Genomic DNA, 127,379 nt, shown 5'->3' on the forward strand with positions numbered 1-127,379 from the left:
CTGCTGTGTCTTCCAAACACTGCCTTCATAATTCTTTTCCAGTCATGGCCTTTCCTCCCTCCTGGCCTCTGGGGTTGTTGTGCATTTAGGGGAGCTCTGTCTTCACCCACCCTCAGGCCAGGTTTGAACTCTGGCAATTCCCCCCTACCCCATCCTTTACTCAGTCCCTAGAAAAATAAGGGTTTTTTCTAATCAAGACCCTAAATTTGGTGTTGAATCAAGATCTTTGCAAAACTGCTCTCAGAGCACCTGAAACTGCTAGTTCATCATGGTTCCTAGGATTCTCAAAGCCCAGAGTTTCTGCTTTTCTTTCCTAGGGACTACTACGTTCTCTGAGGCTCACTATTCTATTTCAGTCATTACATTTTAGGTCTGCTTCATTCTCTGTTTTCTTTAAAAGCTCTTAGCTCCTCCCCTACCCCATACCAGATTTTCTGGGTCCAAAAGAGAGGGGTTTTTTTGTATTTTGTTTTTGTTTTTGTTTTTGTTTTTACTGTGAAGGGCAGTACTTGGTGACTTCAGTTAGATGTGCCTTGGTTCCCATTCCAGTGCAGCTACTGAACATTTGTATTACTGGCATACTTCTTGAAACATTTTTCTTAATCTTTTTTTTTGAAAGATTTATTTATTTGAGAGAGAGTATGAGCTGAGGGGTGGGGGCAGAGGGATAAGTAGACTCCCCATTGAGTGGGGAGCCCTACTACATGGGGCTCGATCCCAGTATCCTGAGATCATGACCAGAGCTAAAGTCAGATGCCTAATCGACTGAGCCACCCAGGTGGCCCAAACCATTTTTCTTATCTAAAAGGGGGCTTAGGAACATCTTTCTGTGAAGATCAAATTGCACAAAATTTAAATAATCCGTTTCCTTCATTTGTCCCTCCCTTTTTTGAGGCACATGTGGAAATTCCTTTTAACTTCATCAATTCATAGATACCATTTGACCTTTTTAGGACATGCAGGCATAAATTAAACCACAGCTAAGAAACTTCTGAGCTTTGAAAAATAAATTCTTTTCAGCAGTCCTAAATTCTAAATAGTATCGATGGAAGTAAAACTTGCTTATTTTTTAGAAGGAATATTTTTGGTTTAAAGTAGATAGATTATATACTGTATAACCCATATAACTTTATACAAAATGAGGAGTGAAAATTTTTATTTCTTAAAATGTGAAATTTTAATTTTTAAGGAAACATTTTTATTGAACTTTACTAAAAATATATTAGCAAGATGAAGTGAGAGCTCAGAGTACTTGGTTAATAAGTAAATTTTCAACTCATAAACTTTATTTGGAATTTTGGAAAATGTTCAGTTTTAGGAACATTATTTGAAGAAACATCACTGGTATTTTGTGGTCTGAAAAAGAAAGTTACTTTGTTCTGATTTTTATTTCTTTATTTAACTTTTGGGTGTTGGCCCTTCTTGTGTAACGGTTTTTCTAGAAATGTGAAGTGTTTTGCCTTATAGGAATCTTTAGTTCTTAAGTGAATGATCTCTTTGTGTACCAGATTTCTGCTGAGAAATAACTTTCTTCTGTAGTCATTAGGAAAATAAAAGTAGGTACTGATGAAATGAGTAGTTGAAAAGAAAAGAGGATAATGCTATTCATAATTTATTTTTCTAGATTTAAATATTTATAAATTAGAATAGTGAATTGAAATAAGATGTTTTGGCTATTAAAATAGAAGTTTTAATAGAACCATTATATAATGTTTTAAAGAACTTTTTTGACTGCTCTAAACAAATGTACAGTATATTTTTTATATATAATATTTGTAAACAAACCATTTTTTTGCAGTTAATATTTATAAGGAGTCACCATTTGTTTTATATATCTTTTGACTATAGCAATTGATACTTGGGATTATGTATAGATATTTCAGTTTCAGCTACAGTTATGAAATAGCTTTAAAATACAGCCTAAGTTACCTTTATTGCAATTATTGCATTCCAGAAAATGTAGTTTAAAAGACTTTTGTCTTTTTGTCATCTAATTTGCTATAAAGTAGTAACTTTCTTTTAAAAATGTTTTGGCAGCTTTACAGTAAAGTCAGTTGGTGATGGTGGCATCAGGAAATTGGTCTCTTGTGCTCTCTGTATTTATTACACTCTCTTATATCCTTTTTAAGGACTTCAGAACATTTTCTTTTGCAGAACTTATCTCAAGTCAGTCTTATAAATGAATAGAAGCTTATATTTTTCATATTTTTAATCAAATCATTATGAAATTTCTTTTATAATGTTTTATTAGTGTGGTAAGTACCATCATTATTCATCTCTTTAGTACTGAATTGTGAAGGACAGTTTAAATGTTATTATCAGAAACCCAGAAAGGAGGAAAAAACGGCCACCCTGTTTTCTCTCGTAGTGTTTTAATGTGGTAACAGATAGAAGCATCTTTGAATTGCAGTTTGTGATTTCAAGAAATTATCTGTCTGCCTTTCTTATTGGGCAGCTTTGCCCTGAGTATTTTGTGAAACAGTAGTATGTCACTGTGTTTACATATATCTACACATGTTTAAAACCAGTTTGTAAAGTTATTAAGGAAAAGCAGCTAACTGAATAAGTAAGAGCATTATAATATTAGAGTCTGTAATTTACTTTGAGAAACTCAGATTTTCACTTTTTTTTTTTTTAAGATTTTATTTATTTATTTGACAGACAGAGATCATAAGTAGGCAGAGGCAGGCAGAGAGAGAGGGGAGGAAGCAGGCTCCCTGCTGAGCAGAGAACCCTATGCGGGGCTAGATCCCAGAACTCTGGGATCATGACCCGAGCTGAAGGCAGAGGCTTTAACCCACTGAGCCACCCAGGTGTCCCTCACCTTTCTTTATCCTTATCTCAAATAAGGCATTTTACTTGATGCTAGGAACAAAGAGTGACTTAAAATTTAGTTGTGATTCTTGAAACCTAATAGGTATCTTATATTTCACTGCGACAGTACTCAGCATTGCCCAGATTTCTTACTTATAATAAAAATAAGAAAGTAATTGAGGTGATGACAGTAATACCTAAAACATACTGAATTCTTTATTTCAGACATTGTTCTTTTATGTGTAAGTATATCTTTAAAACTAATATATTAATTTACATAGCTGTCTTTATTGATTTATACTGGCAGGTTAAATTTTATTCAGAGTATTTGTATCTCTGATATATCTGCTAACCAGATTTCACAATTGTTAAGAGAAGATTGGAAAATTGCTTTAAGTCATCATTCTGGAAATTGTCCTCATTCTTGTGGTCTTCCTGGAATTTGACATATCTGCTTCTGCTGTCATAATAATTTGACCCACCTCTGTTTGCAGTGTCTGGATTGTTTCGTTGTTGTTATTTTGTTTTTTGTTGGGTTTTTTTTTTTTTTTACACTTTATTTTTTTAAGGTTTTATTTATTTGAGAGAGAGAATGAGCAAGTGAGAGAGAGAGAGAGAGAGAGGACACAAGCAGGGGGAAAGAGTCAAGAAAACTCATCGCTGAGCAGGAAGCCTGATGCTGGGCTCTATCCCAGGATCCTGGGATTACGACCTGAGCCAAAGGCAGACGCTTAACCAACTGAACCTCCCAGGAGCCCCTGTAGTGTCTGTTTTAATCAGCTTTTCTCTACCAGTAGTTTATAGTACCTGGATTTGGGAATGTAGGTGAAACAGAATGCTTTCTTCATGCATAGTGCTGGAAATTTAAAATTTCGTTTTGAATTAATGCAACATCTCAGTAATTCTGCTTAGGAAGAGTAAATTTATTATGAGGCTTTTGTTTCACCTATTAAATAACATGTAAAGTGTCTGGCAGAAAGGTTATTTTGAGCTGAACTTTTTCATTAACTTATTTTTTGTTCATCTTGATTTGTGAAAAATAAAAGATGTATTAGCAGGAATAACTTTGTTTCAGTTGTTTTTGTTAGTGGAAATAAGACACATTCCTGATGTAGACTACTACACAGGCCTCAGGACAGTAGACAGAAGTAGTTAAGGTCTTCAATTTCTACTTGGTGGTTGTCAGTGTCATTCTGCTAAGAAAGTGATGTTTTTAGTTGACTTTTGATTTTATTTTTCTGCAGTTTTGGTTTCAGCTGTATAGTGACTAATGAGGGTGACTATTATTCTGAACTTTTGTTATTTTGATGCATTATTAATAGGTAATATTTATGGAGAACCTACTGTGTCCTAGGCACTGTACATATTTATCTTACTTAATTCTTATAGCACCCTAAAAGATAGTCTTGATATCATTTTATAGCTGAGAGAAAGAGTGTTCTTAAGTGATTTGCCGAATTGTACTAATATATAGTAGGCCTCAGCTGTGAACCTCATCTGTTTGACCACAGAAATCCATGGTCTTCTTTGCAGCACTGCCTGGCAAGTGTATATTTCATGAAAGCACTGATTGTAATGTGGAACCGAAAGGAAGTTTGGGGGAGGAGCAGGAAAAACACAGAGTCATAATTGTGGATGAAGGAGAAAATGGACTCTCGTCAGACCATAAACAGTCCACAGCTAGCCGTTTTTAAAAGAGATGTAGAGGATGTGTAAATGCTTTTTCTTTTAATTGAAGTATAGTTGACAAGAGGAAGTACTTTTTAAAATGCTATGTTCAGGATCATAAGAACAAGGAAGGGTAATCCCACCATTTGTGGGAGGTTTGGGGCCAGGCAGGCGGGGGCAGGAACGAACCAACCATTCACTTTTGCTTTTATCAACAAGAAAGATTTCATCCTGGCAGTTGGTAAGTTGAAGATCGGGTAAAATTAGATAGTGTCGAAAGGGATAATTTATGTACTTTAAATGAGTCCCAGTCTTTAGTTAAAAACCAATTATATCCTCAAAGACTGAAATAACTTCTATAAGTAATTGTAGAGCAGTTGTTGTTAAACTTAGAAAGTCGTTCATATTGAGGTAGTAGTCGAAAGTTCCTAATGGGCAAATAATTTCCTTGTTCAAAGAGCAGGGGAAAAATACATTCTGAAAACTGTACAATCCAGTAAACTTATATCACCTTTTAGCAGAATTCTAGATTGAATTTTGAAACAGATGATTTTAGTCATGAGGAAAATAAAAATTAAAACCAAAGTAAAAATGCCATTGTATACTCACTAGAATGGCTAAAATTAAAAAGATAGGCCATCCCAAGTATTGGCAAGGGTGTGGAGGAACCAGAACTCTCTTACACTGCTAGTGGAATGTAAAGTGGTACAGACACCTCAGAGAATATTTTTGTAGTTTCTTAAAAAGTAAAACACACCACAGGGTGCCTAGGTGGTTCAGTTGGTAAAGCATTGGACTCTTGATTTCAGGGTCATGAGTTCAAGCCCCACTTTGGGTATAGAGCTTACTTGAAAAAAATTAGAAAATACACCAGCTAGTCCCAGCTTTTCTTTACTAGCATTTTGTTTTTAAGAAAACTGGAGACCTGTGTCCACACAAACATTTGTAAATGTGTTTGTAATAACCCAAAATAGGAAGCTCAGGTGCTGTCAACAAGTAAGCAGATAAGCAGATTGCAGTATGTTCATATAAAGAAGTACTGCTCTTCGATAAAAAGGAACAAACTATTCATGCATGCCGCAACATGGATGCATCTCAGAATCATTGTGGGAATTAAAAGAGGCTGGACAAAATGAAATACATGTTGTATGATTCAACTTACATAAAATTTTAGAAAGTTCAAACTAATCAGTAGTGACAGAAATAGCAGTTGCCTGGGGTTGGGGTAGAGGAAAAGATGGGTTACAGAGGGACAGAGGAGTCTTTGGAGGTAATGGACATGCTCATTATCTTGATTGCAGTGAGGTTTTCTTGATTGAATGTGTATGTGTTTTTTTCTTTAAAAGATGGTTTTGAACTCATAAAATAGAAAGGGGGTAGTTTCAGAAAGTCTATCCTTGACCACTAAGAGCACATTAAGTCAAACTAATCTCATTGGGGAGAATGGGTAAAGTCTGCTAGGCTGGTAGCCAAATGGACTACCTTAAATATATTTGTATTTTGAAATAGGAGATACTTGGTTATCTACTGTGATAAAAATGAAATGCAGTCACTTGGGTTTGTAGATGTTTCTTTATATTTTTCATCTTTATATTTCACCTTTATATTTATATCACCACCCACTTTATATTTTTCACCTTAGTGTATCTGGCCTGGTGCATTTAGTGTTCTGGGTATTATATTTTAAGAGGAATGTTAACTGACTAAAGTGCATTATATAAAAGTGAGTATCAAGAGAGGACATATGAGATGATATGAAGAACCAGATTGTCTGATCAGATTCACATGAGTCAGAGACTTAAACAGTGTTAAGCTTTACTAATTCAAGGGTATAAGCATTCAAAATGGCATAGACCCAGCAGAGAGAGGATCCTGAGCACAGGTCTTTATGTCCTTTCTTTCCTCATCAGGCATGCCATTGATCCAGAGTATTTGAGAAGTTCTCTTAACTAAGGTGTGCACATTATCCACAACAGAGAGAATTTCCTTTTTGTGTTCAGATAGTTATGTAACTTACTCAACAATTTCCAGGGAGCTCTTAAACTCATAGCTTCTGTCTAGGTTTGTATACGTTGCAGAATCCTAAGCAGAGACGTCCTGCTAAAAACAAAAACATTTCATAGATAAGGACTCTCCTGTAACAGAGAAATAGATCTTACAGGGTAGTTTCTTAACTCTTCCTGTAGTCTATCTTTAGAAGTAAGAAGGTGTGTCAATACTAAAGATGGCGTAGATTTGTTTGTGGTATGGTCCGGGAGGCTGGAACTGGTTCCAGAGGATAGAAATAAAAAGGATGCAGGTTATAGCTTGCATAAAAAGCCTTTTTGACAATTACCCACACATAATAAGGTCTTTTTGATGGAAACTGATACCCTGTTGCTAGATGAGTGTTTCTAAAAAATGCAGGCAAGAGGAGCTTCTACTTTTCTTGAGATTGAATTTGATAGTCTTCCACTTCCTCGCCAACCTGAGTGGGTTTGTCTCTAGAAGAATAAGACTATTAATCTGTTTTATGTTCTTGGATGATACTGTCTTTATTGACTTAGAGGAAAGACATTATTTTTTCTAAATTTGTTTAATTCTACTTAGCATTTTATTTGAAATCATTTTTCTTCGATTTTCTCAAGCCATTTGTTTTTCTTTGTTATTTTTTCTCAGTTTAAGATCCTTAATGTACCCATGTCTTCCCAACTTGCTGCAAATCACTGGAACCAGCAACAGGCAGAACAAGAAGAAAGGATGAGAATGAAAAAGCTCACTTTAGATATCAATGAGCGGCAAGAGCAAGAAGATTATCAAGGTAAACAATCCTTTATAGGACAGAAGTGGAAAAGTTTTATGCTTTGGGGGCTTTTTAAATATAGAATATCAGGGGTTTTTTTACACTCTCCTCTTTGTAAATATTAAGCTTTGTAAATATTTGTCATCTTTGTAAATATTAAGCTAAAGAAATTGCTTTTATATTCCCTTCTGTCTTCACTTACTTGCAAAATAACAATGTCATTTTCAGCATATTCTGCCAGCTCCATAATTCAGGTTAGATTCTGTACTCTTTGGAGCTATGTTTGTAACTGAGATGATAATCACTTTTTAATTGCCTCATGTTGCCAGTCATCTGTGAGCAATTAATTCAGTACATATTTATTATCTCATTTGTCTGAGAATCCTATCTCGAGGACCCCATGCTTCTTCAGATTTGAAGGTATACTCAAATTAAGATTCTGGTTTTGTGCAGATGTACCCAACACTCTTCAACTAACTGGAATCTCATGTATAGAATCCACGAACCTCATTAGCCAGCCTCTTGGCATTTCTCTGGCACCCAGATTTTAGAGCCATAACATGACTGTTTATTATATAGCACTATATTGACAGACTGCTTTCTGTGCAAGAGAGATTGTTAAGTAAATAAATATTTGGTTTTCTATCTTCGAATCGTTCTAGAATCTCTTCTGGTAGATGATACCCAACATTTTTAACAATCAGTAGTAATGGCTAACATTCAGCAGAAGTGCCTACTACGGGCTGGGCACTGACTTCTGTACTTTCACAAAGCACATAAGCCTCACCACAATTCCATGAGATAAGTGCTTATTATTACCTGCATTGACATTTAGGGAAATGAACCGGAAGTCTCATAGCTAGTAAGTACCAGAGCTGGGATTTGAATCAATATTGTCTGGCTCCAGATGCTATGTTTGTAGTTATTGAACTAGACTGCTTCTCATACTGCTTTACTACCTCACACTTACGTAGTGGCCAGATTGACAGTATGGGGAATATTGGATAGTAAATGCTTAAGAGAGTGTCGCCTCTCTGGGTGTGCTCTTTCAGAACTTCTTAATCATTGTAGTCTGTGTGAGGGTTATTTTTCTTTAATCACCTACCTGACAGAACTAAAAAACTTGATCTCCCTAGGGTTTTATTTGCTTCATGGAGGGGAGTGCATTTACCACAGTTGACCACTTTTTCTGTTTTACTCCTGTGTACAGAAATGCTGCAGTCTCTTGCCCAGCGCCCAGCTCCAGCAAACACCAATCGGGAGCGGCGGCCTCGTTACCAACATCCAAAGGGAGCACCTAATGCGGATCTAATCTTTAAGACTGGTGGGAGGTAAAATGGTCTCTCTTTTTTTTCCTCCTTTAGTTACTTCTTTTTCATGATGTCTGTATGAATAAATTAGATAGTTTTGGATTATACTTAATGATAGAGGCCTAATTTTTAGCAAAATAGAAAAGTCTTTGAGTTGTAGATATTTGAGAAAAGAAAACATTTATGAAATAATTACAGTTCTTTGGTTTTTTAATTTCAGCCACATTGATCTTGGCTTTCACTCTGTGAGTGGACTTTTTTGGATTCTTTAATTTTCACTTGTGCATTCACAGAGATGACTAGTTATAGATGAGTTTGAGAGAAATCACACTTTTCTGTTAGGATTTTTTAGGCCAGTGTTGGATCATATTAACAAAAACTCAAAACCTATTTCCTAGACTTGTAAGCCTGCAGGTTGTTTGTTTTGGGGTGTTTGTTTGTTTGTTTTTAATTATAGAATATTCTGCTGGGATCCATGCCAGTTCTGCTTAAACTTGAGTTGCTTAAAGTGAAATAATTACAATTACATAAGGAATTTCACATAGAAGATCGCCAATAAGACCTTATTCATCTTCTTTTAAGGGAGAAAATTACTTTAAGTTTTTCTGGGATCTGATCTAAGGACCCATACCATTAACTCAGTTTTCTGTCTTATGGTCAGGTTATAATCAAAGATAACATTGGTCATGCTGCTCTTACTGATCTTCTTCAGGGTATTGGTGTTTTAGCCTAAGGACAGACGATAGGCCCAGGATGTCACCTTGCTGTCTGCGGCAGGCAAGGTGGATATGGGAGGGAGTGTGCTAGGGATAGGGAGCAGAATAGTTCATTACTGTGACAGCAGTGCTGGGGAAGTGTAAGTCTCTGTCTTGTACGCACTCTATGTTTGTGTGTACCTGATACATTTCTCTTTGACCTATATGCTGAAACAGCTCTAGTCAGATTATGGGTTAGCACTTTGGTTTGTCATGACAGTTTTGGGGTCTGTTTTTAACATCTAGTGAGTGTAATGTTTTTAAAAATCCAAGCTAGGACTGATGTACAAATCCATCTAATGGGTGCAAGATATTAGGTTATTTTTAATTATCCAAGCTTCATTAAAGTCCTTTAGTAAAACCTTTTATTGCCACTAAAACGTAGAAGCTAGGTAGTTTTAACAAGCCATGAAAATTTTCGTTTTCTGCGTTTTACATTTTCTTACAGAGCTTTGAATATATATCAGTGTTCTTAATACTGCCTGTTTCTCTTGTCTCCTGGTTGGCAAACAGATCTATTAGAATATTTTTATCTTGATGTTTTCCACCAACTTCACCTTTATGTATTATAGCTTCACATCTCTGAATGGCAAGATTTCTATTAATACCTAATCCCTTCTTGAATCAAGTAATGCAAATATAGTGCATTTTCCTAGTTTTTCCCAATTTTTAAATGTTTGGGTGGATTTAAGAATCAGTAACTATGACATTTGATACATATTTGATACTTGCGGTACGATTTGCCCCCCTCAGTTTTCACTCGTTCTGCACTTACCATGGGTTTAGTCCTACACTATGGCAAATTAAGAAGTACAAAAAGACAAAGTCTTTATGCTTAAGCTTATAGTCCAGTGGGAAAACTAAGTGTAGGTATTTGAAAGAGCTGATTTTGTCCAAGTCATTTAATTATTTAAACAGTCATTACAAGTTTATTAAGTACCAGGCATTTCTTAAGCAATAGGAAAAAAGATATGGGAAAACAGATGTGTAAATTTATATATGCTGATAGATGTGTAATAGATGAACACAAAGGTATGCCTTTTAGCTACCAGTTATTCAGTTGTTTATCAGAATTCTCTTTGTTAACTTGTGTTTTTGTTCCCTCCTTCCAGCCCCTAGTTAACCAAACTTGGAAGGATTGGCATGTGCTCTTTCTTCCTCACCTCTCACTGGTCTGGCTGACTGTAGTCTACTGCCCCCTCACCCCAGCCCCCAGCCACCTCCCAATGTTTCATCCTGTTTCTTTCAGGCTGCCTCAGCAGCACTCAGCACGTGGACCCTCTTTTTCTTGACATACTGTCTTCCCTGGGCTTATGTAGCTGTCTAGTCTTCTGGTCTTTCTTTTCCCTCCTTGACTGCTTCTACCTGTCTCCTGATTCCTTTATGGGCTTCCTTCTGCCTGGAGACACTCATGTCACTCAGGGTCACTCCTAGACCCTCCTCTCTTATCCCTGTACTCTCTGTGGGAGGTGTCCTTCCCTCCTGTGGCAAAGTTTCCATCCATAGCTATGGCTCAGGTCACAGGTTTTAGTTTCTGACTGTAGGTCTACCTGTCTTCTAAACAACCACCTAGGAGGTGTGTCCCTTGCCCTCAGGTCTCTCTCCTCTGTTTTCTGGCTCAGCGAGCAGAGGCACTGCTAGGCCACTTGTCCATCCTAGAAAAGGAGGTTTAAGTTTGGACTATTCTCCATATCTAATTAATTAACAGTTCCTTTGATTCAACTACTGAATACGTCTCACACTTGCCTATTTTATTCTACCTCTGCTGCAGACACCCTAGATCAGGCTGCTGTCACCACTTCTTCTTCTTCTTCTTCTTCTCCTCCTTTTTTTAAAAAGATTTATTTATTTATTTGACAGAGAGACATCACAGGAAGGCAGAGAGGCAGGCAGAAAGAGAGGAGGAAGCAGGCTCCCCGCTGAGCAGAGAGCCCGATGAGGGACTCGATCTCAGGACCCTGAGATCATGACCTGAGCTGAAGGCAGAGGCTTAACCCTCTGAGCCTGAGCCACCCAGGCACCCCAGCTGCTATCATTTCTTATTGGATTGCTGCCAGCAGCCCCCTGATTACTTCTCAGTCTCCAATATCAACCCCTTCTAATTCATTCTCTTTGCTGTACTCACTTTGTTCTTTCTAAATTTGCCTATCTGCTGTCTGAGTAGGTGAACTCTTCTACTTAAAACCTTTGGTGGCTCCTCATGGTTTGTAGGATAAAGTCCAAACTCCTAAACTTATTAACAAAGGCCCTGCATTATTGGGGGGGGGGGGCGTTTGTACTTACCTTATTGACTTTATCTCTTTCTCTTCCTCTACTCCCAACCAAGCTGGCCTTTTAAGTCCTTCTAGTTATGTTTTCTGTTTGGAACTTTCTCTTGTTTTCCTCTGGAAATCTCCTGTTCTTCCTTCACATCTTACCTGATAGTCTCAAGTCTGACGTAAGTTGGTGCATATATGCTGCCCTGTATTTCCACAGACTTTGTCCTGTGTAATCATCTACTAACTTGTCTTTATATTCCCCATGAGACTGAAGATTGAGGACAGAAGTGAAGCCTTACCTTGTTTTCTGTTAGAAATCCTCCATGGCTCTTGGGCCTAGCACATAGTAGATGCTCAGTTAATATTTGTTGACTGGACAGAGAAATGTGGAAAAATCTGTATTTAGTCATTTAATAAACTTTTCCCCTAAGCTCTGTCCCCTAGCCCTTTCCTCTTTTCCTGATTTTGTGAAAGTCCAATTCTTGAGTTACCATCTCTTCCTGTTTTAAAATCTCTTCTTAAAGTCATAACTCAATAAAAAATGCTAACTTATCCATCATTCTTAAAAATGGCTTTCTGTAAAATATTACGGTGGTCTTATAATACACTGGTCTTATAATAAAGGCACAAGTGAGCATGGGAGAAGAGCAAGCAATCATGCAAACATAAGCTTTTGACCAAATATTCTTTGCCATTTTTTTAAACATAAATTTTAAGTGAAGAAATGTAGTCATTTGAAGGAACATAACTGGTGGGGTGGAGTCTCCTGGTGGTTTGGCACCTCTTTATTTATTTTCTATTTTTAACACTGGGCCAGACAGTAGAAAGATGTGTATCTAGAGCAGTGGTTCATCAGATCCCTTAGGAAGAATGTGCTGTGAGATGAATTCCTAAACAGAGGAGGGGGAAGAGAACTTGAGTCAGGTCTGAGAAACTGTTTTCAACTTGTCTCTTAACTTGGCTACCATTTATTTTAAAAAAAATTAGTTATTAGTATTGTCTATGTTATATGGCAGATAAGGAGAAATTCAGTTGGACACTGGTTATTAAAGCAGATTTTGATAGGTTCCCAGGCATTAATTATAATGATTTAAAAATTTTTCTAATCAAAAGTGATCCTTAAAATAGGCTTGAATTAAAATTGCAGCCCTTCTCACTGGGCAGTGATACCCTAACAAAGGATAGGCATTTGCTTATAATGCATTAAAATTGTAATAACGTTCTAGTAAAACAGTTAACCAGTGCAGAAAAGGTTGTTTTCCACTCTGCCAGTGTTGAAAATACTGTGAAACTTCACATCTTCGGCAAGTATTAGTGCTGATACAGTTTTTGTGCTAAAATTCATATGAATTAAACCAGTGCTCCTTTAACTTTAAAATACGTATACATATAATTATATATATATATGGTTTTGTTTTGGTTTTTGTGTTTTTTTGTGTTTTTTTAGAGAGCGTACCCACACGAGTAGGGTTGGGGGGTGGGAGAGAGAATCCCAAGTGGGCTCCACATCCAGCATGGAGCCCAGTGCAGGGCTGGTCTCATGGCTCTGAGATCCTGACCTGAGCCAAAATCAAAAGTCAGTCACTCTGCCAACTGAGCCACCCAGGTGCCCCTAAATATGTATTTTAATTTTCGTGGCTTTTATTAAACTGCTAGTTTTCACTCATTTCTAACATCTCTCGGGTGATGTCAAAGCTGCTGAAATACAAATGACACTCCAAGTAGAGTGTTATACTTTAGGACTTCTTTTAATCCATCTTAAAGATATGTGCTTTTGTTTAAGATTTTATTTATTGGTGAGAGAGAGCAAGCAAGTGAGTACAAGCAGGGTGAGTCAAGCCCAGAGGGAGAAGCAGACTTCCCACTGAGCAGGGAGCCCGGTGTGGGACTCCCGACCCAGGACCCTGGGATCGTGACCTGAGCTGAACACAGATGCTTAACCAATTAAGTGGCTCCAGCACCCTGAGATGTGCATTTTTTATTAGAATTTTTCTTATGTCCTTATTATAAAATTAAATAAATGATACTTTTGTTTTAAAATAGAGTCCCTTAATTGAATAGTTTAACTAAAAAGTATGTTGTATTTTTTGAGCTCTTAAATTTTTAAATCTCTCAAAATGATTGTTTGCCTATAAAGCAGTCAAATGACAATCTATACTATATTCAGGGATATATTTATCTTATCAAAGACTGGGCATTTTGGGGGGCACCTAGGTGGCTCAGTGCGTTAAGCCTCTGCCTTGGGCTTAGGTCATGATAGGGGCCTTGGGATCAAGCCCCGAATCTGGCTCTCTGCTCAGCGGGGAGCCTGCTTCCCTTCCTCCTTCTCTGCCTGCCTCTCTGCCTACTTGTCTCTCTCTGTCAAATAAATAAATAAAGTCTTAAAAAAAAAAAAGACTGGACATTTTTCCCCATCATTTATTGTATTTATTTAAAATATTCTATTTTAGACCATTTGACTTGACTTCAGGAGAGACACTCTCTCAGGGAGTACTTGTGTTATTGACCTTGTTCCATTCAGTTCAGTCCTGTAACAGATATATTGAGCTGAAGATACACTTAGCCATATTCACATCTTATTCTTTGAAATCTGTTTCTTGCTCATATAAGCTTCTCTGTGAGCAGTGAACTGTTAGTGCTGCCAGAGGACGCAGCGCCCGCTTGGTGATGGCGGCCAACTCCTCATCTTGGTGCCAGGTGTCTGCAGGCTTGCCTCCTCCTGACACCTGTGGCGGGGGAGTCTGTTCAGGGTCCTCCCTCAGCTCCCTCAGCACTGCTGATCCCTGCATCTCCATCTTCACCTGGCATTCCCCCTCTGAGTGCTTCTCTATCCAAATTTCCCCTCCTTAGAAAGTCACACTGGATTATGGGCCTGTCCTACTCCAGTGTGGCCTCATCTTAACTAATTACATCTGCACTGACCCTTTGCAAATCAGGTTGCATCCTGAGGTCCTGGCATTAGACTTCAACATGCGGGTTTGGGGGGGTGGGGTGGACACAGTTCAACTATTATACAAACTCTAAGTACTCAGCACCTTAGAAGGTAGTTACAGGCAAGATTCCAGGACCACCTGTCTGATCTCCATCAGAAGTGCTCGTTTAAGTACCCCTCTGCTCCTGTTGTTTCTGAGTAACAGTAGGAGTTTGTGTGCTCTTTAAGAAGCACGGATTTGCCTGGGACACCTCAGGAAACAGCAGTTGGTGGTGTTGAGGGGGCCTTTTCTTGCCAGAAGTTTGCCCTCAGCGCTAGTTCTTTTTAACGTTGCCCTGTTTGTGCCTCCAGGAGACGTTGATCCAGCAGCACGTGTCATTTCATTAGGTCCTGTATCTGATGTTGTGGATAGTGGAGTCCTCCAGCAATTGAATGAGAGCAGTGGACACATCTCAGCATGTCGGTCTAGAGAGTTGCGAATCCAAACCTGGGACAGGCTGGGGCCGTGAGGCGGGAACAGCAGCCTCTGCCAACACCGGAACAAGCCGAAGCTTCCAGATAAGGCGTAAAGGCCTTTTGTAATGGAAATCACGTGAGGGTTAATCTTCTCTTGTGAATGGCGGTCAAGAAATGAGATGGTTAACTTGACTACTGAGCAGTTACACCAAGAAGAGCGTCAACGAGATGACTGAGCCAGAGAAGAAACGGTTGTGATGGTAATGGTATGGGGGAAATGAACTTGAGTTTTAAATTTGATTTGAGTTACAGTGTCTCTGAATTGAACATCCCATGTTGGAAGAAGATACATTTGGGGGCTCCAGGACTGCAGTAGAAAAGTATAGAGCAAGCAGTAAAACCTTCTAGTAAAAACTTACATGCAGGACAACAAAATGATGAAAGATAACCAAATACCAGATAATCCACCAGGAAGGCTTTTGTTTAGGAATTTGTTTCAAGAGGAACAAGGGATGAGGGAGAAAAATCAGTTTTATCCATCAGAGTCAGTAATACAAAATTGCCTACTAGGGTAAAAGAGAAATGTGAAGACTTCTACTACACAAAGAGCAGGAGTTCAGATGGCTTAGAGGAATCTGACACCAGCCCAAGAACAGGGAGAGTTGAGCCCATTGTAAGTATCATAGAAAACAAACAGCGTACCAGTCAGCATGTCACAGAAAATGGACGAAGGACAACAAGGAAAGGGGATCAGAAGATTTTGTTGACCTTCATGGGTTTACAGCCTCTGTCTTTAAAGAAAGTATGGAAACAGTAGAGCTTTTATTTTGCATTTGTTTTTGTTTTGTTTTGTTTTGTTTCCCCCCCCACTAAATAGAAATGAGGGTTCTTAGTCTGTTTCTGGCAATCTGTTAATTTATTAGGATAGTTGTCTTTCGTTTGCTTTCCGATAGGCATAGTAAATTTAGTTAAAGAGCACATCTGTATGCTACAACTTGATTACATCTTTTTTTTTCTAGCTATTTTGCATTTTTTTCTTTTACCATGTTTCAGTTTCTGCATGTAGAATTAAATAAGAACAAAACTTGTAAAGTTGTAACATTTCACATGGAAATGCTGCCCGATCTTCACCAGCTTCAGAAATCTGACCTTTGCCGATGCTGCAATAAAGTGTTGTAATTTAGATTTGCCATGGTTGTGTTTTATTTGGTTTGGGTTTCGGAGATTTTATTAAATGGGTAGGTCTTTGTCTTCAGAGGTCATCCTTGTTCTTTCTGAAATAGTCTCAGAGATGGTTTCTTGGGCATATCTGTGGTAGTGCTACTCTCCCTCTAGCATTCTGGGTTTGCGTGGTTTTCCTGGGCTCCTGAGTTACCTCACCTGAAGGTCTGTACACAGATTAGCCAGCCCATGGAGACCAGTAGAATAAGCATTTTTAGAATGGGCTTAAAGCTGGTTAGTTGGAAAAGGTTGACATGGTCTGGCCTAGCGTGAGGCAGCATTTCTGGTTTACCCATGTGTGTGCAACAGGATTGACAGACGCCTCTGTGCAACTCAGAAAGGAACCACTCTTCTCAGTTTCTTTCCAGGTGTTCATTTCAGGGCAGCCTTACACAATCCAGAAGACATGATTGTGATCGATATTTCTAAAATGCATCTGAGGGTCATTAGAATTTGAAAAGAAACAAACTTTTAATTAAAAAAGGAAGTTTCAAAACTCTATTAATCACATTTTTCCCACCCTCACTGCCATCTTTGTCATGGTTTGGTATGCCGTTACTTGTGATCCTAGGTTGGGGAGAATGGTTTACAATTGTTATTATTTTTACATTATTTCTGAGTTTTAAATTGTTAGAGGAAGCCAGAGATAATTCAAATGTTATCATACACAAGGCAAAGAATATCTGAAAATCAGCTGTGATAATTCACCTTCAATCTTTCATCTGGAAAGGATAAGGTCACTAGCAGGTGTCCCATGTTTTGGGAACTGTAAAGAAAGTGGACCAAATAAGGTGGAGTGCAACATTGGTACTTGACTCAGCTTACTGGAACTGGAACCAGATAGATTACTGGTGACCAAAAGATCAGTGCTATGTAAGATAGGTTATGTGTTAACCATTAATAAGCTTGCGTCTATTAAAAATAAAAGGGGAGAGCCTCCTGACTTTTGGGAAACATTGTGATTCTCATAACTTTGTCAGTCTTCAGGGCCTCTTTTTCCTCTTATGGTCCATTAAAGGTAAGCAGATGTTAACAAATCTGATTAAGGCTTTGAACCCTTGATTCCTTTTGGGAACTAATGAGCCAAAAAGGCCTCTGGGCAGCCTAAAGTTCCCTCCTCAGATGAGTCCCTGGGGTTTACTGTGGGAGTCGCCCATACCTCGAATGTTCTCCATAGAGTCATCACCAACATGCCCATGTAAACCTCAGCCAGGAAGAAGGAAGACCAGTAGTAGCACACACCAGGAAGAGTGGAGGAGGAGCAAGACCAGAAAGCTAACAACCACATGAGCAAGACACAGACACACAAAAGATAAGAGAACGTGGTGCAGAGCCGGGCTGTGTGGGGTGGTGGTAGTCAAGGAGTGTGTGGGATGTTAGTACTGGAAGAAGTAGTCTACAGATGGTAAATCGTCCTGGAAAGTGTGGCCATTTTACCCCACTTAATGCGATGGGGTCAGTCATTGGTGATACCAGATTTTTTGTAAGCAAAATTTTTATAGGAAGGAAATGGGTCCAGAGTGGTAAGGCCAATGACAAAGAGAGGTAAACCTCAGATTTCCTAATAGTCTCCCACTGTAGTATATAATCTTGATAATACTCATCATGGAAAACCTGACATTTAAAAAATATACAAAAACCTCATAAAAGGCAGAGGTGGAACATTTTGTGCTTCCTTCTGAAATGATTTTAAGGTTTTTACATTTATGGATGATCTTCTGCTCTCCAGAAGCCCAGTGTGCTATGTTGTCACAAATGAAAGATACCCAATTTGAATTTGCTTAAACCCATGGGAGACTAAGGATCCTAATGTTTAAGCCAACATGGGAGTATTATTGGGCTTTGGAAGTAACGAAATGCAGTACAGATTCACACTGTGCTTTCTGCTCCTCCGCTTTGTTCTTCCTCAACTGTCCCAAGTCTCCTCAGGCTGCCCTCACAGAGTACCACAGACTGGGCAGCTTAAACAGCATTTCTCACAGTTGTGGAGCTTGGAAGCCCAGGGTCAAGGTGCTAGCGTAGTCAGGTTCTGGTGAGGCCTCTCTCCCTAGCTTGCAGCTGGTGGCCTTCTCACGGTGTCCTCACTCTTTGTCCCTCTCTGCATCCTCCATTTCCTCCTCTTGTAAGGACACCACTCCTATCACATTAGGGCCCCACCCGAGGACCTCATTTAACCTTAGGTACCTCCTTTAGAGGCCCCTTCCAGGTTACAGTTGCCCTGGGGATTGGGAGTTCAACCTAAGAAATTTGGGGGGCAAGATTCAGTTCATAGCAGTCACTGTAAACTTGGCTGCCAACATCTCCTGAGTCTTCTCTCTAGTTACAGAGATGACCTGATGGTCTGCGGCCACATCTGCATGTTACTCAACCCGCAGGCTGTGTTTGGTGCAGGTGTCTGACCTTGGGCTAGTGAGCTATGCTCAAGGGGAAGGCCCTGCAGTACCATGGCTGTCCTTGCAGGGGCCTTAGCAATTATCCAGGGAAGGGCCAATTCCAGTACTCGCTTTTCCAAAATTGGGTTTCTCTCAGATTTTATTTATTTATTTTAAGATTTTATTTATTTATTTGACAGATCACAAGCAGGCAGAGATGCAGGCAGAGAGAGGAGGAAGCAGGCTCCCCACTGAGCAGAGAGCCTGACGTGGGGCTGAATCCCAGGACCCTGGGATCATGACCCAAGCCGAAGGCAGAGGCTTAACCCACTGAGCCACCCAGGCGCCCTCTCTCAGATTTTAAATGTGAGGTTTCCCGCACTGCTATCTCTCAAAGTTTGGTTTTTAAAGAACCCCAAGTGTTTTTATCTATACAACCTCTTGTTATAGCATCCCTTTTACTTTGTGTGGCTGCATCGAGGTGTAGCTGTCCACCTCGCCATCTGATGCATCCTTATTCTTGTTTCGGATGAAAATAAAATGAAGGTGGGATCCATTTAAAACAAATTTTAAAATACCTATCATCCTATAGTAAAATCACATTTTTTACATTTATTGAAAAAAGTTTTTTCCCCTTTAACCTTTGGAAATCCGAAGGACACTCAGCTACCTGTTATCTCAACAGATAAGCTTTCTGGAGGAATAACTTAGAAAATTGTTGGATTATTACTCAAATGTTTGTTTCCTTGGAAGTCATTCTAATTTTCTAGTTTTTGAGGAAAGTATTTCAAATTCTGTAGAGTGTGTATGTGTGTATACAAATACTCATATTTTTATGTCATTCTAGTTCTATGAACTGTTTGCTTTGTGATCTAAGAGGTAAACTTTTTATAATCTAAGAGCTGGGTTTAATGTGTCTCCCCACCAAGAGTTGTGTGCATCTGTATACACTTGCCATTAGGGGGTGCTTGGGTCTGGAACATATTTTCAGTAACACCCAAAGGCAAGAAATGCCTGCTATGTTCAGAGGGGCAGTGACGGCTCAAGGCTGACCTCTGATCGCTCACTCGTTAGTTGTAGATTGAGCACCATCTCTGACACTTCCTACCTATACGACCTTAGGTAGTTACTAACCTCTAGACCTCGGTTTTCTCATCTGTAAAATGGGGTAACTTTTTAGAGTTGAATGAGGAAATAATGGGATAATGGACATGAGGGTCTTAACACAGTGGCTACAGTGTAGTTAGTGCTCAATAAAGGTTAACTAGTAGGAGTGGTGACAGTAGTTGTAGTAACCGTGGCTTCTATGTGCCACATGCAGTGTCAGTGGCAAAGTTGACTGACACACTCTTAGCGCTCGAAGAAATCCTAAATCCTTTAGGTGTTCAGGCAGTAAATATGAAGTTCAGACATGGGTGAACTTCACACGCATGACCTCCAACAAACTATATACATTATCACCCACAAACAGATGTCCCCCAAAAGCAGTGGGAATGCCACCCTTCAAGTGACTCCAGCCTGGACTAAGCCCTCTTTCCTTGCCAAGTAGAAAAATAACATCCCATCTCCCCAGAGGATATTGGCCACGTAAATTCAGTCATAAACCTTTTACTTTCTCATTGATTTTTTCCCCTATCTCTAACTTCCTCAGTAGCAGAGGGTTGCTGGTCAATTTGACTATTAAGGAAAACTACGTGGTGGTCCTACTTCATCCGACTCCAAAAGTAGGGTAGCTTCTGAGTCCTCCTAACATTCCTGAACGAGATAGAACTGGTTATTGGGTCAGGCCATGCCCATTGTTTTCCCAAAGTATATCATGGATGAGGTCAGACTGACCAAATGCCCGGGTGCTCTTTGGAAGAGATGGGTTCCTTGAAACTCCACGGGCTGGCCATGTCTTCCAGCAGGCAGGATGGGCCAGGAAAATACTTGAGAGTCATGTTGAGATGCAGGTGATGTTTTTGCTGGGCTTCTTTGTGAGGGCGTTGACAAAGAATGAGAAGTGAAGGGGACAAAACAGGAAGCAGCTTTGAAATGATAAAGTGGAGTTGTTCCTTGGTTTAACCAGTTTGACTCCCTGCTTATGTGTGTAGCACCAGGCCATGTGGGGCTTGGCCTTCAAGCCAGTGAGTCCACGCTTGCTACGACTTCTTTGTACACAGGGGCCATTGATGAAGCCTTGAGAATATGAGGAATTATAAGGAATGGCCCAAATGCTTCAGAAATGTATAACCTTGATCAAAGCTGCACTCAGAATGTGTACCCTTCCACATCAATGCAGGACCAACTACTGCACGGCCCCCCTTCCATGACCTTGGTGTGGCAGAGTTATGCTGGACAGCGCCAGCTGGAATTTCGGTCCTGCCCCTTGTTGGGTAAGTGTCATAACCTAAGCCTCATTTAACTCATTGGGACAATGAGAAATGATAAATCTTCCAAGTTGGTTTTGAAAATTGAATATGAAGTGTTTAATCAACACTTGGTATGTGCTAGGCAGGGGTGCGGGGATGCACAAGGCAAAATCCCGCTTCTACAGAGCTTACCATCTAGGAGGGAGAGACGTAATTTAAAAAAAAAATTAGGGGCACCTGGGTGGCTCGGTGGGTTAAAGCCTCTGCCTTCGGCTCAGGTCATGATCTCAGGGTCCTGGGATCGAGCCCCACGTCGGGCTCTCTGCTTAGCAGGGAGCCTGCTTCCTCCCTCTCTCTCTGCCTGCTTGTGATCTCTCTTTCTGTCAGATGAATAAATAAAATATTAAAAAAAAAAAATTAAGGGTCAAAGAAGCCTCGAGGGATGGCTCCTGTGGTGTGTCTCCCAGGCCTCCTTGGCTGAAGGCCTTGTTCCAGGAGTGCTGCTGCTGGCGGCCTTCACTCCTTCTAGAATTGCTGGGCTATAGGTGTTGCTAGGCGTGCCCTGGGGCTGTCCACACATGGAGACTGGTCAGTGCAGGAGTATGAAGGCCTGGCCATCCTCAGCCTGGGTCAGGATAACTCCAGGGCCTTTCCAACTCCCCATGGGTGTGTTGTTGGGCTTGCGTCCAAGCTCACTTGCCCTTCTACCCATGCATTCTGCTCACGTTTCCACAGAGGTTGATCCCAAGAGCCCTTCCTGATAAACATTCTGTCTCTGAACTCCTCCTCAGAGTCTGTTTTCCTGAGACTACACTGTAATGCAGGTACTGTGCTGGCTAGGGCACTGTGGTCAGCCGGCTCCTTGAGACTGGGCCTGTAGAGAAGGGGTGCTCCCTGCAAGGAAAGTGGGCTCAGCCAAGATGTGAATGACAAGGACCAGCCCTTGGAGATGGGGGACACACATTCCACAGGAGACTGGAGAAAAAGCAAAGAGCGTGGCACATAGAGGGACTCAGGGAAAAGCCAACAGGAGGCAGGGCCCATACCGGAGAGGATTTGTAAGCCAGAGTGAGAAATTTGGATTTCCTTCTAGGTGTGACAACACTGATTTGCTCTGATTTTCATGGGTCACTCACTGCTGAGTTGAGCGTAAGAAACTTGTGAGGCAGGAGCCCAGAGGAGAGGATGAGAGACAATGGGGGTGATGGCGGCAAGAAGGATCAGATTTCAGACCTATTTCCCGAGGGCCAGCTGGTGGGTTCTGTGGAGGAGGGTGGGGGAAAGAACCTGAGCAGTTGGGTGATGGGGTGCTGCAAGAGACAGTGTCCAGGGGGTGTCATTCCTGGGAAAGGGAGCTACATAGAGGCTCCTGCTTCCTCTGCTCGACTGGTCTGCAGGGCCTGGCCCCACACCTTGTGTTTTCGCAGGCTACCAGTGAAAATGGCTACTGCCAGATGCACCTGGTTTCTGGAGACTTCCTAGTCTGTGGGTGAGTGGGCAAAGGTCTAGACCAGAGAGCTGAGATCACGTAGCCCTGGAAAAGGGAAAGGAGGCACCAGGGGCCTCTTCTCCAGAACTGCTCCACATAAAACTTTAAGAGCTCAGGCTCTCCTTGTCCTCTGGGACGTGTGGGCCCCAGTGCTGGGCCCGAGGCTTGGTGAGTGAGGGAAGGCTCCCTGCAGGGCTGTGCAAACCTGTGAGAACAGGGCTGACTGCAAACTGATCTCTGGCTCTCTGTTCTGTGTGACCTGGATTTTCCTTTCCTTTTAATTTGACTTTTGTTTGCTTGCTTTGCATTGTCTCTGAGCGACTCAGGAGACATAACAGGCAGCCGGGCTGGCGGTGTCGTTGCACACCTGGGTCGGGCCAGAGGTCCTCCAGCCGCAGCCTGCAGGTGTCCCTCTCTGAGGCCAGTGCTCAGCAGCAGAGCCCTGGGCTTCCAAAAGGTTTGGGCACCAGGCAAACCACACCTACCTGGAGCCTTTGTCCTCTCCCTCCCCCTCCCCTGCCCACTGCAGTAGGAACCAGGGGAAGGTGCCATTGGACCAGCAAGCACAGCCCTCGTGGGAGAAAGGCTTCTGCTTACTCAGAGCCTGTCAGGAGAGAGGTGGAAGGTGAAAAAGAAGACTTGTGGCTGGCAGAAGTGTTTAGGTTTCTAGTGCCAGTCCTATGTGACTCTGCCCCCTCCCTAGTCAACCAGTGTTTCTGTCTTTTCAGTTCCCGCTGGCTCCAGCTGGAGAACAAATGTGGAGATCAAATGCACGAGAGGCGGTCAACCCCCTCGCATTACTGGGACAAAATCTAAAATATGCACAGGATCCCTAATTCCATTTGACTTTTTAAACTTTTTAGCTGGAAATAATCATAAACCCTTGAGAGGTTGCAAAAAACAGTACAGGGTCCTGCAAACACTTCATCCAGCAGTGGCTTCTTAGATGACAATAGTATGGTATCAAAACCAGGAAACAGACATTAGGTAAATACTGATAGACTACATACTGTCCAGTTCTCACTGGTTTTTATATACGCATTCATATAGGTGGTTCTGTACAATGTGATTCCATGTATAGATTCATGTAACCCCTCCACAATCAAGACACAGCTCCATCGCAACAAAGGAACTCATGAGCTAGCCCTTGTCACTGGGTAGAGTTTGAGGGCTCAACATCTACCATCCCTTGTGTCCAAGGGCAGGAGAAGATGGATGTCCCAGGATGAGCAAGGAGAGCACATCTGCCCTTCCTTCACTTCTGTTCTATTCAGGCTCTCAGTGAATTGGATGATGCCCACTGACACTGGGAAGAGCGATAATCTTTACTCAGTTGTCCGATTCAATGACTAATGTCTTCCAGAAACACTCTTCTACACAGGCCTAGAAATGTTTGCTGGTGATCTGGGCATCTCTAAGCCCAGTCAAGTTGACATATACAACTAACCATCATGCCTAGAAACTACTAATCTGGCTTCATCTCTATCGTTTTGCCATTTTGAAAATGTTATGTACACTGTGGACCTGTTTCCCTAGAAATCCATCCAAGTTGGTGCATGTGTCAACAGTTTCTTTTTTATTGCCGAGCAGTATCCTGTTGTGTGGGTGTACCAGAGGTTGTCTAACGATTTACCCACTGAAGGACATTTAGACTATTCCCATTTGGGGGCTGTTCTAGATAAAACTGCTATGAATATTTGTGTACAAGTTCTTTTTCTGCTATGGCAAAATATTTGCACAAAATTTACCATTTTAACCACTTTTAAGTGTAAAGCTTCCTATATGTTGAGGTTTTTGTGTGAATCTAAGTTTTCATTTCTCTGATTTAGATGTTCGAGAATGCACTTGTGGATCCTGTGGTAAATGCATGTTTGAGTTCATAAGAAATGAGTGATGGTACCAGGAATGTATGAGAGCTCGAATTTCTCCATGTCGTTGCCAGCATCTGGTCCCAACCACTGTTCTTTATTTTAGCTACTATTATAGGTATGGAGTGCTATCGCCTTAGTTCTAATTTGTACTTCCCCAGAAGCTAATGATGTTAAATATCTTTCTATGTGTCCATTTGCTAATCATTTCTCTTCTTTGGTGAAATGTCTATTCATGCCTTTGGCCTTTCTAATTTGATTATAGGCAGGCTTGCATTGGTGTTTTTACTGCATTTGTGTATTTGAGTTTTGAGAATTTTTTCTATAGATTCTGGATACCAAGCCCATTACATAGTTTTCAAATATTTTTCCCAAACTGTAGCTTGTCTTTCATCTTCCTAATGGAGTTTTCTTGTCTGCAAAAATTTTTAATTTTGATGAAGTTCAACTTACCTTTTTCCCCCATAAATTATTTCATGCCCAAGAACTCCAATCTTTGCCTAGCCCTAGTTCTCAAAGATTTTCTGCCACCCTTCCCTCCAAAAATAGCTTTATGGTTTTTACATTTTACATTTAAGTCTGTAATCCATTTTGAGTTTATTTTGGTGTAAGATGTGAGATTTAGGGCAAGGATTTTTTTGCTTAAAAATGTTCTGTTACATGTTACAATGAAGAGGCTATCATTCTTCCATTGGATTGCTTTTGCATCTTTGTCAGAAAAAACCAAAAACAAAACAAAAAGCAACCACAGAACATACTGTGTGGGTCTGTTTTGGTTTCCTTTTTTTTGTTCCTTTGATCTCTGTGTCTCTCCCTCTGTGAATACCACACTGTCCCGATTATGATAGCTCTCTAGTAAGCTTCCATATCAGGTAGAATGGTTCCTCCCATTTGATTTTGTCAAGATTGTTTTAGCTCATCTAGTTGCTTTGTCTTTCCATACAAATGTTAGAGTAAGCTTATCTATGTCTATAAAATATTTTGCCGAGATTTTGATAAGAATTGCATAATGATTTTTTAGCTATTGTGAAGGAATTATTTTCTTAACTTCATTTTCAGATTGTTCATTGCTCATATCTAAATGCAGTCAATTTTTTTTTTTTTACATTGGTCTTGTACCTTGTGACATTTTCTGACCCTTTAATTAGCTCTAGTGGTTGTTTTGTGAATTCCTTAGGATTTTCATCATACAGGATTATGTCATTCTGCAAAAACAATTTTATTTGTTGCTTTCCAATCTGAGTGTGTTTTATTTCCCTCTGTTACCTGATTGTGTTGGCTAGAATCTCCGGTACCATAGTTGGTAGAAATGTTGGCCGTGGGCATCCTTGCCTTGCTCTTGATTTTAGAAGGAAGCATTCTATTTTCCCCATGCTGTTTAATGCAGAGAAAACCATGTACTGACTAAGAACTAGCCTCTTGACAAAGGGGGTGAGTGGGTTGGGCAAAAGCATCCGGAAAAGATTCCCAAGATGAGTTGGGAGGAAGAGCTCACCGAGGTCAGGAAGTCTGTGAGTTTGTCATGACTTTCTGAAGCTGGATGGACTCAGGACCTTTTGAAGAGGTTGGACTCAGGACCACCAATGCTATGTCAGGCTTCACTGTGCTTCCATAACAAGGTAGATCTCTCCCTCCCGCCATACTCATGGAGGAGACAGCCAGAGAGCTTCCAGAGGGGCCTGTGCCACCACAGGGGACAGTCTCATTTCCTATCACTCCAGGGGATGCAGCAGAGTTGGGGCTGGGTAGGCAAACTGAGATGCTCCCCACTGTTGCAGGGAAGAAAGCCAGAAACCAGCCAATGGAACTCTTGTCTTGGGGGTGCTGCCAACAATGGACACCCATGAACCTTCTTCCTGTAGTAGGACCTTCATTTGTTCCTTCCTTCAATAATCCCTGCCCTTACTGAACACATTTGTCCAGCACCGACTAGATACAAGGCATCTTTCGAGACATAGCATTAGGTGAAATAGACTAACAAGGTTGTTATTCACCAGACATTTGTCATTTACAACAGAGACATGAGACTCAAACACATCTCAGGAACAATGTAAACTCTGACAAGGGAGGCATGAAACAACTGTTGTGGTCATTCTGAGAAAACAAACGACATGTCTGTGTGTTGTGTGTGTGCGTGTGTGTGTGTGTTTGTGTGTAGGAGGGTGGATTATGGTAGGTGGGAGCAGGGGAGTTCCAGGTAGGAAGGCACAGGTGAGGCCTTAAAAGATACACAGGATTTTGACAGATAACTGGCAGGAGCATGGAGTAGATCATCAAATACTCACATGGGTGTGACCCTCTTAAGATCTTGTTAAAATGCAGATTCTAATTTGGTAGGGCTTGGAGAGGGCTTGGGAGTTCTGAGAAGCTCCCAGGTAAAGCTGATGCTGCAGGTCAGAGGGTGGCTCTGAGTAGCCAGAGTGCAGAGAACATCTGCTATGATTTGGCTAGAGACTAGTGGGAGAGAAGGACAGAAGAACTGGACAAATAGGAAGGGCCAGATTCTAGCCTGAGGAGTTTACACTGTGTTTGGCAGGCAGTGCACAACCTCTGAAGGTATTTGGGTCATGAAGAGAGCTAACTTAGACATTAGGAAGATTGGCCTCTCACTCAACAGAGCGACAGAGCCAGACAACTAGAGGCAAAGTGATTTTTCTATTCATCTATCACCCAACCTACCCACCCATTCACCCGCCCATCCATCCACTCACCCACTCAGCCACCCATTCACCCATTCACCCACCCATTCACCCATCCACCCACCCATTCACCCATCCATCCCCCACCCACCCACTCAGCCACCCATTCACCCATCCACCCATTCAGCCGCCCATTCACCCATTCATCCACACGCCCACTTACCCATCTGTCTTCTGCTCACCATCCTCTTACAGTTTTTAGATGCCTATTATGCTCTAGGCCCTGGGGGAGGATGAAGACGACCCAGGCTTTCCTCCCACAGATCCCAGAGTCTAGTGTGATTAATGAACCCATATTATGTGTGCACGTTCCACGTGAGCACAGAGGGGGTGAACCAGGGGCTTCCTGAAGAAAGGGACCCTTGACAACTTTCAAAGAGCAGTGGGAGATACTTCGATAAAGAAGAGTCCAACTAGAGGGCACTACCTGGGCCAAAGTCAGCCCCAGCAGTGTGATGCATGTGGTTGCTGCTGGATGTTTGGGTTGACAAGGGCTCAAGAGGTATAGTTGGGTCCCTGTTCATAAACAGTAGGGACACACTCGCATGTGCACACACTTGCACACACACACACACACACACACACACACAGAGTCTCTTCTCTCTCCTTCTCTTTCTGGTCGTCTGTGCCTTCAGCTTCTTGCAGGCTCTGGGTCAAGGGCCCTTTGCCTATGACGAGAATGGGGTAGTGTGTGGTAGACCAGTGAAGGATGATCTATATCTGAAAGAATTCTGCAGAAGCAGACATTCCCTGCCAGAGAGGGTATCAGAAACAGATCCCCTGCTAAGAATATTTGGAGAGCCTGTGGGTCGCTGGTTTTCCACCAGGGTTCAGGCCATCTTAATGTCTCTCAAAGGTGAGAGTGGCAGCAGACCTGGCTTAGGTCTCATTCCAACCAAACTCTGCAGCACAGAAGAGCAGATCCACTTAGAGACCAGGATGACAGAGGGAGAAGAGCCTGCCATGGGCTGCCATGACCAAGTCCCAGGGACATTTAGTTCTCACAACTCTGGAAGTTGAAGTCCAGATCAAGGTATCAGCAGGGCTGGGCCCTGGGGAGGGCTCTCTCCTTGGCTTGCAGAAGGCCACCTTCTTGCTGTGTCCTCACATGGCCTTTCCTCTGTCATTTACAGGAGAGGGAGTTGGGGAGGAGGGAGAGGGGGAGGGAGCATGCATGCTCTCTGGTCTCTTTTCTTATAAGGACTCCACCCCTATTGGGTTAGGGCTCCACCCTTTCACCCTCATTTAACTTAATTAGAAGCCCTTAGAGCCCTATCTCCATTTTTTAAAATTTAAATTCAATTAATTAACATAGAGTGCATTATTAGTTTCAGAGGTAGAGTTTAGTGATTCATCAGTTTGTATGTAATACCCATTACATCATTACATCATTACATCACCTGCCCTCTTAATGTCCATCACCCACTTACTCCATCCCTCCACCTCCCTTCCCTCCAGCAACCCTCAGTTTATTTCCTATGATTAAGAAAGAGTGGCTTCCGGTTTGTCTCCATCTCTGATTTCATCTTGTTTTATTTTTTCCTCTCTTCCCCAAGATTCTCTGTTTTGTTTCTTAAATTCCACATGTAAGTAAAATCATTTGATAATTATTTTTCTCTGATTGACTTATTTCACTTGGCATAACACCTTCTAGTTCCATCCATGTCGTCGCAAATGGTAAGAGCCCCTTTCTTCAAATGTAGTCCCATTGAGAGTTAGGACCTCAACATATGAATTTGGGAGGGGACGTAATTCAGTCCATAGCAGCACCTACGGGACTGTCTAGTCCAGCCCCCTTGTTCCCTGATGAGGAAATTGAAGCTCAGAGAGGTTGAGCAGTTTGCTGAAGGTCACACAGCTAGCTACCATTGCACCCAGAATCAGATGCTGGGTCTGACATCTCCCAGACGCGTGGCAGAAAGAACAGTGTCTTCTGGCTGATGTGGCTGCATGTGGCGAGGCCTGCCATAGGCACCTTCGCCAGCAATTCTTTGTTTACATGAGAGACAAGAGCAGAAGGGAACAGGCCCACCCCGAAACCTAAAGGGTTTAGTTCAAACCTCAGGAAGACTTTCTGTTTGAAAGAGTTGAGTCACCGCCAAGTATGTCCAATGGCAATTATATTTTTTTTTTCTTTCCTTCTCAGGAAATGGCAGAAAGTTTGGCAAAGGGCTGGGGTACAGACTTCATAACTGTGAAGATCCTTCTAGACTTAGGTTTCTACACTGAATAGGAAATTATTCCACTGAAACTTCCTGAATCCAGAAGTCTTGCCAGCAGGAAATAGTCCCTGAAAAAATTTCCCCAGGCAAACCTTTGGCCCAGCAGGCTGACCTTGGGGGGTGGGGGGCAGGGACCAGGCCTCTGTAGGGCTGTTTACCTTGGTTAGGCAATGCAGATAAGTCTCCCAGTTTGTGTTTGCAGGCGGGGGCCAATGTTTGGGTGGGCAAGGTCAGGTCAGAGCAGGCAGGAGAAGCTGTGGGCAGCTGGCCCCCAGGGCGGGCGGGGTGGGGGGGGCGCGTAGGGGCTGGGGGCGGGGAGACCAGGCAGCTGCAGCCCAGCTGAGAGGCCTCTGCTCCCCTGCAGGTATCCCTCTGTGCTCTGCTGAACTTCTTCTGTTGTGACGGCATTAACTCTGAGGTTGCTTCTCTCTCTCCTCTGTCTCTGTCTCTCTCCCCACCACACACCCTTGGTAGCAAAATTCTGCACTGACCCAGGCCCAAAAGGCTTTTTTTTTTTTTTTTTTTAAGAAAATGATGTTTCCATTGAAACATGAATTTTTGCAATCCCTTAAAGATCCACAAATGCCATCTTCAGGAAAATAGGAACATTCTGAAATCTGCCCAGTTGGGTTATATGAGCGATTGGCGTTCTGAGCAGAATCACTCACGTTGGCAGTAGGAGAGCATGGTCTTTGGAGAGACTGCATGAAGGCACAAGAGTGAATCGGTCTATTCTTACCACAGCCTGATTGTGACCTGTGCTCAGTGTTTTCTGGCTCAGTGTGATGAAGCCATTGCCCCCTCTTCAGAAGCCCAGGAAAGAAAGGAAGAGGCAGGAAGGACATCTCTGGGTGGCTGCCAGCTGCTGAGGTCCCCACCTACCCCCCAAGCCTGGGAGGCCACAGCTAACAAATAGCATCCTTTCCTTATAAAGAGATTCTGAAAGACTATACAGAACACAGATCCCGTTTCTTGGACCCCACCTTTGGGCTGGGACAAAGTCACGCTCTGTGGGATCTGTGGGACCCCATGCCCAACCCCTCTCCACAACTGTGCTGGATGCTTCCATCCCATCAGGCTGAAGGGGGAAAGGCCCAGCCGGCAGTTTGCTCCATGTCTTATGGCCGTGCCCCCCTGCCTTGGTGGGCATGTGGGTGAGCATGGGCAAAAGAGGGAGGCAGAATGTCCAGTGGCCACAGGACCCAGTTTTGGTTCAATCCTGATTTCAAACACTTGGCTCTACTCTCCCTAGAGGTGGCTCTGGGGGAGACTGGTGATTCGGGAAATGTGGTCAGTGGGCACATAGCCTTCATTCCAATGTTTGGTTTACTGAAAAAATGAGTGCATTTAAGGCTCAATGGCCTCTGCCAAGGAAGACAAGATTTCCTGCTGATGTGGCAGAATCTGTTTCCACTCTTCGCCCTTGCCTTGTTGACCCGGGGTCAGCGTGAGTCTTTAGGCCCGTCGTCGCCGGCCCCTGCAAGTGTAGGTGTGAGCTGCCGCCTCTAGATCCTGTCCCGTGTGTGACTGAGATCTCAGGGCTGCAGGGGTGGAGAATGTCACCTCCTCTGATGAGCTCTTAAATGCCCTTGACCAACATCCTACCCAGCTGACAGGATATTTGGACGGTGCCCCTGACCCAGCCGCTGGAGCTCAGATGTGTTGGATGCGGCCTCACCAGCCTGTTGTATCCCCTGGGCGATCTCATCCCACACACAGGATGCTGGGTGGGGTAGGGCAGCTGGCGTCAGACAACTGGTTTGGTGCCCAGTCTCTTTGGTCACTTGCTGGACCCGTGACCTTGGAGCTTGGTCTCTCTAACCTTCAGCTTCCTCATCCTTCAGTAGAAGTTAAAAGGGAAGCTCCTTCACGGGTTCATCATGAGGAGGCATCCTGGCAATCCACATAGAGCCCTTAGCACCTTAGCACGGCACCTTGGCACAGAAACACACATGGCCTGTGTGGCCCCCAGGGGCCATCCGTCATGAGCGCTTCCAGTTGAGGGCGGTCAGGACTGAGTCCGAGATGTCTGCTGTAGGAGAACAGCGAGCCAGGGGTCATTTGAATGTGAAAGAGTCCATGGGGCTTCATCAAACTGAGTGCTGGACACTTGGCTTTGAAACAGCCTTACCTCAGAAGGGCTTTTTTGGCCCTAATTTACAAACTCAGCTTAAACATGTGAACTCCATGCCGACCCCCTTGAGCACACTGAGGCCCAGGGGCATTCGTAAGGCCTGACAGGTCTAAAGTCATCCTAAGCTGAGAGGGCTCCTGGGGCCCAGTGACTCACTGGACAGGCTGCAGTAACCCAGACGAGTCAGACTCAAAACCCTTCCCAACCCCTGAGGAAAGGGTATGTGGCTGGCAGCCGGTAGTGAAGACATTCCAGCAAACCGTCCTCTGGGTTCTGGGGATGGGGTGGGGGTTGGGGGAAGCATGATGTCATTTCTGGCCTGGCCTGTTAATCATCTGGCCAGGTGGTCCTGGCCACACCATTCGGGGCTTCTTCCTCCACAAGGGTGGGGCCCGGGTAGTCCAGGAGCCAAGAGGGAATGAAGAGCTGAATGAGAAGCTGAAAAAGGATCTCCTGAGGAAGCTGCCCAGCTTGATAATTAGAGTGGCCTGAACTTCCAACCAGGTCCCAGCCAGGTTCTGCTCTCCCTGGGGCTTCCACACAGCCATCTCTTGGCAAGGAGCCTCAGAATGGAATGTTCTGGGACCAGCAAGTGTGTTACGCATGCTACAAATACCTGGTCCGTGATGTCAGAGGATCGGGACTGACCCAGATGCAGGGAGGTGAAGGCTGACTCTGCTGATCCCAGCTTCCCTCCTCCTCCTCCACCGCTTTGGCTGCCCCTTTGCATCCCTGTCCTCTTTCTTGCTCTCCTGTCCTGACTTGAAAACTTCTCCTCAGGAAAAGCAGACTTTAGACTATAGCATTTAGACTATAGTGTAAATGACTAGCAGCACTCTGCCATCCCCCTGTCTCCATCTTTTTAACAGGCTTCACATGGCTAAGTCTTGGCTTCTGAACCATGAATCTCTGGGGATACCTGGTTTACCCGGTATGCAAGACGTACATCCTTTTCTGAAGATTTACAAAATGTTTTGGACATTAAGGTTAGACTTTCCTATCCACATAAGCCCGTGTTATCCATTCTGAACCTAACACAGAGCTTAAAGGGAATTCACAAGAATGTTCTGGTTTTCTGAGCCTGTGTTTACTTAAAGGCTTGCATGTTTTCAGAAGGGCAAACATGATCGAACTAGCTGTAAAACTGCAAAATTACAGGAGAAAACTTTTAATGAAACCTTGGCAGAGAGCACAGGCTCCCAGGACATCTGATGCTTGGAGAGCAGTGGGGAGGGGTAGCACCAGACCCTCAAACTGGAGCTGGACAGAGTTGGGAAGCTGTAATCACGGCCATGAGGAGCAACCCGGGACCCTGTCCTCCTCCTACACCCACACCCAGCACGCCTTGCATCTTTCCAGGGAGAAAGTTCCCTAGTGTTTAGCTAGCTCACAGACAAAGCCACAGGGACTGACAGTATCTGCTTCTATTTCCCCATGCTTATATTCACTCTCTGATGACGTTTGCTCCCATGGTGCTGATCTCGAGGCTTTCGGTATCGTAATTAGTAAACGTATGTTGGGAAGAATGAGATTAGTTGCCTTTATGGTGAGGCAGGTGAAAAAATAAGCAAAATGCATTGTTTTGTTAAGGACTCAGTCCTATCTCACTTTTCATGGGGGTCTGTTCCTGGAGCTGGCATCTTCCCTTGGGGAACCTTCCCCTTTCCTCCTGAGATCCCTGGGTGTCTTGGTGTGCCTCCATCCAGGCACCCCTCAGCCCTCGTGGGCTCCAGGACTGACGGGGAAGACATTTCCCGAGACTCCAGAAGGCTTCCCGGGCCACTGGTCTCAGCATGCACCCAGGCGCTCTGCCCGCCTGCCTCTGTCCTCGGTGGTGGTAGTGCTCTGGCGGTCATGGAGGTCATGGGTTGGCCAGAACACAGCACAAAGTGCAGGAAAGCCACACAGATGAACAACACACTTTCAGAACCCCCTCTCCAGATTGAGCACCAGTATGAATGCTCCATGGGGAGGAGGGGAAAATCATTTTCTTCCCGCTCTTTATAGAGAAGCCAGACCTAGGAAAGCAGAGAAGGAAACATACATCGGAAACCTTCTAGAGATGTAAGACATTTTCACCCTGAATGTCCCACTCTGAGTGTAAGGAGAAACTGAGGTTCACAGAGATTAAGACCTAGGAGTGGCTGATGGTCATCAAAGGCTTACTACAGGCCAGGCACCAATACGTGTTACCCATTTATTACTCACCAACCTGACCACGCACAAAGATCCCCATTTTACATATGGGAAACCAGACCTAGATTCACCAGGTGTCTTACCCATAGTTCCAAGGTAATAAACACTGGAGCCAGGACCAGAGTCTAGAAAGTCTGGTTCCAAAGCCTGTGTGTATTTCCCCACCACGCTGCACTGCTCTTCAGGTCACAGAGTTGCTAAACACAGGACTCTGAGTTGCCATATCTCCAAGTTCTGCAGAAGTCATCCCGAATGCCCAGGGTCTGAAGCCAAATGTCACCTCCCTCAGTACACAAGGATGCTCCAAAATGGCTCAGTTGCAAAGAAATGCGGGGATGCAGCTGCCAGACACGTGTGCAGCTGGGCCCTCACCCTGTGGTTCTTGGGCATATCTGCCACTGACACAGGGTGCACATGCGAGGGACGGTGATTTGTTCCCTTTCCCTAGGTGCCGGCAGGGTTGGCTCTGACCCCTGTCCACAGTACAGGCTGCACGGGATTGCTGCTGGATGAGCTGGAGAAGTTCCCATTGGCCAAGGGAAGCTTGTTTCTCCTGGGGCAGTAGGGGTGAGGGGAGGGGAGAGGAGTTGGGGGGGGTGGACTGGGGATCACCTCTCCCTGGCCAGATGAAGGCAGGCGAAGTCTTGCCCAGCAGCTTCCCTGATGACAGAGCAGGAGGCCCAAGCTGAGTCCAAAGCAGAAAGCATGTAAACAAGATGAGAGAGAGAGTGTGGAATGTTAGGACAGATTCCTGAGAGAGGCGAGGCACACACACAGGTCTAGTCTGGCTCAGATCCAAGCGTGCACTTCTGAGCAGAGAAAATTGGGTCCAGCTTAGGCTCGAAAGAGTGAGCACTGGAGAAAAAGACTTCTCCATTCTGAGCCGCTAAAATGTATTACCCATGTGGCAGAATTATAGCCAATGCCCAGTACGCATTTATTACATAGCACTATATTGCATGGTACTATTATTATTACATAGTACGCAGTACTAGAGTTGCTAGGTTCTTAGCTTTGCCTTTAGCTGCATGTGACCGTGAGACAAAGTTCTGGCAAATGCAGTGTGCGTGGGAGTGAGGTGTGTGCAACTTTGGGGTCATATCCTTAAAAGGAAGTGGTGTGCCCTTGCTTTTTGCCAGGCCACCTTATGACTGGAATGCAGACTTGATGGCAGGAACTGGAGCAGCAATTTTGGGCCACAAGATGGAAGCACATGTTGAGGATGACAGAGCAGATAGTTAAAGGATCCTGGATCCAGATAGTTGTGCAGCTACTGTACCAGCTCTGCCTGCTCATTTGAACTTTCACAGGACAGAGGTATAGATTTCTGTCTTAAGCCAATATTATTTGGGTCTCTTTGTTACAGCAGGAAAGCTGATGTCCTACTCATGCAGCTCAAAGCTCAAATAGGCTCCCCAGGTGTCCTTTGGGTGTGATGGTTTTGTCATTTCTCCTGTGTATGAAGCACCATGCCAGAAGGGCTCCATACACACCAGACCTCATCTACCTGGTCTTAAAGGGAGCAAATTTTGGAACGAGTTTGTAGGAAGATGGAAGAGAAGACCATACAAGCAGCCTCCTTCCCTGCAAGCCTGTGACCACTTTCAGGCAGGCTGTCCATGCTCTTAGAAAAGTGGGACCAGACCTGGTTCTGTTTCATTCAAACTGAGGTTATTTTTAGTATTGTTACCATTTCTCTAGAGAAAGAGGGAGAGTACGAGGTGGAGGTGAGAGGTAGCGGGACAGAGAGAATCTCAAGCAGACTCCATGCAGGGTGCAGAGCCCGAGGCGGGGCTCCATCTCAAGACCCTGAGATCATGACCTGAGTGGAAATCAAGAGTTGGAAGTTTAACCGACTCAGCCACCCAGTGCCCCTCAAACTGAGGTTATTTTGGTGGAAAGAGCTGGCAGAGGAAGAAAAACCCCAAGGGCGGGGTAAGGATTATGTTCTGGTCCTGACCAGGTTGCCGAGTGGCCTTGGACCAGTTTCTCTATATGTAAAAACAGGAATGACAGCAGCCCCTCTTCAAAGGGCCTTGACACCCTGTGTGTTCCTCAGGAGCCTGGGAGCATTCTTTCTATCCAAGCCTATGGCATTTTTTAAAAGATGACTGCCAAAAAAACAAAACAAAAAAAAGACTGCCATCTTTGATTTGATGTCTCAAGGAGTTTGACTTAAAGGGAAAGCCCCTCCACATTTTGATGTAAGGATTTCCAGCCCGGCGCCCCTCCCGCATCCCTGGAGCCATCCTGCCTGTCACACAGCAGCCACGGGACCTCAGCAACTTCTGTGTTCCATTTTATTTTTTATTTTTATTTTTTAGATTTTAATAATTTATTTGACAGAGATCACAAGTAGGCAGAGAGGCAGGCAGAGAAAAAGGAGGAAGCAGGCTCCCCGCCAAGCAGAGAGACCAAAGTGGGACTTGACCCCAGGACCCTGAGATCATGACCCGAGCCGAAGGCAGAGGCCCAACCCACTGAGCCACCCAGGCGCCCCCTGTGTTCCATTTTAAATCATGAACATGACATTCCATCTTCTGACTTTGTGGTCTTATGGGGCTTGGGTGGCACAGAGGAGACCATCTCACGGTCGAGGGCCAGAGCAGCGCAGGCAGCCTCCCTGGGTCTCCTGCTCCTTTCCACCAAACCCAAGGCCTCACCTTCTAGCTCTTTCCTCCCCTAAAGTACACATCCTTGTCTCTCCTAAAATCAGTGTCTTTTCACGAGCGATCTCTACCTCTCTCCGGGAGAAGGCTTCTCCTGAACTCCTTCTCCACCCAACGGGCCCACGGGCCCCTGGCACTTAAATAGGCCACAGAGGCAGCTTCTTTTCTTGAGAGGAACTTAAAGATCGACGGAAGGTCCCTGACCATCTGGGCTTAGCCCTGATTGTCAAGTCCACACTTAATTCTGTTACGTTTTCCTCTTCTGATTTCATTGTGGAGACTTCCTGACCAGGAAAGGACCCCATGGTATAATGCAGGGTTGTAGTGGAGGGGCGCTCCTTGAATAGGTACAGGGGCAGCCTGGGCTGTTTGATGTCTGCTGCCATCCCCTCCTTTAGCCCCATTTACGAAACAAGGGGCCAAAGTCTCACTATGCTTCCTGCTCTCTCTCAACTATCTCTTCTGTGAAATGGGGGTAATTAAACCCATCCAGGCCCCAGGACAGGGGGCCTGACTAACCAATCTGTCGAGTTCCCTGCCATCCCCGGGAACCATAATTTTATGGAAGACTGACTGATGCATTTCGAAATGACCTCAAACTTTTACAGAAAAGTTGCAAACACGCTGTAAATATTTGTCCAGGTCCACGTGGGGAGAAACGGCTGACATGGTGTCTCGTTCTCCCCTGGATGTTTCAGCGTTGTCATCTCCACACACAAGGACATTCGGCTACATGATCACAAAGCACCCGTCAAATCGGGAGATGTGTCCACTCCATTCCTACTGCCCAGGCATTCTATCCCCTTCAGACCCCCGCACTGTTCCCAGTAGTGGCCTCTGACCAGATGTATCCAGCAGAGAATCATCTGGCTGTGAGCTCTCTTCTGTCTCCTGCCATCAGTAAGGGTCTCGTGCGCTTGCCAGGTATCTAGACTTTTAAGCACTGCAGACTCCGTTGTGTGGGGGGTGTCCCTCAGGGATTCGGGTCATGGCATTGGGTTCAGCGCCGCGTGGTCTCCCCTTGCTCCATCACACCTGGAACGTTGATTCCCTGATTAGGGTCCGTCTGCCAGGTCCTCGTGGGAAGCTGGATTGCGTTTGTGATTATTCAGTATTTTTGTGGGGAGGCACTTTGAAACCATGGAAATATCCATTTACTCCTCAAATAGAGTTAATTAATTCTAAATATGATTATGATAACTAATTGATATAATTAACTAATTGGCATACGTGTGAACTTGTGGTTTCCGAGTCCATCCTATGGGTTCTGACTCATTATTATTATCATGTGTCTTGATGCTCCAGTTGTCCCCAGTGTGGTCAGCAGGAGCCCATTCCAGATGGCTTCTGTGTCTTTCTGGCATGTCCCTGTCATTCTCTGAGCAATTCCGGTTTCTCTGGCACAAAAGTATGTTTTAGGCTGATCTTGCAGTTTCCTGTCCAAAGCTCTGGAGCGGCCATTCCTCTCAAAGGCCCCAAGTCTTTCCAGGTGACAGCGGATGGTGACAGACTCCCCTTGATATAACTATACTTGGGCTCCTCTGAACTCTGCACTGCTGGGGCCAGTGTGGGCTCCCTCTCTGTCCTTGTGGAATCCACTTTGAGCAAGAACCATGCTAAGTCATTTTATCACCACCCCTCGGGCCCACACCAACCACCCTGGCTGTCTGGTCAAATTCCTCATCCCCAACCTGGACCCCTTAGCCCCCTGGTCTGCACTCAGCAAGAATTCTGTGGGGTCATCGGGCGGGAATGGCCCTCACCCTGACTTCCCTGTGTTGGAGTGGGGTCCAGGCTCATCAGTTTCCCCCACCACAGACCCCCGAGTCACCCGCCATCCTATCTTTAATACGTGTCACAGACCAGTCTCCTCTTAGAGTGGTATTCAGAAGTTTGCATCCACATGCCACGCATGGCTGCGGATACTACAGTGTTGTGGGCAGAACACGGGAACCTGCATGCACGAATCTGTGTGCACACACGCTTACGGCCCGTCTATTTCTACTTCTCTTGATGTCGACTGGAAACATCCAACATCTCTGATTCCAACCCAACACCACAGGGTTCCTTCTAGTTTTCTCCTTTCTGTGTGGGTAGCCCTCTTCTCAGACATGGACAAAGCTGGCTCCCACGGTCCTTAACATTTTGATTCCCGCTGTGTGTGACTCACCTGCTGTCACATTGTCCCCTCCTCCACAAGGATGCCATCCCCTGACCCTCCCTGGCTCTGGGACCCTCTGCTGGACCACCTACACTCAACAGCCCTCTCCCCCGCAATGCCCCCCCCCCCCTCTCTGCCCAGGCCTCCCCTACAGCCTGGCTCCTCCCCCATGGAGCCTCACCTTCCCCTCCCCACCTCACCTTCTCCTCCCTACCTTCTGGCTTTTGCCTGTCCTTGCTGTTAGGGAAGGCAGAGGGAGGAAGAGCCTATGAGAACCTTTGATGATGGAATCTTCCAGTCAGCAGTGAAGGTCTCTGAACCTTAGGAACCAAAGACAACTGGTGGCAATGTTCACAGAGACTGTTCCCTAGAGACTGAGGCTTTCTGACTTGGGTCATCTGTGACCCTGTCTGCATCTCTTAAAAAGAAGAGCCACTGGTGGCAGTCAAGAGAGAACAGGTCTTTTTTTCCTTCTGTGCTTCCACATGAGCTTCAGGCCACATGAGTGACCTTGGATGGGTTACATTTTAATGATCCCACCAGTTTCGGGGCTGGTCAGAAAATTTTCCACGTTTTCCTCCTGGCTGTTCATGCTTTCGGGACTCAGGCCCAGTGCCCACAGCTTCCGGTCTGCCTTTCTCTGAGCACCACCAGGCTCCCAGCCTCTGGCGCTCCCCCCAGCTGAGCTGAGAGGGGTATGGGCTATTTTAGGATTTCCCTCAGATCCCTTGCAGATTCCCCTCTGAGATGGGGGGAGACAGACAAGGTGCCAGTGGACAGAAGAGACTTCAGGAAGCCTTAGTATAGCTCACTGGAGTCTAACAGCCCCAGAGCTGTAGGGCAGTCGCTCAGCCTCTTCCACAGCCTGCATGATTTGCAGTCATATTTCTGAAGTCTTTGTCTCCAGGAAGGACCCCCCCAAATTGTCTAAGCTGTGGGACTCACAATCTGGGCCTACCCTGGGTCTAATGCTACGTGGGATGTGACTCCCAGCTCCTGTGTGTCCCAGAGGGGTGGGAAAGGTCCAGTGAAGGGACATCCCCCTCCCACCCCAGCTCCAGGTATGGGAAAGTGGCCTAGTGTTGCAGTCAAGAGCAAGAGTGTCCGGGTTCAAATCTCAGCTCTGACGTTTGCCAGCTAGCTGTGGGATTCTGGAAGTCACCTCTGAGGACCAACGTGAGGTTCAGTACATTCATCTGTGCGTGTGAACTTTATCATCTATCTATCTATCTACGTACCTGTCCTCTGAAACACAGACACAGAAGGAGTCCCCGGAAGAGCGTTAGACATGTCCTCCCTCTATTCAGCTTTTTATGAAACACAGCCATGAAAAGTACATGGCCCGCAGCTTGGAGAGCCCTCAGTCTTCCCCTCATTCTTCACAGCCAAAGAATGTTCCTTCACTTCTTTGCCTTATTTATGGAAGGTTTGAAAGACTCATAAAGGTTTCAGGACATTAAGAGTTTGGGAGTGTGGTTCTGGGCGGATTTGCCAGAGAGCAGCGTGGACGCGCCCTGACACGTGGGATCCTGTGCGCGCCTCGGCTGCCCGGGGAAGCAGAGGGCTAATAGCTGGGCTGTGCCGCCTCCCGGCTCTGTCCCCCAGGGAAGGGCCTGCTGTCCTCTGTCTTGAAGAGGGAGAAAATGAAAGGACTGGGTTGCTCAGGAAGGATTAGGACATTCAGGGGGGTTGCTGGCTGTGAACGTGAGGAGGATATGAACCAGTTTTGTGGGGGAAAAACCCCAATACTAGCCTCAGAGGATACTCTTAACAGGGGGGTACTCTTGCTTTGTCCTGGGAGTTTCTTCTTCTTCTTCTTTTTTTTTAAGATTTTATTTTTTATTTGTCTGAGAGAGAACACAAGCGGAGAGAGCAGCAGGCAGGGGGAGAAGCAGCCTCCTGCCAAGAAAGGAGCCCGAAGCAGGACTTGATGCCAGGACCCCCAGGATCGCTTAACTGACTGAGCCACCCAGGCGCCCCTGTCCTGAGAATTTCAAGCCTCCCGCAGTAGATGGACCATGTAGGGAATTGTGATCCCACTTGGCACCATCCTGCCCACCTCTTCCCTCATTGTCAGGAAGCCAGGTGCTAGATACTGGAATTTCATGTGCATTTCTTGCTTCTCCGCTGGCCAGCTGTGTGTGAGCAACCGACAGCATGGCCACTGGTTCTAGCTGAGGCCAGCCTGCCTGGGCCCTGGCTGGGCCTTGGAGATCGGCTCCTCCCATAAAGAAAGCCTCTCTAGCCAGCTGCCTGCCATCCCAGAGCCTTCCCTTTCTATCCTGACTTCCCAGAATGCGACCTCCCTGGTCCCCGCCGCTAGCTCCTTCCCCACCCGGCTCCCTGTCCTCCCTGACCACCAACCAGCCTTTCCTCCCCCCCTCCCATGCGTACTGAGATCCTGGGGTCCCAGAAGGGCCGCAGCTCTTGACTTCGTAGAGGGAAGCTGTATCATTTTTGTCCCAAACCAAGCACTTCTGAAAATAAAAGGGGACTGTGGGACAATGAGCATAGGCAGAGACTTCCTGGGCAAGCTAGGCTAGGTGGTCACCCTGTTCCACCTCTAGTCATTCCAGCCTTCTCTGGCTCAGCTGATGCTCCCACCAACCTGCATTTTCCTGCTTCTTCCTTCTTCTGGAATAAGCCCCAGGCTTGCCTCCACTCAGCTCAGGCCGAGCTCCTGCCTCCTCGGACCTGCCTCAGGGTGTCAGCAATGGCCAGGTTGCCTGGCTGGACAGACTGTGAAGTTTTCAGAACTTTTACAGGCCAACTGTTCAACGCAGCCATCACCTCGAATTAAATGATATGAACTCACCATTCAACAAGGCAATAAATACTCTAAATTCATTGCTTCTTAATTACATTGTTCTATCCTAGGCTCTTGATAGGATTTATGTCCTCTCTCTCCGTCCGGTGGAAGTACCCCAGGGCTGGCTTCCTGCCGCCGTTTGCTCTCCGACTCTGTCTTCAACGATGTCAGCTCTGTAGCTGGGAAGTGGCCACGGTGGGAGTAGTCACACCACTGAAATGGCAAGTTCTAGAAACCAGGCCTTGATTTGTGGATTGTCCACACTTCAGAAAGTGATGCAAGAAAGAAAATGTTGGTAATGCAGGTTGAACTCAAAAGCCCCTGTGGGGTCCCTAGCCATGATGTGATGAATGATACAAAAAAATAGAGGGAACATTTCTCGGCATTTGAAAATTTAACTGATTTAGCCAAGAAGTTGCTCATATTAGAAGAGGTTTCGGTTTAGGGGGGCCTGGGTGGCGCAGTTGGTGAAACCTCCGACTCCATTCGGCTCAGGTTGTGATCTCAGGGTTCTAAGACTGAGCCCCGCACCGGGCTCTGTGCTCAGTGTGGGTCTGTTTGGGGTTTGCTTTCCCTCTGCCCCTCCCACTTATTGTCTTTCTCTCTCTCTAAGAGATAATAAATCTTCTAAAAAATGTTTCGGTTTAATAGACATAATTAGGATGAAAGGGAGAGATAGTTTATGAGCAGAGTGAAGGACAGTAAGTTTCTTGGGGAGAGAGCTGATTGGAATGCAAGGCTGCTTGTCAACCCAGGGCTGAATGCAAGGGTTTGGCAAAGATCAATGAAGGCATTCTGTGAGAATCTGTTGGCTATGCACAGTGTAGAATATTGTGTATTTCAGCATTGTTTATAAATTGCATGCTGCATGTCCTTGACATCAGGAAAGTTCATGATACACATGTGTACATCTCCGTAGGCATACACGACTCTTCTTATGCATGCACCGTGGTCCACTCCTTGGCCAAGCTGGGCTGCTTGCCTCTTTTTGCTGCTCCCACAATAAACCATGCAGTCTTGCTCACGCACTGAACTTCTTGAGGACCGGGACATCTCTGTAGTTCTAACACTTAATTCCATGGTACATATTAGGTACCCCTCCCAAAACGTAATTAAGTAATTTCTGGATTTAATAGTTGAGTGAGTGAAGGTGACGCTGTGCTCTCTCCATGCATTTTTCTTTTCCTGGGGAGGGACTGCATTCCGGGCCCTCTTACACCGGGGTGTGGCTGTGGGATGTGTGCGCGGTAGGAGGGATGCCAGCCTCTTTTAGACAAGACCTTCCAGAAGCTTCTTCCTTCCCTGCTAAGGGCACCCTGGAGGCCAAGTCTTCCAGATCAGGTAGGACATGACAGAGGAGAGCTGCCTGGCCCACAAGGTGACTGAGTAAAAGAAACTTTTATTTGCTCAGCCTCTAAGATTCTGGAGTTCAGTTGTTACCACAGCAGAGCCCAACCTATCCTGACTAACACAGGCAGGTGGACTGGGACCAGGCAGCCGAGATGTGGCAGGTGGCCTGGGACCAGCCTGTATAGCATGTTAGTGGCGGGGCCAGGCATGTTAGTGGCAGAGCCAGGCCAAGAGCCCATCTTCATTTTCCCTATGCAGACTGCCTCCTGACACTTTTCCGGAAGAATAGAATAAAGTCTGAATCCAAGGTGGCTTTTGTTCCAAGTCCCATTTCAGAGGATAACTGGTTAGGACCCACTCATGGTGAGGTCTTCTGAGGCCACTAGCCCAGCAGGCACGCCCACCAAACACCCTCCTTCATCAGAGGATCAACAGGTATGGCTGGGGTGTGGGATTCAGTCTCCCATTAACTGTCATTACCCTGGCTGATGTTTCAGCCACAAGCACCCTCCCTGCTCCCGTCATTTACCGCTTCCCTCCAAGCGTATCCAGACAGGTCTGAGACTTGAAGGGAGGGAAAGGCAGCTTTAGAAGTGATACTCTCAGGGTGTAGAACTTGAGTCCGAAAGGCAAGCAGAAAAAAGAGGACCCCCTCCCCAAATATGAGCTAGAGAAGCCTTAGCTCAGTCTCACAAACATCCGTGAAGCATGGATTACGTGTCCCACGTTAGGCTATACTATAGTATAGTATGAATAGTATGGGCTTAATATAGCATAGAATATAGCATGTATAGTTTAACAGGTATAGTGCAATATTAGCATAGTATGTATAGTATATGTATAGCATAGCATAACATTAGTGTAGCATAGTATGTTCTTTATGGTGTAATGGCATGGTATGGTATAGTACAGTGTATCAGTATATTATTCGTAGTATAGCATATGGTATATTAGTATATTAATATAGTATAATTGTGGATGGTATAGTCTAGTATGTATGCTATAGTAGGTATAGTATATATATAGCACAGTATAGCTTAGTGTAGTACATAGAGTACAATATGCTATATTATACATACTATACTATGCTATAGTACTAGTATAGCATAGTCAAGTATGTAAAGTATGACATATGTAGTGTAATCTATAGTAAACTATGCTATATTGTACATGCTATACTATGCTATACTATACTATATACAATTTACTAAAGTATGTACAGTATAATATGTATAACACAGTATGGTATGTATAGAATTAATATAGCATTGTGTAGTATATATGGTATAGTATGTACAAAATGTATATTATTACTATAGCACGGCATGGTATATGGCATGGTATAATTTTTTTTAATCTTTTTTTTTAAAAGATTTTAGTTTTTTTAGAGAAAGTGAGAGAAAGCAATAGAGAAGGAGCAAGACAGAGAGAGCACGAGCAGTGGGGGAGAGGCACAGGGGGAGAGAGAAGCAGACTCCCCACTGAGTAGGGAGCCCGATGTGGGGCTCGATCCCAGCACCTTGAGATCATGACCTGAGCCGGAGGCAGAGGCTTAACCGATAGAGCCACCCAGGTGCCCCGCATAGTACTCTTTTTGTCTTTTTTCCAGTCTCCCCTGAAAGCCTGGCAATTTTTCCTTTCTTTGATTGTAAACCAGCATTCTGGAACCACCTGGCTGAAATCGCAGAGCCCCGAGTGGTGGGGTGATGGGAGAGGGGAGCTGACATGTTCCTGACTCTACCTACCTGCCATGACACCACCATCACCTTCCTGGGCACCACCCCTTCTCCCTCCACCTGCATTCCCTCCAGGACTTCTGCTTACCCCTTGCCCTGAAGCACAGCTCTTGGTCTTATGGTTTGTTTCTGTCTCAGCCACTAGGACTTAAGCCCCTAAGGGTCTTGGTCTTATTTTGGGCTCTGTCTCTGGTCTGCTGTCTCTCCAGCATCTGGAGAGTGTTTATTGAATGGCAGGGACGGCACCCCTGCCTCACACCATATTTTATGCCAGGACCAGGGCACTGACAGCATCTCAAGTGTGCCCTCCACTCTGGCTGCTTTTGTCCCCACTTGCCTCTGACCTTTGTACCAGCTGTGCCCTCTGCCTGGGACGCTCTACTGGTTGTAGTCCCATTAACTCCTGCATGCCCTTCAAGTCGGTCTGGCTACCTTCCCCAAGCAGAGCCCTTCCCTGCCCGCTGCCCCATCCTCTGTCCCCTAGTCCCCTTACTTTCCCTGTCACAATACTGTTCTACCTTCTTGCAGTGACTGTGTTTATTTGCCTGTCTTCTCCCTGGACTGCCAGCTTGGGAGCATGGGACTATGTGTGCCCTACTCGCCGCACTATCCTTAGCCCTAGGATGGCACATCCCAGGTGCTCAAATACTCAGAGGATGAACCAATGGATGCTGATCACAGCCAACGTGTGACCTCTTGGTCCATTCTAGGGAGACCCAGAGACGCAGTGAGGGAGTGTAGGCCCTTTTTCTAGAGGACGTTTCCCAGTCATCCTCTCCCCTGCAGCCATCATAGGCAGGCCAAAGATAATGGGCCTTGTCTACTATTTTTTCTGTCTCCTCTCATTCCCCTCTCTTTCTCAAATGAGGTTATCTGCTTTCTCAGTGATAAAAATAACATACATTCATTGTAATATTTCTGAGTTAGTCTTATCTTTCAGGGTTCACACACTTATTCTGTGCAAGAGTTATTAAATGAACACCTGCTATGTGCCAGCTGCCATACCCAGCAGTGGGGAGGCACATGGAAGGACATGGTCGTGACCTTCCAAGAGCTAACAAAGTGCCTGATGGTGTTCATTCTGCTGGCCAGGGGAAACACAGTTGGAGAACCACTGCCCAACACTACAGCACTAGCAGTTTTCCGAAGTTAGGCATATCTGTTATCTTGTTCAGTCTTTCAGAATCTCTCACCTGAGTACGTTAAGGGCATGCCTGTAGTGGATCCTCAAGCCCAGGTCTTCCTGGAACGCTCACCTCTCTCCATGGCACCAGGGTCACCTGCCATCCCCATTGCCACAGGAGTGCTGAGAAGGCTATGATGGGTCTGTTGGGGGGGGGGGTGTTGAGTTGCAGAAGAAAATTCCAGGAGGTTATTTACTGGAGGGAGGGATGCAGGGTCTAGCACTATGCTCTGGAAGGAGACCTGGCTTGGGTCACAGTGGGCTGAACAGCCGTGACTTGGTGCAAGAGCTAGTGCAGAGCAAGGCTGAGGGAGTGCAACGAGGGCCTTCTGACTTGAGGCAGGTGAGACTGGGCCTGGATCACTCCACCTGCTTCCCGGTGGCCCCACCCTGGAGGCTTTGGCTGAAGAGGCACCCCCTCTTTCCATTCTGCCCTAGCATCTCCCTCTGCCAGGACTGGCTGGGAGTGTGCTGTGCAGGGTGGAAAGTCTGACGGCCACAGTCTGGCCAGCCCAGGAGCTCAAAATAAGCATTTCCTCCTGGGTAGTAAGGAGGCCAAGGGGCTCTGACTGGACAATCCCCCAGTGTTCCCTGGAGCCTTTTGGGCACGAGGCTGGGCTGGGCACTTCCTCATCTGGGAGGAGGCCCTGGGAGGAGGCCCTGGGAGGTGGCAGGAGAGCCCAGCTCTGAGAGGAGCTCTGTGAGTCCCATGGGGAAAGGAAAGGAGACATGGAAAAGTGTGAACTTGGAAGAGGGAGTCCTCTGATGTTGTGTATCTAAGCAGGAAGCCAGACCTACCCAGTTCTGAGGAAGGAAAATAAACTCTGGAGACTTATTTTTAGAAAGTCGCAAAATTCTGTTTCTCAGTAAGCAGTGGAATTTAAATCTAAAACTTGTTTCATTGCTGAAGTAACCACCAGACTACATGTAGGAATGGGACCGTGGTGAGCAGTGGTATCTGAATGAGGCTGTTAGGCTGGTGCCTGCTCACCCTTGCTGCTGCTAGACTTGCCCAGAGCCATTCCAGAAGACTCCATAGGCATTCTGACACAGAGTTAGTGGTGGTAATGATGATGGAAGTGGAGATGGTACGGATGATGGTGATCAAGAGAATGGTAATGGTGATGATGGTAGTGATGGTAATAGTGATGATGGTAGTGATGGTAATGGTGATGGTTGTGATGGTGACAATGTTGGTGGTGATGGTGGTGATGCTGACGGTGCTGGTGATGCTGATGGTGCTAATGGTGATGGTTGTGATGGTGACAATGTTGGTGGTGTTGGTGGTGATGCTGATGGTAATGGTGAGGATGATGGTGGTAGTGATGCTGATGATGGTTGTGGTAATGATGATGGTGCTAATGGTGATGGTTGTGGTGGTGACAATGGGATGGTGATGTTGGTGATGCTGATGGTGGTGGTGCTGATGGTGCTGATGGTGCTGATGGTGATGGTCGTGATGGTGACAATGGTGGTGGTGATGGTGGTGATGCTGATGGTAATGGTGATGCTGATGGTAATGGTGATGCTGATGGTGATGATGACGGTTGTGGTAATGATGATGGTGCTAATAGTGATGTTGTGATGGTGACAATGGGAAGGTGATGGTGGTAATGGTGGTGATACTGATGATGGTGGTAATGGTGGTAATGATAGTGATGGTGGTGATGGTGATTGTGTGTGCCAGGCCTCCACTTAGCATATGTGATTTTATTCAGTCCCACAACAACCTTATGAGGGGAGTATGGGTCACCCCCATTTTGTCAGGTGAAGAAAGTGAGGCACAGAGAAGTCAAGTCATATAGCCAACAATCATAGGGCTGGGATTCAAAGTCAGGTCAGAGTGTCAACAAAGCCTGTCTATATGAACACTTCACAAGATCTCAGATGAGGAAGGGGCAACACCGAGTACAATTCCTGACACCTTCCTGTCCCAGAGCACTTGCACGGTGTCTGCTCACACACCTCCATGGAGATGGGACTCACACTCCCATGAACAGTTCTCTCCCTTTCACTCAGCTCAAAGGCCCTAACGTTTCCTGTCTGGAGCTGAAATCTGTCCCGTGTAATTTCTGTGGCTGCCTCAGATTCCCTGTTCTGACTGCACTGTAAGCCTCTGGAGGTGGCTCTCATTGCTTCTCAAGTTTTTTCTCTCTGAGGTTTGGATGCACTCGGTCCTGTCAGTGGTCTCTGCTCCTCATGAAGCCCTTTGGGTTTCAGTGTGGAGTCTGGAATCAGGCAGAATGCATTAGGGAAAAATATACTTTTGAAGGTGGATCTGATTTCTAGAAATAGCAAGTGGTTGTTTGGAATCACTGTGCCTGTGGATGATTCCACTGAGAAGAAAAGCTGGTTTAAAGATAAAATTGAGGGATTTTTAGATCTGGCTCAAACTAGCACTGAAAGAAGTTACTCCTGGAAGAAATGTACCAAAACACAGTTGAAACACCAACAACAGGGCATCTGGGTGGCTCAGTCCATTAAGCATCTGTCTTCAGCTCAGGTCATGATTCCAGGGTCCTGGGATGGAGTCCCGCGTGGGGCTCTCTGCTCAGAGGGGAGCCTGCTTCGTCCTCTCCCTCTGCTTCGCCTGCTTGTTCTCTCTCTCTCTCTCAAATAAATAAATAAAACCTTAAAAATAATTAAAAAATAAACACTTCTTATTAGAAGAAATGTAGAGCCTTTCAAGGTGAGGAGATGCCCAGTTCTCTGAGAGCTGGTTCATCCCAATAAAAGGTGGACAAAACTTCAGTGTCACCTACAAATGTTGGCAGACGTGCAATAATTCTTGACACGATTGGGGAAGGACCACCAGTTTGTGCTGCAGTTGTGTCCTGAGTGGACTGTGGCTAGAGATTTAGAATGGTGAGGCCGAGTCTAGCCCCAGCGGCCTCCGGAAGGGTTCCCACCCAGAGCTGGGTGGCCTCGGGCAGGGGGAGAGGCTGAGGCCGGGTGTGGGCCTCTGCGGGGCCTTGTCCTGCTTTGAGCCCTGATGCTTGGGGCAGCCGAGTCCCAGACTTTCCACTGAAGCCTGGCTGCCTTTCCAGTACCAACCACAACTTCAAAGGACTGCCAAGGAGCAGCCTGGGCAATGTCCCCCAGTGAACTTGGCTAGCTGGGTGTGCAGCGTGTGCGTGGGAGGCTTGCACACACGGGGGTGTTGGAAACCACGACTGGCAATTCTGGATTCCAGGAGCAAGCCCTGAAGGTGGGAGTGGAGGCATGGAGCCAAAGGATCTGCTTTGAACTGGATCCCCCGAGGCAGAGGTCACATGCAGCAGCAGGTTCAAGCAACCCACGCCCCCGTGGAAGGGCCCTTCTCAGGCCCGGGAACACAACCTACTTCCCTTTCCTCTTTCCAGTTCTGTTCCGCCCACTGGAATGCTCTTTCAACCAAGCCAGACTGTGGAAATGACAGTCCCCACCTGCCTTCCCTCCCTTCCCTAGCGATGCCCCGTCCTCCAGACCCTGTAAGCTGAGGCACGGCTGTAAGCTGGGGATGGGCCCCAGCGAGTAGGGGGCAGAAAGAACACCGCAGGACGTGGCTGCATGGGAGACTAGAAGGTCTCGGCAGAGGAGACACAAGATGGTGGCCTCTCTCGGTGACAATGAAGAGGGTCAGCCCTCTCCACACTTGGGAGAAGGGACAGCTGGAAAGGCATCAGCCTGGTGAGGCTTGGGCAGCTTCACAGAAGGTGCGGGAAGCAGGGAGTTTGCATTCCATGCCACCAGGGTATGGACTACTAATCCCCCACCCCCCCCCCCTCCCGGGCATCCCTTGTGAAGAAGAGGAATCTGCATTTTCTCATCTGTGAATGTTGTCCTCGCAGCCGCCTGACAGGCGGTCATGAGGAACAGGCGGTGACATTTAGCACCACTCACAGTATGGGGCACAGGGAGGGACACACAGACTCGCTGGATGAATCGGCAAACACGGTCCTATTTAGCACCACTTGGTTCTCCTCCTAAGCTGCATGAATTACGAGTTTTGGACAACTGCTGTCCGTGATTAACACTTCAGTTGAGTTCCTTTGGTTTTTACGATTGGGCTGGAGAATAAAGGGCCTTAGAAGATATATCACAAACCCAGGGATGATGAGCTGGGAAGAGCCTGCCGAGGTGCCCCAAGCTGGGTTTGGAAAGCAAGCCCCAGGGAGGTGAGGCTCCCCGGCTGGTATGTCAAGGCCGGCCAGGGAGGCCCTTCCTGAACCTTCCTCCTCTTTGACATTGTCTTCACAAAGCAAAGGTTATCTCCCCCCAACTTCAAAATGCATAGACACCAAAGGATGTCTAAGTGACAGGATAAATTCTGTCCTATCCCATGGACTGGAAAGCCACGTACCACAGGAAGACCCGTTGGAAGCAGGAGAGAACCTTCTATCGTTACCACCCCAATAACGTCGGGGTGTGGGTTCCATCGGTGTGATGTGATTGCACAAAGACCACGGAGGCTGGAACGCATCTCTAATAACAAGGGCCAGCCTCCCGCTGCATGTCCCCCACTCGAGGGGCGCATGCCACTCAGCGGCAATCAGCGAATCCCGTGGACGGATCTCACCTGTCGCCTAGAAGTGCGTGTGCCTGCTCCCGCCAGCACACACACGTGTGTACACACAGGGCCCCTGTGCTCAGGAGCCTCTCTGCCTGACACACGGATTCCTTGCTCACTCACCCCACCCCTTAAAGGTTATTTCCAGAACTTTGGTTGTTATCCTTGGCAGCTGTGCTTGACCCACAAACACTGAGAGGCTGGTTTATGAAGTGTGACATGTTTATCAAGGACTAAGTTCCATTAACCTCTGCTTCTGAATGTGAATTCCTACCTCTGGCCCCCCAGGCCGGAGCGGCCCAGCCCCTACCTTGAGTGCAGGCAGGGGGTGTTGGGCGGGGGTGACCGCTGAATCCCGAACCTAAGCGGCCACACTAGGAGCTCCAGTGCCCAGAAAGTAGACCCCCGAGGCCCTCCACAAAATGAGGATGGGTTTCCCCTTTGGAAATACTCTCTGAACCTCAGAAACATGGTTAGCTGGGGAAATGGCTGGCTTAAGCGTCTTGAAGAAGCAGTGGGAATCAGGAAAACCTACATTGAACTTGGCCATGGAGGCAGGGAGATTCCTTCTGACTCGGCTTTGCTCTAGATCCTGGCATGCCCCCAAAGCAGAAGGGCCCTTGGGAGCCCATGGCACACAGGTCTGGGCACTGGGGGAATCGGAAGGCAGAAAGCAACACTAGGAGGTGCCCCAGGATTGCACCGTTCTCCGAGTTGGGGTGGGGGGTGTCATTGGTGGACCCTATCCCTGACTCAGGGCCATTTGTGGTTTGCCCCGCCCAGCTTAGCGAACCGTGTTTGCCATTTTGGCTTTCTGGGCCATTTCTGAAAATCACTCTGTTTCCCCGCCTTTAGCTCATTGTTGAATAGAAAGTTCCTGCGCTTCAGATGATAAGCGGGCCTAAAGGAGATCCTTACACAGCAGTGCTGGCCCGGTTGGTGCGCCAATGGTATCGCATGGGCTGGGCACTGCCTGGCTTCTGGGGTCGTCAGTGGCCTCCCTAGAAGGACAGTAGCCAGGACAGCGAGTGAGCCTGCTGGTGATGGCAGCGGTTGGCCTTTCTTAAGTCTCATGAATTTGGAATATGCAGGGAAGAGTTTCATGATCTGTTTTAAAATAAAGAGACATTTTAGATCGACCACAAACCTCACACACAGAGGTTGACCCTTTTTATGCTGAAAAGCGTGGGCTGGGAAGTGCCTTTAGGTCATGATCCTGCCTTTTCTCATGCAGACAGAGAGATTTTTTTTCCCCTAGCAGCACTGCTTGCTCTTAGGGAAGAGGGAGAACCTGGCAAGGGGCAGGGAAGCAGGGGCTGCACTGGCCTGGTCAGCTGAGGCAGCAGGTGGCTGCATTCCTGGCCCAGCCACCCCCCCCCCCCCCACCCCTCCAATGCAGTTCCAGTCCCCATCTTCCCAGGACTCGGTGGCTTAGAGCCCTGCCTTCTCTTTTCTCAGGTATCTGAAAGCAGGGCTTGTCCAGTGAGTAGATTAGAAAAGGATATGCCAACTTGTTCCCATACTTGAAAGCCCGAGAAAGCCTTGCTGTGAAGAGAACAAACAGAACCTGTTTGGTGGCTTGTCATTTCAATGACAACACGAACCTTTCACAGGTGAGCGTTCCTCACACACCTCCCCTTCCTCCTACCCCTCCCCCACCAGGCAGGCAGCAGGGGGTCACAGGCCAGAGCAGAGGAAAAACACAGCAAACCAGCTCCGAGCCTTCAGGGAACACCAGGGTTTGATGACAAACATTTAAGATCTCAAGGGACAGCTGAGGGAGAGAAATGTATTAAACCTTTTCCAGGTGGTCAAAAACACTCCTAGGGAAACAATGCCTCATTCTGCTGCCTCCATTAGGGACCCGGCCCAGCAGGGACGCCTTTCTCGATAAGAGTGTATTGTTTTCATATTTATCTTATTTCTCTCTACGTTCCTCTTGAATAAACATCAAGAACTGATTTCTTAGATCACCTGTATCAAAAACATCCCCACCAAATCCTCCGAAGGGTCAAAGGCCTCATAGCCAGAGCTGTGGGAATTTAAGGAAGAGAATACCTTTCTGATTTCTTTACCAATAAAAAGGCCAATCCTGAGGGTCTCCTGAGGCCTCACTTATCAACTCCACTAACCTCTTCATGAAAATGGGGAGCTGATCTTAGGAGCCCCCCACGAGGAATTTTGTGTGAAGAATCCTATACTGCCCATGCCTGTGTGTGCTGCGCAGGGAAGGAAGAGCAGGAGCGGGCTCAGGCCCGAACCCCGCCGTGTGTACCTCGACAGACTCAGGACACCCCCTGTCTTTCTCCTCAACGGGTCTTGAAAGAGAACAATGCCAGCTGGGGGACAAGAGCAGAGATCAGACTTTCTCCCAGTTTGGGCAGATTAGGGAGCACAGTGGAGCAGGGAGGAGGAGGGACGGGAACAGACATGGCTGCTCTAGTATCTGTGAAGTAGTGCTGTGCGTGCATGTTACTGTGGAATCCACAGAGCAGTACTGTGTGCGGATTGTTACTCTGGTATCTGCAAAGCAGCTGATACCTGTGTTGGATTGTTTCTCTGGAATCCACAAGTAGTACTGTGTGTGGTTTGTTGCTCTGGAGTCCATGAAGTAGTACTGTGTGCAGATTGTTACTCTGGTATCTGTGAAGTGTTAATATGTGTGGATTATTTCTCTGGAATCTGGTAAGTAGTGCTGTGTGGGGCTTCTTACTGTGGTATCCATGAAGTAGTACTGTGTGTGGATTGTTACTCTGGAATCCATGAAGTAGTGCTGTGTGTGGAGTGTTTCTCTGGAATCTGTGATGTAGTGCTGTGTGTAGATCGTCACTCTGCTATTGAAATAGTACTATGTGCAGATTGTTTCTCTGGAGTCTGTGAAGAAGTACTGTGTACATATTGTTACTCTGGTATCCACGAAGTAGTACTGTGTGTGGATTGTTACTTTGGTATCTGCAAAGTAGTACTGTGTGCAGATTGTTTCTCTGGAATCTGTGAAGTAGTACTATGTGTGGATTGTGACTCTGGAATCCACAAAGTAGTACTGTGTATGGATTGTTGCTGTGGTATCTGCGAAGTAGTACTGTGTGCGGAGGAGACTTCAGTGGCATGTGTACATACCTTCCGAAAAGCAGGAAATCTTTCCCACCATTTTTAAGTATTAAGATAAAGAGTTTCATAAAAACGGAATGTGATTTACAGGTATCATTTTGAAAAGAAAAAAAAAAAAAAAACATGGGCACTGGAGATTAATCTTTTCTTTTCATTACAATTTTGCTTTGAAATGTGATCCTTAGCGTTCCCTTGAAGATGAGCCTTTGTGAATGTCCTATCACATAGTTATGACAAGGGAACTAATGCCTCACTGCAAACTAGAGGTTAATTTAATTTCATTTATTTGAGCAGGGTGAGGGGCAGAGGGAGAAACAAAGACTCCCCGCTGAGCAGGGAGACCGATGTGGGGCTCCATCCCAGGACCTCAGGATCACGACCCGAGCTAAAGACAGGTGCTTAACCGACTGAGCCATCCAGGGGCTCCCAAACTAGATGATTTTATTAACATGAAACGTATACAGGTTACAGCATTAATAGCTATCATTTGAATCTTGTACAAAACACATGCCTTTAATTACTAGGGTTTGGGGCACAAGAAATGGCCAGAGTAATAGCCAGTATAATTATGAATAAATATAAGGGAAGGATATAACCATTTAAAAGAAAATAATTGGGTGCAAGTATAAAATGCAAAAACAAAGCTGTTTCTACTTAAGACAAATCTCTAAATTTATTTTTCAAAACCGTCATCATGAGAACAATATACCTAGAGTCATGTTGACCTTAATCACAGTGAAGTCATAGGATAGCATACAAGAGATAATTCTCATATTTAAAAGATATTTAAAATGTTAGCCATAAAAAGACCATTAAAAGACCCTCTTTTAAAACACTATATGGCATCTCTCCTTATGAAAGGGTAATATAGCCCTCAAGAATTCTTCAAACAAAATCCAACATAAATAGGAACACAATAAAAACTATTTTGAAAACCTGTAAAATCAAAGCACCTATTTAAATTAAGACCATCAAGAATCTATAAGATTATTTTAGGAGGACATGGGCTGGATGAGACACTAAATACTGTAGTTCTAAGGAAACATTGACAATCAATTTATGTAACTTACAAGGCAAATTGAACACTACGAAAGATGTCCTTTACGACACATTTAAAAGTTTTAATTTAAATAATACTCAACAGGAGGCAACCAAGTCTGTGACACTCACTGAGACATAATAACAAAAGGGCGTGACTTGCAGTTGGGGCCCTTCCCAGTCTATTTTTAGAGGCTTAAGACTCCAGCCTTAAATAGTTTTAATAATAACATGCTTGTGGCTACAACTCAGCATGTAACACACAGTCTGGGAGAAAAGCAGTCCTCAAGAACTGTGGAACCTAGCTTGCTGGGGTTTCGTTCCCCTTTAAAACTAAACCTGAGATCGTGCTCACAGAACACGAGGGATCTCAAGAATGTTTTCGTTTCCTTCTGTTCACTAGCTACCTTGCAACACGCACAAGTAAAATTGGGTGATAAATTGAAATCAGGTTAAAATTAAGGGATACATCCTTAAAAATGTTCTTCACTTAAAAAAAAAAAAAAAAAGAACTATCTTGCTTCTCTGGAAGCCTACTTGAAATATTACCTTCCCTGGGTACAGAGCGACCCATGGGTGAGTAAGAAGCACTCTGATTAAGGAGATGATTGAGATGTGTCCTTAAAGGTTCCAGTCTCTCTCCCATTGTAGCTGGGATGGCTGCGTCCATCGAGAGAGTAGGAAGGGCACTTACCTTACATCCTCTAGTTACTTGATAGGGTCTTGAAGCGTTGGTGGATGTGGACTCACGAAGATATGCGCGTGTGAACACAAGTTTCCATAAACACACATTACAGACAGGTATATACACCATACACGCTCACCCACATATCTCCCAGTGACAAAGCCCCCATAGTCTGATGGGACTTACTGAAAATTACCACCTTTTCCAAATCCGGCCTTCCCATTCCGTTCCTGTAACTCAAAATTACATATTCTGAAGGATTCATTTCAATATTCAATTTTTAAAAAATCCAAAGCAACACATGGGTAAACCAAATTATAGCCAGAAACAAAGGCACATCTAGGGCCAACACACCAACATTTACCCCTGAGAAACAAACAGAAAAACCAAGGGAGATGCTCTGAGATGTTATAAAGATTGAACGGGCATTTCTGTTTTATTTTCTCAGAAAAGGAAGAGGCAATCCCTTTCATGGATAACTAAATGTAAGAGATCTAAATGTCTTGGGTGTCCCCTCCTTGGGAGAAGTCTAGATGAGAGACTGAAAAGTAAACAGATCAGATCCAATCCCCTTCCTTCTAAATTCAAAAAAAAAGAAAAAAAAAAGATATGGCATTTAGGGTTTTCAGGGCTCGTCTTTGAACTCCAAGAAAAAGGAAGACAAGATAGGAGGCCGGACTCTCCCAGAAGGATCGCCCTGCTCGGACTTGGCAGCGGAGTCGGGCACACTTCCTGTCCCCACTCCCTCCGCCTGGACTGTGGAGTCCTGGCACCTGTCATCTCTTGTCCTCCACAGGGCACAGCCCTGGGACCGTGGCCACTGCTCCTCATGCGGGCACATCTGTTGTTAGGCCACATGGGCCTGGCCATCCTGCCTCTCCAGCCCCACCCCACCCTCCATCACAAGTTCTCCTTCAGAAGGCCAAGCTTGCGCAGGGCCTCCCGGCGGGCCTCCTCCGTGGAGCCGCGACCAGAGAACTGGACAGTGATACCCTGGGGCCTAAACCCAACAGCCCTGGGCAGCGACCCTGACCGCTTCCTGGCATCCTGGCTGCAGTCCGGCTGCCGGTGCTCGTAAAGGCTCCTGCTGGCATTCTGCCGTGCAAGTTTGCCGGCCAGTGCCGGGTCTGGACGGAAGGTGACAGTTTTCCCCATTGAGACGAAGGCACTGGGCTCACTCTTCAGGACGTCGTGGATGCTCTGGAAGCCATTGGCCAATGGCGGGCACTGTTCCGTCTGCACGCCTCTGGACTGCAGAGTGCCGGTGTGGCTGCCCGCCCGTGTGGACGCGGCATCGTGGATGGGGCCTGGCTTGCTCTGGCCACGCGTCCCTAGCTCGGCAACCTCAGCCTTGGGGGCCCGGTCTTCCACCTCCCCCGCGGCCAGGAAAGAGACGCCATTGATGTTGGCCAAGACCCGGGCCTTCCGCTCCTGCACGTTGACAGCTGCTTTGGAGATGGTCTTGTTGAACTCCTTCCCCGCGCTGTTGGTCACGCTGATGTTGCTTGGGAAGCGGTGGATCTTGGGCGCGGGCTGGGCTGTGTGTTTGTGCCACAGGAAAGTGTCCCCATGCCGAGGGGCCCCCGAAGGCAGTGTCCTCCAGTCCCCTGGCTTGCTCTCCTTGGAGGGGGACACAGGTGGAAACCCTTCATTCCCTGCCACCTTCTCAGACATTTTCTGAGCGATTACCAGGGGAGTGGGAACGGAGCGGGGCAGTTTGGGGTGCTCTGAGGGGGGAGCCGGGGCCAGCAGCTCTTTCCTAGGGGGCGCGGCTGCTGTGGCCACAGGCGGGGAGGGCGGCACAGGAGGGGCCTCTGGAGCTGCTGGGCCTGGCAAGGGAGGATCCCCGGCTTCTGGTTTCCTGCCCTCAAGGACAGGAATGTCTTCCTTCCCAACAGGGCCAGTCCCTGAAAAGGAGGCAGAATCCTCATCAGGTACCACGTTAGGTAAAAATAAATGCATCCCACTGCCTTCCCACTGGATTCATGAGGGCGTACAAGGGACATAAAGCCAACATCAGCAGCAATGTCAGCATCCTGTCGGCTAACCTCCCTGGCCCAGCAAAGGAGAACCTGCCCCGTGAGTCTCACCATCCCCGTGAGTTATGAGAAGGCATGACGCGTCAGGGACAGTAGAAGACGCCAGTCTGAAGGCTCAGCCCCTGGGATGCACACGGAGCATGTGGGCTTCTAAGGAGGTGTGGACCAGGTCAGAATAACAACCCACCTCAGGAGGCGGTGTTGCTGAGGGGAAATGGAGGCAGGAAGGTTGGGGGCACCCCTGCATCAGGTTTTTCTAGATGAAGACCAGCTGGTTGTGTCAGATGCCCTGGGTCAAACTCAATACACTGCTGAGCCTTTACGATGCCCTTAACAGATATGGATTACAGGCCACCCAACACCGTGGGCACCTACATCCACACACCTGTCCTTTGCGGCAGAACTGCGCGCTGCATCTTATTTGTCCCTAGTCTCAGACTCTCACACAGCGCCTGCCGGAGAAGGCAACTGCCACTGGCCTGAGAATGTCCCGGTAGAGATGGGTGGGCAGGGCGGCTTTCTCTCAGTGAGTGTTTCCCTTGGCACTAGTATACAATCTGGCATTTTTAAAGGATCAGCAGGTTCAAGTTAACGTTAGGAAACACACTTCAAAGAAGTGTGATAAAAACGGGAAATTCTTATTCAGTCTCTTCTTTGCTGACATGGCTACAGGCAAAGCTCCACACTGGAGCCGAGAACCCCAGTCTGTGAAATCTGGTGTAACACCCCGCCTTGCGCACGTACCTTGCAAGCACACAAACGTGTGCGCACGATAGAAAATATATTTCTAGAGGCTTGTGGCAGATGGCAGTATTTTGTAGTAAGAGCCCAAACACTTTCCCTTCTGTTTCTCCCTCATCCTTCCAATCCTCATGTCCTTGCCGAAGCTTATTTCGAGGATCTTTTCCGATCAGGAAGGACAGTGCCAGACAATCCCACCTCATCCGTCCTGTCTGGTCTTCTCGCAGGATTCAAAAGACAAAATTCGTGCCTCTCCTTGGAGGCCACCCTGAATCAAGCAAACCTACAAACCCACAACCTACTAGACGCTGAGCCAAACTCTTGTCTGCTCTTTTCCTGCTTTCCTGAACCAGCAGACTTCTCAGTTCAAATACTCCTACTTTGGAAAGTCATGCTAGAGAAACAGGGATAGAAGATTGCTCAAACTCTGAGATCAAACCCAAGGGCTAAAATAGAAGTACCTCGTCTGTTTTCTTCGTAGAATGAATTGTTACACCTGGAATTCATTTCCAGTTTTCTTTCTCTCCCCTTCCCCTCCGATTCATGTGGCCAGCTAGTGTCATTCTTTATCCTGGCCTTTCGGAAACTCCCTTCAGAGGCTGTCTCCTAATACGCTACGAAAGCATCTGCTTGGCTGGACACTCAAACTAGCGAGACCCTGCTTCTACCCTGCAAAAACCCGATGTACCCCACAGCATCATTTCTGGCCACACACGGGGGACGTCCTCACCTGCTGCTGCTGTCCCAGCTGCGAGGCACTCCGGTTCTCCCGCCTCTGGTGCTGGCTGCACTAAGTCGATCACCTCTCCCGGCTCTGAGTGACCAGAAGCACGCTCTTCCAGAGACCCTGGAGAGTGGCCGTCACATAGGACTTGCTCCTCAAAGTCGTCTCCCAGGGAATCGATGGTCTCTTCGAAAAACAGGATGACATCCTTTTCCTCGTGCGTCAGGTACTTCAGACTCTCGTCATCCTGTACGACAGGTGTGGGGATTGGGAATAAAAGGGAAAAAACAAACAGTCATTTCGCTCAAGAGAGAAAACAAGACAAAGTCGGGATCTGCACCCAGCGCCTGATAGGATCCACAGCCCCCTCAGAGCTCCTGCTGGGGAGAGTCTGCCATTCGGGAGGCCCCATGGACCAACGTGTCCCTCCCCATTTTACCTGAATGAAAAAGAACGCTGCCAAGAAGCTATAGCCAAGAAAGCATCTTAGAACCTATTACAGGCTCTAGCCTATGGTTCCTGATGAGCCAATGACAAGAAAAATAATAATTCTTCAAACCTCCTTGGACCAGTGTTCTCAACTGACTGCTCTCAGATGTCTTCCCCAAGAGCAGCGGGGGACATCTCTGGTCAAAGAGAGTGACATGAATGGACATATTTATGTCCTCTTCCACCGGAAACCTCTCTAAAACAATGGGATTTATTATTTGTTTTAAAGGCACAAGTCACAAAGACAAAAATAATAGGAAAGGAGACGACGGCCACAAAATGTGGGAAGTTAGGCGGCAGCAGGACATTTGTAACCGACTCCGAAGACCCAGGGAAGCTGAGTTTCAGCCAGCAGCCACAGAAAGCCAGGGACCAGCCTGCTGGGGACAGGGGACTCTCCCCTCAGTCCCCCACCCCCGCTCAGGTACTGGAGGTACAAAGCAGTTCTGGGAGAGTGGCAGCAAGTGGATGGTGGAAAGAGCAGAATTGGTTCAGCAGGAATGAGGCACCCTGGCAGAAAACTAGATTTTTTTTTTTTTTTTTTAAAAGAAGGTAAGAGAGGGATTTGAAGCAGAGCTGGTTGTGATGGAAACAGAGAGTAAATGAAGCCAAACAGATGCTCTAGGGACAGAAACCTGGAAGCTTTTCTGGGGCATCTGAACGTTCAAGGGCCCAAAGGGGTCGGCCCCACGGGTTCCCCAACAGAGCAGCTCAGTACGATCTCCCTACAGATGAAGACCACAGTCAACAAACCCCACACAGAATTTCTAATCAGCTTCTCAACCTCCTCTCTTAAATATGTGCACACGCAGAAGGATCAGCGAGCAGCTGAGAAAAACCTTTATCATGAAAGACATACCTGAACAAATAAAAAAGAAAGCACTTAACAAAAACAAACTATGGAGAACTGATGACAATTTCCAAACAATGACTATGAATGCCCTCAGAGAGATGAAGAGACACTGAACCCGTCAAGAATATGATCCTCTTGGGGTTCCTGGGTGGCTCAGTGGGTTAAAGCCTCTGCCTTCAGCTCGGGTCGTGTTCCCAGGGTCCTGGGATCGAGCCCCGCATCAGACTCTCTGCTCAGCAGGGAGCCTGCTTCCTCCTCTCTCTCTCTCTGCCTGCCTCTCTGCTCACTTGTGATTTCTATCGGTCAAATGAATAAATAAAATCTTAAAAAAAAAAAAAAAGAAAAGAATATGATGTTCTTAAAAAAAAAAAAAAAAAACCAGAGGACCAAAAGCAGCTCTTATAAATTAACACCAGGACAACAGAGTTGAAAAATGAAATCAAAGCCTACAAGAGAAAGTAGAGAAACAAGTAAAGTAAAACAAATAGACATTTAAAAAAAAATTAAAAAAGAAGGAAGACAAGAAAATTAGAGGATAAGTATGGGAGGGCCAACATCTGATAATGAGGTTCCCAAAAGATAAATCAGAAAAGTAGAGGGAAAGTCTCAAAATAAATAAGTAAGAGAATTCAAGGAGAGGCCACTGAACTGGAGGCTCTGGGTTTCCAGAGTTTGCATGGTGGAAGTCATCATGAGGACAACCTAATGAACAAGAACAAAACAGACTGAAATCTCAGGATGCCACAGACCAAGATCCCAAAATCTTCCCAGAGTGAAAATCAGGTTACAAAACAAAAGACCAAGAATTGAAATAGCAACAGACTTCTTAGCAGTGATATCATTGGAAGCAAGAAGCAAACAACAGGATTCCTTCAAAATTCTGAGTGAACTGAGAACTAGAATTTTATGCCTAACCAAATTACGGTGATGATAAAATAAAGAGGCTTTTAAGACACGTGAGGACTACACAATGGATCCCCCACGTATGCCTTTCTCAGGGTGGTGGGATAGTGTGGCCGCTCCCCTGGACAAGGGAGGAAACCAAGAAAAGACACGGGAGTTGGGGCCCAAGAGAGCATGAGAGACAGCCAAAAGGAATCCCAGGAGGCCAGTGACATTCCCAGGATGTCGGCGGTGCAGTGTACAACCAGTCTAGTTCAGAGCACACCAGAAGGGGAAGAACACAAAACAAGCAAATAAAACTCGGACAGTTATTAACCACAGAAAACTGAAGTTATGAGAAAAGGCATGTCTATGAATCCATTTGTCTACAGTAATAAGCATCCATACACATAGATATATGACTTATATTTGTGTTCACAGTAGCAAGAAAACAAGCAAAACAAGAAACTACAGAATGTCCAACAATAAGGGTGTAGTTAAACACACTGAGGCATGCTCACAGATGGAATGTTATAACCGGTGTTTTCAAAAGAATATAAAGCTAAGTGAAAAAGATGCAGATAGAAAAATGGAGCTGTCTCAATTTGACTTAAATATATGCATATTTAATATTTCCCCCCCACAAGAAATACTGATGGGACATAGAGTAAAAGGTAGACAGTGGCAGTGGAAGGAGGATAAAGGTAAGTAACAGAGGAACAGGGTGTGTTAAAGCTTGTGTCCTCTAGGGGCGCCTGGGTGGCTCAGTGGGTTAAGAGGCTGCCTTTGGCTGGTCCTGGGGTGGAGTCCTGCCTCTGTCCCCTGCGCAGAGGGGCCTCTTCTTCTCCCTCTGCCCTTCCCCCTACTTGTGCTCATGCACTCCCTCTCTCACGTAAATAAACAAATCTTAAAGAAAAAAGTCACGTCTTCTAGTGAGTAGGAAATGGGAGGAGCGTGTTTTCATAACCCTATGAAACTGCTTGACCCTCTATGAGTGCAAACTTTGATAAAACAACAGAAAAAGTGGTAGACGCAAATGTGATTAAGACCTGACCAGGGTGGAGTGGCTGCGTGGCTCCAATGGCTAAGCATCTGACTCTTGCTCTCAACTCAGGTCTTGATATCAGGATTTTGAGTTCAAGCCTGCCTCATGTTGGGCTTAAAAGAAAAGAAAAAAGAAAAAAAAATTGTTGACCTCGGTGGCGCAGGAGAATGCTTTTCACACTGGGATCTGAGAGATAATGACAAATGCTCGCCCACCCAAAGCCCCTGACTCCCGGGCCGCCCACGGAAGGGCCTGCAGGCTTCACAAATTTAGAGACCATTTAAGGCATTTGTTTGTTTTTGGTATTAAATCAAGAAGACGTGCAAATTTCTCAAGCTGCCCAGGCTATGTTAGCTTAATCCCGAAGACAGGACGACTCTGGGCAAGGGGACGGTCTGCAGCCGGGTTCAATGGGCAGACAGACAGAATGGCATGGGCTGGGTCACAGCCATGCGTCTGCTTTGGTAGACACAGACAGTTGTCTCATATGCTGGTCCCTGGTGGGCTTCCGCCTCTGACTCCCCCTCCCCCGCAGGCCTGGGCCAGCATCCTATTGTGATTTTCCATCCGCTCCCAAGACCAAGAAGACAGTGCTACAGTTTTTTCCCCCGCCCCCGTAATACTTCACTGGCTGTTTGGAGATTCTCTTATGAAGTGCCGCCTGTTCCCGTTTCTATCAAGTTGTCTTTTTAAAAAATACAGTACTAGCCAGACATCATTTGTTGGATATACTCGTTGCGAATATCTTCTGCTATTCATGGGCTGCTCCCTGCTATTCACTAGCAATTGGACGGGCATCCTGGTTGGCGAGGCTTCTGCGATTCAGTGCTACAGTGAGTCTGGAATGAATCTCTGTGTATGGTGTGGTCAAGGGTCATTGTTTTCTAAATTGATACCCAATTGTTTCAGCACCAGGCCTTGGAAAGACCTCCTTTCTCCCCTACAGGTCCCCCTGGTTGTATGTCAGGTGACGGTCCACGTGTTGGGTCTGTTTATCAATTCTCTTACCTGCCTACTTGTCTATTCATATACCAATTAAACAGTTCTATTTTTTAAAGGATTTTATTTATTTGAGAGACAGAGTGAGTGAGAGACAGCGTGAGCAGGGGTAGGGTGGGGCTGAGGAACAGAGGGAGAAGCAGGCCCCCTGCTGAGCAGGGAGCCTGATGTGGGCTCTATCCCAGACTCCGGGATCATGACTTGAACCGAAGGCAGACACTTAACCTGACCGAGCCACCCAAGAGCCCAGGTTGCTTCCATATATCTTGACTATTATAAATAATATTGCAACAATAACATGCTCACCCAAAGTGCATGAGGGCTCCCTTTTCTCCACATCCTCGCCAACACTTATCTCTTATCTTTTTGGTACGACTCATTCTGGCAGGGATGAGGCGATAGATACTTCACTGTGGTTCTGATTTGCATTTCCCTGATGATGACTGATGTTGAGCATCGTTTCGTGTCTGCTGGCCATCTGGATACCTTCTTTGGAAGAATGTCTATTCAATCCACTGTCCATTTTTACTTTTTATTTATTTACTTTTAAAGATGTATTTATTTATTTTAGGGAGAAAGAGAGCAGGGGTGGGGGCAGAGGGAGAGAATCTCAAGCAGACTCCGTGCTTGATCTCATGATCCCGAGATCACGCACTGAGCTGAAACTAAGAGTCGGATGCTTAACCAAATGAGGTACCCAGACGCGCCTTAAACACTGTTTTAATTATAAGTTTCACTATCTGGCAGTTTAAAAGCCTTCCACTATCTGGCAGTTTAAAAGCCTTCCAGGTTTGCTGTTCTTCTCTAAGTCTGTGCTAGCTCTTTTGGTCCTTTTTATGTCCATGTAAATTTTAGATTCAGCTTGTCAGTTTTCCATACATCCAGATACACACACACCTCTGCTGGGATTTTGGAACTATACAGAAGTTCCTTAAATGAGGAGAACTGAATTTTCCAATGTTTTTTGAATCCTCAAATATGGCATACATCCTCCCTTATTTAATTAGTGGCTCTCAAGCTGTGGGCCTTTACCAGCAACTGTAGGAGCTTAGCACAGCACTTAGAACTACAAATTCTTGGGCCCTACCTCAGATGGGCTGAATTTTGTAAAGCATTAAGGGCCTCGAGTATGTGCGTTAACATATGCTCTGGGAAATACTGATGCACTAACGTTGGCTAGGCACTGATTTGGTTCTTCAGCATTCCTCAAGAATGTCTTGGGGTTTCCAGTCTGAGATTTTATGCAGTTATCATTATATGTCTTCTTAGGTATTTGATGTTTTTTTTTTGATGCTAATATAAATGCTGTCACTTAAAAAAATTTTTTTTTAAACTTTTAGGTGTTTTTTTTTTTTAAAGTAAAGGTTACCTCCAACGTGGGGCTCAAACTTATGAGCTGGAGATCAGAGCTGAATGCTCCACTGACTGAGTCAGCCAGGTGCCCCTAAATGGCGTCACTCAAAATTTTTTCTAATTGCTGTTGGTATATAGAAATATAAAGTACACTCATCTTGTAATAAATAAATTCAATTTGTTGTGTAATCCTGGCAACTTATTTGTAGATTCTTTTCAATTTTCTACACACACAATGGTGTCTGCAAATGAGAGATTTTTTCCCCCCTCCTTCCATTCTGCTCACGTCCTGTTCCATTTTTTCATTTGCCTTATCTCGCTGGGTTCTCAAGTCGGCTGAATACAAGTGGCCTCTTTGTCTTGGTCCCAGTATCAGAGAGAAAGCTTTCAATATTTCTCTATTAAGTATAATGTTTGACATAGGGTTTTCTTTTTCTTTTTTTAAATTTTATTGTTTGTTTGTATGTTTACTCTTTTTTAAAAAAAAGATTTTATTTATTTATTTATTTGACAGACAGAGATCACAAGCGGGCAGAGAGAGGGGAAGGGAAACAGGTTCCCCGCTGAGCAGAGAAACCGATGTGGGCCTCCATCCCAGGACCCTGGGATCATGACCTGAGCTGAAGGCAGAGGCTTTAACCCACTGAGCCACCAAGGCGCCCTGTTTACTTATTTTTAAGTAAAGTCGACCCCCAAAGTGGGGATCAAACTCACAACCCTGAGATCAAGAGTCCCACACTCTACCAACTGAGCATCAGGCACCCCTGCTGTAGATTTAAAAAAAAAAAAGGCTTCTCATCAGATTAAGAAAGATTTCTTCTATTCCTAATTTGCTGAGTGTGTTGGTTTTAATATAATGAATGGGTTTTGAATTTTGTCAAATCATTTTCTTTACATATTAGAGTGATACTCAGCTGGGGGTGCTGTTACCCTTCACAGGGCGCTTGGCAATGTGTGGAGACACTTTTGGTTATCACAACTGGGTGGGTGTCACTGGCCTCTAGCAGGTAGAGGGCTCAATAGCCCACAGAGCACCAGACAGCTCCTCACAGAAAGAATGATCTGGCTGGGGGCACCTGGGTGGCTCAGTGGGTTAAGCCTCTGCCTTCGGCTCAGGTCATGGTCTCAGGGTCCTGGAATCGAGCCCTGCGCATCGGGCTCTCTGCTGGGCGGGGAGCCTGTTTCCTCCTCTCTCTGCCTGCCTCTCTGCCTGCTTGTGATCTGTCTGTCAAATAAATAAATAAAATCTTTAAAAAAAAAACAAAACAGTAAGAATGATCTGGCTGAGGAGGCTGAGGACACAGGATCGTACGCTTTTCCTCTTTTATTCTGCTAATGAACTGAATTACGACGACTGATTTTCAAATATTAAACCAACCCTGCATTCTTGGAACAAGTCCAGTCTGGTTGTGATGTTATCTTTCTTATACATCACTGAATCTGATTTGCTAATACTTTGTTTAGAATTTCGGCATCTGTGTATTCACCAGACAGACTGGCTTGTCATTTTCCTTTCTTTGTGATTGGGTTTTGTACACCCTTCTTTTTAAAATGTCAACTTATGGGCGCCTGGGTGGCTCAGTGGGTTAAGCTGCTGCCTTCGGCTCAGGTCATGATCTCAAGGTCCTGAGATCGAGTCCCACATCGGGCTCTCTGCTCAGCGGGGAGCCTGCTTCCCTCTCTCTCTCTCTCTCTCTCTCTCTCTGCCTGCCTCTCTGCCTAACTGTGATCTCTCTCTGTCAAATAAATAAATAAAATTAAAAAAAAATAATAAAATGTCAACTTATAAATAAAACAATGTGCCTGCCCTAAGATTTTAATTTTAGTTCCTAGCTTATCTTTTTGCTCCACCTTTCCTGAGATATTTTTTGGGGGAGGCGGGGGGAGACAGAATTTCAGAATACTTTTTCTCCAGCTGAAATGAGAGCAGATTCATTTTAACTAGGTCTGTGTAATTTTACCAGCAGACCTAGCAGTAGACACTCCCTGAGAGCTTCAATACTTCCTCTAAGAACATGGTCAGGGTAAGGGGCATTAGAAGAGGGGCAGGGTACCATGAGGGAAAAGGTGTACCAGGTGTTCCTGACTGAGTACTTTCTATTGAGTGCTGGACCAAGGAAAAGAGAAATGGGTTTTTAAATACCTAGCACAGGGATGCCTGGGTGGCTTAGTCAGTTAAGCATCTGCCTTTGGCTCAGGTCATGATCCCAGGGCTCTGGGATCGAGTCCCATGTTGGGCTTCTTGCTCGGTGGGGAACCTGCATATCCCTCTGCCTGCCATTCCCCCTGCTTGTGCGCTTGCTCTCTCTCTCTCTAACAAATAAATAAAATCTTTTAAAAAAATAAAAATAAAACCCAAAATATGATCATCTACATAACATGTGACTAAAGAATTTACACTTTATTCTGAGAATTTCAGGATCTGGCCCTACCTACTTTTCATATTTCATCTCCTACCACTCTGCCCTTTCTACTCTATTTAGGGGTCGTAAACCTTTTTCTGTAAGGGCAGGGAGTAAATATTTTGGGCTTTGTAGGCTTTATGGTGACAACTACTCAACTCTGGCCATGTAGTGTGTAAGTTACAGGCAGTGTGTTAATGAAAAAGCCTACCTTGTTACAATAAATCTTTATTTACAAAAACAAGTTGGGGGCCAGAGTTGGCTTGTAGGCTGTGGTCTGCCAAGTCTTGCTGTGTACACATCAAACCACCTGCCATCTCCTATGCTTGTTTTCATGTCAGCAGTGCCTGTCTCTGCATAGTCACATCTTACCTATCCTCCATGATGACCATGCCTCCAATACCACCACACCTCCAGCCTTCTCCATAACATCTACTGAATCATACATTCAAATATTTGAGCATCTACTAAGCATCAGGCAATGTAAATGTAACAAAAGTCTACCTGACCGTCTAATGAGGGCTTTAGATAAGAAAAGAGGTAGTTACTTCAGAGTCTGGAAATGGTTCCAATGAGGTGACTTTCCTGTTAGGGAAATGGGTGTCAATTCACACATTTGGGGAAGTGGTCTGACATGGAACACTTTGGCAAGGATATAGTATCTGCTAATAATGTGAAAGAAGTGGGTGAGATTCAAACACAAAGGGCCACGGGGTAGGTAGATCTGTGTTTCAGAGATCATGCTGGCTATCATGCGGGAAATATTGGATGTGGGAAGCAATCTGGACGAGACTTCAAGGTCACCTAAACTAGAGCAAGGGTGATGGGAAGAGAAAGGAGGAGGTGGGACTTCAGAGAGATATAAAATGTAGAATCATCTCCTCATTTAAATCTTCTACTATAGTTTCGTCATCCAGCTTTTCAGCTCTACTAGCCGTCACACTTAAAGAGGAGCCTCATATATCTGCTGCCCCCCCCCCCCCCCGGACCACCCACAGAGTTTACAGGCTATCCTGTCACTGTGAACAAAGCATCAGCTGTCTCTTTACCACATCTGACTACTTTGTCCCTCTGGCAACCAGAACAGGAAAGCTTCATATGAAATCAGCGACGCCGTTCATTTTCTGATTTTTCTAGAGTTTTTTGAAGACTGGTGGGATCATCTGGAGGGTCACCATGGATGGTGTAGGGCATTCCTGCCTCATCTTTTCTTTACACACCTTCTTCTTCTTCTTTTTTTTTAAAAGATTTTATTTATTTGACAGAGAGATCATAGGCAGAGAGGCAGCAGAGAAGGGGGGAAAGCAGGCTCCCCGCTGAGCAGAGAGCCCAATGTGGGGCTCGATCCCAGGACCCTGAGATCATGACCTGAGCCAAAGGCAGAGGCTTAACCCACTGAGCCACTCAGGCGCCCCTACATACCTTATTCTTGCCAGACCAACCTGTCCCCTAACCATTCAGCACACACGCTCTTAACTCTCTTCCTTTCCCAGACTCACCAAAAGACATTTCAAATGTTTCTCCTATCCATGCAGAATGGTTTAGCTCAGTAATTGGAGGGAAAAAAAAATTCCAGGGCGCCTGGGTGGCTCAGTGGGCTAAGCCGCTGCCTTCGGCTCAGGTCATGATCTCAGGGTCCTGGGATCGAGTCCCGCATCGGGCTCTCTGCTCAGCAAAGAGCCTGCTTCCTCTCCTCTCTCTCTCTGCCTGCCTCTCTGCCTACTTGTGATTTCTGTTTGTCAAATGAATAAATAAAATCTTTAAAAAAAAAAAATTCCAAGTCTAAAAATCATTAGGGCTCTTAGCATAACAAAGGTCCCCGTAGTTAATAATTACAACCATCACGGATATTGTTAGGATGACGAGATGATGATAACAGCCATAACCAAACAAAATGTCTACAGAAATAAATTAATGCTCTCTACCCTCTTCCTCCTACTTCTCCTCTCCTAACTCAGTGTTTCAGGAAAGATATGCACAAGAATTCTAGATAATCTACGTTGGTTAGGCATACAGACAGCAGAATTAAATGGGCAGCTGGCCTGCAACTACACCTTCAGCTTAAGACACATGCCAACTTCCCACACTGAGCGAGGGGCAGAAACTATGAACAGAGTATATAACCCCCATGGGTCTTTTTTAAAAAAATATTTTATTTATTTATTTGACAGAGAGAGAGAGAGAAGCAGGCAGAGAGAGGGGAAGATGAAGTCTCCCCGCTGAGCAAGGGAGCCCCATGTGGGGCTCGATCCCAGGACTCTGGGACCATGACCTGAGCTGAAGGCAGACACTTAATGACTGAGCCACTCGGGTACCCCAATAACCCCACAGGTCTAATCCAACTTCAGAACAAGAAACCCCAGCATAAGTTTTCATTTGAAAAATGGGCTTAGATCCGCTTTCGGCTCAGGTCATGATTGCGGGGTCCTGGGATCGAGTCCCGCATCGGGCTCTCTGCTCAGCGGGGAGCCTGCTTCCCCCTCTCTCTGCCTGCCTCTCTGCCTACTTGAGATCTCTGTCTGTCAAATAAATAAAATCTTTAAAAAAAAATGGGCTTAGAAAGGGCAGGATTCTGTGTTCTAGGACAGATTGTGGGACCCACAGGCTGAAAGATACAACACATAGATCAATCAGCCTACCTCCCTCACTGGAAGATGGGAACACTGAGCTCAGGGCCAATGAAGTGACCCCAAGGGTCATACAACTCCTCAGTAGAGTGGCTAAGACAAGACCTAGTCTGTTCTTGCTTTTTTGTTTTATCCTATTCATTTCTGTTTTTAGTCACATACTTATTCAAGATCAGAAGCCTGGGTCCTGGAAGACTCAGATTTTTGCATCCTCAACCCATCCAAGGTCTCTCCCCAGAGTTAGAGGCTGGAGTACGTATAGGCTGGCAGGAAGGCTGGTGTGGATTCCCATGCATAGTCTCTGAGCTCAGCCTGGCCTTGAGCACTGACTTCAGGGGCAGAGCCAAAAACAGCTGTGTGCTTGGTCTGCTGCCTAATTCCCCAAATAAGAAGCTGCCCTCCATATGAAGCCCCCTCTGCCTACACCTGGGAGAGGAAAGAAGGCAGAAACCAAAAAAAGCTCCAGAGCCACAGGCAGGGAAACGGTATTCAGGGCCAGAAAAGGGGCGCATGGCCTTGTGCAAGAGAGTTCCTATCTACTCCTCCCGTCCCAGGAGATGCCTGCGCTGTCTCCCTCAGACAGGGATGTGAGGGGAAGACTCGGGCCTTGGGGAAGAGGCAGAGCTTGGAAAGCAGAGGGCATAGGCAAATCCACAGAGCCAGGGAGTAGGTGAGTGTTTGCTCAGGGCTGCGGGAGTTGGGGGAAATGGAAATGACTGCTAATGGGCATGGGGTTTCTTCTTTGGGGGCAGTGACAATGTTCTAAATGTGTCTGTGAGGATGGTTGCTTGACTCTGGGAATCTACTAAAAACCACTGACGGGCATACTGTAAACGGGTGAACTGTCTGGTACGCGACTATCTCAACAGAGCTGTCATGCAGTGAAAACAACAAGGAAGGCAGGGCCTCGTGGGCCCGGGGAGAAGGGAGGGAGCCCTGGCGGTGGTGGCCCCGCTTTGCTGGTGGGGTTTTAGAAGTGGCATTTGCTAACTTAGTTCCAAAGAACTAAGTAGATAGGAAATGAAGATAAATGAAAACAGCAGCTTTCTAGGACTGTTGACAACAGTCAACTGTTGGTAACATTTGCTATAAAAGTCTGTCATCCAGGGGCACCTGGGGATGGCTCAGTCCTAGATATGCCTATAGGAGTGCAGATTTGGGACAAGAGTTTCATTTCAAGGGAAAATGTAGAGAGGACAAAAAATATCTCTGTTTGATTAAACAAAAAAGTCAAGGAAGCCTAAAATACTCATGCTAAACACCTACCTAAAAAAGTACTGAATTAGTTAAGTTTTGAAGCTTTTTCTTTTCTTTTTTTTTAGATTTATTTATTATTTTAGAGAGAGAGAGTGCAAGCAGTGGGTGGGGAGAGGGACAGAGGAAGAGGGAGAATCTCAAACAGGTTCCATGTTCAGCACGGAACCCGATGTGGGGCTCGATCTCAGGACCCTGAGATCATGACCTTAGCTAAAACCAAGAGTTGAAAGCTTAACTGACTGAGCCACTGAGGCGCCCCTTGTTTTGTTTCTTGTTTAAACAAAGAAATTGGTGTTGTGGGGCACCTGGGTGGCTCAGTTGATTAAGTGTCTGCCTTCAACTCAGGTCATGATATCAGGGTCCTGGGATCAAGCCTCACACTGGGCTCCCTGCTCAGTGGGGAGCCTGTTTTTCCCTCTGTCCATCCCCCAACCTGCTCACGCTGTCTCTCTCATGTGCTCTCTCACTCTCTCTGACAAATAAATAAAAAAAAAAAATCTTAAAAAAAAAAAAAAAAGCAAATATGAATATCAAATCACACTCTGCCAAAATAAATACTATAGGCTGCCTACCTAAGAGACAGGCAGTTGAGAACTTCTCAAGAATATTTTTAGATGTCATAATCTTGTTTATGATTTTTTTTTTTTTTGTCTAGAACAGATATGAGTTCTATAGGGTTTTTTTTTTCTCCCTCACAAGGAGTTGCCACATTATCTTAACCTGCAGTGAAGTCAAATTTCTTTGTTTCATTTAAAAAAAATTTATTTGTTTAAGAGAGAGAGCACAACTGGGTGCAGGGGGTGGGGGAAGGGAAGCAGGAGGAGAAGCAGACCTTGTGCTGAGCATAGAGCCTGACTCGGGGCTCAATCTCAGGACTCTGAGATCATGACCTGAGCAGAAACCAAGAATTAGTCTCTCAACTAACTGAGACACCCAGGTGCCCCAATCCCAATTTCTTTTTTTCTTTTTTAAAGATTTTATTTATTTATTTGACAGAGAGAGAGACATCGAGAGAGGGAACACAAGCAGGGGGAATAGGAGAGGGAGAAGCAAGCTTCCCACTGAGCAGGGGGCCCAGTGAGGGGGATCCCAGGACCCTGTGATCCTGACCTGAGCCGAAGGCAGATGTCTAACAAACTGAGCCTTGCATTTGCTTTTTTCACACACCAAAATGACCTTCCAGACACTTGAGCAGGGCTTCACTGACCTAAGCTGAGGAGCGATGCCCCCACCCCCGCAGCTGAAGGGAACCGGGGCAAAGAGAAGCACATCAGCCTCGGCCTCTGCGCAGTTCTCCACGTGGCTGTGCATGCTGTGCTGACCTGGGCCCATCACCCCCACCCCAAGAGCAGAAGTGCACATGGCGTGCCCCACAGCCTGGGGTAAGGGCTTCATTATGGTCTAGGCGTCCCTGCGGTGAGGTTTCCCCAGCACTAACTGAACCCTGTACTTCTGGCCGGAAAGAGACACAAACTGACCAGTGGGCGACCAGATGTGCACCCAGTTTTGATTATAGATCTGATGATTCAAGGCTTCCAAGGATCACCGCTGGGCTCCCTGCGGCCTGTAACTTCCCTCCGCCAGCAGTATCAGGAAGGAGTCCTGACGAAGATGCACCCCCACCAGGCGTGGGCCAGCAATTGAGCCCCCACCCCCACCCCAGACCCCTCCGGAGCCCGCAGTGCTGACCCAGATCCTCCCATGGCACCCAATTGCGAGTTCATGCAAGGCTGAAAACCGCCTTGTGCTCATCATCTACCATCGCGGTAGTTTGGCTTTGGGGCTTACTGAATTGAACTTTTGCAAAAGCTATTTGTGCTTTGTCATAAAATGGCTGCTTTGACTTGGCAAGTGAGGCCAGTATAGAAAGGAAGATGGGTTCATTGTTGACCAGTCTTTTTTTTTAAAGATTTTATTTATTTATTTGGCAGACAGAGATCACAAGTAGGCAGAGAGAGAGGAAGGGAAGCAGACTCCCTGCTGAGCAGAGAGCCCGATGCAGGGCTTGATCCCAGGACCCTGAGATCATGACCTGAGCTGAAGGCAGAGACTTAACCCACTGAGCCACCCAGGCGCCTGGCCAGTCTTTTTAAAGATTTTATATATTCACTTGAGAGAGAGTATGCACACGAGCAAGGGAAGGGACAAAGGAGAAGCAGACTCCCCACTGAGCAGGGAGCACGATGTGGGGCTCCTTCCCAGGACCCTTATATCATGACCCAAGTGGAAGGCAGACGCTTAACTGACTGAGCCAGCCAGGCACCCCTGCTTCTTCTTTCCATCCTAGGTTCTATTTCCTTTCCTTGCAATCACCCGACCCCTTATGTGTCTCAATGCCACGTAGGACCCAGACTTCACCTAACCCAGCCACGCAGGCAGAGCTCACCACTGCTTGCTCTACCTTCTTATTCCATGACAAATGGGTGAGGCCAAAAGGCAATCAAAGGCTTTGGAGAAGGAAGGGGGTAATCAGGAGCTGACAACTGCTGCCTGACCACAGGCTTATTATGTGACTACAGGGCCCTGACGTTTGTTAACTCAGGGTTAAGGGAGGGTTGTAGGACCCTGCACTGAGTAGATCATCTCCAAACACGTGCTAATGAATCTGGATCATTGTTTGGCCCCAAGTTAGAGATAAAAATGAACAGGAGGTATGCCTGGGGATTCGAGGTGCTTCTAATCTGCCCTCAAAGAAGCGTGTGCATTAACAAGTCCCTTCCGAGCTAGAGTTTCCAACTCTTTCCAAGCAGGTGGTCACTTTCTCTTCTAGAAGAAGCCCCAGGAGGCCTGCAGGCTGCAGGGCCGCACACAGCAGTGGCACCCAAGCACACCAGCAGGGGGCAGCCATCTTTCCCTGGGCATTTCATGAGATGGGTGCTCCAGATCCAACCCAGCTTGAAGGAGTTAAGAATATAGGGAACCCTACACCCAAAGTTTCCTTTGCTCCGTAAACAGCTATCATATATGAATGTCTCCAGATTCTTCTCAAAACTTTTATCCTGAATCTGTATTACGGACGGAGGATAAATTTCTAGAACCATCCTCCCAGATTTGTGAATATGTGCTGCCTTGCGTTGCATTTAGTCATCCTTCTCAAGTTCCAGAGAGGGAGAAAAAACACGTTCAAAAGGTATCTTCTTACTCAAGTATTTCAAGATTTGGCTAATCTGGTCTCGTTCTAGCTCTTTCATTAAAACGTGTTCAGAGGCAGAATTCCTTACAAGAGAAATAAAGTACATATCCAAATACAACCAGCCTCTTGGTAATACAGACCACATCCTCTGCCCTCCTGGAACAGCCCCGGTCGTCATGGTGGCCATATGGGCAGCCAGAACAAGCCTACTGAAGCATCTATTTTCATTTTTAGCTTGCACTGGCTCAGGAGAAAAGTTTCCATTGTGTAAAGATCTGTTACAACCCAGGCAACCCTTCCACCAGTGTTTGAGAACATTAGGATACTCTCATTTAACACCAGGCATTCGTGTTTTATCTTCTTTTAAAAAATAACCTTGCTTAAAAGAAATGTTTCCCTAAGGCAAAACTAGGTGATCTCTTATTTAAAGAGCCTTCCAAGAGGTACACGGAATGCAAAACAGTGTAAAGGCCTGAAAGCACAGTCCCTGACTAGTCTTTCATGAGGCTGGGGGTTCAGAGAGGCAAGGGTTTGCAAAACTATTATGGTTCAGTCTCATTCCGAAAAAACGGGTCATAAAAAGCCCTGATGATGTAGAATCAAAACATAAAGAGCTCCTCTCCACATTCAGACTCCCTGAAAGTTCACCCGTTTTTGTAATGGTGTGGCTAGTTCACTGGTGAAAGGGGCTGGCTGCTGAGGCAGTGCTTCATTAAAGTTAAGTCCTAATCAAAATGCCAAATTTTCTCAGCGTGCCACTGCTCTCTAAGGAGAACACACAACTGTAAGAGGACACAGATGGCAGCTCAAGTCGGCTTGAGAATCTTCCAGAAAGGAAAACACTTGCAAGCAAGCAGAGGTCTGCAAAGAAGGTGCTGGAACAAGACTGGGATGTGTCCTCCTACAGACACCGAGAAACAGGGAGCCAGGTGGGGCACGTGGCAGGATTACGTGGTCACACCCACCCACGCACGCATCCTGAGAATATAATTTCACTGCGCACTTCTTGAAAGCAGAATCTGCCATGCCGTTCCCACAATTATGCTCCACTGGGTACAGTGCTGGGGCTGCCAGAGAATAAAAGAGTCAGGCATGTTGCAGTCCCACTGCAGGATGGTACCAGAGAGGAAACAACACAGAGGATAGGCATTCTGGACGTTCACTCCAACGTGATGCCCCAGAGTGAGATCGCCAGAATTAGGAAGTGTGTGAGATGCTCGGTGCGGGGAGAGGAGTTCTCCCTTTCCCATCTCATCATTAGTGGCCAAAGGAAAAACTCAGAAGACTACTGGTAAGACAGAGACACGACACGGAGAGCATGGATCCCACGAGAAGCTGGGGCGGGATGAGGCAGAATCACATACAGCCTGGAAGCTAAGTGGGCACTCACCAAGGAGGCTGTGGTCAGGAAGGGCGGACTATATGCTGGCCGGCGCGTCCTCACAGTCACCCTGGGGAAGAATTCTTATCCCAGCACCCCTGTTTGTAACTCGGGAAGAAAACTACTGAGGAACACAGTGACTGATTAACTTTCCCAGATTCCAAAGGCAATGAATTTGAATTTGAACTCAGGCCTGTCACTAATATGCTGTGTTTATGACTATGTTGAACAGTTTCTTAGGATACAGACTGCTTAGTAAGAGGGAAGCAACTTGAAACATGCATAATGTGGGTTTTTTTTTTGATTTCAGAGAAATTATAAGTATACTGGGGAATGTCCTGCTGATACCTATTCAAACGCACTGTAAAACCTATTTGGACCAACACTGATGGCTCAGAAATCCTTCCCCAAAGATAGTTAATGCTGTTCACTCTACCCACCTTGACCTCCTGATATTTATAAATGTAAAAGATTTGTAATCTCTCCCACCTTTGAACCTAAAATTTCTAAAGGCAGAGGCTTAACTCACTGAGCCACCCAGGCACCCCTCATCTGTCTTTTCTACATATTCTTTTATTTTTAAAAGATTTTTTTTTTTTTTTTAAATTTGAGAAGGAGAGAGGGAGAGATCACAAGTAGGCAGAGAGGCAGGCAGAGAGAGAGGGGGAAGCAGGCTCCCTGCAGAGCAGAGAGTCCAATGTGGGGCTGGACCCTGAGATCATGACCTGAGCCAAAGGCAGAGGCTTAACCCACTGAGCCACTGAGGTGACCCTCTACATATTCTTTTAATAGGTCCTTTGTATAAACTTAAATTTAAAAAGCAGCCCAGGGGCATCTGGGTGGCTCAGTCGTTAAGCATCTGCCTTCGGCTCAGGTCATGATCCCAGGGTCCTGGGATCAAGCCCCACGTCAGGCTCTCTGCTCAGTGGGAAGCCTGCTTCTCCTTCTCCCACTCCCCCTACTTGTGTTCCCTCTCTCACTGTGTCTCTCTCTGTCAAATAATAAATAAAATCTTTAAAAAAAAAAAAAAGTAAAAACAGCCCAAATTCCCCTTTATTAAGGCTTTCTAGGTCCCCAGATATTCAGGGAGTAATTTGTAATATATGTTTTTTTTGGATGAATCAAATCAGATAGTATTTATTTCATACTACTGTGATGGTTTAAGAAAAGATCCAAGTGGAAATCTATAAAGCTCTATCATTACTATTAACTGCCCTCTTTGCCATATATAGTTATCTTAAGTTCAGCACAATTGGGGTTAATTTTAGGACTCAGTGTATCTGAAGGAAATTCTGCCCCCACTCCAAGGGAGTGAGATGAACAACCGAAACAGTTCTCAGTGGGCCCAACGTTAACCTGTCCTTCCCTCTGTGAATAAAAAGGTCTCTCTCCTGAAAGACGAAGATCTTGAGGGGCAAGGGGTGCAGAAGAGTCACCGTAAAAACTAAAGACCCTTTCTGTAAATGTTGCCAAAGCTTTCTGATGCTGTGTAAGGGCCTGGATCCTGAGAGAAAGGGATACAATAACACATTTGCAAAGGAGGTAAAAATCGGTTTCAGAGTGAATTTGGTTTTGCCCCATGAAATGCTTCTCTCTTTTCAACATCCCCCCTCGCTTTTTAAAAATATTTTCATTTATTTATTTGAGAGAGAGACAGAGATAGGCACAGAGATAGTGAGAGAGAGATCAGGGAGGAGAGGGAGGGCTGAGCAGGGAGCCCGCCCCAGGGCTCGATCCCAGGATTCTGGGATCAGGACTCGAGCTGAAGGTAGACGTTTAATCAACCGAGCCGCCCAGGTACCCCTCAACCTCAACTCCTTTTAAAAAAAGATTTTAATTACTGATTGATTTAGAGAGAAAGAGAGAGCATAAGCAGGGGTGAGGGGCAGAGGGAGAGGGAGAGAGAATCTCAGATGGACTCTGCACTGAGCTTGGAGCCTGATGTGAGGCTCGATCTCACGACCCCGAGACCATGACCTGAGCCAAAATCAAGAGTTGGATGATCAAACCGATGGAGCCATCCAGGCACCCCTCCTTTTAGCCCTTTGAGCGGAAAGGCAGTGGGCCTTTGCTGGGTGGGTTACAGACGTCAGGCACGGTCCTCTCCGAGTCTCAGCAGCCGGATTACCGGGCCACAGCATGAGATCTGATTTGAGTGGAACGTTCTGCATCTATGCAAATCTTAAGATGATTACAAACGAAATGCCACTCCACAAAGCAAGTATGTCGAGACGTCAAGCTTGTGAACCCAAGAAGGTAAGCTATTCCTCAAAGAGGAGGGGGCTGCACAAAACCAGGCAGCCAGAGCATTAAAGAAAGCAGTCACTCACCAAAGTCAAACTCCTGGAGCGGGAGCTGCTGCTTCGACTGTCCAGGCTGCCCCCTCTGCTCAGGTCGCTGAGACCGCAGCTGGGGGACACATCCGAGTCCATCTCCGAAGAGTCTGACTGCTGGCGGTTCACAGGCATCCCCACACACACCTCCACCGCTGGCCCAGTCACAGGAAGTGGGGGAGGGGCCAGGGTCCCATTCCCTCTGGAGAAACCAAACACAGGGGGACAGCTGTTAGAAAGCCCACACAATGAATGCCTTAGCCCTCGGAATGAAAGGCTCAGCATGGGTCAGAATCATCTCAATCTGCAGCCTCAACCATCAAAACAAAGGGAATTAGGAGCCCCTAAGTCAATGTGTCTGCTCATTTTCATTTCTCCTTTATATCTCTTTTCATCATGAAGATGTGAATCATTTTTTAAGGAAAAGATGAATGGACTAACAATTACTTTGTCGCTGAAAAGTTAATAGGATAATGTTCTGGCTCCCTCCTTTGCACCGAGGACCTGTACTATCATGCTCTTTCCCACGTGGATTCAGGACTTCCTTGTGCTCTTTATTGATGCTAGTCTCTTCTACCTCAGACACCACCACATTATGGCTCTTTTTCCAGCTCCACTGCAGTTCAGAGTTCAGTGAAGTGAAAAGAGCTAGTAAATCGTGAATTAAAGTCTGGTTGACATCTCTGAGATTCCAGGCTCTCTGGGGGCTGAGAGGCTTTTGCAATTTCTACATAATATTCTAAGGTACGGTAAGTTACCACTACAAGGAAGTTCATATTTTTTACTTTCAGGAACAAAGATAGGAAAATTTCCCCTACCAGCCCCTTAGTTTCATACTCTGACTCTTTTAGCAGGAAATTCAACTCAGTCTCTGAACAATGGACAATGGGGTTCAACAAAACCTTCTAGAAGACCAAACAGGATTAATAGGGAATAAGGGAATAAGCCTCTTGTGGAGGCTTAGGGCAAGTGGAGAGATACAAGCCCACGTCATTTATTCCTAAATTGAAAATACTGCCAGGTGGCCTTACGAACCCCTTTAAGAATACTGAGGGGCATGTGAGCTCAGATAACCATTGGCAGAACTGTGTGCATACACGTGCACACTCATGTGTGCATTAATTTTTTTTTAATTTATTTGATAGAGAGAGAGAGATCGCAAGTAGGCAGAGAGGCAGGCAGAGACAGAGAGGGAAGCAGGCTCCCTGCTGAGCAGAGAGCCTGAGGTGGGCCTCGATCCCAGGACCCTGGGATCATGACCTGAGCCGAAGGCAGAGGCCTAACCCACTGAGCCACCCAGGCGCCCCTGTGCATTAATTTTTAATAGAAACATGACCACCTGTGGAGCAAACCTAATCAGTATGGAATACTTTTGGGTGGACTGTGTTGTTTAAAACTTCTAAAATTAGTGTAAGATCTTCTTAGGGAAATCCTGAAGGTGTGAGAACAGCTTAGAAAAGAAACTCTTCCTCGCCTGGTTTCTCTTCATTTTTCAGGTGAGTCAGCTTATGTTAACTGGCAGTTTAAGAGCAAGGCTAGGGAGCAGAAGATTCTGAGCATATACATACTTTTTGGAAGTCACCATTATTCCAAATGGTTTAAAAAAAAAAAAAAGCTTAATGTGTTAAAGGTGTTTCTTTTTTTTTTTTTTTAAGATTGATTGATTGATTGATTTTGAGAGAGAGCGAGAGAGCGAGCATGAACGAGCACAGCCAGGGAGAAAGGGAGAGTGAGCTTAAGCAGACTCCTCGCTGACCAGGGAGCCTGGAGCGGCTTTGATCCCAGGACCATGGGATTACAACCTGAGCTGAAATCAAGAATTGGACGCTTAACTGACTGAGCTACTCAGGCACCCCCCCAAAATGTTATAGGTTTTAAAATTTGTGTAACAGCAAGCCTAAACAGTGCACAGACGTCATCTAAACCATCTAACCATCTATGTAGCTAATAATATGCGCCTTCCCTGGGCCGCTGAGTAGCTGGGGACTGGGTGAGGTGGACCCATGGATGCTAATTCATTCCTGAACTAAGCAAGTCACTGCTCCAGGGAAAGGAGGGAGATGTGGGGCAGTAAATCTTCCCCTGACACAACAAGGAGGTGAAAGATGGGGAAGTGAGATGCTCATTAGCCCCACATGAGGAAGGAACCCAGTGGATGTGCCTTGTCTGTGGGAAAGGGCCGGGAATTTTGCAACAAGTCTGTGCAGTAGGAACAGCGCTCTGAGGCAGCCTCAGCATGGCCAGAGGGCAGTAACCTACCAGATCGTTCGAGAACACACCTTTTTCTTGTGCTATGACAATTTGAAAAGCTATTCTGACACTGTAAAACTATAACATTTAGATTTTTACAAATTATTACCTTGAAAGAATATGAGGAAGCTAACCATAATTCTCCAGAAGGCAGAAGTTGTCGGGGAGAAAGTGAACACCTTGGTTCAACATCCTTCCCAAGTTCAAGGTGCAACTCTTCTGTGATCTCTTAAGACCTCAAGAATGAGGGGCTCCCCTCATCCCGGTTCCCTGGGAACTAAAAATATAGAATCCCAAGGTGGTCCACTGTGGCGAGAGCAAAGTTTTCTGGAGAGGAAGGGCAAAGACGCAGCCTTCTTCTCTGGTCTGCCCTGGGAAGGGAATAGGGCAGACAGGTTTGACAGGAGTGACTCCCCACATCCCATGAGCCTGGGAGGGTCATTACCACCCTAAAATATTTAGTCTCCTTGTCCAATCATGGGTTCACTCTTTGGGTTTACAGTAAAGTTTAGAACAAACAAGACTAAGAGAGCCCCATAGGTGAAGAAGCTGATTTCTACCAGAGGAGCTTGCTGAGGTCCCAGCAAGTCTGACACCGTAGGAGCAGAAATTTGAGCCACTGTGTTCACTTCCTTTTTTTTCCCTCTTCAATTTAATTTTTTTTCTTCAATTTAACGTAATTAAAAAAATTTTTTTTTGAAGAGAAAGAGTGGGTGGAGGGGCAGAGGGAGAGAGAGAATCTCAAGCGGGTTCCATGATCAGTGCAGAGCCCAATGTGGGGCTCAATCTCATGACCCTGAGATCATGATCTGAGCTGAAACAAGAGTCAGAACTTAACTGAGCCACCCAGGTGCCCCGATGTGCTCACTTTCTGTTTATTTTCTTAGACTTCCTGTGTTTATTTCTCATTATTTACTAGTAGTGTCCTTGTCCGGAAAGGTCTAGTTTATCTGTTGAGCAGACAGAACGAGGACAAGGCCACTGCTGATCTACAGTCCTAGGAAATCTACATCTGCCAAGCATGGCAGGTGGGAAGGACAGCAGCTATCCAGGCTGAAGGAGCTGGTGGGTCTGTGGGAGCTGGGCAAGTGAACGCCCTCAGGTGAGTCCATTGCAGCCAACAGAGGAAGACAACTCCTTTTCTTCATCTTCCCCTCCATTCCAGCAAGATATAGAATGACCTAGATGCATCTAGCACAAAGCCCTCCCTCACCATCACCCCACTCTGTCTCAGTTCCTACCAATCAATACGTGCTTCAATCTGAGGCCTATCTTCCCTTCTAGCCCCAGCATATTCTCCAGATATTTGCCGTTTTCCGACCTCACACTGAGCAGACTGCAGGTACCAGGCAATAACCGACAAGTAAAAACCACTTCTTCCACAGAGGAACTTGACAGAGGCCCTGGTTCTTAAGTCCATAAGGTATCAGACAGACTGAATGTGCGTACAGGAGTTAAGCCTGAGCACATGTATTTTTTAAAAGTGCTGCAAACAGTTCTGCCGCGCAGCACCGACTCCCACATAAGACGGAAGTGTAGGCTACGCTCAGCGCCATTGCGGGGAAAATGGGAGCACAGGGCAAGGGGTGCCATTAAGCCCAGCGGGATTCAGAGACTTCACAGAACGGTGACAACAAGGCCAAGCCCTAAGAGATGTTTAAGATGTAAGAGACTATCGGTTATACACACTGTGATGGGCATTCCGAGCAGAGAGAAGGACTGAGCAAAGGCCTGGCCCCACTCGGGGTCTGTGGAAGTGGTGGGCACTGGGGTGAAGCACTGAGCTTGGCTAGAGCAAAGGACCAAATAAGCTGGGAAAGGAAGACAGAAAGTGCAGATGGAGGGAAAGTGACCAGAGGGAAAGGGGCTCTGACTTTTTTTTTTTTTTAAGATTTTATTTATTTATTTGACAGAGAGAAATCACAAGTAGATGGAGAGGCAGGCAGAGAGAGAGAGAGGGAAGCAGGCTCCCCGCTGAGCAGAGAGCCCGATGCGGGACTCGATCCCAGGACCCTGAGATCATGACCTGAGTGAGCTGAAGGCAGCGGCTTAACCCACTGAGCCACCCAGGCGCCCGGGGCTCTGACTTTTGAAGTGACTTGCTCACAGGTGGAGGAGGGGGAGCAAGGAGGTTTATGCCCCAGCAGAGTGTCACCATCCCATGCATAACACACAGGTAACTCAGGGGATACCTTGACGGGCAGATAGCCCAGGAGAGGAACTTAAAGGTAATGAAGATAATGGAATATCAAACACTGTTTTAAAAGGGGGGAGGTATGTGCAGGGCGCCTAGGTGGCTCAGCCGGTTAAGCATCTGCCTTTAGCTCAGGTCATGATCTCAGGGTCCTGAGTTTGAGCCCCACATCTTTTGGGCTCCCTGCTCAGCGGGGAATCTGCTTCCCTCTCTCTGTCTCACTCCTTCTCTCAAATGAATAAATAAAATCTTTGGGAGGAAAAAGAAGGGGCAGCTGAGTGGTTTGCAGGACACAGTTTGTGTGTGGAAAGAGCAAGGGAAAGAACAGAACCTGGCGTATACTTCCACTGGAATAGGGAAATCAGTGAGAAAATATATTTCTGCAGAAACTTTCTCTGGAAGGATAGACAGAAAGATGCTCAGGGGAATTGTCTGCAAGGAGGGAGAAAGGGATGGCCAGGAGGCGAGAGCAGAGATGATGCTTTCACCAAATGATCTTTTCTGTCTTTCAAATGCTGCACATACTCACTCTCCAATCAATAATCTATCTCTGGGGCAATCAAAGCTGTTATCAAGTTATTTTACCAGTTCACATAAGAAATGATAAAAACCTGGAAACTACTGTGGCCGTAAGTTTGGAAGGCAAAAAACGTTAAGAGGTAAAGGGTATGAAATTTTCATGACTAACAGGCAGGGCAGGAGTGTATTTTCAGAACAAAAGAGAGGGGGACTCTGGCTGCCAAAAGGTGCAACAGAGTAAGGACTAAAAACTGCCAACAAACTCACTGACCTTATAAAGAGCGAGCAGTGCAGAGATGATCCAAAGCCCCCGAGAGTGGGCCAAGACATGGACGGGAGAAGTGGGGTGTGCATCGTGTCATTGGGGGTGTGCTCTCTGGCAGGGGGGATGGGTGACATGGGTAATGGGGATGAAGGAGTGCACTTGTCGTGATTATGGAACAGCTGAATCACTAAATTGTATACCTGAAACTGATATAACACTGTATATTAACTATCTGGAATTAAAAGAAAAACTCAAGGGGTCCTGGGTGGCTGAGTCAGTTAAGTGTCTGACTCTTGATCTCAGCTCAGGTCTTGATCTCATAGTCATGAGTTCAAGCTCCGTGTTGGGCTCCACACTGGGCATAGAGCCCACTTTTAAAAAATGAAATAAAATAAAAACTTGGAAAAAAAAAGTTGAGATGTGATGGGAAAGCAAAAAAAATGAAAAAATTAAAAAGACAGTAGCTACAGGGACAACTGGGTTGGAGAAAGGTTATTTTCAGTTACTGGTTTGGTTTATCTATTTTGTTTTGTTTTAAGGAGAGGAGAAGCCTATTGATGAGCTAAGGGGAAAAGAGAAGGTAACAGCCCCATGAAGAAACCCTCATTTCCAGAGTCTGGTGGATAAGACAGCCTGGCTGGTATATTGGGACAGTTTTAGATGTGGAATGCTATATGAAAAATACTTCTGACCACTCTCTCTTCCTCACAGAAGGAAAATATCTCATCATAAAAAATGACCAGAGTAATTTGAAAAAGAACCAAATTGAACTTAAAAAAAAAAGTTAATAGCAATTTAAAAACTCAAGTGGATGGGGTAAACTGAAGATTGAATATCTGAAGCAACGAGTAAATTTAATATTAGGCATAATTTTTTTAAGAACTTCACAAAGTATGAAGGAAGAACTTCTAACCCAATAAAAGATATGCATGAAAAATTACAGTAAACATTATACTTAGTGACAAAACATTAAAGCCATTCTCATTATCACTACTGCTGTCCTCTATACTGTATTTTATTTAAGTCCTATCCCACATATAAGACAAGAAAAAAAATGTATAAGGATTGAAAAGGAAGAAACAAAAATGTCAGTATTTATAGATACTTGTGATCTTTATAGAAAACACCAAGAATCTCATAAATTATTAGAATCAACAAGTGTTTTCTGCGGCCCCTGGGTGGCTCAGTTGGTTAAGTGTCTGCCTTCAGCTCAGGTCATGGTCTTGGCGTCCTGGAATCATGCCCCATATCGGGCTTCCTGCTCAGCTGGGAGCCTGCCTCTCCCTCTCCCTCTACCTGCTGCTCCCCTGCTTGCTCTCTCTGTCAAATAAATAAATAAAATCTTAAAAAAAAAAAAAAAACAAGTGTTTTTTATAAAGTCACTGGATATAAATCAATATATAAAAAAAACAATTTCTATAGGCTAGCCACAAACAATAACTAAGAAAACATTTAAAATAGCATAAAATAAAAAATAAAATAGCATAACATATGTATGCATATACATATATATTAGAGTTGCACAAAAAATGTGCGAAGTTTTTTGGAAAATAATAATAAAATGTTATTGAAAGTCAATAAAGAATAAGTGACCATTTTCAGGACTGGAAGAGTCAATATCACTAAGATGAGCTAGTCTCCTACAGTTGAATTGCTCTGAAGGAATAGACATCCAGTAAACTCTAGCCATGTGTGGTTACTTTAATTTAATTAAAATTAAATTAAAAGATTTGGTTCCTCAGCTGTACTAGCCATATTTTAAGTATTAATTAATGGAAATTTTCCATCATTCTAGAAAGTTCTGTTGGACAGTGCAGCCAACAGAGCCATCAAAATCACAACAGGGTTGTTTTTGGAAAAATTCAGTAGGTTGGTTTTTAAACTTATTAGGGGCTTAACAAAAGGAGAAAGTTGTATTGGGAAAAACAAAGAGATAAGAACAACCAGGAAGCTCCTAAAGAAGCTGGAAGAACTTTCAAAAGAAAGAAGCTGGAAGCTCCTAAAGAAGCTTCCAGAATCATTATAAAGTAAGAGTAATCCAGACACAGGTACTGGTGCTAGATCAGTAAACACACCCATGGAACAGACTAGAAAACCCAGAAACTGCTTAACATAAATTGCAAAAATGTTTTCTTAACTTGTGCATTGACTTAGAGAATTTGTTTTTATATAGTTGACTTCATCAATCTTTTGGTTTATAACTTATGGGTTTTGCAAACTTAGAAAGGCCTTTCCTGAGGCATCTAGGTGGCTGAGTCAGTTAAATATCTTGCACTTGGTCTCAGCTTGAATCTTGATCTCAGGGTCCTGAGTTCAAACCCTATGCTAAGACTTGAACTAAAAAAAAAAAAAATTCTAAGGATATAAATAAAATACTTCTCATATTTTCTACTTAGCATTTTTACGGTTTCACTTTTCATATTTAAATATCTGACCCAACTTGAATTTGTCTTAGTGTGAAGTGTGAAGGAGAGATCTATTTCTCCATCCCCAAGCTAAAATGGCTCTGCAATTTCTCAAATGCCAAGTGTTGAAAACTCATCTTTTCCGCTGTCTTGAAGTACTAAATGTTATTTTATGCTAAATGGTTATGTGGTAGTTTCTATTTCTGAATTTCCTGTTCTGTTCCATTGATATTTCTGTTCATTAGGACTCAAAAAACCACAAGTCCTAAGGTGAAAATTGCAATGATTATATGTAAAAATGGAAGGCACTGTAGGCCACGTTAACAGAAAAGAGGCAGGCCGGTGGGAGATGTGCATGGTCTCATAAAAGGAACTGATCGCTAGAATATGCAAAAAATTCTTGTAAACCAACAGGAACAAGACAGGAAGCTCATGAGAAAAAAAGTACAAGGAATATGATTAAGCAGTTCACAGAGAGGAAACCCGAGTGACTAAGAGGTATGTGAGAGATGTTCAATGTTACCGGGAAACAGAAGAAATACAAGTCTAGAAGTACTGTAAGACATTAGCTTATACCTACTGGATTGGCACAAATTAGACAACTGAAAAATAACAAACACCAGCAAGAATGTGGGGAAACAGGAAACTTCATGTACCACTCACTGTTGGGGGTGTGAAATTCATCCGACCTCTCCATGGAGCAATGGGGCAGCACGGTGAAACTATGCCCCGTGATCCAAAAATCCCACTGCTTGGTCTACTCCATGGGAATTCTCCAGGAATACAGGGGAACTTTGCCTGTAGCAGAGTTGAGCTGGTGGGAATCTAGTTTCATTATCCACTACGAACTCCCAGAATAAATCAAAACCTGGTAAATGCTTTTACTATGGAAAATTGTGCCTCAGCCCAAAGCAATCGACTGGACAACGGCATGCATATGTCCTAAAATGTTTTGAGTGAAAAGTTATAGTCAGATTGTTAACACAATTCCATTTATTTAAGTATAACACACAACACTATGTTTTATCTCCATACCCAGAGGACAAGCTAGTCGCAGGTACAACAGGGCCCCACCTACCTCCCACTGCCAGGGAGACAGAAAAGAAAGATGACCTGGAAGTTTGAAGAGTAACAATGTATCAGATCATTTAGCACCCAGGAGATGTCGGCAAGGTCCAGCATGGAAGGAGATGATGCAGGACAGGCGGATGACTTCGGACTTAATGAGGGAGGAAGAGAAGACATATAATCTAGAAACCCCAGGGCAATGCAGGAGGGAAGTGCTTTCAAAGGAAGGAGAAACCACAAAGATAAACTTTTCTTGGTTCGTGGTTTAGCCTGAAATTAACCAGGGAAAGGCTGATCTGATGCAGTTTGCTGCATCTAAGCTAGAACAAGTATATGAAGTTCCTTCACCTTCCAACTATTGGGCTTTGTACCTACAAGGTGGGGGGCAGGGAAACATACCTTACAAGGCTTAGATGCCCTACAGACAGGCTGAACAAAATCACGAGAGTGATTACTGCCTTTGTTCATTCTGAACATGAATGGAAAAATTATCTACCTTAACCGAATGATGTGGAACTAATTTTTGCTCAGCGTGCCTACAGGACACTTCAAAAAGAAAACTGCTCCGGCTTCTCGCCAAGGTAAACTCCTTATGAAAGAAAAGGTCCAGGTTGGATCCTAGGATTCTAAGCCCCTGGATCTGTGATTTATAGACCCGTACACATTGTCCAGATACCACCGTTACCCAACAGTGCTAAGATGCAGTCAGCAGAAGCACAGCTGAGCTGGAAAAGGGGTACAAGTCATCTTAGAAACGGCCCCTTTCCCACGTCAGGCTTTTCCCACATCAGGCTGTGCAGGAGGGTCGGTGTGCCCATCTGTGAGTAACGGGAGCAGGATCCCTCCCCACCCGAGTCCTATTGCTCCATCAACTCAGTCTCTCCTGCTTCCATGCACAGGAATTCTGTGAAGACTTTTTCAGAAACGTAGAAAAACAATCCTAGGAAAGGAATGACCTTTAAAGCTATAGCCTGAGAAATCTCAGTACGATGATTTAATAGCCAAGCTGCTTTCAAAGGTATGGGCTGTTGGTATTTTGGTTTCATGTGTGTATGTGTGTGGGGGGGGGTTGTTTTGTTTTATTTTTGACCTTCAAGAACACTAAAAACGAAGCAGTTTCACAGTGGGAATGGTTTCTAAGTCACCACCGCTCATTATCATGAATGGGCTTTTTCATACGGTTAAGCAGTGGGTGAGAATAAAGAGAACAGCCATTTTTATTGGAATGTACACACTCCTAGATGAAACTCGCAGTAAATATAAAATAGCCATTGTTGGCCTTAATGCTAGTAGCTCCTGACAACATTCATTCATGTGAACACCAACGAATGTGATAGGCACTTTGTACTGATTTACTTGAACAAAAAAGACAGGAGTCCTACTTTTATCGTTTCTGTCTGGTTCTGTCTTGATTCCTATTTTTATGTAAAGAGTGTGTGTTAAAAATGAGTTATTTATAATAAGAAATTAACTAGAAGATGGAGTTATGAATGATACCAACTCTTGTTCTTTTTTAAGATTTTATTTTTAAGGGGCGCCTGGGTGGCTCAGTGGGTTAAAGCCTCTGCCTTCGGCTCAGGTCATGATCTCAGGGTCCTGGGATCGAGCCCTGCATCGGGCTCTCTGCTCAGCAGGGAGCCTGTTTCCTCCTCTTTCTCTGCCTGCCTCTCCGTCTACTTATGATCTCTGTCTGTCAAATAAATAAATAAAATCTTTAAAAAAAAAATTTATTTTTAAGTCACTTCTACCCCCAATGTGGGGCTTAAACTCACAACTCCAAGATCAAGAGTCACACATTCCCCTAACAGAGGCAGCCGGGTGCCCCTTCTATTGTTTTATATTACCCCAATCCATATGTGAGAAGAAAACTGAATGCTTATATTCTCTTTCCTATTATTCAAATTAATTAGGGATTTAACCAATTTCTTGTGGGCAAAGAGCTCTCTTTGTTTTTTTCAATATAGCCACAGGACTTCAGAAAACATGTGTCACCAAATGGAGACTTGCTATTCAGTATTTCACAACATTCATATTTTGAAACCATCTTATTATTATTTTTAAGTCCTATCCTTAAAACAGACCTGTGATCTAAGCAAAAGGCTTCCACACTCAGGAGTCCTTTCAAACATGGTAACTTCACTGGGAGGACCATCCTTTATCTCTCTCTCAGACTGAAAGACCAAAGCAGTCAGATTTAGATGAAATCACTCTCATTACCTATCTATTTCAATCAAAGACAAATGGAGAACACAGGGGAAGTGACTTTAAATTACAGCCATAGAGGAGACGTTTCACTTAGATTCACAAGTGTTAAAAAGTCAGCACTAATAAATACACCAGGCGTAACAAACCAGTACCGCTCCCCAATATTAACATGTAATACGTGTCAGTATAAATGCAGGTATGTGTACAACTATAGGCATTAATCTATACCCAAGATCAACTTAAAAAATAAGACTCTAACAAATAAACAGCTGAAATAAAAGAAATATGTAGTTACTATTCTTCAGCATGGGCTCTTTCTCAATGTCAAGAAAACAAAAACCTTGGAAAGATAAGAAAGCTTCAAAAAAATATTCACTGAGTCAACTGGCAAACTATGACTAGTCCCCAGCCCTGAAGATCAGAGGAAAGTCCTCTACAGATGGAAGCTGGTTGGTGCTAGGCGTTAGAGATTTAGTTTTGTTCTGGAATTAAAATTTTTTTTTTTAAATATTTGTTTATTTGACAGAGAATGAGAGAGAGAGAGAGAGAAAGCATGAGCAGGGGAGAGGAGAAGCCGACTCCCTGTAGAGCAGGGAGCTCTATCCCAGGACCCTGAGGATCAGGACCTGGGCTGAGGACAGATGCTTAACTGACTGGGCTCCCCAAGGAATCCCTGAAATTTTAAAATGTTAATGCGGCCAACGGTTTTGGCATCCCTTACATGTGATTTTTTGGCTTTTTCTCAGAGTTGGGTTTTTTCCCCTTACTACTGAAACGTCTGCTGTAAGAATTTAGGACCTTAAACTCTAACTGGCACTCACGGGTATTAAATACAATTACACATTTTAAAGGCTAGTAATTTTACTTTTCCAGAACAACTGTCATGCTTTCATGTAGACTTTTTTCTTTCTTTCAAAAAGCTCTTTCTGAACAATGTTGAAAAGCAAGATTTATTTCAGACTGTCTCAACTGTGAACAGTTTCAGCTGTTTATAGGAGATGGTAATTTACTGAGGGCCTGGCAGCACCTGAGAGTAACTGATGTGCCTACACTTAAGCAAACAAGTTCAGGGTTGAGGCCTCACCTAGCTAGGCTAGGTTAACAGGCCTAAGGGAAGAAACCTCCTGTTACCTGTTTCCTATCACTGAACAGAAGGCGTGGAAATTAGATTTTCCTAAAGTGAAGCCTCACCTGAAAACAACCTTGACTAGATTTCAGATAAGTTCCTTATAACAAGAAGGAATGACAAAAACAAAAAAACACCTACAAGAGAAAATCCAGTTCTACCTGATGAAATACAAATTTTATTTATATACAAATGTATTCAAAGACGGACACTTCTAATTTAATTCTTAGCTCATCAAAATGAAGAAAATTGACATTCTGTATGCCTACTGCCTATTTCTGGATTTCTGGATTCTTATGGAAATTTTTTAGAAGAAAATCCCCATTTAACTTTTACTTTTGTTAAACAAGTTTGGGTGCGTTCTCTGAATGTATTCAGCAAATATTAACAGAGTACCCCCTACATGCTACAGTGGCGAGATAAAATTCATACTTTTTACTTAGAAGTAATAATCATGCCTTATTATTGTATAATACTGTTTCTTTCTGAGAAGCTCAAAGTTCTTAGCTGAGTATTTTTTTTCTTTTTCTTTTTTTTTTTTTTAAGATTTTATGTATTTATTTGATAGAGATAGAGTGAGAGAGGGAACACAAGCAGGGGGAATGGGAGAAGGAGAAGCAGGCTTCCCGCAGAACAGGGAGCCCACTGCAGGGCTGATCCCAGGACTTTGCGATCATGACCTGAGCTGAAGGTTAATGACTGAGTCACCCAGGCATCCCCAGCTGAGTGTTTCTTTCATCCTCACAATGAAAATAAAGCTGAGGTAGAGTATGTTCATCTAGTATTAGTATTTTAACACCTGGTTAGATTGGAAGTAGAGATCTGATTCACATATCTTATCTCAAGTTGGACAGATTTAATTCCAAGCCAAGGGGAAGCAAAGCTCACTCAAGACATCCCACTGGGTCAACCCACTGCACTGGACCTTTAACCCTACCTTCCAAGACTTCTTTTCTAGCCCTGCTGCTGTGGGTGTATATACAGAGGCTCCCTTCTTCTCCCCAGACTCTTCTTAGACACCTTCTGGGAATACCGTCAGTAAGAACTTTCATCCTGAAAAACTGGGAATTAGCTAAGAAACACAATATTTAAATGCACTGTGTTTTTCTGTGAATTTTCCAGTTCACTGACTACATTCTTACAATGGTTGAAAAGGGGAGAGTCTAACAACCGGGCCTCTAAGGTTAGATTGAATCATATGAAGTTGCCATATGCATAGGCTGAAAATAGCAGAATACTAGTAATTATATATGGTTAATGTTCTTAGAATAGAATTGATAATTAGTCATAGCAAATTATATATATATATATATTTCATTTTAAGGAATATATATATATTCTTTAAATATATATTAAATAAATATACATGAAATGTGTTTAAAATTAAATTGTGGTTTAAGTATGATTTACTACATGTTGATACAGATATGTTTTTCCTCAGAAGATACCTCTAAAATCACAGTAGGAGGAGTGTCTGGGTGGCTCAGTCTGCTAAGCTTCCAACTCTTGATTTTGGGTGAGGTTGTGATTTTAGGGTCCTGAGATTGAGCCCTGAGTCAGGCATGGAGTCTGCTGGAGATTCTCTCTCTTACCCTCTGCCCCTCTCCTACCCTCCTGAAAAAATAAGGTAAAAAAAGATCAATAAAATCACAATAGGAGTCTGCAGAGAAAAAGTGCTCACTACACAACATATTCACCTCAGATACACTGTAAGATAGCTGATTCATGAAGTGACGTTGCCTGCAGTATTAGCAGGACCTCAGTCACCAAAGTTGTTGGTTTATCTAGTGTGTATGGAGGGCAATTTAACAGGTGAGGAACTGAGGCCCAAAGCCCTGAAGTCGGTTTGGCAAGTCAGAAGGAGCGGGGTCTAGATCCCTAGTTCTCCACTTAAGAATAATGCTTTTTTTAAAACACTTCTTGTGGGTGCCTGGGTGGCTCAGTGGGTTGAGCCGCTGCCTTCGGCTCAGGTCATGATTTCAAGGTCTTGGGATGGAGTTCTGCATTGGGCTCTCTGCTCAGTGAGGAGCCTGCTTCCCTCTCTCTCTGCCTGCCTCTCTGTCTACTTGTGATCTCTGTCTGTCAAATAAACAGGTAAAATCTTTAAAAAATAAAAATAAAAAAAAAAACACTTCTTGCACTGAAACATCTAATCAAGATTTGACATTTTCAGTGCCAACTCCCCTGTTTGTACCATCTTATCTCATATTTCTATCCTCCCTCCTCAACAATGAATATCCCATTCAACGTCAAGTTACTCCCTGTGTATACAAAAGTCTATTCTACAGTGAAGCCAGAAGATAAGACCTGCCGTCTTCCATGGTTAATTCCCCCCAATACAAGACTAACCTCCTCCGCCTTCTAATCCAAGCCACCATTCTACCACTCTGATTTTCCAGTATTCTCCCGTTTTTGGCCCAGCTTCATGTTCTGATGCCCTGAAGGAAAGAATATCTATGTCCTCTGCTCCCAAAAGAGAGCAGAATGTTGCTGCTATGGACTCCGATGACATTTATACTATCTCCTTTATTAGATCATGAATTTCTCAAAAGCAAGTTCCACCCCTTATCCATGTCTACATTCCTAGTTGTGCCTACCATGGTAGGAACTTAAATGCTCACGGAAGCTCTTCAAACCCTCTGAATCTTTACAGAAAATACCAACTGCCCCATCTTGGAAGGAAGCAATCAACCAAACCCACCTTTGTCATCTAGTGGAAAGGAGCACAAGCTGCTGCTTCTTTCTTTCTTTCCCCCAAACAAGATAGTTCCTTTAAGTGTACTGTGCAACATAAACTATTTTCCGTACCTTCACAGAATTAGGTGTGCAAAAGAAAACTGTCTTGAATCCTTAACTTACAATAATCAGTTTCAAGGTCAGAGGGGTCTGAGAAGTCATACCCCAAATTTCCTACCCCAAATTTCACAGACCAGGAAACTAAGTTCCAGAAATGCAAGTTGGTGAACCCTGCAACACATGAGGCCGACTCCCTCACCTCCAGCTGAGTGCTCTTCTTTTTCCCTATGCCAAGCTCTACTAATATCTTAAAAAAAAAAAAAAAAGATATCTACAGACATCAAAAAGAGAAGCCCATGAAGACTGGTATGTTTGTATAACCAGTGACTAGCTCAGTGCACAGGACAATGCTGGTGGCCAATCTTCAAATACTGCTGAATGAACAAAGGAACAACGCAGGCCTTTGGAACAATCAATACCTAAAATAGGCAGAATATGAAATATTTCAAAGCACTAGTCAGACAATTAGTCTCCTAGGAGGAGCAGCTGACGTCTGAAAAAGAAAGCAGGGGGAAAACCCCCTAAACAACAGAACGAAGGTTTGAGAAGGAACATAATAGACAACCCAAGCCCTATAAAAATAACTACACTTGCTCACATGCAAGATTTTGGCAATACAAAAGCAAATACAAAAGAGAACTGCGTCCTTGAATTATTATTTCTCCAAAGAAGACCTCTAAGTGGCTAGCAAGCACATGAAAAGATGTTCAACACTATTAGTCATTAGGGAACTGCAAATTAAAACCACAGTGAGATACCACTTCATGTCCACTAGGATGGCAATTTAAACACACACACACACACACACACACACACACAAGTGTTGACAGGATGTGGAGGAACTGGAGCCCTCATACGTTGCTGGTGAGAATGTGTAAAATGGTGCAGCTGCTGAAGAAAACAGTCTGGTGATTCCTTGATAGGTTACACACCACATTACCATATTACTCAGGAATTCCACTCTTAGGAACAGACCCCAAAACATTTAAAACAAGTTTTCAAACAAAAACTTGTACATGGGTGTTCACAGCAGCACTACTCAGAGCAGCCAAAAGGTGGAAATGACCCAAACGTATATGAACTGATAAATGGATAAGCAAATTGTGGTCTATCCAAGGAAATATTCAGCCTTTCAAAAAGGGATGAAGTGCGGCACCTGGGTGACTCAGTCAGTTAAGCATCTGCCTTCGGCTCAGGCCGTGATCTGGGGGTCCTGGGATCAGCCCTGGGTTGGGTTCCTTGCTCAGCAGGGAGTCTGCTTCTCCCTCTGTCTGCCCCTCCTCGCTGTTTGTGGGCTCCCTCATTTTCTCTTTCTCTCTCAAATAAATAAATAAAATCTTTTAAAATAAATAAATAATAAAAAAGGGATTAAGTACTGATGTACACTTTCACATTGGTTGCTCTCACATGGATGAATCTTGAAAACATTGCTAAGTGGAAGAAGCCAGCTGCAAAGAACCGCATGCTGTATGATTCCATTGACATGAAAAAGCCAGAACAGGGAAATCCATAGAGAAAGAAAGCAGATTAGTGGTTGCCAGAGGCTGGAGTGGGAGGAAAAGGGGAGTGACTCTTTAATGGGAATGGGGTTTCCCTTCAGGGTGATGAAAAAGTTCTGGAACTAGATAGTGGTGATGGTTGCACAACATGGTGAATGTACCTTTTTTTCTTTTTTAACGCTTTAAATATGTGCAGTTTATTGAATGTCTATTATAATTCAGGAAAGACATGTAGAAGAAAATAAAAATGAGAAAAGGTAAGATCAAGCCAGTATTCACAACAGCAACAATGAGAGGATCTCTTCTGGCTATATTACATAAAGCACAATAGATTTTAAGGCAAAAATCCTCATTAATGATGAGAGTAATCAAGTAATAATAAAAGCTCAATTCTTATTAGACACTGTACATCTACCAATATATACTTACAGATGCACATTTTTAGGTATTCACATATAAAGATGTATGCACAAAGTCTGAGAATACTTTCTAGCTCAAAATACAAAGAGAGAGTGACAAATCCCCCATTGCAGTGTTATCTTTCAATATACAGATCTTCCTTGACTTATGAGAGGGTTATATCCCGAGAAATCTATGTTAGGTTGAAAATGCATTTCATACACATAACCTACTGAACATCAAAGCTTAGCCTAGCCAACTTTTAATGTATTCAGAACACTCACATTAGCCTACAGTTGGGAAAAATCCTCTAACACAAAACCTATTTGATAATAAACTGTGGATCATCCCGTGTAATGTGCCGAACGCCGGACCTGAAGACTAGAGTGGTGATGGGTACAGAATGGTTGTCGGGATGGCCCACCCGCCCTCATGATCGCTGGCTGCCTGGGAGCTGCAGCTCACTGCCCAGCGTCCGAGAGAGGACTGACCACACATTGCTGGCCCAGGACAAGATCCAACTTCAAAATCCTAAGTACTGTTTCTACTGAATCTATACGCTTTATGAAGTTTAAAAATCGTCAAGTGGGGGGACAATCTGTACCTCTCTCAATTATTAACATCTTGAGCAGACACAAACTTAGGAATAATTCAATTAATAAGGTTCATTTAATGGATATCTGCAGACCTCTACAGAAAAAAAATTAGAGAAAACATTCTCAAACATGTAGAATGTGAATGTACTTAATGCTACTGATTTGTACACTTTAAAATGATAAATTTGATGTTATATATATTTAACTCCAATTTAAAAACAAAAATGAAGAGATTCAAGTCTTTGGAGTGCTAGGATCTTTGCAAAGATCCAGTCTGAAGTTCTGCATTCATAAAGCACTATCCCGTCTCTCTTCAACAAAGTAGACTGTTCTGCCCTACAAGTTTCTTTGCCACCAATCCTGACCGCATGGATTATAAAACCAGCACTTACTTTCTTAAAATAGGTTTCAATATGAATGCTGTGAGTCTAGAAGGGGGACAAGGGCATCACTGTGGCTCTCCGCAGACAGAGTACTATCAGGGATTCCACGCTGACCCTCCTGTGTCAGTGTGGACAGAGTTTTCTCTGCAATGGTCAGCAGACCATTCAAAATTCAAGAGGGACAGATGTGCTACAATGTATCAAAGCGTGGCAAGATGCATCATTCCTTAGAGCACGCTGTCAGCTCAGAAGCCACCAGCATTACCACCAGTGGAAACTGAAATGCAATGCTGCCCTTCAGCAAAGCAGAGAGCTCAAGTTCTGGGATGCTCCTAGGATTCCCTAGCACCTACCCCTGAATGGCCTCTGTGCCCTGGCGGCTGTCCCACAAACACGTAGATAAGATGCACCTGAACTTTTGTTCCAGAGGCTCCCTTGCTCTTAGCTCAGCTCTACCAAAACCTTTCACCTCTCTCCCTCTAGGCTTCTACTCGATGCATTTAGTTACTTGAGATGATCTTTAAAATCAACACAGAGTGCCAACTCTAGACTCCTTAGGTGTCTGAGAACTTAGGAACGGCGGCCAGGTGTTATCTTCAGCTCCTGATGAAGGCTTACTTGATCTGATTTCAGTCAGTTTGGGCCATATGGCTGATATCTAGATATGCTTGTGTGCCCAAAAATGAACTCAGTACTCAGCGTGGTGTAGGTGGTCAATCCCCAAATATTGCTGCACAAGTTAAAGAGCACTCAGTCTGTACCACTTAAGGACGTCATCCTGCCTGACACACTCAAATCTTCTTAAAAGCATCTCTCATCTTTCTAATCTTTAAATTATTACTAGCCTATGTTACTCTAATTTTTGGCTTCCTGATTTTTAGTAGTGGAGAAAATGTGTTGCTTCTAGATTATCAATGTCCAAAATTTTCAAAGAAAAGCTCACTTGAAATGCTGTTACCAAGGAACCTATCCAGTCAGTTAAAAATGGCTCTTATTGGTCTGGGCAAGAAAACACACAAGATTCCATACATACACTGTCAAGTTTGGCAAGAGAGATTTTAGACAACTTCCGTCCTTCCCACCCAATCCCAAGTAAACAGGGCATTTGTTTGTATTTCCACATTGGCCTCATGAACGAAATACCTCCTCCACCTAGAAAAACAATCTGTAACATTCAGGCATGGAACTTTGAGGACTAACTTTTTAGTGTATGCTAGAGCCCTAGGTATTCAGTGCTTTAAAAAAAAAATAAAGTAGAAAATTATCTTTAATAAACATTTCTCCGGTGAGCATCTTTCTCAAGTCTACACTTATACCTGGCTTGATGTTTCTGTCTTTCAGAAATGCAGATCTAAAAAAAAAGTTTTCCATTAAAATTGGAGCCAGAAGGAACTTTCTTCCTACAATCTCCCTGCAACAGACCTGAACGTTCGTTTTACTTTCTTTGGGGAGGGTGGCCGGGAGTGGGTGAGGCACAAAAAACGACTTTCTTTTACTCACTGTTTAAGTTTTCTGCTCTGTACCACTATCCTGCCCCGCAAAGAGTTAAGAATTTTTCTGAGGTTAGTTCCTGCGGTTTAAAAAAAAAAAAAAAAAAAAAAAAAAGCTAGATGCTTAAATTTAGACTCCGTAAAACAATACTGGGAAACTTTCAAAGCCTCAGAGAAATACTGGAGTTTATTGTATTGCCTTTCGTTAAACTGCATCACATCGGTCACATTTTCTTCTCTTTTCTAATCCCTCCCGGCCTCTATTCACTGCTGATCCTACACATGCCCACTTGATTCAGCTACCTGCCGGTGATTGGGGGTTGGGGAGCGGAGGTGGGGGAGAAAATCTCGTGGTCACTTTGCACCAAGTTTAACAGGTGGCTTTGGCTACCTCCTATCAATATGAACGTCTCCCACCCTCCTCTCCGTAGTGTGAGGCAGAGCTCCCGGGAGTTCGAGGGCCACCGCAGTGGCGACGAGTCAGGCGACGAGTCTAGAAGGACTCCGGGAAGAGCCGTGGGGATCAACCGTAACCGCTCTGAGCCCCCAAGTTAAACACGTGCCTCGGACCACCTCGCAGCCCCCAATAGGATAACCTCGGAGCCGAAAATCGCCGCGTTCTCCCTACCTCCCCGACCCGGAGCGGAGGCGTACCCCTGAAATCCCAAAGGAAGCACTGGGTTTCCCGTAGGTGAGGCCCCCAGGTTGACCACGGTCCCTCGGATTGCGCGTCTTTCCTAACTTTCAAGAGGCTGGGCGAGCGATGTGGAGGACACTGGCGAGCGAGAAGAGATCCACACAACTTGGGCGCCGGCAGGGAAGCGTGGGACGTGCACACAGCCGGGCCACAAGAAAAGGGGGTCACCCTTGCCTATCCGAAACCCACCTGAGCCCAAGCCTCCCTCTACAGGCTCTAAACACCGCCCCGCTCACGGACGTGCCCGCCCGCCTCCCTGACCCAGTCCGCGATCCCAAAGTCCATACTCACCTGGAAGGAGCCCCCGCGCCCGGGACCGCAGGTGCCCACCGGGACGGCGACCCAGAGCCCTCACGCCGCCTGCTCTCCAGTCAGCCCGCGCGCGCGCGCCTGGCGTACAGTCCCAGGCCGCTCCGCCGCGCGCTCCCCGCCGCGCGCTCCCACGGCTGCCGCTTACTCCTCGCCGCGCGCTCCCAGCCTACCCGGCGCTCGCACCGCCGCCGCGCGCTCCCCGCCTCGCGCTCGCAACCGCGCCGGCGTCCGCACCTCCAGCCCGCGCCCGCACCCCTCCCCCACACGCAGCGCGTCCGCTTCTGCGCGCTGCACAGTCCTGCCGCGCGCTACCCGCCAGGGCTCAGCCCCCCAAAACGCACAGCGCGCGCCCTGGGCATTTAAAGGGACAGCCCCCCACCCACGCCACTGCTGCCCGGAGGCCGCCTCTGGAGGGGTGTGTCCTCGGTCTCCGCGCGAGGTCTGAGTGGGGGACTCCATTGCACCCTCCCCGAGTTAACAGCCGCCGAGAAGAGCAACAGGGGTTTGCGTCTGGAACTCTGAGGGAGACGGGGCTTGTTTCCCCCTCACCGCCGCATGGTCAGCTTTTTATTTTTAGTGATAATAACTCCCGAACATAGGATTTTTATTACCCTCGGAAAAGACATGGAACATACCCATTATTTCACGTAACCCGTAGAACTAGCCTCTGATTCTGCGCGCCGTTTCTCACTGAGGGAAACCCGTGGTTCAGAGAGGCGACGAACCTTTTCCCGGAGCTCCTGACCCCACTGCTGGGTGCTGTTTTCTTCTTTTCTCCATCGCGGTGGAAATACCGACTGAGGTTAACAGCCGGTTGTGGAAGGCTTTCATCAAGTTGTTGAGAGCTAATGGGACCAGTGTTTCCACCGGGCGGCACAGGTCCGGAGGGAGGGAGAAAGCAAGAGTTACGGGCTTTATTAATTGTAGGGTTTGTTGGGGACTCCGCTGGCCGACATTACAAAACCTACATTCCAAAAGGCTACGTGTGGCGTATCCCCATTTTACAGAAAACTGAGGAAGGAAGTGGATGGAGGCACCGCAGGGCTGAGTCACGGGCGGCGCTCAGGGCTGAGCCCCAATACCTTAGTCCTTAGCTCATTTCTTTGTCCTCCCCAGGAAGGCATACCTGATTAAAGGAGAGACCTTTTTCACTAATAACACACTGGCCTGATCTAACTCCCTGCATCTTTAATTAATGTTTACAAAGTACTTTAATCTACCCAACATGCTGGTTAATTAGGCAAGTATTATTACCCCCTCTTTCTGAACCAAATCCAGGAGAGAATCAATATTGTCAGTCCTTAATTTCTGTTGAATAATGGGCCTAATCTTTCGGCTGTTTGTTTTTTTTTTTTTTTTTTTCCAAATTGTGATACTAATTCATTTAGCATGAATGGGCTTACTAAAAGAGACTATTAAACACCCGCAGGTGAGAGGTAAAATAGACAACCCTGTCTTTAAGGATTTCAGCATTTTCTTTCGCATTTCAGATAAAGCATTTTGTCAAGTGCGTTCCAGAATTTTTTTTTCCTTTTTATTATTGTGCTATTTGCTTGTTTGGGTTTTCATGATGTATAAACATATGTTTGGCTTAATCTTTAAAGTTTATTTAAAATTTCTGATTTACACATTATCTTTACTTATTAGTAATTAAGCACTAAATTTTACTATGTTTCTTACAGGTGAAGAAGAGATAAGAAAGAAGAAATTGAAGGATGTTGGGATTGGGAAGGAAGAAGGAGAAAAGAAAAAGGCAAAAAGAAAAAAAATCCCAAACACCACCACTGCCATCAAAAAAACAGAGAATGAAAAAAAAAAAAAAATCAAAAATAAATAAATAAATAAATAGTAAAAAAAAAAAAAAAAACCCAGAGAATGAACAGGGAAGAAGGTGAGACAGGTTTCAACCAGATGGCTGTGGGGCCGTGAAGCAGCCCCAGGTTAGCACACCCCAGAGCTCTGTGGGAATTACAAACAGGTGGACCTTCCTCTGGGCTGGTGTGGACCTAGCCAGGGCCCCAGAGTGACTACCTGAACACAGGCTGGCTTCCCCTCCCCACTGCACCCCTGTCCAGGGACCTTTGTGCCACTGATTAACACAGAGGAACAAGAACAACAAGAAGGGAAGAAAACAAGAAATGGCTTAGAGGGGTAATTGAAAAATAGTTATTCATAAAAGTACTTACATGACGTCAAGGGAGGAAAAAAGAAACAAAGAAACATCTGGAGGGTCTTTCTATCTACCGTCTTTATTCCTTTAAAACCCATGGAATTTATAAACTTCTACTTTATATTTACTTGAGTTTTTAATCAATGTCTTCCAAGGCTGCTCTTCCTTAAGAAAATCCTGGCACTACATGATCCCCAAATTGGAGACAAATAATATCATGAACTTTGTGTAAATTAATTTTAAAGTGAATTTTAAAAATTAAGCTAAAGGCACAGGAATGTTTTATAATTACTGTAGAACATTGGCTTGATAAACTGCAGTATCTGTTTTGGCCACTAGAGGAGGCACACAGGAAAGAAGGAAGGCTAATGATTTTCACGTTTCCTTTGCTGAAAAACTATAGCATGGCAGAGCTGAAAGAGATTAAAAGAAATGATTTTATTTTATGCCTCTTCCACTCATATGATTTTGAGCTGCTTATCCTTTTTGAGACTCAGTTCCTCATCTGTACAGTGAAGCTACTAACACCTACCCTTGGAGGCTAAAATGGAATTATTTTAATGTTTATCTGAATACACGGCAGATGAGAAGAGTTAAGAAAATTGCAAAAATGGAGGAAAAATATAGCAAATTGCACTGTTTTGAATTGAAACATAGTACAAGACTATAATAATTTAAAAGTATCATGATAGAATGGCAACAGATATTGAATAATAGAGAAAGTAGAATGGAATCGATAATCCAGAAAAAGATAATATTGACATAGTGTAGACTTTGAGATGTGATGAAGAGAGTCATCTAAAATAAATGAAAAAGGGGCGGATTCTCGATAAATAGGTTTGAGAAAACTAGTAATTTGAAAAAATACTCGATGTAGAACCCTTCCATTATGTGCTAAAACAAATTTCAGATACATTAAGAAATTTTAAAGCTAGGAGAAAATTTAGGCATTTATGTGACCTCAAGATGAGGGAAGAAAAGAAGTGGAAAAATCATAGATGAAATGAACATTAGACTAGATTACATAAAAATTTTAAATCCTGAGAACTAAAAATACTCTGAACAAAATTTGAAAGGAAAAAAAGACCCTACAGTACTGTGCAGAACAAATCTGGCAGTTAATTTTATCCTCAATGCAAGAATATCCTTAAGTTGATATGAAAACTCCAATAACTCAATGGGAAAATTACCTCAAAAAATGGTAATTAGCTCTCTTGCTGTTTGTTATATTTTTAAGCGTTTGAACTACCTAGTAATGGGAAAGTAAAAATTTAAAAGAATACCTAATATATCTAGTAGAAAATATTTTCTTAAATTCTAATGTTTAATACTGACAGGAACGCAAAGAAATGGGACATTTTATATACTATCAATGGGAGCATAAAATGATATAACTTTACTGGAAAACAATTTTATAAGAATATTTCCCAGCTTTAAAAATGTTTATACATTTTGGGACACCTGGGTGGCTCAGTTGGTTGGATGACTGCCTTCGGCTCAGGTCATGATCCTGGAGTCCCGGGATCGAGTCCCGCATCGGACTCCCAGCTCCAATGGGAGTCTGCTTCTCTCTCTGCCCTTCTCCTCATTCATGCTCTCTCTCACTGTCTCTCTCTCTCAAGTAAATAAATAAAATCTTAAAAAAAAAATGTTTATACATTTTGATCCTATAATTCCATATCTGTGGATTCTATAGAAATAGTAAAAAACTATCACAAAAATAATGCATAAAGATATATATTGTCCCTTTTTAAAATGTCAGAAAATTAGAACCAACCACATATCTAAAATTAGGGAGAAATAAATTATCGTGCAGCTTTTTGAAATGAGGAATTTTTAGTGGCCTCAAGAAAATATCTAAATATATGGTTGGGGGGGACATTACAAAATTGTATATAAATTATTATTTCATGGAAATATACTTCCACATACGTAGAAAATGCATGTATGTATGGAAAAGTTAGAAGGAAATCCGTCAAATTGATGGCAGTTTGTGTTTCCATCTCTGATTATGTGATTCTTTTTTATGATAACTGTATATGTTCCAAATTTTCTGTTGTGACTTTTTCTATGACTTTTTTCTCTTATTACTTTTATACATCAACAAAAACGATATTTTATGTCTATATGGGACAGTAAATGCCAATGTACATAGCATTGAGCCTGGCTTCCATCAAATATTCAATAAATATTTGCTAGACAACAGGAGGAGAAGAAGGACATTGATGTACTTCAAGTATGATTTCTTGGTGAAGTTTCTTGATTCAAAAAAAGAAATATTTTTTTAAAAAATGAATAATTATTCTACTTCAGCAAATGAAGAACTTATGACCTGGAGGTTTTTTGGTGACACATTTAGAGGAAGACTAGAAAAAATGTGGTGGAATGGTTTCACATTTCCTGAAAGCAGGTAGATGATGTCCATATTCCAGGGCGGTATTTTGAAGGAGAAACATGTGAAAGAAACAATTATGGAAGCAAACAGTAAACAAGTTACTACTAAGCTTTAATGGTAAGCATTCTGGAAGAGAAGCAAGTCTCCAGAAGATGCCTGGTGAACAACAGTGCTGCTCAGGCAAGCGTTAGGACCTGCCAGGGAATGAGGTCCAAACACGGAAAGAGGATGTCAGGCGCCTACCCATACTTCATCCGAAAATTCTTTGTGGTCTTTTCTGTGGCAAGCCCACAGATACAACAGTGAAGAGTAGAGATAAATTCCCCACCTCCAAGGAATTTACAGTCTGGGAGGACTTGGAGAGACAAAGACAGGACTCAGGTGATAAAATGGTTAATCACGAACAGTCTGTTAATCCACAGGTGATTCTATAAATAAAAACAGTAGCCAGCTGAACTACATTCCCCCCCCCTGCCAGAGATAAGCCTGAGGCATAATTGGTGGTTAAAATTTGACTGAGGAGAGCTTGTTTTGCTGCTGCCGATCTGTGTCCGGCTAGTTTTCAGTTTACGGGTGGAGGACACAGCGCTGACAGCGTTTGGGAATGGCTTGTTTCTGAGGAGACTGGGGGTAGGGCAGCTGCTGAGGGAAGGACTTTTCAAGGAAAAGTCTCAGGAGATTTCCCTGACAAGGTGTCTGTTAACCCTCACCCTCTTCCCACCAAACCTTCACGAACTCCCTGCTTCCTCCTGAGGGCTTTTGGTGTCAGGAGTTGAACACAGGCCAACACCAGCCTCAGATGAGTGTCTGGTAAGAGCAGGACTTGGCAAGACTCAATCTGGTTTTTGTCACAGATAAAGCAAGTACCACTTTTGGAAGGACAGATGAGTCTAGTGGGTGGAGTGCTGTGTGTGTGGAGTTTTCTGGAGTTTCTACATTGAGCTTTCGTAAGCCCATTTCAGTCAAAATAGTTCATTATGCCAGATTTCTGAGTTTGAGGGCTTTTAAAATACAATTCCACTGTAACCTGAAACAGAACTTCCTCTTTGATCTGACCCTGAACTTGAAGATGTGAATTCCCTGAATTGTGACTGAGCTCTTTCCTAGTGTTGCAGTCAGAGTGAGAGGAAGGAATCACACCGCAGGATTCGTGATTACTTAATGGGGCTGCGAAGTCCTGGTCTGGCCACCAGCTTTACAGACCTGGGCATCACCAGGCTTTCAGGCCCTGAGTCCCCATTGCATTTCCAAGCTGCAATATTGGTGGAGGGAAGGATGGGGGAGATCTTACCGGCCGTCCTTTGATAAGCTTAAAATATTTTAATTCAGTTTCCAGATTGTTAAATAGGATTGAAAACAACAACAACAACCACTCTTCCTATGGAGAATCACAACAGGAAAAGAAAAGGGAAACCGCACCACACGCTACCATTCACCGTGAGTAATAATATGTTGGGGGATGTGTTTCCTTTGTCCTCAAATGGCAGCTGAGGGCGGACAATTCTCAACATCTCGTACGTTTCAAATTCAAGACATCACCAGGAACTAACAGCGAACTATCTCTTCAGGATTTACTGACAGGACCTCTCAGTTTCTGGGCCTCTACTTGAAGGAACACAGAAATGATCTAAGAGACAGACTTGGAGTAAGCTGCCTGCCACGGGGCCAGTAAGCCAGGGTATGGCTTACTGGCCATATGCGTAGCCTGCTACATTCTTATGTGAATCATTTTCAAAGTTAGTACACATTTTAAGAAAAAGCCAAGGAGGAAGAAAAATATTTTTCACCTACTTCTTTGTTCCTGACTGGTCTATTCAGGAGTCTCAACATGTTGGGGCATAAGCATATGCAGGCTACGCATATGTATGACCTTCATCGTTTCATGTCCCATTCATTTCTTAAACCTTTACCATCTGGGTTCTAATACCACAGCCATTCTGAAGCTGAGTCCTCTTGGTTTCCATCCTGGCTTTCAATCTCTGGCGGTTGGGATCACCCATTAAATCTACATATTTTTCCTAAAGTTGAGTCTTCATCAGAGTTCACACTGCTTTCCTTGGGGAAAGAAAGACATTCATCAGCCTGACCTCACATATTCTATGACGATGATCTGGAAAACTCCCCCTCTGGGCATTATTCATTCCACTTAACAAGCTGAGTGGCTACTCTGGTTTCAGTTGGGAGCCTTGCTTTAAACTGTGTGCCGGGCATCTCATTCATTAAATTCATTCACCATCACCCTGTCTTGGTTGTGAAAGGCCAACCTCCCTCCTTAGACTGCTTGACCTGGGAGAAGTATAGACACACATACACCCAGTTAAATCATTCCGCATGATGGGAAACAGGAGTAATCCACTGGCATCTCAAGAAGGAGATTGGGATCCTAAAAGAGGAAATGGAAGGGTCAGGAAGGGTGGGAAGCAGGGAGGGCTAGCTGATGACATGATGGAAGCGCAGGCCCTATGGAGAGACCTAGATAGCGAACATTCTGTATGTGGGAATGATGGGACTTTGGGAAAGTGATGTCGACAGTAAAGTCTAAAGTGTTTACTAATTGTGTGGCATTCCCTCTGCTACTCCCAAATCTCCTAACACCAGTGGTTCTTAGGGGGAATGAAAAGGATCATAGCTCATGATTTTCAGGGAAGTAAAGAGAAGTGAAATATAACCAGGTGTACTGGTTTGGAGTCAGAAGGCAGCAGGAAGTCAGTTGCAGTATGGGTAAGAAAGCAAAGCCCTGTGCCATTGAATATGTTAGAGAAGTAGAGGAGGGTGTTCTAGACTCTACCATTATGACAACCTAAGTCTTTAATGTTGACATTAAGTAAAGCAGCAACCTTAAGAAGTGGGAGGCTTGGGGATTCTTGGATATACAATGTTCACAAACAGGATGTCAACCTGTGGCATCAGGTACCTATTCATAGAGGCTGGAGCACACCTGGGACCAGCTGCATGTGTTGCTCTAGCCGCCCTCACCTTTTGGCTTCTTCTTGGGTTCCTAATGTTCTCTCTCGGACCTAATCTTCTTTCTGAAGCTCTTTATAAGTCCTGGAGACCCTCTTTCTCACATTTCAGGGGTATAAGTAATAATAATGCTGTGTATCTTTATATCATATTTCATAGTTTACAGAACTCATTCACACATATTTAATTCTCAATAGTCTCAAAAGGTATCGTTCTTCCCATCTTACAGATAAGGAATCTGAAGCTCAACAAGGTTCCATGACTTGCTCAAACTCACTCATGTAGTAAGTGTCCCAGTGAGAATTCTGTCTGCTGTACTCTGCTTTTCGTGAGAGCTGCCTTCGTGAGCTCTTCCCATAAGGAAGAGCAGTGCTGGTTGATGCATTTTCTCTCTAGAAGGCCAGTTGAGGGATTTGTGCTCCTGCTGTTGAGGGTTTTCAAGGTTTCAAATTAGTATTGGGGAAAAGTGTAACCTTTATGAGAGTTTAAGGAATAGTAATAAGCATCAGAAATTTGGAAATCTTACCTTATTCAATATTCATCTGAGTGGAGTCAGCTGAGGAGGTACTAAAATGGACGAAAAAAGCAGAAACCACATTTCCCAGCCAAAGAAAGGATGAGAACTGCATAAAAATCCACTAAGATTTTGATGGAAAGATTCCAGTGTTTTCCTTAAGGATTCCATAAAGAGTTGCTCAATGCCAAATACAAAGTATCATTACATAATTGTGAAAAGATTCTTTGCTTCCATATATCAAGTAAATCTAAAGCAGAATAATTCCATGAGTAGAGCTAACATATGGAAAGCATCATGTCTTTCCAGGACAGACTGAAGCCCTGAAATCAGGCAAAACCCCAGAAGCTGCAAAGAGATAAGGCTAAGGATTCATGCTGCCCAGACTTCATCATCTTACCCATCTTCATCACATGTTGCTTCGGTTTTACTTGGAAGGCCTTAGCCGGACTGGCAGGAGTGACACAAAGAGTGCAGGTGATGAGGAGAGCTGGCCAGAGAACAGAGTTTGCTTCTGTTTCTGGCCCTCACAGGAAGAATAGATGGACCATCCTTGCAAAATATGTATTATGGTGGCAGAATCATTATTCTCAATGGGGTATTTAAATTTGCCCACTTCCACGCAACTGTTTGAGAATTGAAGGGCTATTGGATCTAGAATAGTTCTCCCCTCTCCTTTATCTGCACTCAAGTTAGTCCAAAAGCAGATGATTCTCCTTCTGACGTAGGGTCAGAAGGTCATTAGTAGCTTCGTGCTTTGTCACAATGCCTACGTCATTCATCTACTTCCTCTCATCATGGAGGCATTTCACCATCTCGCTCCATCACAAGAAGAAAGGTGAGTACAGCACACAAGAAGATATTTTGTGAGAGAGAGAGGGGGGCCATATTAACAGAACTTTTATTACAGTATATCAGTACAATTGTTCTATTTAATTGTTAGTTATTGTTGTTAATCTCTTACCTGTCTACTTTATAAGTGAAACTCTATCATAGTAAAGTATGTATAGGAAAAAACAGAGTACATTTGGATTTAGTACTATCCCTGATTTCAGGCTTCCGCTGGGGGGGGGGGGGGGTTGTGGAATGTGGATAAAGGGGCCCAGCTGTTCCACAGCAGGATTGAGTTTTGTCTTTTATCACCTCATTTTCCAAGTTTACTAGAAAGAGTTAAATTAAGTCATTTAATTTTCATTGACTTGCCCTTCTCCTTCCTCTCCTGGGAAGAAATGTTTATGAGCTCTGAAGAGGAACAGGCCTGGTTAGATTCATAAATTGAATAGCTTAAGCAATTAAGATCTGACTTCAGAGCTAAATAGGATATACTAGTAAGGAAGGAGTCATCTAATTTAATACGTGGAATGACATGGTAAAGAATAAGCCATTTTAACTTCCTCTCTGTTAAAAAAAATTGTGTTAAGAAATTCCAAATGCATGAAACATTTCTAAGAGGGCCCGACAATTTAACATTTCATAAATGCATTTACTACAGGGTTTCTCTAGAGGTGCTCTGGGTACACCTCTGACTCTTGGTTTCGGCTCAGGTAATGATCTCAGGGTCATGAGATCAAGCCCCACGTCCAGCTCCTTGCTGAATGTGCAGCCTGCTTAGGATTCTCTCTCTCCCTCTCCCTTTGCCCCTCCCTCCTCTAAAAAAAAGGTATCTTTAAGTCATGAGGGTCTTAGGTGCATTAAGAATATCCAGGTTACATGGGTGCCTGCATGGTTCCATTGGTTAAGCCTCACAGTCTTAGTTTTGGCTCAGGTCATGATCTCAGGGTCCTGGGATCCAGCCTCATGTTGGGCTCCATGCTCATTGAGGAGTCAGCTTCATCTCTCTCTCCCTCTGCCCCTCCATCTGCACAGTATCTTTCTCTCTCTCTAATAAATAAGTAAATTATTTTTTTTCCTAATAAATAAGTAAATTCTTAAAAAAAAAAAAAAAGAGAGTATCCTGGTTACACACAAGAATACTTCTGTTGCTTAAGATGAGCTTCTTGTGTAGCTCTGGACCTAGAGTGGTTCTCATGCCTCAGTCTCAAAATGTTTTTCAGACACTAATGCATTAACTAGATGACAGAGAAACTGAAGCTCTGAGAGAACCAAGAAAAGGACATGGTTTCTGATCCTCAATCTGCAGCCTTCCTCCAACAAAACAAAACAAAACAACCCATTGCCAATTCAGGGACACTGCCTGACAAATAGAGTTGCTGTAAATTTAGGCAATGTGTTAACTAAAACAAGGCAGTAAGATGAAATGCTATGAATTTTGGTAAAATACATTTCAGATAATTAACTGAAAAACCATAAACATCAGATTGGGACTGGAGGAAAGGCTATTTAAATGTGTTTTAAAAATACATAGCCTTCGTCCTCTTGCCCAGTGAAGAGATACCCGTAGGGTGGCATCAGCTGGGTATGTTTAAGTAAGTGAAAAAGTATCTAGTAACCACAACAGGTGGGTCGGCGTGTGCCAAGGCCGTGTGACATTTCAGCACCAGTGAGGGGGTGACCAGCCTCCTGGGGTCTGATCGCTATCCCCTGCCGGTGCTGTGGGCCATCTCCAGGGCCTTCCACGTCACCAGCGCTTGTCTTCCAGGAGCAGCGATAACTGTCCTTGGGGGGGAGGAGCCTTCTTGGCAGCTGCTTCAAGGTTGTGACTTCATGACCCATTTCACCTCAGAGTCAGAACGGATGAGGAAAAGGGTTGAGGTGGGAAGGCCCGAGGTTCCCTGCCTTTCAGAGGGGCGGGAGAGGGAGGGGCAGGAAGGCAGCCCACCCCGTCTCCAAGCTTTGCTAACGGCATGTGCTTCTGCTGTTGTCTTGGGAGCCTCCGGACGAACATGAGGCCACTGAATTCTTTTTTTTTGTTTGTTTGTTTTTTTGTTTTCGTGAATGGAACAGGACCCAGAAGCTTGACATAAAAGGTAATAATAATGATTCAGTTCCTTTTTTATGTGTGAGCAGTCAAGTTGGAAGGAAGCCTGAGTGGGTAAGGTGTTATGGCTGCCTGGTAAATAGTTGTCACCATGGGTCCTACTCACATACTTAGTAGCTCACCAGGTCCAGCTGGCCTCATCAGTACCACATTCCTCTCTCTGACCCCCAAGGCCCCTCTTCCCTCAAATCTCTAACTTGTTCTGCAGCCCGAATTGCTCCCCGCGTTGTAGGGATTGCCCCCATCCTGGCCTGTTCAAGACCTCAGTGGAAGCACCGGCCTCCTCTGTGGAGGTTTCCTGAGTGTCCCCTCAAACAGTACTACCTGCTCTTTTCTCCCTCTTTCTCTTTTCATAGTGCCTGGGATGTTCTCCCTGGTGGGGGGGCTGTTCCTGAGCACCCCCCACGGATCTCCCAGCTCTCTGTAGCTAGGGCTGAGCATTCAGTCCCCTTAGCACCTTCCACAAGGAATGAACTCAGGCTGAAACTCACATTTCAAAACTGAAACTGATTTGGAAGAGGTGGAAACCCAGTGGAAGGGAGTAAGGGGCCAAGTGTGGGAGCAGAAGGCTGGCGGGCAAACGCAGGGGAGCAGGATGGTGATCGGTATCCGAGGCGGCAAGTCTGATGGGTGCTGAAGGGGAGGACACCATGGGAGAGTCTAGCAGGATGCGCTGAGTTCTGAGTCATTGATGGGTATGATCCCTGGAAGGAAGGGCCCTCAGGAACTCGGGGAACTCGGGGAATAGGCCAGAGCCCTGGCATCCTCAGACAATGTGATATGACCAGTGGGTGACTGGCTGCAAGCAAAGTCCATTCTTAGAGCAGCTAAATCCCAACAGCCCGGGGGCCGAGGGGGGAAAGGTCAGAGTGTCCGGAGCAGCCCTGACTGAGGGACACGCTTCGGGGTCCGGATGAGGAGTCCTGTGGAGACCCACCCCTGCCCAGTGGGGGCCCAGATCCAAGGATGACACCGGGCTCTAGGAGACCGGCCACTTGGGAGTCACACGTCCTCCAGCTGCAATCGATGAGCCTCTCGGCTACTGTTCAGGGTTTCTAGAAAAGATTTTACTCCCTTCTCTCACAGGGAAAGCTTCTTTCTGGGGTTAGTTAAGGATGCGTCCGTGAACTCTGGAGGCCACCTGGGCCCTGTTGTGTGCGGCCGTGACTCAGGGTCCGTGTGTGCGACTGCCCCAGTTTAAACAGGAGAGGACAGACAGCCTTGGTGCCGGTGCCCACCCAGCGAACAGCATCTGCAGAGAACTTACCATGTACTTTCTGGACTCTGAACCCAGCCCAGTGGCCAGAGTGGAGGGCTGAGGCCGGGGGCCGGGGGTCGGGTGAGAGGTGGGGAAGCTGAGGGGCTGTTTCTCTGAATCAGGGTGTCGTCACACAGCTGCGAGAGGGGGGCGGAGAGGATGAGGACCTGCTCCCCCAGCGGGCCTCGGACCGATGCCAGACCGCAGATACCTCCCATCCCTGCTCAGCGCCTCAGGGCCAACCCGACTAAGGGCCTTTCGTTTGGAAGGGTGTGCAACCCGGGTGATGAAACCTGAACCAGAGCCGGAGGGACGGCCTCAATCAAAGATCTGGACTAATGCAGCCAGTTGGAGACCTCTGTATAATCCCCAGGATGCAAGCTGGGGAGGAAACAAGGGCCTTTGTTTTTGTGTCAGCGGTGGTGCCTCTGTTTACCCTCTTAATTCTGAAATGCTTTAGTTTCCAGTCAGCTGCGCTGCTTGGCTGCTGTTGGTGGGAGGCAGCTCCCCACCTGAGTTTGCGGCTTCCCAGAAATCCTAGTGTGCCTATCACCAAAGAGGCCAGGTCCAGACAGTTGTCCTGTGGGGCAGTTAGGGGCACCCCACACAGAACCCAGTTGTAATTCTGACAAAACAAGTGACAGACAAACCCACAAGAGGCCTGTGGGTCGGCATCTAAATTTAAACACACCGTGTCCTGCCTAATGTTTTTGGGGCGGGGTTCGGGGGTGGTTGCCCACACTAGAAAATTGGACCTCAGAGAAACCTTGACTTTGAGGGGACTCTTTAAAGGCTGATTTGTGTTCCCCCAAATTCCTGTGTGAAACTCTTATCCCCAGTACCTCAAAATGTGCCTGAATTTAGAGATGGCCCTAACAGGGTAATTAAGTTAACATGAGGTCATTAGTGGGGGCGCCTGGGTGGCTCAATCAGTTAAGCGTCTGCCTTCAGCTCAGGTCATGATCCCGGGGTTCTGGGATCGAGCCCCATGCTGGGCTCCCTGCTCAGCAAGAAGCCTGCTTCTCCCTCTCCCCCAGCTTGTGCACTCTCTCTCTCACTCTCAGATAAATAAATAAAATCTTAAAAAAAATAAAAAGATTAAGAGGGACCCTAATCCATGTGACTGCTTTCTGTATTAAAAGAGATCCAGACCCAGACACAGAGACACCGTGGGGAGAGACACAGGGGAATGTGCCTGAGGAGAGCTGAGGAGAGTAGCATCAGGAGAAACTGATGCCAGACATAACTTGCAGCCTTCAGAACAGTGAGGAAATAAATGTTTGTGATTTCAGCTTTCCAGTGTGTGGGACTTTGCTGTGGTCCCCGGGCAGACTCCTACAAGACTGTTGAGGCATACCGTCTGCGGAGCAGGAACAAGGCCTGGAAAAGGGAAGGAAGGATCCGAGACTGAAGGATTGCTCGGAAGTGACAGCTTAGGTGGAGTGTTCCAGATTAGGGAGACAGACTCAGGGGTGGGGAGTGAAGGATAACTGTAAGCCTGGATGAAGGTAAAAGGAGCAAACCGGTCGAATTGTGCTCTCTCTGCCTGGGTTCCACACATCCTTCTTTCACAGCCCAGCTTGTTTATCGCTGCCTAAGGTCTTAGCGTGTCTCTCGGGAATATATACCATTTATTCGGGGACCCTCAAAAGTAGAACCGTACCCCATCTTCCCCCCCAGTAATCTCTACTGGTGGAACTTCACAGTGGTAGTAGGGAACTGTGAGTAGTAAAGGCCCCCTTTTTTTTTTTTTTTAAAGATTTTATTTATTTATTTGACAGAGAGAGATCACAAGTAGGCAGAGAGGCAGGCAGAGAGAGAGAGAGAGGAAGAGGCAGGCTCCCTGCTGAGCAGAGAGCCCGATGCAGGACTCGATCCAGGACCCTGAGATCATGACCTGAGCCAAAGGCAGCGGCTCAACTCACTGAGCCACCCAGGCGCCCCAGTAAAGGCCCTTCTTTTTTTTTTTTGTTTTTTTAAAGATTTTATTTATTTATTTGACAGGGAGAGATCACCAGCAGGCAGAGAGGCAGGTAGAGAGAGAGGAGGAAGCAGGCTCCCCGCTGAGCAGAGAGCCCGATGCGGAGCTCGATCCCAGGACCCTGAGATCATGACCCGAGCCGAAGGCAGCAGCTTAACCCACTGAGCCACCCAGGCGCCCCAAGGCCCTTCTTAAGTGGGGCTCAGAGTGTATCACTTGGGGTACAGCCTGCTATTTCTACTCTTGATTAAGGCTGCCTCATTGAATAAGTAAAAGATTTAAAGAAAAAAGAAAAGATTATGAATTGTGGGAGTCCATGCTGAATTTCAAGTGGAAAAAAAATCCTCAATATGGAGTCCCCTCATAGAGTCCTGTCTCCCCATTAGTCTCAGATCTTGATTCCTCTCTCTCTCTCTCTTTATTTATTTTATTTTTAAATTTTTTTTTTAAAGATTTTATTTGAGAGAAGGTGTGGAGGCAGAGAGAGCACAGAGGGAGAGGGAGGGGCAGACTCCCCACTGAGCAGCGACCCTGATGGGGGCTCAATCGCAGGAGCCTGAGATCATGACCTGAGCTGAAGGCAGATGCTTAATGACTGAGCCACCTAGGTGCCCCCCCGCTTTTTTTAAGAGAGGGAGAAGGAGAGAGAGAATCTTAAGTAGGCTCTATGCACATTGGGGAGTCCAAGAGGACTCAATGTCATGACCTTAAGCTAAAATCAAGAGTCAGGTGCTTAACTGACTGAGCCACCCAGATGTCTCCATTCCTGTCTTTTTTATTTTTAGTACCTTAAAACAAAATTACTAGCCCAGCATTAACTAAGAGTTGGGCCAGAATTGGAAGTTCTGCCATGAAATAGACACAGAGACCCCTAGAAGTTTCATTAGTTTGTGTCTTGATTTCTCCATGTGCAAACCAGTAGGCCATGCTACCCCACTGCCTCCATGCTCAAAATGCATTCAGGGACATTCGAGCTACAGTAAATTCAGCTTCTCAGCAACTGTTTGGTAAGTACTAAGCTCCAACATACTTCTTACTAGAAGTGAGAAAGTACCTGAAGCCCAAGTTCCCCCTTTTAAGTTTTGAGTTTGAAAAGGACTATTTCTGGCTTTTTTGAAAGAACAAACAAAACAACACAACCATTCATTCTTGATTCCTAAATTATTACAATTTTCATTTAATAACAGGTCTCTAATAGGTAGAAATCCCTAAACCTGTGGAAAGGATGGCTCTCATCTCACTATAATTTTTGATAATTATAGCTAACAGCAGTTCAACTTAGTTAGCTTCATTTGGGAGAACTGAAATTTATCTCTCTGAGTGTTCTCCTTGTAACAGTTCTTGTTTTGATAGAATCACTTCCAAATCCAATAAACATCCTTTTCTCTTTGTAGTCATTGTCCACTGAATATAGGGTCTTCACACTATTACTGTTGCACTAAGGCATAATTCAGTGCTGTCATCAATGAACCACTGTGTGTGCCTGCACGTGTGTGTGAGTGTGTGTGTTCCCCTTGTGGCTAAATGATCACACTTTTAGGAATCTTGTGTCTACTTGGTGCCATTGCCTATTTTTGTCAATCTATGTACCTCAGTCTCTCCCACTTTCTGTGGCCTGGGAGAGCTGACACCAAGATTATTAGAATATGTCTATAACTAGATAAAATTGACTCTGAACTCCAAGTGTCAGGACATCTCTGGTGAATAGTGGTACAGTGAATATTCATGAATACTACCCCAGCTTGCACTACTGCCTTTCCAGTAGCCCCTGATTTCTACTAGGGACTCCAAGGTTGGAACCCTTGAGCCCAGCTAAGCCAATCAGCACATTGCATTCCCTTAGGCATGTGATTGGTCCAGAGGTGAGCAATGGACTCAAGAAGGTCCAGTCAGAGTGCTCTCAGCATCTCTAGCTTATGATACCTTGATAAAGGTACCTGCTTTTTCTTGTACATGGAATAAACCATATAGGCTGAATCTGTCCACAGTCATCTTGTCACCATTACTGAGTTAGCCTAGGATGAAGCTGACACCAACAAAGACAGAATGAAAACAAGGATTGAAATGACACTGTGATGACATCTTGTAAGGACTAAGCCCTGGTTTAACCATTGCCTAAAGCTCCCCTTACCTCTGGATATTTCTTTCTTCTTTCCTTTCCTTTTTCTTCCTTCCTTCCTCCCTTCCCTTCCTCCCTCCTTTCTTTTCTTTTCTTCTCTCATCTGAGACTTTAAATGACAAATATCCTTATTGTCTAAGCCAGTTTGACTTAGCTTTTCTGACACTTACATCAAAGAGAATCCTAGTGGATTCATAATTTGAAAGAATTTTATACTTGGACTTGGTAATAAAGTACATTTTGATACCTCAGAAGGTACTGTTGACATACCTCCTGGTAATACATGGGAATCTACTTATTCTTTAAATTGTACATATGCAGGGGCACCTGTGTGGCTCAGTCAGTTAGGTGTCTGACTCCTGATCTCAGCTCAGGTCTTGAGCTCAGGATCATGAGGTTGAGCCCTGCATTGGGCTCCATAGTGGGTTTGGAGCCTATTTAAAAATATAAGTAAATAAAATAAATTGTACATAGGCACTATATTCACTTTTATATGTATGATATTTTACTATAAAACAAGAAAATCGTTATTAACATTATATACCTATTTAGGCATAATTGACAATAACATCCATTCAGAAAATATTTATTGAATGTCTTTGATATGCCAGGCACATTCTTGGTCCTAGAGATATACTGGGGAAACAAGATAAAAATTCCTGCTCAAAAATTTTTTTAAAACAAAGGATATATGGGAATGTTATGTTTTTTTCATGTACCATGCAAAAAAGAGTATTAAGGGAGAGACAAAAATGTGTTGTCATTTTAGGCAGCACAGCAGGGAAGGCACCTCTGGTGAGATGACATTTGAGCAGAGATGTGAAGGAAGGTGAGGAGGTGAGCCTTGAAGATATCGAAGGGATTTAGGAAGAGCTCTCCAAACAGGGGGAATAGTATGTGCAAAGGTCCTGAGGTAGGGATGAGCTTGGAGTGTTCTGGGAACAGTGTGTAGTCTGGTGGCCTGCAATGCAGGAGGTGAGGGAGAGGGTGTCATAATGGCAGCTAGGAACACAGCCTCATAGGCTATAGCAAGGTCTGATTACATTCTGAGAGAGATGGGATATGTTTGGAGGATTTTGAACAGGAAGTGTTAGAATCTGACTTAGCATTCAAAGGATCTCTGCTGCCATGTGGAGAATAGCGTGTAGAGAGTAAAAATGGACTCAGGGAGACCAGTTAGGAGGCCCTTACATTATTTCAGGTGAGACAAACAGTGGCCTGGACTTCACTATAGCAGTAGGGATACTGAAAGGTGGTCAGAGCCCCCAAATAGAGCCTAGAACTTGTCAGGGAATGTGGATGGGATGTGGCACGGGAGGCAACAAGAGGAATGGAGAGTGCTTCCAAGTTTTTCCCTTAGGAACACTTGGAAGAGGAGCAAGTCTCCTGAAGAGAGAACTCAAGAGTTCTGTGTTGGACTTTTTAAATTTGTGATGCCTGGGACGCCTGGGTGGCTCAGTCGGTGAAGCATCTGTCTTCAGCTCAGGTCATGATTTCAGGGACCTGGGATGGAGTCCTACATCAGGCTCCTTGCTCAGCAGGGAGCCTGCTTCTCCTGCCTACCTCTTCCCCTGCTTGTGTGCCTGCACTCTCTCTCTGACAAGAAATAAGTAAAATCTTAAAAAAAACTGTGATGCCTGATTAGGCATTCAAGTGAAGCTCAGGTGGGCAGATGGATGTGCAAGTATGCGTTTGGGAGACTTTATCCAGGCTTCTGTGGATTATCCTATCACAGGCTGGTGGAAAACTAAAAATAAATGAAGTGGGTAGAAACTTCAGGAACGCTGGTGGTCATTACTACAATATCCACGTGGAGGCTCTGAAACCTCTAAGTGAGCTGCCTAAAATGGACTGATGCTCTACATCTGATCCACAAGTCAAGTTATTGATGGACAGAGCAGAGGTGAGCTGAAAACCCTCCAGGAGCATGCCTGCGAGGCATCCCCCACACTACTAGACCAGTCCAGTTGTGCTCAGATGGCCTTGCCTCGCCAGCCTTCTGAACAGCAAAGGCACAGCTCTGGCACAGGCCCAAAGTCCATAAGTGCTGCGGATTCTGTCCTGATCTGATGCCGTTCTCCCCGCAGAGTCACTAAGGGAACCTGTCAATGCTGCTGTGGCACTGGGGACAGGAGATGCCAGTATTACCTGGGACTGTAAGGGCCACTCCCCTGGGTACTTCGTAACCCCGGACCTTTGACCCTCCTGCTCTGTGCAGCATGGGCACCACTGAACGTGAAACCAATAGGGTCTGCCTCTTCTATTTTTAGTGTAGGTCTCAGCTGGGCACATTTACATCTGAGTCCTTGGGCCCGTTCTCTGTGACATTATCTAATGTAGATTTCAAAATGAACACCAAACATAAAAGTTCTAGGAGTTCAAACAAAACATTCTTGCCTAACCTAGCAGAATTCTTTCTCCATTTTCCTGAAGGAAGAGGGCCAAGAGAGGAAGTGGGACAGGGCCTTAGTAACTCCTCAGATGATCTGTTGAGTACCCTTTTTATGGAACGATTAAAGGCTCCCTTGAGGTAATCAGCCCAAATACTCCCCTGTAGTTTTGCATTCAAATTAACTAATGAGATAAGCGTCCCAGTCCAGTTTCCTGTCTATGGTTTTAATTGCTATTGCAATCTTACTAATCATTTCCTGCAGTTTTTTCCTTCTTTTGCTATGATTAAATATTAATGCCTTTAATTTTCCATTCCTCCTTTGGCCTGGGAGTCTGTTAAGAGAGAGTATTTCTTACTCTCTAGTGTGTCTTTCTCAGCGGTGAACAATTTTCATTTCCTGGAGTAGATTTATTTTTTTTCTCTCTCTCTTTTTTAAAGATTTTATTTGTTTATTTATTTGACAGATAGATCACAAGTAGGCAGAGTGGCAGGCAGAGAGAGAGGGAGAAGCAGACTCCCCGTTGAGCAGGGAGCTGGATGCAGGGCTCTATCCCAGGACCCTGGGATCATGACCTGAGCCGAAGACAGATGTTCAACCAACTCAGCTACCCAAGCGGCCCTAGACCAGATTTTTCTAGGTTAGTTTTTGATTCAGACCTTCACTTTTGTTTTACTTTGTTCTAAAAAGCATGAGAATCCTACAATAACCAGAGTCAAATCCAAGAATTTTAGGCTCTTTGAGGTCTCTTTTTCATTGTTTTCGCTCAGGAGCCCTTAACCTGGGCTTCAAGGGCTGTGGGAATTCCCTGAGACTATATGCAGCATTTCGAGCACAATAAGAGTAATGTTCCTCACCCCACTCCCAGATAAAGAGGTCACAACTTTCATCAGGTTTTAAAACATTTTACTAAAATAAACTCAAAAGGCTTCAGGAACCCTACTTAATCATTTTAGAGATTATTGCTTTGGGCAAATCTGGTGACTAATCCTTACCATACCTGAGAACAAAGACAAGACCTTCTAGAGACTGTAGGAAAAGAGTCTGCTTCTCCCTGTGCTCCTCCCCACTGTGCCCTCTGATTCACAGCCCATTTGAGCTAGAACTTTCCTTTCCCCCACCTCTTCCTCCTTCTACAGATGTAGGAACTGATTTCTTAAAATGGTAGATGAGAAGCCCATTATGAGATGAGAAGCTCGTAGATGAGAAGTTTTGGAGATAGGACTAGAATCTGAATCTGGGTCCTGATTCTATTCACCATCCACTCTCCATCACCAACAGCAGGGTGACCTCTCACAAGCCATGATATTCAGCATTCCAGATGCTTCTTTCTTCATTAGGATGCCCCCATTTTCTTAAAAATTTTATTTGACAGAGAGACAGTGAGAGAGGGGATACAAGCAAGGGGAGTGGGAGAGGGAGAAGCAGGCTTTCCGCTGAGCAGGGAGCCCGTATGTGGGGCTCAATCCCAGAACCCTGGGATCGTGACCTGAACCGAAGGCAGACACTTAACAACTGAGCCACCCAGGTGCCCCTAACATGCCCCCATTTATTCGATCCATCTGAAGCATTTTCAGTGCAAGTGCCTAGGTAAAAGTGCCTAAGTAATATTTAGTAATTGAAAACTTCTGAACCATGTAAAGGGTAGTATGTCATTAACTTCAGAAATCATTTCTTGTCCTTCTAAGCCTACAGAGAACATTCCTGTGTGTATTGTACACTCCAGGAGTTATCTCTTTCTGTCGGTCCTCCTCCTTTCTCCCAGGATTTTAGGGGCCTTGAGGACAAGACTTTCTATTGAATGCTTTCTATCTCAGAGAGCTAGCACATAGGCCTTTTAATAAGGCAGATGTTTGTGGAAGGATTAACACTATTTGCACATTCCATTACACTTTTAGGACATTATCTAGGTGTCACCCCTGAACACTATAATTCATGAGCTCAGATGCCTTCAGGGTCAGGCAGATAATATAAATTAATGAGGCAAAACAAGTGTAGGACTATAGGGGTGGTGGAAACAGTAGACAACAGGAAATTCATGCCCCATCACCTTTAATGTTAAAAAAAAAAAAAAAAGTGCTTCAGAGGCCAAACCTCCAGCTACCTTAGCATGAAAAAGTCCAGCAAATCCTCTCTCTACAGAACATGTAGAAAGCTGGAGGAAACAAAAAAAACCAAACAAACAGCTATTTCTAGGCCCTGGAAATTGGCCAAAGGCAGATAACAAATTGAGAAGCATTTACTCACGAAAAATAGCTAGAGCTTCAGGAAAGAACAGTGGGGGTCTGTAGCCTTTTTGTCTTGTTTCCCCAGCTTTATCAGCAAGGGGATGACCAGGAAGAAAAGAAAAAACTAAGTTTGCGGCCAAAGGGAGCAAATCAATTTTGGGTAGAGGGCAAAAACCTGCAGTGCGGACAGTAACAGAGAACTTGGCAGGAAACTAATGGGGGAAAACTCACAGCTCTGTAGGTGTGAGAATGTGCTTCTGGTTGGGGTAAGCAGCAGGCCATACATAAATTTAACAGAAATTCTTGGAATGGGAGAGCATGGAAGGGCTGAGATGGCTGCCTGGGAAGCTATGTGTGTGTGTACCACAGAGAGCCCAGTAGAAAGTGAAAACCAAGGCAACTTAGCACTGGCTAAACATCAGAGACTGTCCCCAACCCTCACACACATCTATGTGCAGGGATGGAAGATTTCCTGGCCTGTGGTGTTGGAGAAAAACCTCTGCCTAAATTCACTGGCTGACCATTAAGCCACAGAGGGAGAGGGCAGCCCCTAGGAGATCAGGTTAAAAATAAAATTAGAAATAAACCTACCCACAGACAGCAGTAGCTACACAAATGTGGGGGAGAGTGGTTCTGCCATTCAGGTACAGACATATGTACAATAAGACTCTCAGGAAGAGAAATCAAAATGCAGAGTTATAAAAATATTACCTGAAACAAATACAACCTGAAATATTTGGTTCTCTCTCTCTCTCTCTCTCTCTCTCTTTCTCTCTCTCTCTCTCACACATACACACAAACACTGCAAGACACGTAAACAGAGCAAAATGTGACTCATATTCAGGAAAAAAAAAAAAAAGCAGTGAATAGAAATGGACTCTGCATGGGCCCATATGTTCAATTTAGGAGATAAAGGCTTCCAAACAGCTATTTTCGAACAGTTTCAAGGAACTAAAGGAAACCAGATTTTAAAAATTAAAGGAAGAGTACTGGGGTGGCTCAGTTGGTTAAGCATCTGCCTTCAGCTCAGGTCATGATCCCAGGGTCCTGGGATTGAGTCCCACATTAGGCTCTCTGCTCGGTGGGGAGTCTGCTTCTCCCTCTGCCCCTCCCCCCTGTGCTTGTGCTCTCTCTCTCTCTCATACACAAATAAATAAATAAATAAATAAAATCTTTAAAACTTAACAGGAAAACACAATATGGTGACTCAATAAATGTGGAATCTCAGCAGAGAAATAAAAACTATAAAAAAGGACCACATGGAAATATTAGAATACTGAGAAGTACAATAAACAAATGAAAAATTCACTATTGGGCTCAGGAGCAGATGTGGGATGGCGGAAGAAAGAATCAAGGAACATGAGATAAATCAGTAGAAATTAATACAGTCTGGATAAGTCAGTAGAAATTACACAATCTGAAGAAAAAAGATTGAAGAGACACAGAGCTTTTGAGATGTGTGAACATACCAAATACCAAAATACATGTAATGGGAGTCTCAGAAGGAGATGAGAAAAGAGTGGAATATATCTGAATAAATAATGTTGACAAATTTCCAAATCTGGGGCACCTGAGTGGTTCAGCTGGTTGAGCGTCTGCCTTTGGCTCAGGTCATGATCCCAGAGTCTGGGATTGAGCCCCATATTTGCCTCCCTGCTCAGTGGAGAGTCTGCTTCTCCTTCTCCCTCTGCCTCTCCCCCTGCTTGTGTTCTCTCTCTCTCTGTCAGATAAATAATAAAAAAATAAAATCTTTTAAAAATTCCAAATCTGATAAATAACATTAACCCCTATGCCCAAAAGCTCAGTAACTCCCATATAGTAAACACAAAGAGACCCACATCTAGACCCACCATAAGCAAACTGCTTAAACGCAATGACAAAGAAGTAAAGATTGAGAGAAGACCCAATCCCAGGACCCTGGGATCATGACCTGAGCTGAAGGCAGATGCTTAACCAACTGAGCCACCCCTCTTGCTCTGAAAAGAGCAAGAGGAAGACAGTTCATCGAATACATTCTAAAACTGTTAATGGCTGATTTCTCATTCAAAGAAGACCAAAGGCATTGGAACCACAGCTTCAAAATGCTCAAATAGAAAACAAATTCCATCAAGATCTTTTTATCTGGCAAAACTATTAATGAAAAAGAAGGTGAGAGAAACATATCCTTGGATATTACCCCCAAATCCTTGGATATTACCCCAAAAAACCCAAGAGAATTTGTTGCTAGCAGATGTTCCCTATATAAATAAGTAAAAGATGTCCTTTAGGCTAGAATTAAATTACACCAAATAGTAACTTGAATACACAGGAAGAAACGAGGAGCTCCAGAAATTGTGTGTGCAGATAAATACAAAGATTTCATGTCTTTCATTTCCTACTGTTTCTCCAGCACTTGGCTTAGTGCCTGGAACATCAGAAGTACTCAGTTCATATTGAGTCAATGCCTGCTATTTTGCCATGTACAATAGATCGATCTAGGTGTTGCCTTAGCTACTTTTCAGAATTAAACAAGATATATGTAAATAAATTAATAAAAATTGTATTATTACTGAATAATATATGTTGGAGAGGGTTCAGGAGATAGGAGCCATTTTGTACCCACCAACCCAGGGACACAGGTGCCTGTCTAGTGAGAAGCAGTTGACATGTGATGGACAAAGCATTTAATCACCTGGGAAAGCTCTTTCCCTGACAGCCCTGATTCCTGGTGCTTTTCTCCATGTAGGCTGTGTCCTCTGTGTTATAGAAATCTGTCTTAAGAGGAAAAAAAAAATGTTTGCGATGTGCATCACGCAGTGCTGGCAATGAGAGAACTCTGTGGAAATGTTATTAGGGAGGGTATAATAAGGTCTTCTGGTTATTCCCACCCAACTCCCAATTTCATGGCCCCACGTAATTCTTCCAGAAATTAGAATTGTAACACACATCCTCCATCTCCAACTCTTGGCCTGTAGTTTCCTTAGGGGAATGCAAGTAAAGCCTATTAGGCCAGCAGTTCACTCAGACTTTGGGTGCTAAGTCAGCCCGGATGTTGGGTGGAAGACTGACTCCATGTGTGTTTTGCTGCTCAGGGCAAAGATGAAGAAAACAACTAAGGAAAGTCTTCTCTTGAAGTTGGAACAGGGCCCAGAAGTATGTGAAGATTTGGGTACACTGGGCGAGCATATGTAACTGATGATACCCAAATACACACCCTCCTTCCTTCCACAGAGTTCAGTGGCTTCTGTCTCCCAGGAGGTAGTGAATCCCCACTGTCCGAGTATCTGTGGGAGGTGTCCAGGTCCCAGATTCTGGGAGAGCAGTGCTACCCTTGTTCAGGTATCTTCTTGTTCTGGGCAGACTAGGCTTGCCTCTGTGCAAAACCCACAGTTCTGGTGATGTTAGCTGTATGATTCTACTCAGGCTGCCATGGCAAAGTACCTCATACTGGGTGTCTTAAACAACAGATTTTTATTTTCCTGCAATTCTGAGAGCTGGAAGTCCAAGATCAAGGTTTGACAACATTTCTTTCTTCTTAGGCCTCTTCTTCTCCTTGGCTTTAGACAGTGGCTTCTCCCTGTGTCCTGACCGGGTCTTCTCTCTTTTCCTAGGTCCTCATCTCCTCTTCTTGTAAGAACTCCAGTCTTGTCAGATGAGGACCCACCATAGGGCCTTATTTTATTATAAATACCTCTTTAAAAGTCCTGTCTCCAAATACAGGCCCATTCTGAGGTCCTGGGAGTTAGGGCTCCAACATAACAATTTGGGATGTTGAGGTACACAGAAAGGCAGATGTCACTTAAAGTCGTGACTTACTTGGCACGATTGGGAGAAGCTAAGAGTGTACAAAGAGGGTTTTTTGAAGAGAAAAGGAGGATTACAGTTATTTATTTAGCATCTAGTATGGGTGGGCCATGTCCTCGATGCTCTGCTTAGTCAAGCCTCTCTTAAACTTCCTTGAATCTTGCCCAGACAGCCACCATATCAGAAAAGTTCTCTTCACCTTCTTGTGTACTGTGGTGTGCCTTTCCTCTTTGATTTTTTTAAAGTTTAAAAAAAGGGTATTATTTATTTATTTGACAGAGAGAGCATGCACAAGTTGGGGGCACAGCAGAAGGAGAGGGAGAAGCAGGCTCCCTGCTGAGCAGGGAGCTCAAATAGGGGCTCAATCCCAGGACCCTGGGAATCATGACCTGAGCTGGAGGCAGACACTAAACTGACTAAGCCACTCAGGCATCCCTCCTCTTAGATTTTAAAATCTTATTCTGATGGTGGTGGTTGAGTCTGTTAAAGAACCTAACTTCCAAATATTCAGACTCATTTTGGTGTTTGGCTCTTCTCTTGAGTTGCCTGAACCATGGTCAAAAATGTATATAAGCCTGTCAGCTGAGTCCTCAATTATTTCTCTAAAATGCAGTTAAATACCCTGCAGTTTCTCTAAAGGACAGCCTGTCCCCACCTGGATAAGACGGAGAATTCTCTGCCGAGTTTTGTCTGATTTGTCTAGATGTCTAGATTTTTTTGTCTAATGTCTAGATTAGATATCTGCCCTGTAAGTTGAGACTTAGAGCATTTTGCTGTTGTCTTAACCCTTAGTCCTATATAATCACATGTACTGTATACTTGTAGGACCTGCTACATGATTTGCAGGCCCAGTGCAAGACAGAAATGAGGTGCCTCTGTTCAGAAATGATTAACAAGTGCAAAAGGGTGATGGCAGAGCCTTAAACCAAATGTGAGGTCCTTCTAAGCGTGGGCCCTGGGGGACTGCTCCCCTCACACGTCCATGAAACCAGCCCTGGGAACAAGGAGGGCCTTTCTGTTGATTATTCTCCCCCTCCTAGATTAGAAGATCACTTGTCTTCATTTGGAGAATCTGCATCATTCATTTCCAGTTATCATTAGATCTTTCTCAGCTGGGTTGCTCGGAAGACTCCACGCTATCAGGGAAATCTGGCCTTCGGCTTCACGGTTCCTCCTGTTGGTTGGCTTGGTGCTGGGGAGGCAGGGGTGAGGTTTGAATTCCTGATCATAGGCAGCGCCTCTCTGTCTCCTTCTGTGGACTGGCTCCTCCCCTCTGAGGCCCACAGCTTGTCTAGGAGCAAAGGGCTAATGCCATTGGAATTCTCTCATTCCTGCAGTGGGAAGGGGAGAGGAGCCCTAGGCAAGACCCCTGGGGCTCGCAGGATGTCTGGTGTGTGTTTTCTGGTCATATGGCCCTTCTGTTTCTTCTCTAGCCAAGATGTCTTGGCTAAAGAGTTCTGAGTGATAGGTCAAGGTGGCTCAGCTGTCAGGCAGTGCCAGGTGCCGGCCCTTCCCTGTCCCTGTGGGCACTGGCTCTCATGTCCTGGCCTCACAGGGACTGTCCCATGCTGCTTGTGCAGCTTGCCTTTCCTTTCCTCCTCTTCTGATTCCCTCGTTTGTTGGTTTTTGATCAATATGGGCAATGCACATTTGTACTGGCCCTTGGGTCATTCCCAGGGACTTGTCAATATTGGGGTGTTTCATTCCACCATACTCAGGCTCGTAAGAGCTACACCAGAAGGTAGGCAAACTGTTGTCATTCCTGGAGGAGGAGTCTACCCCCTAACCCTTTCCAGTGAACCACCGAGATACAAATTGATCCACAGGGCACCCCCTTCCTTCTAAAAAGTTAGATAGTGTGTGTGTATCGGGGTGTATGTAGTACCAGGGATTTATGGGGTGTGCACAATGGTAAACCAGCACTCCAAGAGAAAAATCCTCTGCTCTGTATAACCCAGCTGCTGTCTCTGACCCTCAGAGATGACCTTGACTCTGAGGAGCCCAAGAGGATGGAGGGTGCAGTGAGGACCTGAGATCCATAGGGATTCCTAGGCCAGAAGTCAATAGATGAGAGTTCGGGTCCCATGTGGTAGGCAGAAGAACAGTCCCCGAAAGATATCCAGTTCCCTAAAACTGTGAATGTTACTTCACGTGGCAAAAGGCAAAATTCCTTTACTGCATATGCAGTAAAGGATTGTGAGATGGGAAGGGATGCCTAGATTACCCAGGGGGGTCCAGTATGATCCCAAGGGTCTTTATAAGAGGGAGGTAGGAGGGTCAGAGCCACAGAAGGAGGTATGATGAGGGAAGCAGAGGTTGAAGTGTTGTGGTTGCGGCTGCTGTCACAATCCAAAAAATGTGGGTGGCCTCCACAAGTTGGAAAAGGCAAGGCAATTGGTTCTCCCCTGGAGCTTCAGAAGGAATGCAGTCTTGCCAACACCTTGATTCTAGCCCAGTGAGACTCATTTTGGACTTCTGACCTCTAGAACTATGAGGTAATGCATTTGAATTGTTTAAAGTCACTAGGATGTCGTAACTTGTTACAGCAGAACAGGAAATGAATGTGTCTTAATCTGCCATTAATGGGCTCCTTCATTCTTGGGAAGGTCATTCCTTGGTCTCAGATACTGTACTTTAGGGACAATGGTTTTCAAATATTTAATAGAAAATTTAAAGGAAAGGAAAGGATTACTTTTAGCAATTGAAATAATATGTGGAAGGCCAACATAAATCAGATGCAGATGGATCTTCTTGGTGAAGTTCGGGACCCATTGAGTAGAGCACTGGTTGGAATGGCACTGGGGTTGGGTCTCGGGTGGGGAGGTCGGGCATTCTGTATACTGGACTGGTTGCCAACTTCTGACACATACACATCAAAACAAAACTCACTGGAATTGAGTAGAATTTAAACTTACTGTTGATATTAGTGAGGCTTTACACATGCATTTCATTTTGGGTGTTGTATACAACTCCAAAGAATAGAGTTCATCTTCAAGGCATTTCCAGTTCTTCCAGGGACCTCATTTTAAATCCCTGCCCTTCCAGGAACTTAAGCAGGGAGGTGGTGGCCATTCAGAAAGTATCACACTAGGTTTTCACTATTACTGAAATAAACTCTGCAGCCTGCCAGCATCCTCAAACTGTCCTTGGGGAAGGTCCTTCTTCTCTGGTATTTTGTTTTGACTTGCTTCTGTTGCTCTTGAAGCCTAGCCAGGGTCTCTTGCCCTTCTCTGTGGCTCTCATGCCTCACACTGGGGACATCGTAGGACATCATTCTTGAGCAGTGGAAATGATAAGCAAGGAGAGCAGCGAGACACGTTTTCTTACTGGCACTAAATTTCTCTGGGAGGACGCCAAGGGCCATATAAACATAGCCCGACTGTGAAATCCAGGCGTCATTTAAACAACAAACAAATGGGAGCTCAATGGGCTAAGATTACTACTCCCTTATTAAAAAGCAACTTTAGGACTTGAGAAAGCAAACACGAAACTAGAGGAGGGTAATTAATGGGAGACTGTGCTCCTCAGGAAAATTTTCTACTTGGTCACTCCATGACTCCATAGCGCAAGATGGAAGGAATATGTATTTATCTCCTGGGGTAGGGATATATATGGAAATGCCTTTGCTCCTCCAAACACAGAGATTCTGTATCAGTACATCTGATGTGACACATTCCTGGTGACTCTAAATGGTGATCCAGGAGGAGATTGTGACAGCCACCAACAAGGAACGTGCAGATAGGAGGTGGTCCATGCATTTAAGCCCACTCTTGCAAACTTGTTAACAGGGACCCACATGCATACTTCTTTTTATTTCTTTGTACTGCCTTTTCTCTAAAATATTTTATTAAGTGATGGCCTGGTAGGTCTCGGATAAACACCTACTTTCTGTGTTTGTGGCTGAGACCTCTGTAATGAAAGAGGAATTAACAAGGGAAAAACAGATTTATGAACATCTAGACCTTGGATATACATGGGACACACCTGGGGAGAGCTGAATACCCCTCTGGGGTGACATGGAACTCAGGCTCAGATACAATCCACATAGGGAGAGGGGAAGGGAGGCAGGTCTCTTAGGGGCGAGGAAGTGATTACCTGGAAGGATGAGGGGTTCTAGAAGAACAGAGGGGAGTGTGACAGTTTGTGACTAAGTCTGGGTGTGGCTTTGACTTCTGGTGCCGTCCGCTGGGGTGAAAGCCGCTCTTCGTGAGGGATGAAACTCCCAGGGAGGGAGCATCAAGGACTCAGACTTCCTGTTGGAGGATCTGTTCTTGGACAGATAAGGGGAGCTCAGAGAAAGCCTCTCCCTGCTTACGCTGTTTTTCAAGTGCCTATGGCTTAAAATAATCCATAGAGCCAAGTGGCGTATTTTGGGGTGGCATGTCCTAAACCCCTGTTCATGTTTCGGGCGGTGTATTCTGCTACCCTTCAGTCTCTATCTCCAAGCCCTGTGCTGGTCTCTGCAGGGGGAGCCCCATCCACTTCTGTTCCTGCCAAGGTCCTGCCGTGTCTGCAAAGACAGCCCAGCGGTACACTACCCCCCACCCCCGTCCTGACCTCCTGCCTCCAGTGACCTTCATGTCCACCCCACTTCCCACTCACAGCGGGATCTTATGATCGCCTGCACCTTCTTGAATTCCTCCGGTGAGGAATTCAAATCCACCACACCCTGCTCTGTGGTCCTGTGGTTTCATCATGCTGGCTCTCAGGCCTCATGTGGGTGGTCTCTGACCTCACAGAAAATGCCTTTGTCCAGAATGTCCCAATTTTTTGTGACATGTTAGCTCCTACCTGGACTTTCTGCTTTTCGTGCTCAGCCTGGACCTGACTGATCATTGCAGTGAGTATCTTCTCAGAGACTCAGTGGCCCTGCGCCTGTCCTGGGGAGCACCCCCCACAACCGCCAAAGCCCAGCCCTGAGCTCAATGGCAGCCCACTTTCACGCCTAGTGGCTGAGAGTGCTGAAGATTTGTAAATTCCGTCCATACACTCTAACACTTAATCACACACCCAGTTGTGCAAGGCATGGGAATGTATGGAGATATATGATACAAATCCTTGCCACAAACAGATGAAATTACTACATGGAAGAGGTTTTTGAATTTTTGTCATGGGGGAATCCTTACTTCTCTGTTTCTTTATTCTCTTTCTTGTGTTAAGAATTCTTTCTCATTGGCCTCCATTCCTTTTGCAGTCCTCCAGCTGACTGTGAAGAGCTCTCTGGGCAAAGACAGAAGCTGCTGATAAAAAGTCTTCTCTTGGGGCGCCTGGGTGGCTCAGTGGTTTAAGCCGCTGCCTTCGGCTCAGGTCATGATCTCAGGGTGCTGGGATCGAGTCCCGCATCGGGCTCTCTGCTCAG

The 127,379-nt window shown here is 45.0% G+C and overlaps 2 protein-coding genes across 4 annotated transcripts in view; one reads left to right on the plus strand and one right to left on the minus strand.

The window, feature by feature from the left end:
• Positions 1-16,158, plus strand: part of UPF2 (UPF2 regulator of nonsense mediated mRNA decay) — a 109,273-nt gene extending 93,115 nt beyond the window's left edge. Inside the window, exons 20-22 of one of the 3 annotated variants that reach the window (XM_059404330.1) lie at positions 7,141-7,282; positions 8,475-8,595; positions 14,871-16,158. In XM_059404330.1, coding sequence (XP_059260313.1) covers positions 7,141-7,282; positions 8,475-8,595; positions 14,871-14,880 — 273 coding nt within the window. In that variant the 3' untranslated portion in view covers positions 14,881-16,158. Of the gene's footprint in view, positions 1-7,140; positions 7,283-8,474; positions 8,600-14,870 lie in introns of those variants that run through there. The other 2 variants (XM_059404329.1, XM_059404331.1) reach the window with 2 other exon arrangements.
• Positions 16,159-53,519: 37,361 nt separating this feature from the next.
• On the minus strand, positions 53,520-97,365 carry PROSER2 (proline and serine rich 2). The gene is made up of 4 exons (XM_059404332.1): positions 97,260-97,365; positions 77,074-77,278; positions 58,329-58,569; positions 53,520-56,725 (listed from the first exon to the last, which is right to left on the minus strand). The coding sequence occupies exons 2-4, from the start codon at positions 77,209-77,211 to the stop codon at positions 55,719-55,721; spliced, it is 1,386 nt and encodes a 461-aa protein (XP_059260315.1). The 5' UTR covers positions 77,212-77,278; positions 97,260-97,365; the 3' UTR covers positions 53,520-55,718.
• Positions 97,366-127,379: the final 30,014 nt, after the last annotated feature.

This window comes from Mustela nigripes, chromosome 6 (assembly GCF_022355385.1).
Source record: "Mustela nigripes isolate SB6536 chromosome 6, MUSNIG.SB6536, whole genome shotgun sequence".
In the NCBI taxonomy this organism is placed as follows: Eukaryota; Metazoa; Chordata; class Mammalia; order Carnivora; family Mustelidae; genus Mustela; species Mustela nigripes.

Excerpts from the sequence above, each read along its gene's own strand:
- PROSER2 (XM_059404332.1), bottom strand. The coding sequence starts at position 77,211 with ATGCCTGTGAACCGCCAGCAGTCAGACTCTTCGGAGATGGACTCGGAT. Across the intron at positions 58,570-77,073 it reads GCTCCAGGAGTTTGACTTTG|GATGACGAGAGTCTGAAGTA; the intron begins GTGAGTGACTGC and ends CCTGTCGTACAG. Across the intron at positions 56,726-58,328 it reads AGCTGGGACAGCAGCAGCAG|GGACTGGCCCTGTTGGGAAG; the intron begins GTGAGGACGTCC and ends CCTCCTTTTCAG.